At 34.9% G+C, this 144,179-nt stretch overlaps 2 protein-coding genes across 2 annotated transcripts; one reads left to right on the forward strand and one right to left on the reverse strand.

The window, feature by feature from the left end:
* Window positions 1-2,059: 2,059 nt before the first annotated feature.
* LOC136037178 (ER membrane protein complex subunit 4-like) lies at window positions 2,060-34,447 on the reverse strand. The gene is made up of 4 exons (XM_065719730.1): window positions 34,353-34,447; window positions 23,006-23,149; window positions 19,677-19,794; window positions 2,060-2,350 (listed from the first exon to the last, which is right to left on the reverse strand). Exons 2-4 carry the CDS (start codon window positions 23,135-23,137, stop codon window positions 2,145-2,147), a joined length of 456 nt encoding a protein of 151 aa, XP_065575802.1. The 5' UTR covers window positions 23,138-23,149; window positions 34,353-34,447; the 3' UTR covers window positions 2,060-2,144.
* A 4,307-nt stretch (window positions 34,448-38,754) lies between these two features.
* Window positions 38,755-83,761, forward strand: LOC136037179 (nonsense-mediated mRNA decay factor SMG7-like). Its single transcript, XM_065719731.1, has 11 exons — window positions 38,755-38,914; window positions 51,919-52,129; window positions 55,554-55,678; window positions 58,592-58,933; window positions 63,042-63,225; window positions 69,348-69,555; window positions 72,214-72,357; window positions 73,779-74,455; window positions 77,854-78,178; window positions 80,480-80,748; window positions 81,913-83,761. Exons 1-11 carry the CDS (start codon window positions 38,889-38,891, stop codon window positions 81,988-81,990), a joined length of 2,589 nt encoding a protein of 862 aa, XP_065575803.1. The 5' UTR covers window positions 38,755-38,888; the 3' UTR covers window positions 81,991-83,761.
* The last annotated feature ends 60,418 nt before the right edge of the window (window positions 83,762-144,179 follow it).

A 144,179-nucleotide genomic window follows, 5' to 3' on the forward strand; every position in this document is an offset into this window, starting at 1 on the left:
AACTAAATTCCTTATTACAAATATATTGATGTAGAAGAAAAACCTCCTGTGAAATTGATTAGCACTTGTTTCGTTTCATTATCATCATTATTTTACAATAAAAAAGAAACTTTTAAATTCTGTTTTGTATTCAGTCTAGTGCAAATGACACTCTGGCCCTTGGGGTCACACCTCACTTATTTGCGGTAGTAACAAGGTTATAAATCCATAGAGGCAAAGTTCACACTCTGGCCGTTGGGGTCACACCTCACTTATTTGTGGTAGTAACAAGGTTATAAATCCTTAGAAGCAAAGTTCAGTTAGCTTGCATGCTGTATTTTGTTTTAGGACACACATATTGTAATTTGAGCGTCACTTTTTTAAAATCCATAAATATCAACATTGGGATCATTTTTGAAACATTTAGGAACAGCGTTTTGCTTTTCAACTTGTGTATCAGAATATAATCCTCACATTTATAAACGTCAAAGTTCAGAAACCCTTTAATACTAACGGTTGATAAACTGGAAAGCCTTTTGAGAAACATATAGGGCATAGGCTATTCTGCTTTTCATTTTAGAAACTCACAGTGCAATTGTAGCTTAATGTTTGTAATTAGCGACTCCGAAAACCCTTGAATACGAACTTTGGTGAAAACCAAACATTATTTATTCACCATTTGACGAAAGTCAAATTTTCACTTTGTAATATACAATTCAGAAATCCTTGAATACAAAATGGAGAGGAGATGTGAACTGATTTTAGAAAAAGTAGAATATATACTTTTAGTTGCAAAACAATACGAAATTCTATTGTTCCATACTACCTTTTATTGGGCCTAAATTGTACAATTAGTCGAGAATCTACAATCAACCAGCTAAGCATGCTTCGATAGCAAATATAGTGATTAGGTGACGGTGATCTGATGACATAATGTGGTTATATTTGAGAACTCAATTATCAAGAATAGCCATTGATTATTTGGCATTATTTTCAAACTGAAATGGAATATAACGACAAACATAGCCCTAAAATACTTATAATAAGGGCTATCGTTGAAGCCCATTCCGAGCTGATAGTATTACAAATTACTTATATTTTGTTTTTACCCGTTGCTTTGGAACGAAAGTAATTACAAATAGTCAACTATCTTAAATGATAATAAGAGTTCTGGAACACGCCCTGCGTTTTTTAATGCCACTGACAATTATACTTACTATAGTTATATTCTGGAACTACCAAATATCAATTTTCACCTTGTCGAAGAACTATGTCAGACATCACAAATTAAAAAAAAAGTAAATAAAATAGCTGAAAATAAATTACAAAAGAAGCAGTCAAAACTCAAAAACTAATAATGCAATCAAAATAAAGTCTGGTTTAAAAAAAGGTTTTCAGAAGGAGGGAATAAAACCCTTTTGATACCCTTGAGTCTTAGTCAAAGGCTTGTTCAAGTCTAGGAACAGAAAGTTTTAAGCAATCGGAGCAATTGCAATTCGAATCCAATATTCGCAATTAGTAACTTTAGAAATTGTTAAAAAAAATTTTAGTGGAAATCAAACATCAAGAGAGTGAAATACGTATTTGTCATCCTTTGGTTTCGAATAATTTTTTATTGCTTAAATTTTTCCCATGTATGATTTCCAAACGCTAACGAGCTGAAAGAGTTGTACAATGTTTATGTTAATGCAGTTTATGAGCATAGGGACTCCTACTTCGGGCCTTCGAATTATGCTTTCTAATTAATCATTGGTCAAAAAATGTGCAATAAGTCTAATTATGAAGTTACCATAGAGGAGGTTGCAGGAACGGGTTAGGCACTAAGGCATTGCTTTACACACCCGATCATACAGACCATGGCCCTCCAATTCGTATACATGACCAAACAGACCTCTGAAATATAACCTCATCGTGTTTAGTGTAGGAATATCACCTAACTATTCAAAACTAATCGCGAGTCACATGAACCGAAGCATGTTTGTGCATATGGAGCAGTGAGGGGGGGGGGGTCTACAGTATTTCTGCCAAAGAGCTAGACAAAAAGTATAAATAATAGGTAGCGCTCCAAAACTAGTAACAATTCCAGAAAAATTACACAATACTTTTAATTTAATTTAAATCATAAAACTTAAAAGAGAATTTTATACAATACTAGTTTATTTTCTTTAGGTATAACTCAGCCCCCCTGATGCAAACTCCGTTCTTTCTCTAGGAGCTATAAAATCAAGCCAGTCCGACGGATGTGTTGGTAGGAGTCCCATTCCTTGGCATTTGTAAAGGGCAAGACATAGACAAACAAACTGACCAATACAAAAGACGAACTTTTGAGCCAACAAATTGATACTTTGAGCTGATTCAAGAGCCGAAAAAGCTATAAGATAAAAAAGGCTATTTAGACAATCCAGTTTCAAAATAGGTACACGTTTGGCTATTCTATGGCGAAAGACTGCAACAGTAAAGAAATAATTAAAAGCGCTGTCTCTTAAACCAAGAGCTTCAAGGAACACCGAGACGTAAAATGGTAGAGAGGATGTTCGGATTAAATTGTTCAATTACAATGAAACAAATTTTACTATCAATATTTTTACCATTTTACTATTAACCCTTTTCATGATCTTCTAAAATGTTTTCCACAGTTATTTAATGTGTTATCAGAAGTTGTTTTTTTTTCTGTGTGTTTGTTTTCTACTCCGCTGTTTCAAGTGGGTCACAAATAAACTATTCTTGTTATTATTAAATGGTTGCGCTATAATTAGACCTTGCGTCAAAAATTTACAGAAAACGCATGTACATCTCTAAAAATTAAACGTGAATTTGACGTAAAGGACGGACTTTTTTTGCAAATGAAAATGGCTCGTAGATCTAAGACGCTAAAATGCCGTGTTAATCATTTAAGATTACATTTAACACAATGATACAACAGCCTACCTTAGACCTTATAAACGCTGTCTTAATAAAAATATATTTTATAATAAATACGATCCCAGGCAACGTGTCAAGTAAAATAAACGCACTTGCTCTAAAATTCTAATTCCGTTGTCCCAAAAACCCTTTGAAACGCCAAAATTAATTTGACAAGTTTGACAAACAAAAAAGAAGTAAAGAGCGACATTAAAGCCTAAAACGAGCAGAGATAATGTCATATAATAATTCAATATTAAACCTACCGGCATTACTACCAATGAATAAATGGAGCTCGCAACGAACGTAAATTAAGATGAATAATCGCACCAAACATAAAGATAATAGACAGTGCTATGGATGAATATATAAATTCTAAAACAAGCAGAAACTAAAGAGAATCAACGAGACAAACTTAAAATTAAACTGAAAGTATTAAGAATAAGAGTATGATTTCCTGAGGATGAAACCTTCTGAAGGCCAGAGCGGAATTTGTTCTTTACTGAAAATGTTTATATTTCTAGGAGTGTATTTTACATTTGTCACAGCATCAGCAACCAGGGGTGCTAATTCACAAAATTGTAAGGACAGGGAACAAATACAGTTTTCAAAATCTAGACGCCAAGTGATGTTGTTGATTTTACAACCTTTTTCAATGAAAATACAAACAAAAGTATTTTGCAAAATCTAGATGGGGTTCATTTCCCTTCCCCACCAATTGGTGCCTTTGTCAACAATAACACAACAACATAATAATATCATAAGTCCAATTAAAATTTACAAATAATAACTACCACCAGAAATACTCAGGACTCATGTCCCGCCCCTACTCAAATGCTCTCAAGAGCTTGAGTGTTATTTGCACTTTACTGAAATAAATGTATATTCTGAAGAGTGTGGTTTTTATTTTAGATTAGAAGGTTTAGGAGGAGGTAGCCCAGCTTTTATCTGTCGAAATTTCTTTTCATTCTGTTTGACTTTATTATTCATTTAAATTTCATTTAGTCTTAAGATTTATTCATATATCCGATATATACATATATATATATATATATATATATATATATATATATATATATATATATATATATATATATATATATATATATATATATATATATATATATATATATATATATATATATATATATATATATATATATATATATATATATAGAAGGGGGGTAATCAAATAAAAAAAAATGACATTTGGCTTTTTCTTCTCTTATTTTCCGAGGAGCCAAGCTTTCCCTCTAATTTTTTCTTGCGGGTTGGTACTTATGAATTCCGATCTAAGTTTTACAAGGGCTAAGGGATATGAGTTTCAAGCCGATTGAAAAAAATGGTCCTTTTCGTGGCTCAGTTTTTGCGGGCCAAGCCATAAAACTAAAATTATTTTTGTGCATTAGGGTCCCAAAATATCGCGGACCCCAATCACTTTGTTTATGCGAAAGAGTCCCGAGCATTTATTCATGTCATTTTGATGGGAATCTTACGGTTTATCTTTCTCTACTTGTTTACAAAAAAAAAAAAAAAAACTGATAAGCCCATGTTTCTTATGGCGAGAACAACAGCATAAGCATAAGAATTTATAATCTTTGGAGAAATTGATTGATAACCATAGTGAACGAGAGATTCCAACTCCCAAATCAAGTGATTTATCGAAGTGCCAAAAATTCCATCCCCTGGGGGCAATTAGGCTTTATCTGATGCAAAATAAATCAGCGCAATACAATAAATTCGTGACTTAGAGAACCCTTATTTTACAACAACAAGAGGCTTTTCCATATGCAGCAGCGCAGAAGACTTACAATTAAGCAGCGGATTTTGACTCGCCACGATACCTAATCTATAGTTGCATATTCAGAATACTTTAAAGATAGGAAAGAAGATAAACATATCACAAACATCTGACTCAGTTAAGAAAAAAAAAATAGAACTAAACATGCTCAGCTTTTTCAGTATTACTATTGAAGCCATACCATTGGTTGAATTTATCTTTTCATAATATTCAAGTTATGGTAGCAGACAAGAAGAACCAACAGGGATGCTTCATTCCAACAGCGAATAAACCCTACCGTTCTTAATTAAATTACGTTTTATTTCCTTTTTAGCTAAATTATGAGTATCTAACGTACAGAAGCTCAGCGTGGCTTCCATAGGCATAATTTGGTAACTATAGGGGTAATGCTTGCATCTATTCTTTGATATTAGTTTGTTAGGTGAGCTTTTTATAGCATTCTTTTCATTCAAGCTGTTGTTGAGTGATTTAAACTTATTAGAAAAAAAGGCGTCCAACATGGACGGCACTGCTCACATTGCTTCCTATCAAGTTTCATTATATAAAATAACATGCGAAGGGACTTGTAGCAATCCAACGATTCGAAAGCAATCATTTTAATTATTCGATTTAATTTCATCTAAATTGAAAAAAAGAAAGCGGTACATAAATGACATCATGACACCGAAAATGACATCAGAGTTCGAAAATTCCATCACTTTGCATCCCAATTCTACCCAAGCAATGTCACAAGGGGGATGAAAAAGCAGAATTTTGATTTGCACAGTTTTAGGTGGATTGAAAGGTTGTTTCCTATTAATTCAAGTCTGGAGAGACCGAAAATAAAATCATAAAAAATTCTTTAGATTAGTACCGCATTTCCACCCTAGGCGAAATCAGATGGGGTAAAAATACCATTTGTCGTATTACAGTAATGTAATACATATATGAAAAATAAATAACAGAAAGCTCTTTTCCTATTAATTAAAGCCAAGGGAGACCAAAAATGGCAACAGAATTGGAAAACCACGTCACTTAGTACCCCATTCCCCCATTTTAGACCTTAGCATAGTTTTAAATCAAACCCCAATCTGTCCTATCTTATGAGAATATTTACGTCCATTGATTTCACATATAATCATAGCATTGTGTACACACAATACGATGGCGTGGTACACATACACAAAACATTGGATGAGCACAAAGCAAAGGTGCTAATTAACGAAAACGTGGGAGGAGTGGCAAAGATTAGCTGATTTTTTAAATTAAGATTAAAAAGAGCTTCCCGTAAAGGCCATTGAGCCATAAAGTTCCACGTGGGTTGTTCAGCACCCAGAGGCAATGCTTTTTTTTCGCCTCCCTCTTAATAAATGCTCCAAGGATTAAAAGAAAACCGAAAACACGTACTTATATAAACGACATCCCAATAAATCCTAGGCAAGGGGAGAAGCATACCTCCTTGCTATCCTTCGCCTATCTATGTTCAGAATAGAAGTTGGATCTTCATAGCCTTTTATGATGGTCAACATTCAAAACTTTAATTATCAAATCGTATTCTTTGAACCAATGAATAATGGAAAAAATTTGAAACAAATTCATTTTTTGAAGCCCATAGAAAACAATGCATTTTGCAAATGAATTCAATGGTTTATTGCCTCTTTTCCTTCAAGGAGAAACATCGTTTTTTCAAATAACTATTAATGACTGTATATTCCAGAAGTCAGGTATAAGAACCGCTCTTAAACCACTAGCCATAAATTCGAGGTGGCCAGTCTTACCGGCCATTTTCATACTTCTGAGATAATTGTTAAAACTGTCTGCTATGCCGTTCTCAAAGGGAGGATCGGCAAAACAATGTTTGTTTTCACTTTGACACCCTTTATCTACTGAGTCCTGCTGATCCTTTCTTTGAGAACAGCTTAGGAAACAATTTTTGCAAATATCTTGGAGGCTAGAAAATGTCAAATATGACGTTTAGTCGCGAAAGTGACAGCATGAATTATCAAGACCTGCAAAACACGACTAGAAGTTAATATCAAGAGCATAAACATACTTTTCTATATTTATTGAAAGGAAAACTTAGTTTTGTACATGAAAGTAAATAGCGACATTAAGTCTTAGAGCCAACAGAAACTACCTAAGAACGACGGGGACTAGGAGGGGGTACTGCCCGCTCAACTTTTTCTACTTGAGTTTAAATTCAGCATTTTTCTCACTTTTAATAATCATAGTCCGTTGAGAATTAAAAAATTTTGTGAATATTTATCGCTGCCTATTAATAAGATTTATACCTATTTGAACTTTTATTTATCGTCCTGGAAAGGCAATGTTGTCTTCGAAATTATCTACAAATAAATTTGGAAGACAAGATTCAGATTGTTCTAGAAAACAAAAATTTCCAGAGACGGATAGAGGTAGGATGTTAAGGTAGTTTAGGCAGGAATTCTGCCTTAAGCTAGATTTACCAGTTAGATATCTTACTTACTGGATGCAGCTCAGGGCAAACTGCCTTCCAATTAGAGAAAAATTCAAAAGGATTGCAGAAGAAAAAAAGGTTTCGAAGAAAACAAGTATATTCGGTAAAAAAAAAAAGATACTTCCAGATATCTAAAAAAGTACGTCTCCACAATCTATTTTTTAGACTAGCGAAGCATTTTATTAAAAATATTAAAATATTAATATTAAATTTAATATTTAATATTAATATTAAAAAATATTAAAAATATTATTAAAAGTAAATCTCCTAACTGTTTGAAGTAAAGTGTTTAATTTATGTGATTCATTTGTGTATTTTTTGTGTGACAGGAATTTGGAAAAGTAGACATCGCAGATGTTTGTTTATATTATTTGTGCCTTTTTTTTATGTATATGACCATTTTTAGCTTTAAGCACATTTTATGGAAACTTAACTTAAAGCATCATTTAACCAAGTTAATTCACTTGATTCACAAGTGTGATAAAAGTATTTACAATGATATATAACTGTGCCATCAGCTACTTTGGAGGAGGACCGTAGGGTCATTGCGCAGGCGGGTGGGGTGGTACCTGACACCTCAAAAGTGCATATTTTACACACAAATTTTCTAGCTTTTCCTGAGCATTCAGGTAAATACAGAAGAGGGTCTGGGGGTTGTAAAATAAAAATAAAAAAACATTCATACACTTACCGGCACAAAAGAGGGAGAAGCATGTGAAGGGATTTCCCGTGAGGGGAGACAAGCGTTACCAGAAACTTTTTTTTAGACATCTAAATGTAAATATTAAGATTTAGGCTTGTTTTGTAAAGATTAAACAATTATGTTGCAACGAACTGGTGAGTAAGTAGCGACAAGTGCTTCCATTATCCAGAACTTAAAATTAAAGTTTATAAAGCAACATACCATTGGCAGTTCAATAGCACTGCCTGAGTAAAGAGCAATATGACTTCAAAATATTATTCATTTCTTTGTTTTACCCACGCAACTTCCAATGAAAGGAGTTGGCGTAGAAACTTCGTAAGAGGCTCATTCGATTCGAGAGCAACCAACCCCCCATTCGGTTTTTAGCTGCCCTCTCCCACAAGACAACCCATCAAAATTTTGAGTCCGCCATTTTTATAAAATAGTGGAAAGTCCAATAGCTATGCCCCCGGGGATGACATGATCCCCACAGACCTTGGGGCAAAGGCTGCTAGTTACGCACTTCGCCTATTGTTTACAAATAGGATTTGGCGTTGGAAGGGGGGAGAATGCTTGACCCTGTGTGTATCCGAAAACGGTAAGGGTATCAAGGTTAAACTTCAGAGGATGTTGAGGGGGAGTTGGACTAAGTAAAAAAACACTATGTACATCCAGATTATCAAACGGGTGTATCTGTAAAATCTTAGGAACGGCGGAAGCGCATTAAATTTGAACTTTCGGAACTACTACTACTCCCACAATTGCCACTACTTGCGACTTTGACTGCAACTGCTTGTGCTGTGGACACTTGTGAGAGCAACTACTCGCGACCGTGACTACTCGCGACAGCTGCTAGTTTGCGACAACAACTGTGACTAACTTCGGCTGTGGCTACTTGCAACTTACATATCTACTCCTGCGATTGCGGCGCCAACTGTGACCGCGACTATTATTACCAATAGTACTGCTACTAAATCCTGCTACAATACTACTATTTGACTAAATCAATTTATCCAGATTGTCAAAATAGCATAGTTACAATATCTCAGGAACAGAAAAGGGTAAATATATTAACCATTACAAAATTTTAAATGTTTTTTTTTCTTTTATAATGTTAATGAATCTAAAGCTAGAGAGGCTTCCACGAATAAATATCAATATTTATTAAAGAGTCAGTCTACATACATTAGTTCTTTTCAGTAATCTTGGTTATTATGGCGATTTTCTTTCCTTTTTTGTTGATGTTATGACAAATAAAAAAAAAACACTGCTCGAAATAAAAAAAAAATGCAATAAAGCGCAAATGACGTTCTGGTCTTTAATAAGTATAGTGCCGCTAGTTCTACCCCTGTTTGTGGTAAATTTTTGTTCGTTTACTTTTGACTTGATAATTTATTGTAATTTCTGTTCGTTTGTGTTTCATTTATTTATTGGTAGTGGTTTATGTTCGTTTTACGCTTGAACTATTATTTGGCTTTATTTCTAATAGTCTTTGGCCTAATGTAGCTGTTTACTTCTATTTGAAAAATTTCGTTTGTGAAAAGTTTTTTTTTAGGTCAATACACTAAAAGAAGCGACTTTTTATGGCTATTCCAAACCAATATAAAATTCGTTAAGTTTCAAATTATCCAAAAAAAGTGGGTAAAAATTTCGCAACTGTGCTCTTTCATTCGTAAGCTAGTTTCAAATTAGTTTTTGATTTAATCTAATATAAATTCCCCTCCACATCCCCTCCAAATGTCACAGCATGATATGGACCTAGTTAAGGTCCATATCATCCATACTCCTGGTAATCTTCTACCATTCATTTTTGTTTTAATTTTTATTTCTATAGATTTAGCCTCTGTTAGTACATAACAAAAATTAAGTGCCAAAAAAATTTTATTAATCCTTTGGCAAATTTTTACAAAACCAATCTAGGACACTACCATTCAGTTTAAAAGTATTGCTATATCTTTGATTGGCTGGGGCATGACTCAAAAAACGACCAGAAATTAAAAAACAAGTACAATTTTGTTGAATGAAAGTAACAATTAAAAATTAAAGCGAGCGGAAATTATTCCGTATATGAGGGGGACTGTCGTCTCCTGAATCCCCTACTCTTTATGCTAAAGTTTTATTGCACTTTAAAAATACTTCTTATTCCAATGCGGCGACCCTTGTGGTTGAGCAGTCGTACTTAAAAATCAGGAGAAAAAGTTGAACTTCAGCGGAAAGAGTGGAGGTTCAGGTGGAGGCGGCCACCCTCATATACCAAATAATTTCTGTTCGTTTTGTTTAATGTCACTCCCTGCTTTCAGTTGAAAAAAAAAACTTCTTTTTTTATTTAATATTGTAACAAACCAACTAAGTCTTAAGGATGAACTCATTCGAGGAAAGCTCAAACTCAACTCAAAACGAACTCATTCAATTTACTGTCAGAGAGAATCTTACGTTTTATAAGGACTTCGCTACGTACTTAGAAATGAAGTGTACCACCCCTGTAGCTCTAAAGCCTCAGAAACTGAGAGAATGTAAATGTCAACATTTAAAGAAAAAAATCAGTTTACTCACGGAATAACCAGCGTAGTCACTAATGGCCAGAACAGCTAGTTGCAGTGAAAATCATGTAAATTATACAGTTAACCTAGCTACTTCATAAAATCCCCGACGTCCATCAAAGCGAGCATATAGATCTCAACAGGAACAATTGGCCTGCACAGTGCTGCAGCATGACAAGCACTTGGACAATGTTTTGCTCTCCCCTGCAGCACATAGAAGTGCCAAACAAAGCACATTTTTGCGTCAAAAAAGGGGTCTTATGTGCAACATAAAAAACAACCAAGGTCGTCGTTGTCGCAATAAATGAAATCAGTCTCAGTTGATATTATTTTACTTTCTTTTCATTTTAATTATTGGCGGTAATTTAATAAACTAATTGATTTTATAAGTTTTTTAATATACATAGGTTTAACTGAAGAAGGAGTCGTTATTACATATATAAACACTAATTTACAGAAGAATATAATTAATTTGTAAGCAAAGATGTCTTTTACACACTTTAGCTAAGAACAACCGGCTATTTCATGGAGTTAATTTTAAGAAACCTTCTGAAAAAGAAGTTTTCAAAGATAAGTGAAGGTCATATTAAACTTCAAATCAGCAGATGCAAATACCTGTTAAAATTCAAATTAGAAACAACAAGAAATTGCTATTAAAAAATATATGAAACCCAAAACGAACAAAAATTGAATGAACAATCATAGCAAAAAAAACATACAAGTACTAACATAGATGAATAAATTAAAAAAGATTTCTATAAAAAAAATAAATGAAACCCAAAACCAACAAAAACTAAATAAACAATCATAGCAAAAAAACATTCAAGTACTAAGATAAATGAATAAATTTAAAAAAATTACTATCAAAAAATAAATGAAACCCAAAACCAACAGAAATTAAATAAAAATCATAGCAAACAAACCTACAATAGGTACTAATCTAAATGAATAAATAAATCTTAAAACAACAAACAAAATGAATAAATAAAACGATTGAAACTTAAATTGAATGTGCAAATCAAGCTTGAGACAAAACACTACAAACAAGAGTTTGGGTTTTGCCTCCTTCTTTCACTGTAAAAGTCTAAAACGTAATGCGTCATCAGCGCTTTGCTGAAAACGAAATATATTACAGATAATTTCTTTTGTACTTATTAAAACATTGCAAATAAGGAATAAAACTTAGAATAGAGTTAAATTTTGAAATGACGAGCTTTCAGCAATTAATATCATTATATATCAAATATTCAGTTTAATTTTATTTGCTCTTTCCAAGACTGTTCAATACAAATATAGTTTCACTACAAACAAAAGTTTGGATATTGCCCTCTTCCTTAGCTGTTTAAGTCTAAAACCTACTCCGTCATTCATTGGCGCTTCACTGAAAACGAATTATATTGCAAATATTTTCTTTTCCAGTTATTATAGCATTGAAAATGGGAATAAAAATTACAGCGAAATAAAATCTTGAACTGATTATCTTTCAACAATTGATATAATTATATATCAAATATTCAGTTCGATTTTATTTGTACTTTCCATGACTGTTCAAGACATATATGGTTTTCAGTAAAGCGCCAATGATGCAGTAACGACTTTTACAATGAGAGAAGAAGGCAAAACCCAAACCCTTGTTTGTAGTAATTTTGTTCGTTTCAAGCTTGATTTGCACATTCAATTTAAGTTTCACTCACTTTAAGATTTATCTATTCATTTATATTAGTACCTATTGTATGTTTGTTTGCTATGATTGCTTGTTTAATTTCTGTTCGTTTTGGGGTTGTTTTTTTTTTTTTGTGGTAATTTCTTCATCTATATTAGTACTTGTTTTTTTTCTATGATTGTTTATTTAATTTCTGTTCATTGTGGATTTCATTTCTTCTTTAAGAGTAATTTCTTGTCGTTTTTAGTTTGAATTCTAACAGGTATTTGTATTTGCTGATCTTAAATTTAATATGGCTTTTACTATTCTTTGAAAAACTTCTTTTTCAGAAAGTTTTTTAGATCAATTTTTGTTCATTTTGTATTACAAAAATTTTCAACCTTTTAGAAAATGCCCTATTTCAAAAATTTTTTTTTTAACATCAAACTTTCATCAAATTATCAAAACTAGTATCAAAGTAAAGAAAACATCTAAGCAAACAAGGTATCAAGGTAAACAAAGTACCAAAGGAACAACAAGCAAGTTCCGTAACTCAGAGCCATTTCTCCAGGGTTGGGGGGTCAAACCCGGAAACATATTTATTTCGCCTTTGAACTATTTTGAATAAAATGACTATCTCAAAATTATGACCAGCTGCTCTTTGGGAAAATGGGGCGTGGGCTAATTGCCCCTTGAACACTTTTGACTCTTAGAAAAAGAACCAAAACTTTCAATTTCCGATCAAATGATCCCCCTCAAAAGTTAATACTGTCAACTCTTCCACAAAAAACTTACATTCTAACAACGGGCAACTTACATAAGTTACAATCCTTCCCCTGGGGGCTATGGAGAAATTCTCGACCCCTTAGTTATAGCAATTTGAATTTAGGACTATTTTGAACCAAATGGCTATTTCAAAATTTTGATTTTTACTTATTTAGATTTTTTAAATTACAATATTTTCCACAGATCTATACTCAACAAGCGAAAAAAGCCTTGTATGCAACCTCTGGTAGAAATCGAACACAATTTGTGGGTTCAGCGGTACACAGGATCCCATTTCAGACCTTCAGTTATATCGGTCAAAATCTTTGTGTGACTCTGGACCCAATGAGATTAAAATTTTCTACCTTTATTTTTGTCAAATGTATCTATGAAGTACCAGACTTGAGTACCAGACTTGATACCAGACTATGAAGTACTTGCATGATCTGGATTTCATTCCTCCAGGGCTTCACATATTATATCAGAATCCACTTCCCCTGGGGGCATAATTTTGACCTTTCAGTCGTCTTGATTCAAATGAATATCTAAAAGTGGAGGCATAATATCTCTGTCGGCGTTTCATCCGACATCATATAGGGTTTGGGTATCCAGGAGAACATGGAGCGTCAAATGGGTAGCAGGTTGCCCACTGACCAATTTCGGCAATTACAAAGATCACACGAGCCTTTAATTCGAAATTGATTTAGCTCTTCTTCAAATTTCTAAGACTATCCCTTCTAATTGATGAGCACCACAAGAAAATAACAATAATGCATGAAAGAGACATTACTGTTTACTAAGTGTAGCACTAAGGCATAGACTATGAAACGACGCTGGATTTCTCCAACTTTCCTTTCAAATGGGCCCTGTCTCTATATTCTGTGAACATCCATATAAGGGGTGGTAATGGAAGTTTCCTTGTTCACCTCCCAGTAACAGTACGCAGTATACTTGAAAAACCTAATGAGTGGCTCAACCTTATGAGAGTTAACATACAAAAACCCTTTTATTTAATTAACCATAATTCAAAAGTTATTTAACTTTTGAATAAATTCCAACCAGGCCCATTTTAGTGAGTCATTGTATCCTTTCTTTCTAATAGAAGCTGTACAGTCAATGCCTAGAAATGACGTTCCACTACATGAAAATTTCTCACCCTCCTTTTGAAGAGTTCTGATATCCCAAAAGTCAATGTTTGAATTCGCACTTTCTTTCATGCTCTCGCCCTATTTGTCAACGTTGCCACTCCAAGAAATTAACGGACAGAACAGGGGTAATTCAAAACAGACCCCTCAGAATGATCATTAAACAAAGAGAAGTCCCTACCTCTATCAGTCTGCCAAAAATCCCTGCATCAGTTCTGCTTCTATTAAAATCCACATTTAACAAAAATAAATTTTTCTACTGAAGAATATGGGACAGTTTTTGTTCTCCATGGTGTCAAATTTTAAGCAAGTGATTCTTTTTTAGGCTTGATGTACCTTTTCTTTTAACTATTAGAGATGGGTTTGGTCGTTGGATGCATAAAGTTCCTTTTATCTAATTCTGTGTAAAATAAACTATATCTTACTCACCTTTGATATAAAACCACTTAGATAGGTCTTTTTGTATTATATTTACTCAAAACATCCGAATTATTTAGAAAGTACATTCAAAATATTCTTTTTTGATGTTAACCTTTTATTCTGATAATTTCGTCAGGGTTTTAAATCTTAAGAGTTGTTCAAGGATTAACTTGTTCAAGGTTAACTTTACACAGTCACAGAGTATCCTAAAAAATAATTATTAATGGGAAACAAACTTTCGTTCAATAAACATAAAATAAATAGAAATGATGCAAACTTTCATTCAATAAACATAAAATAAATAGAAATAAATAAAAAAACTCATGTCACTGAAACAGTAGGTTCAACATTTTTTTTTTTTTTATTACTTTTAAAATTGAAGTAATTTGATTCATTCTAAGAAAAAGGTTAGACAAATCTTGCTTTTGTCTCTTTTTGTACTGTTACTATTCTAGATACTGTAGTTTCTTAGGAAAAACAGCTTCTCCATAAAAACAAAGGGTATGTTTGACAATTAGTGTTCAAAAAGACCAAAATCAGTCGTGTGAAACTTTCAAAGAATGTTGAGAGGGCAATGAACTATATTAAAACACAAGAACGGCTTACCGTATGGAGCTGAAAATTCCAGGGCATCAACGAGGGATGTTCAACTTACCAAAAGGCACTATGGGCATACCAGGCCTACTAGTGCTGCTAATACAACACTACCACGACTGAATAGTAAGGTAAAATAGGGATTCTTATAGAAAAAATAGCACAGAGATTTTAAATATTCTTTTCTTTACCAATAAAGAAGACTATGTCTAACAAATAAAAACAGAAATTAGTTATTTTTTCAATCTTCCCCCACAAGAAAAAGTTTTTCAAAGAAAAGTCGTCAAGAGCTAAATTAAGCCAAAAATGAGTAGAAGTAAAGCTGAATAATTTTCCATGTGTAAAACTACCACAAATCACCATAAATAAATAAAAACAACTCAAAACGAAAAGAAATTACAATATATATCTGAGTCAAACTGAAAAAGAACAGGAACTAAGATGAGTATGGGTTACCACGTCTATGTCATCTAAGTACCAGAACATAATTTGCAATTCACTGAAAACAAAATAAATTTTAAATGTCTTTCTTTTTCATCTTTAATAAATCCAAAATTGTCAAGACTTTTTCAGTGGAGTGCAAATTATGTTCTAATCTTTAGAAGGCATGGGGAGAGTGTCAGCCCTACTTATCTTAGTTTCTGCTCGTTTTGAGTTTAACTCGGGCAGTTACTGTAATTTTGGTTCGTTTTGGGTTTCATTTATTTATTGATGGCGATTTTTGGTAGTTTTACGCTTCGAAAATTACTTTATTTCTGTTCATTTTTGGTTTAATGTAGCGCTTTAATTTTCTATGGAAAGCTTCTTTTGTGGAAAAAGATTTTTTTTTAATTAAGAATAAAATAAAAAAAAGGACATACACTCGAATTGTAACAAACTTCGCTAGCGAAAAGAGCAAACGAATATCAAGTTGAAAAAACTCCTTTAGTTTTAGATATTTTTAGATAAGGCAAAACTAAATGTAGTGAAAAGTAAGTTGAAAATGGTCTTCGGTTGAGCAAATACAGTTCATGCCACATCAACATTCAATTTAAAAAACATTCAGGGTGTGGATTAAAAAATCCAGCGTATATTTTGAGAATTTGTTCAATGTCCTGACTTAAAATTATAACATTATTTTATATTTCAATTTTGTTAACTATTTTATACAAATATCAACCCAGAGTTACATTTCAGTCTGAGTGTGGAAAGTAAAAAAACGTACATCCACCTAATTCATCAATACGTGTCGGCTGGGATGTTAGGATAAAGCGCATATACTTACAATGTCATAATCATTTTGCATACGTCTTACACACATAGATAATTATATAGTATAGTGCTTAGTAAGCAACATTTAAATGTTATGCTTAGCTCTCACTAAATTTGATTCAGCTTCCAAATTCAGAATCGACATGCCTGCTAGAAAACAACAAGCAAAAAACAAACAAACAAGAATACATTTTCGTAAAACAATTATTCTAAAAGCTTCAAATGTGAACTTTTAAATGTGATGCTCTGCAAAAATTCAATTCAAATTTGATTGTGTGCGGTATGAATTCGCAACTCAGTTCATAAAACCACATTTCTGTTGCGAATTCAGCACTCGGAGAGAACTAAGCAATATCTGAATGCAATAACTTTACGGATTTGGATTGTCCGCAATGTTGAACCATTGCTAATAATTTGGCCTGAGATGTCACCTGCAATACTATTCTGGAAAGATAATGACAAGGTTCCAAATTTTGATCCCGAATTAATGCGGGATTTACACGCCAAGTACATTACAAGCTCTCTTGAAGAAAAAAAAATCCCAAATGCGATTTGAATTAGTAAAACAGAAACTCCAACCAGTGCTTTATATAAGCTAATCACAGCTACCACCTCAAACAAGCTTGATTTTGCCTGCCACCTGTACTCGACAATGAAACAAAAAACCAAAGTGGTTTTTAGTATCAGTAGAGCAACTAAATTTTTGAACAGCACCTTTACCAGCAATTTACATAAAATCAGAAATAGACACCCTGGCACGTGCGCAGGGGGAGGGGGGTCTTCGCCCCCCCCCCCGCAATTTTGTGAGATGTTTAATTTTCCCATGGTTTTTTAGGATTTCTGGTAAAAGTATGACAATTATTAAGAATCTAGATACATATATGAAGCCTTTTCTGGGGGATTTTACAGCATGCAATTATCCGGTCAAGTCACTGCCCAATTATTAGCCCATTTTCTGTCTAATTTTTACCCTCTTTGAAGCAATTAGTAATTGTACAGTTATTTTTTTTTTTGTAAAGAGAGTTTGATTTCCACAGCAAAATAGAATTAACCTTGATATTAGGGCGTTTATCCCCCCTATTCAGGATAAAGTACAGGTTTTAACGGATCAATTTTGGAAACAATCATTTTTCATTAAAATCTACGTTTTCCAATAGAAGAACTACCCCCCACAGCACCCATATTGCACTGTTAAACCTAAAATTTCCCTTTCAGTGGGATATAGTAGATTAATCACTGGTTCTAAATCGCTATGAACATAACCTGAGCCTAAAACGTACATTTGAGGCTTCAGTCTTCTTCCCCCCATCCGCTAAAATACTACAGATTAAAGTTAATCTGGATTTTTCGATATACGTGCTTTTTGCATTACTAAACTACTGTTCGCACTACTATTTCGAAGGTTTTGGGCACCCCCGAAAAAAAAAAAATCCTGCGTACGTGCCTGTAGACACCTTAGACACTTGAACAAACAAACTACAGAAATATTGCTTTCTCAGACAACTCAGCATTGCTGAATAAACTATGTTTAATGTGCTTGTTACAAGAAATAATTCCAACAAAGAATACACCCTCATTACTATAATTCCATCCACGACCCAACAGAAATGGTCATACTCATATTAATATCAAGGGCCCATACCAGTTATCATTAATTCTAGTCTAAAAATACGCCGAGAAAATAAAAAAGGTCTTTTGAGGTCTATGCGTCCACCCTCCTTTCAAAAATCCGCCATTGGGAGAAAAACTGTCCCCTTTCAGCTCAGCCGCTTTAAAATACTCAAAAACAATTTTATAGAGGGCACAGCTAATATTTTGTTTTTAAAAGTTTTAAAAATTAAAAAAAATTTAATTTAAAAAAATTGAATTAAAAGTTCTGTTATGCTTTCCTGGTCCTGAGTTTTCGGAATACTAAAAACGACCTGTGCTTGATTTAAATCTGAAACCTCATCACGCTATTTTTATGTTACTTTAAATGGACTAACACTGTCATGCCAAGAACTAAAGACATAACTCAATTTTTCTATTCTATTGTCTATATATTTTGCCTCTCAAATTACCAAGGGGATAAACGACCATGTTCCGGATTAGAAAAGCAGCATTCTGTTTAAAAATTGGTACAAGTTATAAAAAGGTAGCCTTAATTTATCACATAGCTAAACTAAATTGCTCATTACTTGACGTTTGGCTATCCTGAAATCCATCCTTGAAACGAAGCTTGGTAGCATACAAACTCAAAGCTATTCCAAAAACTCTTGGAATCTCATCAAATGTCCCTAAGCATCTTCAACCCTCACAGAGTTGCAACGTCGATACTCCCTTTTTTGTGAAAACCATTTCAGCGTTGCGAAATACCCATATACTGAGCGGCATCTTTATTCTTAACAGCATTTTTACTTTTGCAGCAACTTAGGATTTTTCTAAGGAATAACTTTGGACTGTCTGAAATCAGTTAGTTCAATTTACTTTAAAAGTCGTATAGAGCGTCGGACAGGGATTGAAAAAGAGTTTACATTAAAAATTTTGAAGAATTTGAATTTAAGTGCAAAATTTAGAAAAGGTGGGGATATGGATCAGAGTTAATGTTTATCTTTTTAACTTACTTAGGCTTTTGGAAAAGTTCCTCTTCTTAGATAATTAGTTTTTATGGATAATCAGTTAATGGGAGGGAATTTTCAAAGAATCATATCTGCAGTCTTATAGCAAACCTTTAAAGTCAAACTGGTATTTAGAGAAGGGTAGTATTCTTCAAAAATCGACTCTGATTTCAGAGACCATAACCGTTCAAAATTATTCATCTTTCTTTTTCCTTACGGAAAAATAAATATAAAAATAAATAATAGGATTCTTTTTCCTTATGCATAGATTCTGTTGATGTAAATTTTATTTATGATGGTGGAATGCTTACCGCGATTATAAGCAAAATATAATCCTTTAATTTTATTGAAAAATTATTTGATTTTTATAACAACGTAGTAGCATGTTTGTTAGTTGCTCTTTCTTTTTCATTTTTTTATAACCCACAAGCTATTCGGCTCATTATTCACATTTTGTGTTTTTAATCTAGAAAGAAATAAACATTGGTTTTATTTCGGCCCAAATGCTAGCAACAACTAAAACAAATTCACTGAATGGATATTTTTCTATTCTTGAGATAATTAAAAACGAAACTGATATTAGAGTGTCATGCGTCAGTGTCGTCCAGAGTCAGTGTAATCCAATTCGATTATCCTTCGACTAAAAGCCTTCTTTTTAATAATTTGACTCGCGTAAATCCTTTTCCCAGCATAGGAGTATAAAATCTTTGCAAAATTCCAAGGATTCGGATAAATTCTTTGATAAATTATATCCTTATTCCTAAGAAAGCGAATCTTTATCACCCGAAAAAATCATTCCCTAGTAAACTTCTCCTTTTTTGGATTACTACTCAACGGCATACAGTATAAAAAGTATCATTTAGTGGCAAAGAGCCTAATATTTTTCTCCATAAAACAAACTTACAGGAATTAAGTGACAATATAGCTCTCAGTGGGCGAACCAACATCATTCCAACCATCATAATAGGAAAAATGGAAATCGAACTCCCTGCCATGTACATGATAAATAAGTTCATGGGAATCTATAAAAAAAAAGGTCATTTAAAGTTGCGAGAAAAATTTAGACACACAACGTGCTTGAACACAATGACACAGTATGCATGTGAATTCAATTAAAACTTGAAAATTATAGAAGACTCAAAAAGGAAAATTATTTGTACTATACTAGATAAATGCAGTCTTTCGAACCGTCTAAATTAACCGATATTTAGAATTTTTTCGTTGAAACTTCGACAAAATTTTATTTTATTTATATATATATATATTATTATTTATATATTATATCTACTAAGCTTCGAACTTTTAATTTCATTTTTAAGGTTTTTTAATTGCTGTGACCCTAGTTAAAATATATACAAATATTCTTGAAATTTCCAGCCGCCGGGCCCTGGCTTTCGGCACGCGGCAGGCTTAAATCTATGGATTCTCATTGTCACTTGTCTTCTAACAGATGACAATTTGCTGTCTTTCATACTGCAGTCTTTTAAAATTTCCAACAACGATATCTACTAAGGTTCAAACTTTTGGCTTTCTTTATTAAGGTTTTAAAATTGTGATCTTGTTAAAATATATACAATTTTTTTGCAATTACTAGTGTTTTGTTCTTTACGCAGTTTAATGTCTTTTCATACTAAGTCTATTCAAAGATGTTTGATTATTAAAACAAGTCCAATTTCTAACAACGATTTCTACAAAGCTTCAAATTTTTGTTTTTCTTTTTAAAGGAATTTTTGCAATTACCAGTTTTTTGCTCTTTGCGCAATTTAATGTCTTTTCGTACTGTTGTCTTTTCAATGATTTTTTACAATTGAAGCTAGTCCGATTTCTAACCACGATATGTACTAAGCTTCAAGCTTTTGGTTTCCTTTTTTAAGGTTTTAAATTAATGTAATCCCTTTTCAAACAGTTTGTGGTAACGAACTGTAGGAAGGAGCGATCTATCTCAATAGTAACCGAAACTCTAAAACAAGGAATTTTGATACCAATAGTAACATCAAAAGAATCATAATTTTCTTCTGATTTTAAATATATAAGTTACATCAAGTTTAGTCTTACCCATCAAAAGCTACCAGCCTGAGAAAATTTGCCTTGCTTTAGAAAATAAGGGAAAATTCACACTATAAAAATGTGGAATTTTGTATTTTTTGCCAGAAGACAGATCACGGATGCGTGTTTATTTGGTTGTTTTTTCCAGGGGTGATCGTATCAACCCAGTGGTCCTAGAATGACGAGAGAGGGCTCATTCTAACAAAAATTTAAAGTTCAAGTGCCCTTTTTAAGTGACCGAAAAAAACTAAAGGAAACCTAGGCCCCCTCCCATGCTCATTTTTTTTCCCTAAGTAACCGGTTCAAAATCTTGAGATAGCCATTTTGTTCAGCATAGTCGAAAAACCTAATAAGTATGTCTTTGGGGACGACTTAATCCCCCACAGTCCCCGGGGGAGGGACTGCAAGTTACAAACTTTGACCATTGTTTATATATAATAAATGTTATTGGGAAATATGCAGACGTTTTCAGAGGAGCTTTTTCACGTTGGGGGGTGGTCAGGTGGAGCGGTTACATGGGAGCATCTTTCCATAGAGGAATTTATCATGAGGAAAGAGAATTTCCATGAAGGGAGCGCAGGATTTTCTAGCATTATTTAAAAAAACAATAAGAAAATAAATTTTAAAAAAGTTTTTTTCAACTGGAAGTAAGGAGCAGCATTAAAACTTAAAACTACGGATATAAGGGCGTTCGTCTCCTCCTCAATACCTCGCTCTTTATGCCAAAGTAATTTTCAGTAATTTTAACTGTTTATTCTACGGTCTTTGTGATTCATGAGTCATTCTTAAAGAATTGAGAAAAAATTCGAGCTTTAGTGTAAAGAGCGAGGTATTGGTGAGGGGGCGAACCACCTCAAATACGTAATAAAAATATACAAATATAGAAGTTCGTTACGTAAGTTAATTGGAAAAGGGTAACTATCAGCGGGTTCATTTTTCCAACTTCGATTAATTGACTTTCAAAAATAAAGTGGCTCAGGGATTCTGCAATAAAGTTATAAAATCTGCAGATGTATTGGTTTGCTTATGCCAAGTAAACTCCTCTTTCCTTAGAACCAAAGAGTTGCTTTTAGATCTATAATAAAGAATATTATCAGCCCCACCAAGGCAATTTGATATTAATGGTTTATATCTTGTTTCGTGGTGCCCACAGCGACAAGGCCAGCCAAGTAACTTTTTTTTCCGGCGATCATCCATCGTCCAAAACCCAATATGCATCTCTTGTCTCTCCTCTTCTGGAAATTTGCAACAGTGAAAATCCGAGCTCTTCAGGCATTTAGTCGAACCACACATCGGCTTCAGTTTAGCTCCTTGACGCTCAGTCAGTTCCCACTTACCACCTGTGATAAAATTCACAGTAAAGGCTGTCAATGCAGGTATAAATCACCTTTAATATATCCCCTTATACTTTAATATTTACCCTTATCCTTTAAAATTGGTTTAATAAGTCATTTGATCTTCAGCATACAAAAATAGTTAACCCACATTTGGAAAAGAATTATAGACCAAGCTAGATATTCCTAAGATTTATGCGCGTTTATTGTCACAGAGATGGGGCAACTGTCTATTAAATATTTGGATAATACCATTGAGCATGTACGTAAAGGGGCCAGGGATGGGTAAGCTTGCCCTAAATGTGGTTCTCCTGATGATAAAAGTACTATTACTATGAATACTAACAATTTGCTGAAGAACCAAGCCGCCTTGGGGCCAACACAACACTATAATAATAATAAAGCTGCAACATATAAAAATACATATATTCCTAATTAGTATGTTAATGTTCTTGAAAATTTTACCAGTGGACAGATGTCCAAAGAAATACTATTCTGAGCCCAACTTCCCCAAGAATTGTACTGGAGGCATTTTGCTTTGAGTGAAAGGGATTTAACTTTTGATAACAGCATTTTCAACCATGACATGATTGAAAAAAGACTTGTTTCTGTAGCTCCCAACATCTCTTGTGACAGTAAGGGGAGGGGGGGGCTCTGGGGTTCAAACTTGGAAGTTTTCATGAATGTGGGCAAGTTTTTGACATCCGATATACTTTGTTTATGCTACTTAGATATTTGTATCATAATAGGCATTTGATAATTTACACCAGAATACGAAATTTAGAAGCAAAAACGAAAGCTTCCTAGGAAATAGAGAAAGACAGTTTGAGAAAGTTAATAAATCAAAGTGAACCTGTTTGAGAGGGGCAACAGCAATGTCCCATGAACGTTTCGTAATTAAACTTGCATCCTGTTGCTTATTTACGACTTCTTGAGATAGAGTTGAAACTGATGAATATCCAGGTGGAGATGCAAGTTCTACCATAATTGTGTAACTCTGAAAAAGAAACTGCAAAATTAATCATTTCATAAAAAAAAACAGCAATTAAGCATTTACAACAATTATGTGATTTGTGAAACCGGGAGTCCTTGCCCCTTTGGATAAAACTGGAATTATATGAATTTTTAAACTTAAGACTAGGGCGAAATTGCAAATCTATGACTAGGGCAACTTTCCAAACCTAAGACTTGGGTGATTTTCCAAAACTAGGAATGGGGGCGAATTTCTGTATTTACATCGTTAAGATGACCTTCTCTCCCAAATCTCCTGTCAAAGAAAAATATGTACAAAATATATAAATAACTGTATGCATTTGACCCAGAAAAAAGAAAAAAAAAGTCAACCAGTAGTGACGTGCCTCCAGTCCACAGATTCTACATAACATTTTGACTGATTGCAACTGTAGCCCAAGGTGATTTTAAGAAAATATATACAGCGTAAATGGACAACCACTGACTCATTTCCGACACAAAATAGTCCAAAAGACAATCTTCTGGCTTGGAGAGTCTCATCATTTGAATTGTATAGAGTAGTCAGTTATCAGGCCATAATGTGAGAGTCATTTAAACTCAGTAAAGAGCAACATGTCTCCAATGGATTATTTTTCCCCTGCCACTTCCTATCAACTGGAATTAAGTCAGTGCCCTTCCATCATCACTGAATAGCTGTCAGTGATAAAAGACGCTTTAAAGGGTGTTAGTACTAATTTGCTATATTTCAAAAGTTATATTGCTCTCAGAATCCAAAGGTGCTCTTCAGCTCATTGATAATATTTATTGGGACGCGATGAGTTCAGACCTGAGGATAATAAGAGAACAATTAATCAGTTTCCAAATTAACCTTATTAATATCAAATTCACTTGGTGGTTCATTGCATATGAGCCACCAAGGCATCATATATAATGAGGTAGCAAACCAGCCGGCCAGTATCTTCTTGAATAATCTGATTAACCCCATTTGGAAAGCCCAGACCTTCAGAGACATACTCAGAAGAAGGGTTACTTCAAAAACAAAACTGCCCTTTCCATCCTTATTATCGTTAAGGGATGATAATATTCTTTATTATAGATCTAAAAGCAACTCTTTGGTTCTAAGAAAAGAGGAGTTTACTTGGCATAAACAAACCAAATCTATACTGCAGATTTTGTAACTCTAATGCAGAATCCCTGAGCCACTTTATTTTTGAAAGTCAATTCATTCAAATTGGAAAAATGAACCTGCAGATAGTTATCCTTTTCCAAATTCACCACCATAGGAAATGAAGACCCCTGAGTGTCATCTCCAATATCTTTCAAAGGATAAATCAGATTATACTGATCAGTATGTTTTTCAGCTTTTGGCCAATAAAATTTCCTCACTATTTCCTGAACATTCTCAAGTTTACACAGATGGCTCAGTAAAGGGATCAAATGCAGGAGTAGGGGTTTGCATTCCTTATGTTTCCTTGAATATATCAGAAACTCCCCCATCCAATACTTCAATTTTATCAACAGAGCTATTTGCCATTCAAAAAGCAATGGAAGTTCTGGTCAACCTCAGACCTGCCATCCAACTAATGGAAAAATATAATTATAAGGCTGCTGACTCAGATTTGAAATCAATTAGAGATTCGCTCCAAATTCTTAAGGATGTTGACACTTCAGTTTGATTTCATATCCCCAGCCATAAACGGCTGACCCACAATATGACAGCTAATAGGCTAGCTAATGAAGGAACAAATGCTTGGACCCTTCCAGACTCAAAACTTGGGAATCTTCAATATATTATAAAACACCATGGAGAATAAAGTGCCCACCATTCCTGAATTCCCTGTTTCAATCAAGGGAGAATTCAGTGTAATATTAAAAGTTAAAATCAGTATACCTGTTGCTGAATTCTCTTCGAATCCGATGGATCTGCATCATTCACCACTATGTAGGTGGTGTTCAACATCAATGGAAACCCCCCCCCCCAACATATCTTTTTTGAGTGTTTTGTACTGGCACCACAAACCACAAAGATTAAGATTAGATGCCAAAAAAGATGGTTCCCAAAGCATTTGATTCCATCATTAATTTACAATTACATCCTAACACTGAACGATCAATTTATAATTTGATGATTCAAATCATGAAGAAAACAATAGAACATTGATCTCAGGTACTCGCGCTTCCCACAACCCATCATCAAAATAATAATTTTCAATTGACATAAATAGTAGTGTATTTTTGTTTTCAGGTGCTGTTTTTTTTTTTTTTTTTTTTTTTTTTTTTTTTTTTTTGAAGAGAAAGAATTATTGCTGACCATTTCTGCAAGGACAGCTGAAGAAAAAGAAGGATTGACAATATTTCTTTGAAACCAAATGGGAGACAGGACTGCTTGATAGTCCATATACCCTCATAAAAATTTTGGAACTGGAACAACAAAGCTAAAGAAAAAATATACCAGAAATGTTGATGAAGTCTTCAGTATACATTTGTTTTATGGTAGTGCTAAGCTTACTGAATTCCTTGCTTTGCTTAATCAGACTTTCTTTTGTTTCTAGATTAGTCAAGGCTGTTTTTTCGATAGCTATAGTCACCCCAGTTTTAAAAAAGCATAGGAGCTGGAACAATGTAGCTTATACCATCCTATGACTGTTACCCCAGTATTGTGTAGATTCATGGAGCTGCTTGTAATTAATGACTAAATAGTTTGTGCTCCACTCCTGATAGTGAATTTTTCTTTAAAGTAGGACTAAGAAGAGAGAATATAGCACATCTATTGATTGATTGTGATGGAAATCAAGAAAATATTATGTTGGTTGCACACAATGTTAGGAGACATACACAGCTGCTTTTAGGTGCTCACCAGCATTGTCTGTTCAGGTCTCTTGTCATAATGCTTAGAGATCTGTATTATAGGTTAAAAGTAAATATAAAGTTTCCTGGGTCCTCTACTCTGACTAATAGGCTTGATGTATTGATTCTAGTATATTAGCCAAGGAGCTATTAGCTCCCCATATTTATGCAATCAAAGTGTTGTTGAGTCACAGCAGGTTGTACTAGAGATTTCTGTATTTTGTAGAATATATATTAACTTATAAAATTATGCTGATGATATTCTGAGTCTTGACAGATCATTTTCCCAGGAAAGGGAAATTTTTCTTGACCAACAATTGTACAACATAAGAATGGTCTTTTGTTTAATGAGAGTATAATCTAAATGCTTGTGTTTCACCCCTGTTCTCAAGAACCTCCTATCGCTTCTGTTAAGCTCAGTAATTAATTTGTTATTGCCTCTAGTACTATTCCTTATCTTGGTCTTCTGATTGTATCAAATCTTAAATTGACTCGTTTGGCCTGTTCTACCTACTAACTCCTTGCTGGCAAAAAATTCTATTGAACGACTGTTTACTTGCACACTTTTATAGTGTTTTGTTATCCCAAATTTTCTCTTGTTATCACACTTGTGGCCAATTCTGTTGGAAGGGGGTAAAAAACCTCTTCATTCTTAAAGTGACCGTAAAGATTGTGCCACACAGAAGTGTTGTTTTCTGCTATTTGAGGGCACCAAACTAGTACTTTGTCCCAGCCAGGGCAGATTTGCAATCAATTTAAAATTCTGAGAAGCTAATTGATTGAAAAGTTTCATGATTCCCAGTTGCAGATGAAGTAATGCTGCATGTTGGCAGTACTTTGTTAGCGAAGTTGTTTCACTTTTTCTATGAAATTACATCTTGTAATGAGTAATTGTGTATCAGCTATAATGAAGAGAAGGAGGTGAGTTATTGTGTAGATGGTGTGGGAACAGATGTCTAAAAGAGCACATTTTAATGTCTGAACTGCTTACTCTCCATGAGCCTTCAGATAAATGTATAACAGGTATTGGGAAGATAGGAATTAACTGAAATATTTCTCTGGGTTGCATAAAAAACTAAATTCCTATGCCTAACAGCACAGAGCTGGAAAAGGTGAGATTTGCGTCATGAGTGCCACCAGTAGATTTCTTTAGGGGGGAGGTTGGCAAATACTGCTAGGAACCTTGTTTTCACAAATTTCGAATGCTAATAATTCTCTTTTCTGTTTATATGAAATATTTCAGTACATTTGAATATAGATAGGTAATGTATTTATTGATCAAGGAATCCTATTGTAGGGGTTTTGATGGCTTAAGCCATTTAGAAGATCAAAAGTATTACAGGATTTCCATCTGTATGAACAATAATACCCCTCTTCATCTACCCAAAATTCAGCTGCAGAAATGTTATTTATTATTGTTTCAACAAAATATTACTTGTTGCAAATTTTTGAAGTATATCCAAATTTTGTCCAAAATTAAATACCAATCCAATATTTTAATTCTTAGGCAGAAAAACTGAAAACATGGGGTTGTAATAACCAATTTGCAATTATTGATAAGATATATTTTAACAGCAATTAACCAAGGGTCTAAGAGGCAAGTACCACATATTATTTCTTAGTTAGGCCTGGGCATGATGTTGGAAGAAAACAGAAATTTAATTTTTTAAACCATCATTTTTCAACTGAATAGAAGGAACTGCTTTGAAAACTTTTTGAACAGAAATTATTGTGTGTATCAGGGGGGAGGGGGAGGCTGTCTCCTCTTGAATTCTTTAATTCTCACTCTGAAGTTTGAATTTTTGTCAAAATTCTTTCAGAACATTTACTGGAACACAGGGGCAATTGAATTGTAAAAAGAAGGTTTTTCAAAGCACATTTTTTTGGCTAAATGAGCAAGGAGTTGAGGAAGGTATAGTTGTCCTTATCAGGCGTGTACCCACAAAGGGAGGGGGGATAAAAGGATTTTAGACCCCCTCCCCTTCAGAAAAAATTATATTCTGTTTTTAGATCTTATTTAGTCTGCTTGGTTTTATCATCCATCCCTCCTGAAAATTGCATTCAAAGACCTAAATAAAACTTTAAGTAATGTCTTAAAATACACCTTTTTCTATGGAATTTTTAAAGTTTTCTGTTGATTGCCCAGGACCCTGGCCAGAATCCCCCTCCCCCTAATAATTTTCTGAGTGCGCCACTGGCACTTATACGCAGAATAATTTAAATTTGTTTAATGTTTTAAAATTGCTTCTGACTTTTAGTTGAAAAATGTTTTTATTTGTTTAGCTACAATTAATGAAATGATATAGTTTTATGAACATGATGCTCTTGCTAATGCAGAAAATCAATCAACAGTTCAATGCTCTCTGTCTGATTTTTGATGGGCAGCAAAGCTTATAGACAAACGTTTTTTTAAAGGTAATACAAAAAAGTATATTAAGTAAAGTTACATAAGTATTAAAACTAAAAAAGTGAAAAAAAAACACAAAACAAAAGCTTACTTATGAAAAATAAGAATAGAATTCCTAGCATTCAGTTCTATTGAGCAATGCTGAAGTGTTGGACATAAGCTATTGAACAATTTTGATATTTTTTTTTTTAACTTGGTAACCAACACCAATATATTTAGTGTTTTCAGATTTATTATAACAAATTCTAAATTCTTATAAAAGTAAAGCACTTTCGAAGTAATTTGTTCAAACTAAAACATTAAAACCAAGATTAAGAAAATTAAATAAGAATTTCTATTGCTGAGTGATATTAAGAAAGACAGAAAGTGTTGAATGTTACTGAGTAATACTGATATTTCAGGTTAAATTCTAGATACTAAAAACCTATATATTTTTCCAACTCTGCTCTATTTCCTCATAATTACTTTACAGTATCTTATTTCCAGTGGGCATACCCCCCCCCCCCCTACGGGCACCCATGCATACTATGTGTCTTGAGAAGATCATTCTTGATTAATTTACCTGGTAAAAGCTGTATTGGTCAAGAGAAAGTATTTTTCTTAATAAGAAGATGTACTACAATGTCAGCAGTCACAATCTATCTTTTTTTGTTTTTTTTTTTACCCCCATCAAGGTTAGACTCAGGGGTCTTGAGTTTTGGGCTTCAGTATGGTCACCTTTGTTGAATATTGGGATAAAATGGGTCAGCTTCCTGTCTGTAGGCACCTTTTTCCAGTCAAGTAATAATTAGAATATACTAGATAGTGGTAGTGCAATTTCTTCAGCAAACTCCTTCAGTAGTCTTTGTTCAAATTACCCCAACTGACGGACTTTTTGACATCTAGCAACTCAAGTCACCTTTGGATGACTAGAGAAGAGAATTGAATAGGTTGTGCCAAACTAGGGTATTTAGGATGAGTAAAAACATAACAGAGTAAAAAACAAGGATTTAAGGATTAGACAGTCCCTCAACATCATACAGAATAATTTCTGTTCAAATAGGTTTCAAAGCTGTTCCTTACTTTCAATTGAAAAATAGTTTTTTAAAACATAATTTCTGATTGTTTTGAACATCATATCAAGGCCTAACTAAGAAATAACATGGGGTACTGGCCCCTTGGTTAATTGCTGTTAGAATGTATCTTACCATTAATTGTAAATTGATTAGTAAACTACCACCTATTTTTCGGTTTTTCTGCCTAACAATTAAAATATTGGATAACTATTTAATTTTGAACAAAATCTGAATATGTTTAAAAAATTTGCAACAAATAGTATTTTTGTTAAATAAGTCATTATTAGTATTTCTACAGCATAATTTGGGACAGATGAAGAGGGGTATCATTGTTCATATGGATAAAATCCTGTGAGACTTTGATCTTCTACATGGCTGAAGCCATTAAAACCTCTACAATAGGATTCCCTGATCAATAAATACATTACCTACCTATACTTAAAAACACAGAAATATTTCATATTAACAGAAGAGAATTATTAGCATTTAAAATTGTCAAAACTTTCTATATTTATCTGCAGGCTCATGGAGAGTAAGCAGTTTGGGTATCAACATGTGCTCTTTTAGAATCTGTTCCTTCCATAACCAAACAATAACACACCCTCTCTCCTTCATTATAGCTGATACACAGTTATATATCAAAAAACGCAATTTAAAAAAAGTGAATCAACTTAGTAAACCCAGTGAACTTTTTAGTAAACCCTTAGTAAATTTTTTCTATAACCGGGAAACCTCAAATAGAGTTTATTGATGTTTATAAATTGATTAGCTTCTCGGAATTTAAAATTGATTGCAAATTGGTCCTCTTTGGGGTAAAGTCCTAGTTTGGTGCCCTTGTATGGCACAAGATCACACTTTCATGTTCCACAATCTTTATGGTCACTTAAATATGAACTTTAAATTTATATTCAATTGAACTCTTTCCCAATTTTATTGGACCCTTGGTTTGAAACTTTCACCCCTTGGAAAAAATCAACAAACATGCATCCACAATCTTAATTCTAGAAAAAAGCAAAATTCCACATTTTGTAGATTGGTGCTTAAACCTCTATAGAGGGGTTCTCTGATATGATGCATCTAATAAAGGGATTTTCACTAATACTGATTGCTTTTTGGGGGCTTTCCCCCCCCTTTTCATAAATCAGGCTTTTTTTTCAGATTCATAGTTTTTGGTTGATAACAATAAACTGAATGAATTTTATACATTTAAAATCAGAATAGAAAGCTAATTTTGCTGATGTGTCAAAAGTCATCATAATACTGTTTTTAATTTTGGTGAATATTGGCCCAAGCTATTCTTCATTTACAATTTGTTATCATGAAATATTTGAAAAGATTCTCATTTAATTATTATTATTTTTTTATTTGAACCCATTCAATTTACTCAGTTGAATTAGACTATCAAAATAAACAGGGTCAATTTGACAGATGGCCTTCTAGTTTAAATTTGGTTTTTCTTTTGCTATTCTGTAATATTTTCAAATTTTCCAAAGATATAAGAGATTTCAGTTCAGGGGGAAGAATTGTCCAGTGATGAAAGAGGCATATTTTACATGGTCATTATAAAATAAAAACAAGGTATCTATGAATCTTGAATATCTCTACTCCTTCTGTAGCCTATTCCAAGAATTTGCTATAATTTTGGAAAGCTTTAAATCTTTCTGCAATTTTGGTTTGATTCTGATTTTCTTTCACTCTATGTTTTGGATATCTGGGTCTGGTGCTTGTGTTTTTTCACTGGTGAACATCATCATTGTTGTTTTCTTTTCTGAAAGGATAATTTCTTTCTTTATTTGCTGCTTTTTTAGCATATGTCTGAATTTCTTCTTTCTGGCCACATTCAACTGTAACAGCTAAGTCATCTGCATATAGGTATGTCTTGGCTCTTTGAAGGTTCTCTGCATTGAGATCACTTATGTATAGTGCAAATAACAAGACACTCAGGACTCCTCCTTGGGCGACCCCACTTTCCAGATTCATTCCAGTTGACAATGTCCTTTTTATTCTTACTGAAAAAGTTCTGCTGGTTATCCACTCCTGAAGCCACATACTGTACCTTCTATCTAGTTACAGTTCTTGAATTTTTTCCTTAAGCTTTCAAATATTTACTTTATCAAATACTGGTTTAGCATCAAAAAAATATTCCACAAGTGTGTCTTTTCTCCAAGAAGCCTTTTTTTTACATGATGCTCAAGCTTTATTAGGGTGTGAAGTGGTGTTCTGACCTTCACAGAACCCATATTGTTCAATTTGAATATTCTCTTTCAGAGCCTTCATAATCTTTACTTTTATTGCCCTTTCAAGTAATTTAGCAAGGCATGATAGTAGAGAGATTGGTCTGTAAGAAGCAGGGTCTTTATGATCTTTTCCAGGTTTTAGGATTGGATGGATAACAACATTTTTCCATATTTGTGGCATAACTCCTTAATTTAAGGACTTGTTAAATAGTTCTAAAATTATCTGCATGGTCTCAATGGGAAGAGCTTTTAACATATTATTGTGGACTCTGTCATTTCCTAATGCACCTGAATTAAACTCAGATATTGCTCTTTTGATATCCCTTAAGTTAAGCAGAGGTTCTTTTTTATTGCTACTGCAGTGCTTATGATTGTCAGAGTAGCTTTATTAGGGTTATCAGTTCTTTGTCTTCTGTTTCATTTGGATGTATTTTCAAATTCATCAACTAAGATCTCTGCTTTTTCTGCATCCCCAAAGACTTGTTGTCTATCCATTTAGAGAAGCTTTGGCTCAAAGACAAGTTTCTCTTTTTATGTATTTCTTAAAATTCCTCCACAAGCCTCTTGCAGGAATGTTTCCTCTGAATTTTTCATGCATTACCCAAGTCCAAGCTTTGTATCTCTTCTCTTTGTCAGTTAGTCAGAGCTGGGCTGTCAAATTATTTATCTCAGCTTTTAGTCTGCTCACAGAAATGTTTCTATTTGCAGGTTTCCCACTTTTTTTCAGTTTATTTCCTAGGTCTAACCTCTTTTTTTATTGCTTCAAATTTGTCTGTCCATCCTGGGGTAGAAGTATAAGCCTTATTTTTCCTTCCTTAGCTATCTTTTATAGCTAGGTTTTTTTCCCAGCTTCCATCATTTTTTTTTTTGTGTGACTTCTTTAATAGACACTTCTTAAGGTAGTGCTTTTAGGTTGGGTAAGTTAAGTATTGATATTTCTTCTTTCCATTTACCAATTTTTTTGTCAGAGAATGACCATTTTTCTCTTGTTTCACAGGTAGAGGGCTATGGTCCAAACTCTATGTCAGTGAAAATGATGAAGTGGCAGTGTTGTTGTTCCCCCAGTTGTCTTATTTAGTGTAGTTGCAAGGTTTTTTTTAGTGTAGCAACAGCTATCTGTTCTTCTGGATCAATTGGTATCTCTATTAATTCTTTAGCTTTAGCATATTCAGTGTGGCTATTTCATAGAGTGTGATGAAGATTAAAATCTCCTATTATTATCTTTGGTTGTTAAATTTCTTTGAGTATCTTTCTAAACTGAGATTTGCTCCCTGTTCTATAATTATAATCATTGACTATGTTCAATAATAATAATTCAATAATATATTATTATAATAATTGACTTTGGTAAAATTCTAGTTAATTGACTTCTTGCTATCTCAGAAAGGGTTTAGGTTAGGAAAATGAAACTTTCATGGATAGGTCTACAGGCTAAAGTATGTCCTGGGAAGGTATTTTAAAGTACCCACCTCCACTCCTTTTCCATCTAGAGGGCCCTGACATTTGCCTACATGACAGGTCATACCTATTGAAATTTTGACAAAACAACATTTTACCTTAATTTTCAGTTACTAGTTGCTTTGGTAAAATTCTGGTTAATTGACTTCTTGCTATCTTGGAAAGGGTTTAGGTTAGGAAAATGAAACTTTCAGGGAAGGATCTACAGGCTAAAGTATGTCCTGGGAAGGTATTTTGAAGTACCCATCTCCACTCCTTCTCCCTCTAGAGGGCCCTGAAATGTGTCTACATGACAGGTCTATACCTATTGAAATTTTGACAAAACAACATTTTACCTTAATTTTTGATTACTAGTTGCTTTTTCTCTGCCTTTAGTTCTGAAAATGCAATTCCTGTTATTTGAGCAGAATTTTGAGCCATATCAATGTTTTTTCAAAATTTAGGAAATGTGTTTGCATATCTTTAAAACCTTATAAAATGGAATTGAGCAAAGTTATGAAGTTGAAAACAATTTTATTATACTTCAATTAAGCAGAAGATCTATTTTGCAAGGTTTCACTTTTATAACACACATATTTTTAAAGGTCATCAAAGGTCAGGGCCCTCTAGAGGGAGAAGGAGTGGGGGTATTTGCTTCAAAATACCTTCCCAGGACATAGCCTACTTTAGTCTGTAGATTCATCTCTGAAAATTTCATTTTCCTAACCTAAACCCTTTCTGAGATAGCAAGAAGTCAATTAACTAGAATTTTACCATTGCCTTTTCTCTGCCTTTAGTTCTGAAAAACACAATTACTGTTATTTGAGTAGAATTTTAAGCCATTTCAATGTTTTCTTTCAAAATTTATGAAATGTATTTTTTATATCTTTAAAACCTTATAAAATGGAATTGGGCAAAGTTATGAAGCTGAAAACAATTTTGTTGTACTTCAATTAAGCAAAAGATCAATTTTGCAAGGTTTCACTTTTATAACACACATATTTTTAAAGGTCATCAAAGGTCAGGGCCCTATAGAAGTAGAAGGAGTGGAGGTAGTTGCTTCAAAAATACCTTCCTGGGACACATTTTGGTCTGCAGATTCATCCCTGAAAGTTTCATTTTCCTAACCTAAACCCTTTCTGAGATAGCAAGAAGTCAATTAACTAGAATTTTACCCTGTTTTTCTTTATCATTTGCATTATTCCTAATCTTGTGGTACTCTAAGGGTCAATTTAAGGAACCTACCACAGTGTTGGACTTTATAGGCCTTTCTAGGTTTCAAATCTCTTCTGTTTCTTCACCTTATGCAGTGTTGTCGATCATGACTTGCGAAGTATTTTATCTAAAAAGCCACAGATTACATAAATTGAGCCGCTCATCTTTTTCAGTTGGGTAAACCTGTGCAGGAGAGTGCGAAAACAAACAAGAAGGGCCGTATTGGTACCGGCTGGATACTTGTCCTCAAACTGCTGGGGATATGCGATGCGGGTATCTTCACTTCCCACAGGTCCAATCCAGTAAATATTTAAAGACGGCGATTAATTTTTAATTTTGCGCTGCGTTTTCATTCACCCTGCGTTTTCATTGCGCTACATTTTCATACACGATGCATTTTCATTCACGCTGTGATCTATTTTACGCAAGCCACAGAATAAAAAATAAAGAAAAATACCGACAAGAGCGTGAATCCAAATATGTGCGTGAAAAACATGGCTCCTAAACAAGACCGTAAACGGAAATTATCCAGTCCAAAAAAGTCTCTGGATTTCTGCGCAAGCTGCAAAGAAGGTCTTGAGCCAGAATCTAAAGCCGTATTATGCGATGGATGTGAAAAATGGCTGTGTATAGAATGCATAAACGTGTCCATCCCAGAGTATGAATTTTTGACAAAGATGTCAACAATTAGAAATATACATTGGTACTGTCCGGTCTGCAAGCACTCTGGTACATCAGCAGACCTTCCTTCATTAGCTGAAATCTCGAGCTTTATCCAAGGTCCCATGTGCTTTGGCTATCGCGGACATTGTTAAAGGAGTGGTAGAGGAGCTTAACATGTAAGGAACTGGTTGCGCGTTTCCAAATAGCTTTCAATGAAGCTTTTCAGTAGGGTGGTACTGCGGAAGTTGCTGCAGCCCGTCTTGCTGCCCATGTGCTTAAACATCGGCACAAGAGTTCCTTTCTTCCAGTCTGATGGTATAACTTCAGTGCGCCAGATTATTCTGAACACCATCTACAGCCAGAGTATTATTGCAGAGCCCCTTGTTGTGAGTAGCTCAAAAGCAATGCCACAAGTGCCAGCTGGTTTATTTTTCTTAAGTTTCTTTACGGCCAATCTGGTCTCCTAAGGAGAAAATTCGTCATCGTCGAGGGCATTATGTCAAAGTGTTTCTTCCATAGACCAAGACATTTGGACTGATCGTATATGGTTTCTCCATTCACTGTTTTCAGGCTTGTGGACGCCATGGTGTGTTGGCCAGTCACCTCACGCAAAATCTTGAATGTTACTCCTATGTCTTTCTTTTGGGCAGCTTGCTCGAGCTCAGCGGCTTTCTCTTCAATGAAGTCTTTCTTTTCTTTGTAAAGCATAGATTTACGCTGTTTTTTGAGCTGTCTGTAGAGTGTGATATCTCCTCTTAGTCTCACTCGCTGTCTCTACTCGATCACTTCGAATATCTGGCTGCTAATCCACTCTCATTTTTTTGTGCTTCAAGCCCATAACTTCTGTAGCTGCCGTAAGCACATAAACCTTGAAAATGTTTCACGCTGACTCACTTTTTGAACACTGCTGGAGGGCAGCACCATACCGTATACCGCCTATGATATACCTACCATATACCGCCCATGAGCCGAGGGATCTTGCTTCAATCGAGAGGTGCCTATCTTCTCGGAGGAAGAGGAGTTGCTCTTGTTAGCCCTCAGTCGGAGTTTGATCCTTGCAGAAACAAGACGATGGTCGGTATGTTGAGCTTGGAACCTCTGTATAAGCGGCAGTTTTGGACAGACGAAAGCAGGCGTCGTTGGTGATGTAGTTACGCATTTTTTTTGTCTTGCCGTCATTGCTTTACCATGTGTGCATCGCAATGTCTCTTCTCACGAACCAAGTATTTGTGACTGATAGGGCGTGGGTGATGCAGCAATTCAGCAGTCACTCACCATTATCATTCAGAGTGTCAGTGAGCATAGGTCCGACAGCCGCATTATACAGGCAAGAGCTGTTAGCCACACCAGTGTTAAAACCTCTTAGGACTGTGGGGTAGTCATGTGGTGGAACGGAGGAGAGCTTAAAGGACAGCAACGCATAGAAGTCGTCCTTATCTTCATCTTTGGCCTGGTTTGTCGGTACCTAGCAGGTAAGAACAGTTACCTTCCGTGCTTGCCGTCAATTCTCGCTCCAAGTAGACGCGATGAGATAGGTATGAATAACAGTAGGGCTTTCCGGCAGATGTTGTTGAGAACAAAGCCAACTCCCCCTCTTCTTTGGGTTCCACCAGACCAGTGTCCGTCTTTCTCCAATATCTTTGTCACCGCTTCCCGTAAGGTGCGTTTCTGCTATTCTTGTGATAGTCACTTTATGTCTTTTCAGTTCGTTTGCTAAAAGAAGCTTGGAACCAGGCTGGTTCAATGTCAGGACATTCCAGGTGGCAACATTAGTGACGTCTTTGTCAGCGATGATCAACAGGCAACAGGGTACGTCCTTCGACAGGTCTGGGTCAATTTGGAAAAGTAGGTGGGGCATCCGAGGCTGTATTTCCAGTTCCATTCATAGCAATGAATTCCAGGAGGAGGGCTGGTAACCCAACCGTCCCTAGGTGCATTTAGTTCTTCGGTGGCTAGTCGGATATCCAGAGGCTTATGAAGTCAGCTCTGAATGCGCAAAGAATGCATGAGAGCGGACCTCGGACATGCACCAATACCTCCAAGAACAAAGAACAAAGCAAATAGGAACAAACTAGAAACCCATGGAAGAGAATATACTCTTTCAGGTCTTGGGGGTAAGATTTTAATCACAGTTTAGCTAGTTGGCAACTATTCCTATCTTTTTCCGATTCTTACTCACGTCAAGCATTCTTGCACTGTTCATTGGGATGCAAGGAGGATAATATTTACTGACAGCTGCTGTTTCGAGAGACTACGAGATATATTGTTTCAACAAATTACCAAGTAGTAACGGAATCGCTACCCGAAAACTAGCTTGGCCTCAAATTGGGGAAAACAAAAACCCGAGTAATTGCTGGAGCCTAAGAAACCGTTTTCTAGTTAATACATTGCAAAGCAACACTCCTATATTATTTCCGATTAAAATTAATGTTTGTTTCATAATGCTGCATGGAAATATTGAAAAATTTCCCACGTATAACTTCAACCGCTTTTTTCTCGGAGGAACCAATTGGTTCCTTCACATTTTTTCTTAGTCGAAAAGGCAAGTTAATTTAAAAAAAGTTCTTGTAGCAAATTCCTTAGTTAGACATCAAAAAAGTTATTTCAATTCTTGATTAAATGTTTACCCTGAATATCTATGATACAATATAGCCTAGCTAAAGAGACTCCCCCCTTCAATAGAATCGCTAGAGTCTATGGTTTGAAATAATGTTGACATTTTCATTTTCAGTTAGTTTTAACTTATGCCAGCTATGGTTATAAAATGTATCAAAAATGCTATAATTTTATTGAGTAAATTTGTATCTAGAAAAAACACACAAGGACTACCTAGAAAACCATGAAAGATAATTCTCCAATTGTTTCTTTTTGGGCCTTATGGGCTAAATTTTCGAGGCACAGATTAGCTAATTGGCAACTTTTCCATGTCTTTTTCCAATTATCACTCATGGCAATTATTAATGCACTAATCATTGAAAAATAAGGAGGATGCACTTTGCCAACAGTTTCTATTACTAGCTTGTTCACCTGTGAGTCCAAGCAACTTTGGTCCTTGATTTTACATAGAAGTCCAGTGGACATTGTCCATCATGAGCCAGCCCAAAATTAATCCGATTATTCATCCCTTGGCTCTATGACGATATACTTAATTTCTGCCCTAGAAACATAATTTTTTTACAATCCTAAAAATGGCATATGCCAGATTTGCCCCTCACTCAGACTATCTGTCATGGTTTATTTCTCCAATTAGCCATAACTTGATGCCAAAAATCAACGGACTTAGTCTCGACCGTCGGCTTTTAAGCTCGTTGGACCAACGTTCCATGTCTGCATTTCTAGCATTTTCTGTTCTAAAAAGTTATAATCGGATATAGGCCAAGCCTATGAGGCTTATAAATGATTTTTTTAGCGAAAGGGTTTTCAGCTACCAAATGAATCGAAAATGAAATTTATAGACACTAAAGCCTTGTCTTGACTCACATCATTCATGATTGGCTCTCCAGTCAAAGATGGTCCTCCTGCTGGCAGATTATGTGATGTCAATCAAGACGACGCTTAACTGCTTTCATCTGATAAAAATTATCCTAAAACTTGAAAGGAAGATCATGAGATTCTAGTCCAGACGTTTTGACCTAGGAAATTTTCAATGAAAGAATTTAATAATGTTTAATTACTAATTGACAAAATAATTCATAACTTCGGTCATTAGGACGGTGGAATTCCAGTCGACCAGGTAAATCAATCGAACAATGCTCAAATTAAATCAACCTTATTTGCTGTTCAACAGCAACAGAGATAAAATGCTTGCTAAATCATGACAAATTCATTGAAATTCAGAGTAAAATGCTCTTTGGCTTGAAAAATTAGTACTGATGAGTTTTGAATATCACATTTTCACCACTAATGAAAAGCAAAGAAGAATTGAAAAGGTATGTCATGTTTTTGCCAGTTTTCTTTCTAGGCTAGCCTGCTCAGGATTTAGCTAATGTTCAAATTGTGAGCTAAATAGCTCTACTGCTTATAATAACCACTCATATTAGGGTTTAGCTATATTCTAGAGTGAGCTAGAATCAACAATAGGCTGGTTCATTTTTTTTAATGCTTCAAAGTTTAGCCATGGCCAGTCAATCATGTCTAGAAGGATAACTTCAGGAATATTGTGGGTTAACTTAAACTTGCCCAGAGAACCAACTGAAGAGAATGAAATATGTTAAGAAAACAATTTTTTCTTCATAGCCTAGTATGCAGAATAATCACAGATAACACTTTTTGCATGCAGTCTTACTATAGCCTAATTTACCCATAACCCCTCTAGTGTGCAAATATATAGCCCAGAGTATAGCTAGTCTGCATGTAAATGTGTAAACCTTTGTTATGCTGCATATCATGAAGTAAGAATTGTTTCCTTTTCCATAAAATTGACAAAGAATTAGGCTATAAGGATATTTATTTATTATTAATACTAAATAAAGTAAGCTTTAATCAAGTTTGTCTGCTAAATGTAATAAAAAAAAGTGACTTCTTGCTATCTCAGAAAGGGGTTAGGTTAGGAAAATGAAACTTTTAGGGATGGTTCTACAGGCTAAAGTATATCCTGGGAAGGTATTTTAAAGTACCCACCTCTACTCCTTCTCCTTCTAGAGGGCCAACTACATGACAGGTCTTACCTATTGAAGTTTTGACAAAACAACATTTTATCTTAATTTTCAGTTACCAGTTTCTTTTTCTCTGCCTTTAGTTCTGAAAATATAATTCCTGTTATTTGAGTAAAATTCTGAGACATATCAACATTTTTTTTTCAAAATTTAAGAAATGTATTTGCATATCTTTAAAACCTTATAAATTGGGATTAAGCAAAGTCTTGAAGCTGAAAACTATTTTGTTGTACTTCATTCAAGCAGAAGATATATTTTGCAAGGTTTTACTTTTATAACACACATATTTCTAAAGGTCATCAAAGGTCAGGACCCTCTAGAGGGAGAAGGAGTAGAGGTGGGTACTATACCATCCCAAGATGTACTTTAGCCTGTATACCCATCTCTGAAAGCTCATTTTCCTAATCAACCCCTTTCCTAGATAGCAAGAAGTTACTAAGCTAGAATTTTGCCAAAAAAAGATAAGAGGATGTTGATAACATAATACACATATATATGAAAAATAACACACTATGAAAGCACAGAGATCACAAAACAACTAATACAAAATACAAAACAAAAAACTCAATACAGATTATGATAAGACCTAGTATAGAAATATGTAGATGCCAAACTACCTATATTTCACTCCAAAAATACAGTAAGCTATAATCCTGTTATAACAGATATATCAACAACTACAACAAATGTTAACAAATAATATTATAAAGGATTTAAAAATGATTTACCTTAAATTACATGTCCAGCAAGATAAGGTTACTTTGAAAATGTGTTTCTGCTAGTTTTGTTTTGAGTGCATTTATAGGCTATTATCTGTTAGAAATGTTTTAGGTAGAAGATAATTCCATGGCTTCCAGACCCAGCTATTAAATCAATGTTGGCCTATTTTCCTTTGAAAGTAAAGGATATAATTTATGAGAATGATAATGGGTCCTATTGTCATCATTGAATATGAAGAACTGGGATATACTTATATTATCAATGCCTTTGATTGTATAGAATGTGCTAATAATGTCTACACTATCCCTTTGAAATCAAATGCTTGGTAATCCTAGCCTATGCAGTCTATTTTCAATCAGCAAATGTTTCAAATATGGTATAAGCTTAGTTGGTCTTTGCTGTATTTTTTCAACCCTTGTTCTGTCTTTTTTATTCAATGGATACTGACAACCAATATTTGAGTATAGGTTGAACTGTTGGTCTATAAATGGCAATGAATGAATAGAAACTAAACTTACAAAAAGTACATTTGAGACATAATAGTTGATAGTTTGCCTAATGTGTTACTTGAGTTACTTCAGAAACATGCCTGTCAAACATAAGACTAGAATCAAAATGAACACCAAGGTCATGGATATTTTCAATAGGTAAAATAGAATGACCAGCAAGATGATAATGGTAACTTTGAGCTACTCCACAAAAGTAATGGATGATAATTTCCAACCTGATTTTCCTGCTGCTGGTTTTTGGTTAAGCTCCTCTTTCAGAGCTTTATACTTTTTCTTTTGAGCTAGCTCCAGTTTTGTGCAATTGTGCAAAAAATTATAATATGGGTATGATGATTTTATGCTGTTAAGATTGCCACTCAAGAAAAAAGGAAGCAGTATCACATTATATGGGGCTATGGAAAAAGAGTTTGATTTAACAATTTTTGTTATTCAATCTTCCCAAACAAACTGGAAATGAGCATCTGACAGGGCAGTTCTGCAAAATTACTTCATTCAGGAGGTTCAAGTCCACCTCATTTTCACTCTTCTTAGTAGTACAGTTCAGATCTTCTTGAAGTTCAAATGCAACAAAAATTTTCTGCTTCATGACCTAATCTTCCAGTATATCATTGGATGTTTCTTTGCTATTTATTTAATCTTTTGACTTTTTACTAAGGTTATCAAACTTAACGCAGTGTAGTAGTGTGCTTCTCTACATCCTCAACAGAACATTTGACAGAATCTTCTGTTTCTAGCTTTGTTAATTGATCACTTATTGGTTTCAGTAGTTTTTCAAATTTATTTTGAAGCTTTGTTTTGATTGTTGAAAATGAAGACCTAATTTTGCTCTTTATTATGTCTTTTATCTCACTAGGTGTTATTCCTTGGGTTCCAGAACCCTTTTGCTTACAGATAGGACAATGCCAGATTGACCCAAGACAACATGTCATCTTGGTAAACAAATCATACTCTGACTTTGGTATTTCAATGCATAACCATGCATCACACATATCACATGCAAGGGCACAGCCATCATCCTTTAGCCCTATTAAATAGAAAAAACAAGTTTTTTTAAATGAAAGTAAGGAGCAACATTAAAACTTAAAATGAACAAAAATTACTCTATATATGAAAGGGGCTTTTCCTCCTCAATGCCCCACTCTTTACGCTAAAGTTGACTCTTTCTCTTACCTCTACTTTTTAAAACAGTAAGAAACTTTAGCATAAAGAGCAGGGCGTTGAGGAAGAAAAGCCCCTTTAATATACAGAGTAATTTCTGTTTGTTTTAAATTTTTATGTTGCTCCTTACTTTCATTTAAAAAAACTTGTTTTTTTTTGTTTAATTTCTGGAAGTTTTTCAATTAATGCATGTTTTGATCTTGGCTCTTGGCACATAAGTAATTAAAACAAAATTTGCATATTAATTAATTGTAATTATTGGGAGACTTTGAGAAAAAAGGAGTGAAGGAGGAGGCCCAGTTCCCCTCCAATTTTTTGATTACTTAAAAAGGCAAGTAGAACTTTTATTATTTTTTACAAACGTTTTCATTGATAAAAATTATACATAACTTACAAATTAACTTACATAACAAACTTCTATATCTGTATGCTTTATTGTGTATATGAGGGGGTTCAACCCTTGTTGATACCTTGCTCTTTACACTAAAGCTTAAATGTCCCAATTCCTTAAGAATGACCTCTGAATCACAAAGGCCATAGAATAAATAGTAGAAATTACTAAAAAAATACTTTAGCATAAAGAGCGAGTTATAATGAGGAGGTAAACCCCTCATATGCATTATAATTTTTGTTTGTTAAGTTTTAATGCTGCTCCTTACTTTCAGTAGAAAAAACTTTTCATATTTATTTTTACATTGTTTATTCAAATAATACAAGAAAATCCTGCACCCCTTCATTGAAATTCTCTTCCCCCATGAAAAGTTCCTCCATGGAAATATCCTCCCACGTAACCCCCCCTAAACCAAACAAAATACCCCTGAAAACGTCTGTACATTTCCCAGTAACCATTACTATATGTAAACACAGGTCAAAGTTTGTAACTTGCAGCCCCTCCCACAGGGACTGCAGGGGAGAAAGTTGTCTCTAAAGATACAGTTATTAGGTTTTTTGACTATGGTGAAAAAATGGCTATCTCAGAATTTTGATCTGTTGACTTTTGGGAAAAAATTAGCATGGGAGGGGGCCTAGGTGCCCTCCAATTTTTTTGGTCACTTAAAAAGGGCACTAGAACTTTTCATTTCCATTAGAATGAGCCCTCTCGAGACATTCTAGGACCACTCAGTTGATACAATCACCCTGGAAAAAAAAACAAATAAACACACATCCATGATCTGTCTTCTGGCAAAAAATGCGAAATTCCACATTTTTGTAGATAGGATCTTGAAACTTCTACAATAAGGTTCTCTGATACGCTGAATCTGATGGTGTGATTTTCATTAAGATTGTATGACTTTTAGGGGGTATTTCCCCCTATTTTCTAAAATGAGGCAAATTTTCTCAGGCTCGTAACTTTTGATGGGTATAACTGATCTTGATGAAACTTATATATTGAAAATAAGCATTATAATGCCATTCTTTTGATGCAACTATTGGTATCAAAATTCCATTTTTTAGAATTTTGGTTACTATTGAGCCTTGTCACTCCTTACTACACTTCATTACCATGAACTGTTTGATATCACATGCTTTGCAGATCTTTTCTTGGTGATTCTCTCTGATGCTTGCTGCTCATTTCCAATTCACACCAGACTACTACAGTGCTTTTTGAGTGTATGACAACAATGCTCACACATAGAATTCAAAATTTGTTCCAAACATCCTTCCAGGGGAATAAAATAATTAGTGTCAGTATAGGTAGCACTAAACATAAGCAAAATGGGCCCAAGAAATTGCTGACGCCTTGAATTAGTTGTTTATGTCAATACTCACACCCCTAGACACTGCTCTGTTCCCAACCCCACCACATTATGTAATTAATACTAAAGCATCTCCAATAATAATGGATAAGGCTGAGCTTGAATCTCAGCTTAAAAAGTTTAATCCAAATAAGTCTGTTGCACCAGATGACATTCATCCTCGAGTCTTAAAAGAAGTCCATGCTCAATTAGTGCTGCTACTCTGAAGGCTCTTCAAAAAGTCTATTGATGCCAAAATGGAAAGTTGCCCAAATCTGGTCAAAACACAAAGCAGAAAACAGGACCAAAGCTACCAATCATTGGTCAATTACTTCTGCTTTTAGAAAAATCCTTGAAGGCATTATAAATACTGCTATTCTTAAACATTTGGTCACAAATAACCTTCTATTAAAACAACAATATGGATTCTGACCAGGTATATCTGTTGAAACAAATCTGATTGACTCATACAATCACATAACTGAGCTCCTTGACCAAGGTCTCCCATTAGATGTGATTCTGCTTTTCTTTGCTGAAGCCTGTCATCAAAGGTTCCAGTTGACACTGAAGGCAATTAGTATGGAAGAGGGTGTAGTCAGCTGGATAATGTCTTTCCTGAAGGAAAGAAAGCAGTGGGTCAAAGTCTTTGATTATGGTACTAGAGTTTTCTACTCTGAAATAGCAGATGTGTTAAGTGGATTGCCCCAAGGAACTGTCTTGGGGCCTATACTCTTTAATAGCTACATTAACAATGCCACAAGAAACATTAACAATAAACTTAGCCTGTATGCTGATGACTTGAAACTCATTGTGTCTATTGAAACACAGCAGGGAGTGGCCTCATTACAGTCAGACAGCTTTTGCAAATTGGCCAACATATAGAGGCTTGAGTTTAATGTTGAAAAGTGCAAGGTCATCCATATTGAAGGAAGTAACCCATGATGACAATTTTCAATTTCATTAAATGAAATTTAAATTTTGGAAAGGGGTTAGGTTTAGAAAATAAAACTTTAAGTAATAAATCCAGAGCCAAAAGCTTACCCAAGGAATGTTTTGCCAAGCTACTATGTTTACCCCCTTTCTGATTTCTAAGACTTAGAAATTTGCCTACTTGACAGGCCTATGCCTTTCAGAATTTTGACATAACAACTTTATACCTTAATTTTCAGTGTTTTTTTTCTCTGGTGTTAGTTTTGAAAATGAAATTCCTATTATTTGAGTTGCATTTTAAGCCATATTAATGTTTTTTTTTCTCTAAATTTCGGAAAATTATTTATAGTTTTTTAAACCTCATAGAATGGGATTGAACAAAATTGTGAAGCTGAAAATACTTTGTTTTGGCAGATGATCTATCTTGCAAGGTTTCACTTATATGACACAAAGATATTTAAAGATCAATGCCCTCTAGAGGGAGAAAGAATAGAGGTAGGTCAATGCCCTCTAGAGGGAGAAAGAGTAGAGGTAGGTACTTCAAAATATCTTTCCAGGACATAGTTGAGTCTGTGGATCTATCCCTGAAAGTTTCATTTTCCTAACCTAACCCCTTTTCAAGATAGAAAAAATAGCTTGTCCAGAATTTTACCAAAAATTCAAACTTTAGCATAAGTAAGGGACTGAGAAGGGGGTGCAACCTCTTGAATATGGGATAATTTCTGTTCATTTCAAGTTTTAATGTTGCTCATTTCTTTTAGTTGAATCAACTTTTTTTTATTTGTAAACAATTTTTTCATCATGCCATGCTACTCTCAAAGTTGCAATATTTACCTATGGTTTCCTTTATATTCAATATGTAGATCACTTGACAATAAATTTTTCATTTTTTATTAAATAATTGAACTCTGAATAAGTTATTTTCCAAATTTTAAAAGTACCCCTCCTCTGTCTGTCAAAAATTTTCTCCCCATGGAAAATTCTCTATATCTAATAGTGATTGCTACATATTTGTAAGTAATTATAAAGGGCTGAATTAATTACTTTAGCTCTTTTCACAAAGACTAGGGGGGGGGGTCATGTCATCCCCAGAAGAATTTGGGTCTTTCAACTATGTTTGACCAAACAGCCATTTCAAACTTTGATTGGATCTATTTGGGATAAAAAGGCGTTTGGAAGAGGCACCTTGCTGTCCAATCTTTTTGGCCACTTAAAATGGAGTACAGAACAAACAGGAATTACAATAAATAGCCAAGTCAAACTTAAGACAAGCAAACTACTACACACAGGACAAACACAAACAGGACACCCAATAGTTGGCTTTAACACAGGACAAACACAAACAGGACACCCAATAGTTGGCTTTAAAACAGGACTGTGGAGTCACAGTTTGAGTTTTAGTAAATTTTTGCTGAATGGAGTTGGAATTTGTAGAATGAAAATCTCTGATGTCAGAGTCTGATAAAACTTTTAACATAACTGACCCCACAGCCCTGATCAATGAAAAGTGTCATTCAATAAGTAACAAGACAAATTGTTGTAAATCAGAAACTTGTTCTTAAATCAATATAATAATTTCAGTGTGTCAAGTTTCTCATCAGCTGTTTGAGAGTATCTGGTAATCTTAACTGCAGATGCATGTAGTTAATAATGACAAGTCTGCTTGAGCATTGCGCCACAGAAGAACAATACTCAGTGATTAGATTTTTAGTGGCAAAAGGTATCAAAGGTAGTGAAATCCAAGAAATAAATGTTGAAAGTGTACAGGAATAATTGTTTGAATAGTTAAAATGTTTACAATTGATAGAACAGTTTAAAAGTGGCCATCTAAGTGTTTGTGATGAACAGTGAATTGGATGACTAATTGAAGCTGCAGCTTTCTCCATTGAACATTGGATTAACATGCAAAGTCAGGACAACAGGGCAATTACTGCTAAAGAGATAGCCGAAGAAGTGTATGCAAGTGGGATGGAACTGTCACATAAAACATTCAGAGTAAGCTGCAGTGCAAGATAACTTGAACAAGCTGGGCTCCAAGACAACCAATGGATACCTATAAAGAAAGTCGGCTTCAAATCAGTCAACAGCTGAAAGAACAAACTTTATTTAAAAAATAAAAAATTTCAGTAGAATTGTAACATATGATGAAACATGGATACACCATTTTGAATCAAAGTCTAAGCAACAAGCCTTGAGTGGAAGCATACAGGTTCTCTCACTTGAAAAAAAAGTCAAGACTCAGGCCTTTGAACCATCAAGCTTAATGAACCATCAACAGCCAGTATTAAAGAAATATACTCACAAACAACATAGTGACTTCCATTAGAATGAAACATTGTGGACTCTTGATTAAAGATATAATTTTGATTCATGACAATATGCACCAACATGTGGTACTGCTAGCTTAAGAAACACAGCAAAACTAGGTTGGGAAATCCTTACACATCCCCACTTCAGCCATGACCTTGCTGTTCATTAAAGACAATGAACTAAGGGTATGAATGTTGCTGGGTATTATGTTGAAAAATACTTGTAGCTTGATCTGTATTAAATAAATCCTTTCTGAGCTATAACAGTTTGTCTCATCACCTATTGAATGACCCTCATATATTAAACTTTTAATCTATATTTCATTTGTTCTTTTTAGTAATCTTGGTCGTTATCATAATTTTCTTTCTTCTTTGTTCATGTTATGGAAGATTTAAACACACAGTTCAAAATAAAAATTGCTTTCAATAAAGTGCAAAGTACATTCTGGTCTTTAGAAGGCAGTATTTAGCCATGCTCCTGTTTGTGGTAGGTTCTGTTTGTTTCATGATTTACTTCATTATTTATTATAATTTCTGTCTATTTTGGGTTTTATTTATTTATTGATAGTGATTTATGTTTGGTTTATGCTTGAATTACTGTTGGATTTATTTCTGCTCATCTTAAGGCTAATTTAGCTCTTTGATTTTCTTTGAAGAACTTCATTTGTGAATAAAAGTTGATAAGTAATTTGTTATAGAAATGGGAAGGCAAAGGGATCATTTATTCCTACTCTATGTCTGAGTATGAATATTCCACATTTGAATTTGGATGATTAATGTATTATTTGAACACTCAAATTCAAATAAATAACTCTGGATAATCTCACAATATAAAGAAAGGCGTTAGGCAGATAAATACATGAACATTTAATGGGGAGTGTGTGGGTAGAATCTAATTTGGAGAAGTATGGGGGCAAAGCTTATTGAAAGTGCAGAAATAAACAAAAAATATTGGAAATATGGGGATATTTTTCTATATACAAGCAATTGTAATTTAGAATAAAATTTGAATTAAATGGCACTAGTACTTACGACAAAACAAGAAAAAAAAAAACTTGAGACTATAAGTTATTAAATGCTGACATATAAAGAGGAACAAACAAATTGGTGAAATGATTTGTATTGTGAGCCGGCAATTCTAGTCTCACTTTGATAGCTGACCTTGTGTTCATTTTTTTCCTTATAACTTGTGGTAGTATCTCTATGTTTTTATTGCTAAGAAGAAATTGACCAAATTTACAGATCAACCAAAAAGTCGTTCATGAAGGGACAGTAGTTGTAGGATAGATAAAGCTGATTCAATTTTACAAATGCATCTGAAGGAATAACTTTGAATGCTCTTTTTTGTAATGACTCGAGTTGATTGCTTAAGTTACTTTTATTGTTAACTTGAGGGCCCCATATAGGGTAAGCATACTCAAGAATTGGTCGATGTATGTGAGATAAGCCATCTTAAGTTGGGATACTTTTAGCAATTGTATCAACATGAGTATTAAACATGCAGTCAACGCTTTATGTGATACCAAGAATTGCAGCCAAAGATACACTAGAATACAATGGTGTCCCTCTTAAGAGGATTAAAATGAATGATTTTTGTTTTTCCTTTGTTGATTTGAAGGAATTTGATAGTACAATAGTCTTTAAAGTTGTTCATTATTGCGTCACTGAATTGGGGAACTGTCTTAGGGTTTTTAATGAAATATTTAAGAAGAACTGACAAGTGTCTACATACTTAAACCTGTCCTCAAACTCAGAAAGGACAATGTTTATAACTGCTAAAAACAACAGTACTGCAAGTTTCATGCCTTGTGGAGCACCAAATGTGAGCTCAGCCCACATGGAGACTCAGTCCCTGTCTCCAGTGAAAAGCCTGTAGACGCACTGGAAACAGTCTTGCAAAAAATTGATCACTAAAAGGAGAATATGCTTGTGCCTACCCATTGCGTGTAAATTTGTCACAGCTATAAAATGACAAATAAGATCAAAGGCTTTTCAGTAATCCACTAGGAGAAGATTGACAGTCACACTTCCATTGTCAAGCAAATCAACAATAAGGTTATACATTCTCACTCAGTAAACAGCTGTGTTGCTTCTTTTCAAGCATGTGTACTGATATGGGTTAAGAGAAGGAGAAACCTGTGACATCAGCTCACAGTATAGAAACGTTTCTACCACCTTAGATAGGTTTTGGGCTATTGAGATAGGTTTGAGTTGGTTGCAAAATTTGGGGCCCTTCACTTTGGGTATGACACGAATGTATTTTCTCTCCCAAGCACTAGGGAACACTTGCTCTTGTAAACACTGTTTAATAATGAAGGAGAGTCTCTCTCGGGGTAATAGACCAAAGCAACTATCAAACACAAGAGTCTTCTTAATGAATATGTTAGTTTACATTCCATCCACAATATCTTGGGGTGAAGTCACAATTTTGATGGTAGATCATCCCAAAAATAAAGTCCTACAATGCCTCCACAATGATTTAGGCTATGGTTGCAACAAGCATTAAAGCAGCCAGTGCAGCCTTCAATGCTTGCTGACTCAGAAGTGATGTCCCAGCATTCGCTTATTGTTGTGATAGAGGCATCGTTCTGCTTGATTACAACTTTTAGTTCAGTGATTTTTGTTAAAGGAATGCACTTTAAACATGAAGCTATTTGGCAGCCTTTGTTTAGCGGAAAAATACTGAGATGTAGAGCAGGTGGTGTTTGGTCACAGTCGCTAATCACAACCAATTTGCTATAACAAGGAGTCACCACAGGCGACATCTCATGAGCTGGAAAGCAATGCACTGGTACTAGGCAACTTGGTCTACATGGCAAGGCAACTTAGTCTTGGTCCTAGTTGAAATTAACAGTGGTATCTTCATCCCCTTTTTGAGTCTACCTCCACGTTTCCTGTGGTGAGAGTGTTTGATAGAGGCTGTTGCTATGGTAAAGCCATCTCGTGGCGCTTTTATAATTCAAATTCGAGTAACCTACAAAATGTAGATGGTGCCACCACCAAGCGAGGTGAATAATGTTCAAATAGGGTGATCTTCTTGTATTTAACTTGCATGACCATAGCACTAAGCAAAGTTAGGAATTCTAAGTCTTTGGTTACTTGTACTTTCACTGCAGGAAAATTGGAAAAAAACAGCACAAAACAAGCCAAATTGAAATGATGAGGGTCAGCTATTTCATAGCATTCACAGCTCCATCCTATCATTTCACATGTGTTCTTAACTGCCATGCAAGTCAAGAACGCATGGCAAAAGAGGTTACATGTCCCCCTCCTAACAGCACTTTAGTTTCCATAGTGCAAGGAACAATGCAATTTTTCTTTTTAGACCTAGACGCCCATGAAATTTGCCTCACCTCTGTCCAATATGACCCAGGAATGAATGCCCTACTGTAAGTTTGATGTAACAAAATCTGATGTGCTTTAAATATAGCATTCAAGGAATGAAAAGACTTATTTAAGACTTATTTATTCATGTTTGTAACAAACAATAAAATTTTCTATTCAAATGCTATGAAAAACATTTAACCAATAACATGTCTGGTATTACCAGTTGTCTATGTATATTGCACTCTGAAGAAATTTCAAACAAAGGCACTTGTCACAATTTAGTGAGAAGAGCGGGGGCTTCATGGGGTGACAGTCCCCAATACACGGGGTAATTTGTTTTTGTTTTCAGTGTTTATGCCTCTCTTTATTTTCATTTGGAAAAATCGTTTGATTTTTATTTATTTTGCTACAGAGATGATTTTCACTTTAAATATTTTGGTGGGTTTCCCTGGAAGGGCCTCAAAGCTTGATTTGCTAGGATGGTGAACCAAGAGCTGTAATTTTACTTTTAGCTTATTGAAGCCAATAGGCACAAATAGCTAATATTCAAGCAACATTTCAATAATAATTTCTACTCCCATGTAAGGGTTGAAGCTCCTTTAAATTAGTTTAACAATGAGTTCCAAGGGCCTGTCTGGGCCATGATGTTATCCCCATAGCAGATGAATGTATGTTGAGGCCTTTCATCAGATTCATGTCCCTAAGTTCTTTTTTGTAAATGTTTCCAACACATCTGGGTTTTAATGAATTACTCATCAAGAAGCAAGTTATTGAAACAAGATGAGATTTTTTCAACATGAAAAAATTTGAAAGTTATTTACTTGAGAATATATTTCGAATAAATTATATTGTTTATTAAGAAAATTATTATCTGTCAAAACAAAACTAAAATATTTTCTGGAATTGTTCTATGGAAAGTGCAATGGTGGAATTTTTTGGACTCAACACAAAAAAGATTCAGTTTTTCATGATTCGTAATATGTACTAAATTGACAAAACGAAAAAACAGTAGAGAAGGGAGAAACGAGGATAATACGAGCCAGTGAAAACGTGGACTATAGTGTAAATATTTTGGTCTAGATCTCCACTTGACTGCCTTCAGTCAATGATAATGAAATAAAAATTACTAATAAAAATCGAAGGATAGCCTAATATAAAAAATCAAACCTTAAAACAAACAAAGAACTAAAATATGAAAAAAAAATTTTTTTCGTTTTGTCACAATTAGCCAGTGTGGTCTCAGAAATTATTTATGTACTAAATTCAAAAGAATAAGAGAAACTTGCCCATGTTTTCATGCATCAAAATTTCTCAGAAGAATCTACAAACTTTATCTCTCTTTTTTTCCTTTTGTTCATCCTTTTTTGTTCATCCTTTTTTGTTCATCGACAGAATGGCTTTTAGTTGTAAAAAGGGCTTAGAAAATAATTAATTTTTTCTTTGCCCAACAATTTTTTGGTTAATTCTTTCTTTATCTTTATGCAAAAGAAATTTTCTATTATTATGTGATCTTCATTCATAGTTTTTAATTAATCAGTAACTTGTCTATATTCAAATAAAACATTATCTATTGCATTTTCTTTTTTCAGAGATATTGCTCGGTTAAAAAATGACCTGAGCAGTATAGCTCTAAGTGATGAAGTACTCATTGCCAAGATAGAAGATCTCCAAGAATGCTATGGTTGCCTATTATTACAAGATTTGGATCAGTCACTTGATGATAAAATTGAACTTGACCTGTGGAACTATTGCTTTAAGGGACCTATTTCAAAATTTCAATCTAAGATGTCTAACCGAAAGGTAAGAAAGCTTATTTACTTTGTTTTAGAAGGTATTGAAAAAGTCACGATATTAAAATAAAAAGTTTTGACCTCATTTTGGGAAAATGTAATATGTAGTGCACACACCTATATGGAAGGAAGGGCGGGGGATTGTGTTGTCTGAAGGACTCTGTTGTTTCTCCTGAGAAAGAAATAGTGTTGACAAGACAAGTTTTTCCAATTTGTACCTCACTATCTCAGACCACTACATTCAAGAGGCAGTGTTCTAAATATTCATTATTAGCTTTGCACAGTTAGTGCAGAACCAGAGGAGATATGAGCCACGAAAATTAGGGATTAGAAAGAGAATGCTTGAATTTTTGGCAAGTAGTGTCTGCTGGAATCCTGTTAGAAACATAAGAATGAGTTTCATGGGGTGATGGAGAGAGCCTGGCAGATGTCATTAATGAGAACCCTCAAAAACAAAATGAGAAATATCTTGCGATAAATCTTTTGGTTGCACAATCATGTGTTATGGCAGCATTTGCAATCTTGTCATCAGTGGGTTCCCAACCATGCCAATGTGCCTTTGGATGTAGTGGTGACTTGTTGGTGTTTCATGGGAAAGTGAGCTGAATAATATGATAAAAAGTATGAGAAACATGAGTGTCCAATTTGTTTGAGAAGCTACATGCTAGGAATTCAAGAGGGAATTGAGAGCCAGATTAAAGATGGTAATCCTATGATTTTTAGGATAAATTTGAGGTATGTTCAAAAGCTGTAAAAGACTTCAAAGTTTCAAAAGTCAGAATTCCTGGAACTATTCAACTCTGAACCTGCTAGCACCTGGACTATAAAGGCAAGCACTGTATAGCTTTTAGGGCAGTCTCCTTGACTCTGGGTACTTATTTACCAAATATGAAGCAAATCTAGGGGGTAGAATTATTATCCATTGATAAGTGATGTAAATGCTAATAGTCAGAAAATTAAATATAGTACTAACCCTTGCGATTTAAAATTATTGTTGATGAGTCACTGAGTTTTATTGGTTGTATTGCATTGATGAGTAGAATGTTTGATGAGTAGAATAGAAACTTAAGAATGTTTTTGTTATTAGAAAGTTGAGGCTATTTGCTTTGCAATATTTTAATAATGTTGTATTTCCATGTTGTATGTATGCTATTGTTTGTCTTGGTTAGCACATTTTGTAAGTCACCTTGTTCCTACTTAGAATATACAGAAAATGTCTTAGATTTTGATAGTGGCAGCTGGAAGTTGTCAGTAAAGCGTTGTTACTCTGAATTTGGGACATTTTCTTGTGAATTTGTAAATTCTATAATACTTTATTTAAGTATAATCATCATTGTGAATTTTGCTTCTTTTTTCAATGCTCTCTACATGTGTGTCTCTTCACAATTGTGAAGCTCGAAAACCATTGGTTAACAGTTGGTTACTCAAAGACCATTAGTTGTAACTACTTGATTGAGATTTAATATAATACATTTGGTGCCTATAGTTTGGGAAGGCTTGGTCAATGAGTCAAGATCGTGTAATGTTCTATAGGAATTCCGTAATTCACTGTAGTAGTATTGTTTTGAAGTTTGGTGTGTTTTTCTTAGCCATTTAAGCTGTTAATTTTTTTCTCACATGGCTGACAGTATGTTTGTATAGATATAGTGTTAATTTCTTAGGTAGTTTGGGTGGCTCAAGCTGGTAATTCAACTTCTTTTTGTATTCTTATTCTTTCTCATATTTTAATCCTTATTTTGCTTTATTTCTTTTCATTAATGTTGTTAGTATGTGTAGTCCCTTACAAGCTGTAGCCTCGGAGAATTGTCATTAATGCATTTTTGTTTAAAGTGAATAAACCTCATACCTAATTAATCTTGCGAACAAAATGGGCCTATGACCAGTAGGAAAAAGGAGAATAATTAAACAAATGTTTCGCTTGTATCAAACAAGCCGTCATCAGGGCGGAGAAGGAAGATTTTAAGACAAAGCTGCATAAAAAAAAAGAGAAAATTTAAAATCAAGGAAGAAAAAGGGAAACAATCAAACCAGATCTACACAATTGCTACTCCATTATACAAACCCACTCCACTCCTCTGAACGACAACATAGGAGCAACTGAACAACTGTTGCTCAGAAGAATTACTTTTATTGTTTGTTCTACTTCTTTGTTTTGTTTTGTCGACTAGCAGTTGTTTATATTTGGTTTGATTTTATTTATTTTTTGCTTTTCTTATACAGCTTTGTTTTGAATTCTTTCTTCTCTATGTTGAGGATGCCCTATTTGATATTTCTTCTTTGTTTCGTCATGGTAAACTAGTTTGGCTTTAGATCTTTGTTTATTAATTCAATGTAAACCAATCTTTATACTTGTCTTCCTCCACCTCTATCAGGTAAAACCTTGCAGCACAAAGGATTAACATGCAGCAAAGAAATCCTCTTAGCAAAGGATTTATGTTTTTCAGAAGTCTTTGCAGGTAATAGAATTATTGAGTAATGTTTAACATAAAGGAACACACTGGAGTGTTGAATAGTTTATGGTTGTAACAAAATCATTCCTGAGTTTCCTCTACCCAAGGAAAATGTTAAGCATCCCGTATAATATCCAGTCAAGTAAACTGGTGCAACGCTTTAGTTGTATATCTGGCACATAATCAGGGAAAATATGCCATTGATTTTCTAATGGCAGATATTTGAATCCAACTTTCAATGTCAGATCATGTCTTATCTTTAAGGTTGGTAGATCTAACGCCCCGAGGCTGTCTTCATAAGTGACATTCTGGGCTCCGAGAAAAAATTAGCACAGTCGCTTTTGGATACCCTCGAGCTTACCAATTTGACAAAAGGTGAGGCCAGGGTGCCAAACCTGGCAAGTGTATGTATTCCACATTTGGTCTGGTGTTAATTGCAAAACATAAATTTTAGTTGCTTGGGGGGAATCGCGAATCAACGTAATCTGGCTGACGACCATAACAACAAGGCATATTTCTGAACTATTGGATTTGACGGGAAAATGCTATTTCAGTTCGCTGTCAAGCGCAACACTAATGATTTTAACCTTTTCCTGAACAGTGAGGCTAATTTCTACAAGAGACGGCAATTGACGTCTTATTATGACATTTATTACAACAATTTTAGATTGGTTTACAATTTGTTTATGATCGTGTAAGTCACTCGTCAATGTAGGAAATACCTGCGAGGACGAAGGTTGTGTTAACTGGGACGAAATAATTTTTAGTGTCAGACTAGACAATTCGTCTGCGAACTTGTAACAATTCAGCTTTTTAAATTGATTGAACCGATATTCTATGTTCTTGGCTCTTCCCACTTGTCTTGTCAGAAGTGATTGAAGGCTGAATACCTTAACTCCCTTTAAAATCTAGCCCTTTTCAAGTACCATTATGTATTCTTCAAAAATTTCTTGTTTATAATTAGCTTTTGATCTTACTTTCTAGGATCCGAAATACAGAGAACTGAAGTCAAGATATCAGCATATACTAGAGTTATCAATGGGGTTTTACCTTAGTCTACTTGAATCCTTAAAAGAGCAAAATGACCTGGCATTTCCAGAACAGAAAAAGTAAGTTTTTTTTTATAAGACTTAATTGAATTCAACCAAATATGTTTATGCTGAGAATTTCATATTTATCTATATATACCTTGTTTATCTGTATATTGTTTTACCTTTGTTGTTAAAATATCTTCTTTTTTTTTCAAGTTGTCGGTGGCAGTGTATTGCAGTTGAGTGGCCGAGTGCTCTGTATTTTGGAACACACTGTGCTTTTGAGTCCTAATAGCTGTATTTTTTGTATAGCTTCTAATATGGTTAGTTGAACAACATCCTTTTTTTGGGGTTGGGGGGGGGTCTTTAAAGTGCGGGAGAAACTTAGACTTAACTCTAGACTATTGTTTAATTGTTATTGTTTCTTCTTTTTTTTTCGTTTATAAGAAAGGTGATCAAAATGGGCCATTTACTTGATTTCCTTAGGAAGCAAGTTACTTACCATGGTGCTACTCATTAGACTAAGAGATGGTATAGGTAAGGTCCAAAAGAGGAACAGTATGGTTTTAGGACAGAGAGAGAATGTGCCGACCAACTTTTTACAGTTAGATTAATGATTGAGAAGTGTCATCAATGTCGATTATCAGCCCTCTTTTTTTCTGAGTTTTATAGATAATGAACAGACATTCAATTCAGCTAATAGATGAGCTTACAGGAGTCTCTTTTTGTATGGCATTTGAGAAAAGTATGCTATAGTGATTAATGCTGTACATGATAATACTGTTGCTGTGATTAAGGTAGGAAGTGAGGTCACTAGTTAGTTTGGCTTACAGTCAGAAGTTAAGCAGGGCTGTATCTTATCCATATTTAAATAGATTATTTTGGTGGACTTTTTCCTAAGCAACACAGCAAAAGCTATGGGAGGAAGGCATGGTATTAAATAAAAAGGTAACTTCAGATTATACAAATGCCTTACATTATACAAATAATTTGAGCTTCCTGTATGAAAATGTTAATGGAATTAATACTAAGAAGACAAATTTGCTTAATTTATGGATAAATATGGATGTTGTAATGATGCTAGGCAACAAGTAGATTGACCAAGTGGATGGTTTTACTTAAGATCAGTAAGGATGTTGGATGCAGTGAAGATATAAAAAGAAGAGTAGCCAACTTTTTGTTATCAATTTTTATTTGTAGTTTGAAAAAAGGTGGGAAAGATTAGTCTTCGAACTAAGATACTATGACCAAGTACTTAATATGTTGAGGAAAAGGTGGAAACAGGGCCGGGTTTAATACTTTGACGCTCCTAGGCTGAAGTGTTTTTGCCTCTTCATTTTTGCGAGACTTTTGGGAAATATCCTAAAATTTGGGGATAATGGAAGCATTGAACAGATTGCAACTCATGAGCCAAAATTTATTAGAGAGAGGAGTGATAGCGAACTCTTATCTACCCTTCTTGGGAGATAGCTGACAGTTTATAAGTGGCTACAGAATTCCTGTGTCGTTTTAAAATCACCTTTTGTTAAAAGACTGCGTGGTTGTGGAGTGAACATGGCACTTTGACGATAAATCACACCAATCCAGTTTTTTTTCTACGAAATAAATTACTCAGTGCTAATTTATTCCGTCCCCTGGCATTGGGTGTACCTAAACCGGGGCCTAGTGGGCCTATTGATAAATCCAGGCCTGCATATAAGATGTTTTTCAGAGGAATTATCTAAGGGTAGTTTTAGGTACTTGTTTGAATGACCGCATATTAACGAATGTGTTTCACGAAAAATCCACCTCGATCCCGCTTCTTAGGCCAATAAAAAAAATGTAAATACGGCTGGTAATATTTAGGGGCAAACCAAAGGAAAGGGTTAAAGGAAATTGGAACTTTCAAGGAAGGACTGAAGCCTTAATTAAGTAGGGTGAAAGAGGAGTGTCCTCAAATGTGTTGGCCTCAGGCAGCTTGTTCCTGCGACCGGTTGCTCGTTCGTTATTTCTAGGTCCAGAAATTTTTTATATGCTAATCATTGCTTGGTTATATCCCCTTCTTCTTATAACGAAATGACTACACCATCATCAAAAATTGCCAATGAATACAAGCTCTTCACAATAGTAGCTCAAATATAAGTGGCTGGCAAAGGCTCCAAGTAAATGCTGGCATTTGAGACTTTCTCCTTATGCCCTGTCTTGTTTCTTAGAAACTTCTTGTTCTAACAGCTAATCATTGTTAACAGTCATTAGCATAGAATTCCAAGTAGTTCTCTAGTGTTTTTTCTCTACTAAGCCTTGGTATTTGATGTTTTTACAAACTCGTTTTATTGTATTCAAATACTCATGTTGACGATTTTTCCTGCAAAGTAAGTCCATGTAGTGTTTGTGGAATAAAACTTATTTCAATGAAGTAAAGCATTAGCGGAATGTATACCTCTGTTGCTAAGTTTTCATTGTTTTTCTTTTTTCTTTTTTTTTCTCTTTATCTTTTCTAGAATTGTGCTAAATCACGCTCTATGATAATGTTGGCTGTACCCTCGTGATGTTCTTTTGTTTTTCTGATCTATTTATGCTAGGAAAAATACGCTGAATTATATTTTGTATAAATTTCTGTGTATATTTTTTCAACTGGAAAATTTGTTTCTGATACGACTAAAGTGGAACATGTAACAGAATTGCCAGAATTGTTTGCTATGCTGTCCTCAAAGCCTCAAAGTCGTTTGATCGGCATACATCTTTCTGCATTCACAGGTGGGACACAGGGACACAACTACAATGGCGCGTAACGACTTACGCGCGCGGGGGGGCTTGGGGGGGGGGCCGAAGCGCCCACACCAACTAGGTGTTGGGGTGGCGCTTCGCGCCACCCCAACAGCTAGTATATATATATATATATATATATATATATATATATATATATATATATATATATATATATATATATATATATATATATATATATATATATATATATATATATATATATATGCTTTTTATTTGTTTTAGGGACGGAAGTAAGTTCATAATTTTAAAGAAACAAAGAATACCAGCCATTAACGAGCCTTCAAGAAGTTCACTTTTATATCTGACCCAACATGTTTACATTCACTTGGGAGATCTCGCCCGATATCGACGTTTTCTAGAAGAAGCGGAAGCATATTACAAGCAAGCTGTTGGTGTAGAGCCATCTAACGGCCATGCCTATAATCAACTAGCGCTATTAGAGGCAGCAGGTGGAATCCAACTGTCTGTTGTTTTCTATTATGTGCGAAGTGTTTGTGTCAAACATCCCTTTCCACCTGGAATGGCTAATTTGGAAAAGGTCTATTCAAAACTCATGGAGGGAGAGTAAGTTTTTTTCTAAAGGATTCAGTATTTCTCTTCTCTAAAATTAATGTAATATGTATAAAAAGCAACAAATTGAATTTTGATTTTACCAGATTAGGTGGTAGATACTTTTGTATATTGAAGCATGAATATGCAGAAATGGAAAGGTAGTGGCATCCTAGATACCACCAATCAGTATAGTTTGGCTAATGTACCTGTACATATTGCTGAATTGAGAGGGGGACTTATCCCTAAGATTAGTCTAAGGGGCTTTCCCTGGGAAATTCAAGCCTAAACATACGCTGAAATTACCCAAATAAAAATTGGTTATGCAAACCTATAAGGCTGATAATATTATTTCGTGCATATAAAACAAAGCAAAAAATGTACACAACGAGTTTCAATTTTCGATAGCTGATCTAAAGGGGTGTCTAGATTAATTCTTGTCTAGCTTAAAATTCTTTAGTAGATATTCTCCTTTTCATTTGCCTTGGAGTCTTACCATAGACATTTGATGTTTCTTCTTTTTTTTCTTTTTTTTTTCTTTTCTTTTTTTTTTTTGTACGTCTCGACAAGCAAAAAGAAACAAGCCCGAAACTATTTGAGTACAAAAACATGGAGGACTTTACTATAGGCAGATACTCTACTGGTCCATTCATAGATTACTCACATTAATGAGATTCCAAGCTAAAAAAAAAATCTTTTCAAGTAAAATGTTCTTGTGTTGTCTAATATCCCAGTGTATAGCTACTTGTCTTTATGAGCAAGTGTTATTAAAGAATTTTATGCTTAAATTAATTTGATTTACTACCAGGAATAATTCTTCTTTTAAATTTGAAACAACGGGGTAGCATATTATATACGTGGTGAAGAAAATAATCGGCTTGCTTAAGCAGGTAACAGTGTGAAGGGTTGTTACATGGCAGCACGGCTCCTACCTCCGGGCACATGTTTTTGTGCATTGAGCTTTTTGGTGATCGTACGAAGCAATCATGCTAGTTATGTGTAACTTTTGTCAGTAAAATATCCTTTACGTATGTAAGAGCTCACCAATTAGATCTTTTTGGGAGGGAGGGGGGGGGGGAGAATCTGATTATGTTTTGTTCGTTTATGTAATAAAACTAAAAAAAAAATGTGATCTTTTCAGGCCTATGCAATTTTAATATACGAGAAATAACATGTGATTTTGGGACTTTAATCCTGGAGCAGGGTCACCCGTAGTTGTTTCCAAACAAATAGTCAATATGTTTCCAAACATATATATATATATATATATATATATATATATATATATATATATATATATATATATATATATATATATATATATATATATATATATATATATATATATATATATATATAAATATATACACTGGTGTAGCTCCACAATTTTTATTTCGGAGGGATGGTTAAGAGGATCTGGGTAGTCAGGAGGCATAAGATACTTGTGAAAACTTGTGAAAAGTACAAACCTAAATATCTATTCAGTATGTCTGAAAAATTGTTTAATAATGGGCACTGAGCACACAATGGAAAAAAATACAGGTGGATCGTACCTGCCCTAGATGTCCTGTAGCACATTTTTCTTCAAGCAATAGTGAAAAAGTTACTATTTAGTAAAGATGCTATTCGGTTAAATCTAAAACATTACGCAATACATAATAAACAATACACACACATCAAACAAACATAAAATTAATTAGCAGGCTCAGTTTTTAATCAGGGTGTTAGCAGCAAGTTCCTGCATACGACAGAAGTGAAGCGTAAACAAGTACTTTTTGGTGGGTGATGGCGAATTTCATATAAGCTCGGCTTTTTTTGATAGCTTTACTGCTTATATTAAAATGCTTATTCGCCTTCAATTTTGATCAACTCTCACACTCAGCAAAGGAGACTAAATCTCGCAATGGAACTGTTCTCTATTCCAACAGCCTCGTGCATCACGTCCTCCAATTGATCAGTGATCGCGTCATTCGGTTGATTAATTATCGCATCATTGCATGCGATTTGAAAATGGTGTTGTAGCAAAGTAAAAATTATCCGCTTTGAATTGCCATTGTCGAAAACTTTAAAAGGAAAATTACAACCCCAATCATGAACAACAAATAAAATCACTTTTTTGCATGGGTAGTACCAAAATGTCCTCATTTTTCTCGTAATTTTTTTAGGTCGCTAATTTTTTTTTGGGGTCATTCGATTGGTCGCTGTCAGACCACTGGAATATCATAGAGAGCTGTTTAAGGGTTCATTATTATCGTTATATCTTATCGTTCTTCATAAATTTTATTCGATAAAGCCGTCATAAAGTGTCATATGATACCTAAAAGCGCAATTTGGGTGACATTTCTGGAATGGAAAGGCTGGGCTGGGCGCATGGACATCTTAGAAAGCTAATTATTGATTAATTTATAAATTAATTGTCATATTTAATCGCTTTAAATTATACTTTCGGTTGTTTTTCCATTTTTTGAATGAAAATAAAAAAAGGGTCTTGTCAAATGAAAATTTGCACGGACAAATTTCCCGCGGAAGATTCTCCGCCCCTGCTGAAACTCTCCTTGAAAAATTCTCCCCCACCTGAAAATTTTCCTCACATTTAAAATAACGGTCCTTTGTTTAAAAGTATTCGACAAATAAAAATAATTCGGAATAAACAAACGTTAAATTACAAATTATTAACTTAGGGCATTGTTTGATAAAGAATTTCTAGAAAATCTGTGTTATTCTTGACAGTATTGCGGCAGAAACCTTTCATTAATTAAAACCGGCCAGGGGTGCGAATCGAAGAAAAAATTGACACCTAGTATTTGAAAATTACCTTCCTCTTTGTAACTTTTTAACTATGTCTAGGAAAACTACCTAAGTTTTATCTTGTGGGAATCAAGGTATGGGGGGAGGGTATACATGTTCGGAGAGGGGGAAAGGGAGTGCACTGAATATCGTTTTTATGTGTAAGTTTTCTTCACCTAGCAAAGTTCGGTCCCATAGTACTTTATGTTAAAACTGATAACAATATAAAGAATATGGGTTGATGTGCATACAAACTTTCTAAATGTGAGAAAAAGATATATATTGTTCTAATTCACTTTATCCTGCTTACAGCAGATATTTCGTGCAGCGTGGTAATACAGAGATAAATATCCGTCAAGTAACGCCGTCATTGCTTGAAATACGGATACTTTAAGTAATAATTCTTAGTAAATTTATGTCAATTCTTTTAGTGGAGCGGGTTAAAAGAAATATATATTGAAAATTTAAAATAGCGAGATGTCAGCATGGTATTATGAATAGAGGTAATCTTGCATTAATGGGTTAGTATATGAATCTAAACCTAAAGAATAGGACGTTATCAGCCCTTATTAGGTGTTTCAATTACAAATAAGAGAATTTACAGCATTATTTGAGTAGCGATTGAACGTAAAGATTATAACAATTAAATTATTCCTGGAGCAAATTTCCTTCCGACTTCCCTGATCATACTGCCACCTATCTTATCTAACTAGTTATAATGCGAATATTATTGCAAAAAGCACTAAATCATATTTTCTTCTTCGTTTCATTCGGGAAACTATATTCACTCTGTGTGTACATTTTTTATTTTTCAATGATTCTTTTTCTTTTCTGTTTGCAGACGTAAAGGGTGTATTCATATCCACTTTCGAACGTTCTAAGATAATAAAATCTAGTCTTGAACTGATAGATTTAGGGAATAAAAGAACCTGATAAAAATAATTCAAACTGGGCAAACGTGGTAAAACAGGAAGTATAGAACAACTTCGCAATTTTCCCATTAACTAGGGTCATCTATTGTCTTGATGATAAGGTTCTATAGTGCGGAATCAGAAGTTTCAAAGGCGGTAACATATTAGAAAGTGTAATGGACACCTTTTTTTGTGTGTTTTTTTATAATAAAATGAGCATTGATTAATTGAAAAAAAATCTTTTGGAACTAAAGAGCAAGATTGAAACTTAAAATGAGCCACAGTTCTAAAGTTACTTCATAAATTATAGTTGTTTTTTTTTATCAAATTATTGGGAGAGTAGCTGCTCTCTTGGCCCCTGGTACAACGCCTTTGTATATATGTATCTACTTAATGTAGTTTTAACTGTGTATTTTTAATTTCAGTCCGAAGCTAAGTGGAAAGGCTCGTTTGAATGTATCTGACTTTGTGACGTGTTTCTTGACGTGCATGGCACATTTATACAGCATGATTGGGTTAAACAGGGTCGTTCCTTTGGGTCGTCTCCTGGGATCGTCTCTATCTGCCTTAGTTGCTGTTGAAGCATTTTCAGCTTGGAAGCTTGTTCAGGTATTTTGCGTGTCATATTTATCCTTAAACCTTTGGCATTACATCAAATGACCACATGTCCGCTTTCTTAATTTTGTATCAAAATTAAAAAAAAAAAAAATTGTACAATCAAAGTTTTCTCAGAAAGATTCAATCTTTGTCGCATGCTCTAACCTCTTTCGAACTGCCCAAATAATCACGATGAGACAGAAGGGAGAAGATTGAAATTCACTCGGTGGTCGCCACAAACTCTTTTGTCAAAACGATTATTTATTTCTAAGATTTATTCACTTTTTTTATGGCACTTGGTATTAACCAAGTGACATATAGCAGTCGCCAATTCTGTCGGTCTGTCTGTCGGTCCCGGTTTTGCTACTTTAGGCACTTCCAGGTAAGCTAGGACGATGAAATTTGGCAAGCGTATCAGGGACCGGACCAGATTAAATTAGAAATAGTCGTTTTCCCGATTTGACCATCTGGGGGGGAGTGGGGGCCCGGTTAATTCGGAAAAAATAGAAAAAATGAAGTATTTTTAACTTATCAGCGGGTGATTGGATCTTAATGAAATTTGATGTTTGGAATGATATTGTGTCTCAGAGCTCTTATTTTAAATCCCGACTGGGTCTGATGACATTGGGGGGAGTTGGAGGGGGAAAACCTAAAATCTTGGAAAACACTTAGAGTAGAGGGATCGGGATGAAACTTGATGGGAAAAATAAGCGCAAGTCCCAGATACATGATTGACATAATCGGAACTGATTTGCTCTCTTTGGGGTAGTTGGGGGGGGGGAGTTATTCTTAAAAATTAGAAAAATGAGGTATTTTCAACTTACGAACGGGTGATCGGATCTCAATGAAATTTGATGTTTAGAAGGATATCGTGTCTTAGAGCTCTTATTTTAAATTCCGATCGGATCTGGTGATGGGGGCGGGGAGTTGGGAGGGGGAAACCTAAAACTTGGAAAACACTTAGAGTGGAGGGATCGGGATGAAACATGGTGGGAAAAATAAACACAAGTCCTAGATAGATGATTGACATAATCGGAACGGATCCGCTCTCTTTTGGGTAGTTGGGGGCGGGGGTATTTCAGAAAAAAAAAATGAGGTATTTTTAACTTACGAACGGGTGATCGGATCTCAATGAAATTTGATATTTAGAAGGATATCGTGGCTCAGAGCTCTTATTTTAAACCCAACCGGATCTGGTGACATTGGGGGGGGGGGAGTTGGGAGGGAGAAACCTAAAAATTGGAAAACACTTAGAGTGGAGGGATCGGGATGAAACTTGGTGGAAAAAAACACGAGTCCTAGATACATGATTGACATAACCAGAACGGATCCGCTCTCTTTGGGGTAGTTGGGGGGGGGGGGTTAATTCTGAAAAATTAGAAAAAATGAGGTATTTTTAACTTACGAACGGGTGATTGGATCTCCATGAAATTTGATTTTTGGAAGGATATCGTGTCTCAAAGCTCTTATTTTAAATCCTGACCGGATCTGGTGACATTGGGGGAAGTTTGGGGTGGGGAGACCTAAAATGATGGGAAACGCTTAGATTGGAGGGATTGGGATGAAACTTGGTTGGAAAAATAAGCAGAAGTCTTGCATACGTGATTTACATAATTGGAACGGATCCGCTCAATTGCGGGGGGGGGGGGGGTAATTCTGAAAAATAAGAAAAATGACGTATTTTTAACTTACGAAGGAGTGATCGCATCTTCATGAAACTTCATATTTAGAAGGACCTCGTAACTCCGATATCTTATTTTAAATCTCAATCGGATCAAGCGTAATTGGGGGGGGGGGGGCAGTTGGGGGGACCGGAAATCTTAGAAAATACTTAAAGCGGTGAGATCAGGATGTAACTGGATGGGAAGAATAGAAACCTGTCTAAGATACGTGACTGACATAACTGGACCGGATCTGCTTTCTTTGGTGGAATTGGGGGGGGGGGGTTATTTTGAAAATTGAGGTATTTGTAACTTACGAAAGGGTGATCAGATCTTAATGAAATTTGATATTTAGAAGGATCTTGTGCTTTAAAGTTCTAATTTCAAATTCCGACCAGATCCTGTGACATCCGGGGGAGTTGGAGGGGGAACCGGAATTCTTGGAAAACATGAAAATTGGAGTATTTATATCTTACGAATAGATGATCGGATCATAATGAAATTTGATTTTTAGAAGGAATTCATGTCTCAGAGCTCTTATTTCAAATCCCGACCAGATCTTTTGACATTGTGGGGATTTGGAGGGGGAAATCTTGGAAAAACACTTGGAGTGTAGGAATCGGGATGAAGCTTGGTGGATAGAATAAACAAATGTCCTTGATACGTGATTGACAGAATCGTACTGGATTCGCTCTCTTTGGGGGAGTTGGGGGGAGGGGTTCAGTGATTTGGCGATTTCGGTGCTTCTGGACGTGCTAGGGCGATGAAAATTGGTAGGCGTGTCAGGGAGCTGCACAATTTGACTTGATAAAGTCGTTTTCCCAGATTCGACCATCTGGGGGGTAAAAGGGAGAGGAAAAATTAGAAAAAATTAGGTATTTATAACTTAGAGTGGGTGATCGGATCTTAATGAATTTTGATATTTAGAAGGACTTTGTGACTCAGAGCTCTTATTTTAAATCTTGACCGGCATTAAGCCTCTTATTTTCCTTTTTAAATCAATCTATTGATTCATAGAATTTTGTTAGAGCTCATACCATATGATCTCTTGGCTCTTAGCTCTTCTCGCCTCGTCACAAGTGCCATATGAGCTCTTAGCTCTTGTTTTCACTTGTAAGCCTCGAAAAGTTGGTGTATTGCCGTTTAGTACATTTTCGCTATGTGAACATTAGCTTTAGTGTTGGAATTAACCAGGTTCATTTCTTGTCCTAAAAGTTTGTAACAAGGAAAGACTTTCAAGAAGAAATTATTTAAATGCACTACAAACTTCGTTGAGAGTTGAGTTCAGCCCATAGCTGCGTTTAAAAAAAAACACCTGAAAATTATAGCTATTATGAGGGCTTGCCGGAGTTCTTATTAGCCTTTGACACCTCGTGTTTATTTTTTTTTCTTTGCAAATGTTTTTCTGTGTCATAGTTTCCTTTTCTGTTATAATGTCTTTTTGATCTTTTGTGAAAGCATAGGCCATTGAAGCCTTTTAGCGATTTTGTTTTATTCATTACTTCCAATACATCTATACCAGGTACGTGTTTTAAAAAGTATAGATTGCGTTTAAAGTACGAGGTGTGACACACGCACACAGACACACAAAGCAAGATTGACCCAGAAAAAGAAAGACGAAAGTGTTTTTGGCTGCGCCGCGTCGCACCCCCTTTCCTGTCACTCTAACGAAATTAGACTCAACTAGCGATAGCAGCTAGAAGTATTTTATTAGTAAGTTTCTGCGTGCAATTAAATCCTACCAGAGAACGTCTAGTGGAAGAGCTGGACAAAGAATCAATACCAAATTTTCAGTCCAACTAAAAAAATCGGCCACACGAACGTTTGAAATGTTAATTGATGCTTATGGCGGGCCATACTTCATCTAGAGCATATGTGCTCCTAACAAAGTGGCACAATTGATCGGAAGGAAGATAGTGCCGAAGATGATGAAAGTTGAGAGTACCGAAGGTCTGTGATTACTGGCTAAAACACCATTGATGTTCGTGAAGTTATGTAGAGATCAAGGATACAGTGCTTGTGCAGTGGTTGAGTTAGTTAATATCATCTCAGCAAGTCGTTCGGAGCATTTTAACTGAGAAATTGAATGTGAAGCAACTGTTTGTGAAGATTAAAAAACATAGAACTTTATGTTTAATCGTCCCAAATTGTGCCTTAAAGATGCATGTGTGTGTATGATCACACTAAAATGCGTCAGAAACGAGTCATATTTGTTGAAATCGGTTGTTGCTTGTGATGAAGTATGGAGTTCTACGTTGGACACTGAAAGGAAACCTCAGTCGATGTTGGAAGTGTAAATGACCACGAAGACCCTAAGAAGTATGCTTATCTAAGTCAAACTTTGAATCAATTTGATTTATCTTCTTTGAAATATTGGGATTTATAAGTATTGGCTAGATTCATCAGTTAGGCCATCAGTGGAAGCTATTCCTGACTAGAAATAGCTGAACCCATCCACCTCATTTTCCGGGTTAGGTTCCTTGTTACATTTTCCCCCAAAGTTAACTCTTATGTTGAGAGCTCATGTTTCTTCTCAGTTGAAGTTGTCCAGGAAAACAAAAACGGAGAAACACCCTATGGGCTTCCAAAGACTGAGTTCCAGAAAAGTTGCCAGCAACAGCTGCTTTGAATGAGGAAGTGTCTTTATACTGAAAGAATCTACTTTAAAGGTGATAACATTGTGGTGAGCAAATCCTATTAGTACACTAATTAATCAAAAAAGTGATTTTCGAATCATGTTTTTGTCAAAACCTTGTAAATGTATGTTGTAAAAACATAACACAGTCGGTCACTTGATCTAATACTGTCAGTTAAGGTTCAGTGGATGGCTAATGGAATAAACGTGATGACCCTAGTGTAAACACAGTTTTTTGACGGTTAAATAAGAATGTCAATGAATTCTGCGTTTTTGAAAATCGCATATAAATTAGATATTTTCATGGCGGTTAGGGTAAATAGTTCCTCCTAGATCACTTATGGCGCATTTTTGAGTATCCATGGATGTTTCGTAGGAATCTGTTTAACCAACGAGCCCCCATCCTTGTTGGCTGTGCAGAAGCTGGTATTTGACCCCGTGACCTGAATTGTCACGTAGAAATCACCCATCTCCGCCACTTCATGTTGGTTAGGTTTGGTTCGACCTTAGTAAGTAGTAAGTAAGTAAGTAGTAAGACGGCACTAGACCTTTAAGGTCCAAACCGGCGGTGCTGATCTCTGTTTCATGGCCCTTCAGCCAGGAAGTGCAATGGGGGGGCTGGGGGCCAATCATCCTGTGCTTTCACACACCCTTCCTGTTTACTTTCCCCAGATTTCCCAGGTACCCATTTAGAGCTGGGTTGACTCTGGCTGAGCTTACAGAGTCACGCCACTGACCCCCGTCCCAAACTAAATAACTGGGCACAACTGGGATTAAACACGTGCCCCTTGGACAAAGAACTCCAACACCAGCGTGCCAACCACTCAGCCAGGACTGCTTCTTAATGGTGCGACCTTAAGTGGACTGTTGATCTATTTATAAATGGTTTGTTCACCTAGCTCTTAATAACTTTCCTAGGCTATGTCATATGTTTACGTCGTATTCAGAGTAGATTGGTAAAGCAGTAAACAAAGATGTATTGTATCAAGAGTGCTGAGTCTTTCGAAAAAACTGCAGCTTTTTTAGTTGCCAACAAACAGACTAAACACAGCGTTAGTCCTATAATTGACCCTTGGTTTCTGAAGACTAGCGAAAAAACGGACCAACAGAAATTAGTCTGCCGGTCAAGCGAAACTTAAGCTTAAAGAACGCGCTTTCTCTTACACAAAAATATGATACTGTCGATGGAAGAATTAAATTTGTCAGAGAACCAAATAATTTACGAATAACTATTAATAAAGAACGAAAAATCGACCTAGAATATAGCATAGAATGCTGAGAACTCAAAAGGATTGTGCATGGATACTCTGTTGAGTGCTTTATTAGGAAACCAAATTGGAAATCGTGCAAAAAACAGCAACTTAAGTCTGGAAAAGTAATGATACGAGAAAGCTTAGCCTTCTCAAAATTTTCTTAAAAACTGAAAATATGGATAATGTTACATGGGAGCCGCCAAGAAATTTCCCAACAGAGGAGGGAGGGTAAAGTTAAAATGTTGTTTGCCAAGATTGAACTATTTCTCAATTTGCCCTTGTTAAGCATTTTCTAAATTTCATTTTGTTTCCCGGGGAAGGGTGCATTCTTCCCCCCGGTTGGCGTCTAATGGGTGCCGACTAATTGGTCAGCACCCATGGAGCTCTATTTTGATACAACGAAGGTTTTACTTTTGCTTTTGTATGTTTTAATTGTTTTTAAGTAAGATGAAGTGTCGTTGAGCTTTTTGGGTCATTTTCTTTTTTCTCTTTTCTTTTATTCACATGATACTCCGTTTTTCATGTGTATTACAACGGATTATGTGCTTAATTTGTTTTTTTTTAAGATTTTATTTCTTCTTACAGATCTCTGTTATTCTGTTGCACACTCTTCACCATTCATCATATCAGATGGGAGCTGCGTCAAACGACAATAGTTTGGTTGCTTTGGACGAACAGAAAAGCTATGAGCAGGGGCTGGACATTTTTGCCATGACGCTCAATGGCCTATTATTAGCAGCTTATACGCTTTCTCCTGGACAAAATCTTTTAGAGTTCCCGGGACTTCCTGCAGGTATGTTTGTAACATTTAATCTGAAGGAATGTATATTATTGATTCCAAAGCTATTATATCCAGCAAGTCGTGGTGTGATTCAGGTGATCTGATTTATTCCACAAATTCTCGTGAAACTTTTATCTCTGAGCTCAAGTCTAGTGATCTTCCGATATGAAATTGAGTCTAAACTTGTGGTCAATGGGTAGTAAAAATCCATTTTATGGATTTCTTTTCAACCACTTTTGATGTAAATATCTGTTTAGATAACTTCGAAGACCACACTGCCTTTCCATGACGAAAGTATAACAGTTCAAAATAGGGATGAAACCTTGTAATCGACAGTGAACAAATATAAAAATTTTAACTGGATATTTCGAACACATATACAGTGTTCATCATCAGCAGTAAAACTAAGTTTACTGCTCGATTTTTACTATACGATAAGTTACGAGTTTTACTGCTGATGATGAACACTGTATGTGTGTTCGAAATATCCAGTAAAAACTGTTCACTGTCGATTAAAAGTTTTCATCCCTATTTTGAACTGTTATACTTTCGTAAATATCTGTTGATCCAAGAATCCCTCTTGAATGGCATTTCTGGTCTAAAGATATTGGCTTCAAGAAACTTTCTTCCCTGAATGGTTCCATTCAGAATTGTGAATTTTCTTGCTCTCTGGAACGATTTGAAAATCACCTTATGTAGTTTCTCTTTCAATTATTTGTCTATTAATGCCTTGTGCCAGTTTAGAGAGATTTCCAGTACGATGCACAAGGTCTTCTTCCTATGTTCTTTGAATTACCATCCTGGCGTAGCTAGGTCTGGCAAAACGTTGTTTAGGTGGCGTTGTTTTAAATGCCTGGGATCTTAATAGATATTTGGTGTGTTTTTTTTTTTGTATCTTTGTGCTTGGTAAGCCGTCTACTCGTCTCCAAATTACGCTGGTTCCTTTATTCCCTTTATAAGCTGTGGTTTAGAGCCACTTTGTGTAGTTTTTAGTCTGTCCCTTAAGGTCCAACACTATACATCTGTGTTCTAGATGTTTTTAGTAACACCTCACTAATTTTCCACTTTTTTATATATAGATGAATATAAATCATAAACAGTGCCTTATGAGTTGCTAGGACTTTTAAGCTACAAGAAGAAATGGTGAAAAAAAAAATGAAAAACTAACCAAAGTTTAGAGTAGCTTTCCTAGTTGTGTCTATTTCATAGCGGCAAGCCTTCCCACCCCCTCTCTCTCTCTCTATAAAGCTTATTTCTCTGTAGCTATTAAACTACAGTTATGGATTGACGCCGAATCTATTCTTAGGTAAGATGAATTCAAAAACCGGTTTTGAATTTTGTAATTTGATTCAATGCTGCCTTTAACAGTTATTGACGTCACCTGTCTTGGCCCATCTGTCCAGAATCTTTGAGGCAAAAGAAGAAGCCTTCGATCTTTAGAGAGTTAAAATTAAGGGGCACTAAGGAGAAATGTAAAGCTCCTTCAGAAGAAAAAAACTTTAATCGGGGGACGGAGGAAAACTCGTATCTAATTTTTTAGAAAAGAAATCACCTCACTGTACTTACGATATTCTTGTAATTTCTTGTATTTCCCATTTAATTTGTTTAACTATGGACATTCTTGGTTTGCCCCCTCCCTTGTTTCCCAAAAATTAATGCATGACTGCTGGCTGAAACTCGTTGCTAAATAAATTAATTCTACTATCCCTTCAGACAGCAATGCTTCTTTTATTGGTAAAAATTAACATTTGTAATTGATCGCTTAGAAAATTTGCCTAAAATTTAAAGATTCATTCACCAAAATTATGTGAATATGTTATTCTTTATACACAATCTACGTAAAAAAAAAAAATGGTTCACCTGTTTTTTTTTGTTTTTTTTTAACTCCCCAAGGTTAGTTTAACTAATCAATTCTATATAATCTAGAAAAAGGACTGTTTTGTCTGTTAAGTGAAGACAGTGCTCAAAGACGCATTTCTTTTTAAGATCTGGCCTCTAATCCGTCTTTTGGAATGGCATTGAATATCCTCAATTTATTTAATTTTTATTCGATGAACAAATGGATATTTTTTTTCTTCTTTTTCTTTCAATTCTTATATTAGAGGAACTTTAGACTAACTTTGACTCTTTTGACTCTATGTTATGATACTCTCCTATTCTATTTTCGTTTTAAAAATGGCAACGAGTGGTCAAAAATCGATAAAAAAAAAATCTATTTAACTTGCCGAAGAGCCTATAGGACCCTCCTCCTGCCAAAAAATGTAGCGTATACGCTTGTGAGGATTGGCGAAAAAATATTTCTCCCCTCCCTTAATACACAAAATCTTGAGTCCTCTTACCCCCTCCCCTAAAAAGAAGCAACATTTTCCTGATAGTTTTTAATGAGTCCCCCAGTCGTGAGATAAAATTGGATAAATCATACTACGCCGGATAATCCGTCACCATCTTATCAAACTTACTGACGGCGTACCCTTGCTTTTAGGCATAAAATGAAACACAAACTCTTTTTTGAGCAACAGAAAATCTACTGCCTCTGATTGTAGACTCCTGTGTTATAGTCGTATTAGGTGTATGTTGTATTATCATCACGTGATTGTGTTCAACTTGGTGATTGGGTGGTAATTGGGGACACACGTCGGTTGTATAATTCTGGTAACCTTTTATTTTTAGTGAAGCTCTTACTGCTTTGGATCAGACTAAACCCCTCTATCCTGCTTGACAGATCTTTTGTATCCCGTTTACAAATATGGCCAACATTAGCCAGGCTGTTGAATTCTCTTCAAGAATCCAAACCTGAAAACACGGACGGTCTAGGTAAGTCTTTTGATCATCAATGATCTCAATATATTATATACTATTTATTTTGTCATTTTTCACTGCAAATTGCAAAATGATTTCTTCGCTGTAATGGAACTACTCGTCCTTATTTTTATAATTTCGAAAATTGTTCAAAAGCGTTCTTTTTCAAATAATCTTATCCTGAGATATAACATTTCATTTTATGTTACGTGCTTCAGTATTAATAAGTAGTATAGTCAAGGTAAAATGAAACTCACTTAGTACTGCACTTTTATTATTTAGCAGAAATATAGATTTTTCCGTGGAAATGAGCTAGCCCATCAGATCGCTATTTAAGTACTTAGTGTGTCTATTAGAGACTACATCCGGAGACGGGTTCTGGACACTGGGAGGGGAGGGGTGGCAACTGCGTATTCTCTTTTTTTTACAGAAAGATTCGTTAAAATCGTACTCACAGAATCACGAAAGTAAACTGGCCGAAACTGAAAGGCGTTGGGGTAGCCTCCCTGTATTCCCCTCTGATGATATGGTAAAGTTAGATTCGTATTTATGTTCAGCAACTGTTTTCCTTCTGAGTGTTCTTCAGTGTATATTATAAAAGAATAAATTGGCTTTCCATACTACCCTGTGTCAGTGGTCAGGGAAGTAATGTATTTAGCGGAATACGCCTAAAAAAAAAAAGAAAAAAAAACAACTGGATAGACGTAATGCTTTATAGCTTAGTCCTTCTTTGAAATCCATTATCTCTTCCCCCTAGAAAAATCAGTAAGTTTCCTAACTCACAGCCAATTAGCTTTAAAGCTGAATATTTTGTTTTCTTGCAAATAAATACGTCTATTTATTCCCGATTTGGGTGATACTCTAAACATTAATAATTGAATTGAATGAATGAAGTTCAATAAATGAAATTCAATGTATTGCAATCAGTCAACTATTTTAAGTATATTTGAATTTTCGGAGTCAGACTGTATTTGTTGGGGTGCAAGGCCTGAGCGGAGGAAATTTGACGTCAAGATAGCTAACGTGTGGGGGTCGAAGATCCGAGCTATCGAACGTAGCGAGGGAAACGATTGGACTGTGGTAAAGTCAGGCTATATTTGCGAAAGTTAAAGAACCCCGGATGTGAGGTGTAAAGGCGTGAGATAGCATATGGAGACGATTAAAATGCGCCAAATTACTTTTTGCAAGCCTTTTTTCTCTTTCTTTTTTATATATTTCGCTATTGAAGCTGGCTTTTTCAGCTGAATGTCGATGTTTCTGCGGTTTTTGTTTGAATTAATTGTTAAAACAAAATGAAAAGCTCTAAATCGGTATTTTCAATACGCCATATAGTCGGTTACAACCTTTGTCATTGTGTCGAAAAGATACTTACTAACATTGTTGCAGTAACACTTTATTTACTTTTTACTGTTAAATAAAGGCTACACTCATTATAGGAGAGAATATACCGCTGCCCGAAGATTTTGATGTTCGTGAATTTTTACCTCTGCAGAAGTATCTGAAGACGTTAGATTTCAAATCCTCCTCGGAATTGACCTACCAAAATACCCTGAATCTTCGTGTGCGTCGTCTTTTAGATCTTGGTCATTCGATTGCATCGCTAGACAGCGCTAGAGTTTTAACAGTAAAATGTCATGAAGATGGTCGTTTGATTTTCGAAGCAGCCGTAAAGCAAGGTGGTGAAGTAACGAAAGAACTTCAAGAACTGTCCATTGCTAAAGAAGAAATATTAACAAAAGGCAGTACACCATCTTCAGATCTAAGTCAAACAAGTAGCCAGGCTAGTGAGGATTTCAGAAATAATAATGATCTACCTAAGCGTGCTGTAGTTTTAGACGAAGCTAAGAAGGGAATACTAAAAATCCCTAACGGTGGTATCGACGAGGGGAGAAAGACCGAAGATAACAAACCGACTTCTGAGGAGACAAGAGGTAATATGAAGATAGAAGAAAAGAAGGGGATTTTGAAGGTGCTTTTACCTGATGTTGCAGAAGAAAAGCCAAAGAAGCCAAAGAATGTTGCAATCTCGGCTATATTAAGAAAAAATGCAGAAGAAAAGCAGAAAGAAGAGGATGAACGTGAACGAACCACGGAATCAAAAACGTCTTCAAAGGTATTTAGCTGTTGGGAAATTTTTAAGACACCCTCTTCATATTTTTATATTATTTCGACTCCACTCCTATTCCGGAAGGATTCCAAGTATAAAATTGAAATTATCATTCATATAATCTAATATGTGTAAATATTTTGTTCTTCCAAACAATTCCCTTAGCCTATCAAATAAATGCAACTTGCTTGACGGTTATTTGTGTTCATTGGCTGCAGACCATGCGCTCCATGTGCGATCTGAGCGTTTTCTCTGATTGCATTTAATATAATTATTGTATAAATTTTGTTCAATTTGAAGTCAAGGTTGTTTAGATAATAATAATTTGTTGATAATATAAAATCATCCTGAGAATTCAAAAGATTATATATGAATGGGAATGGAATAAGAGAACAAATGTATAACAGAAGAATCACTCAGCTCTCTTTAGTTGTGACTATTTAAACTCTTATATTCGTGACGTTGACGTGATCGTTCGCTAGGTTTGGCAAGGAAAAGGTGTCATTCTGACAACCTGGATGAACATGATGTCTTTTGATTGAGTTCAACATTCTTCTCAAAATTGAAAGGGAATTCTTGAAAATGGGATAAGAGAATAAATGAATAATATAATTCGGACAAGTATTGCTGCGGTTGGTGTGCCGCCACCACGCCCATGGACTAATATTAAAAGAAGCGTTGTGCCGTATCATCAAATGGCCCGGAGATCCAAGTTTTTCCGAAGTTTGTGGGCTTTACTTTATAAGAAATTATATACAACAATCCTTGACCAAGAAAATCCTATTCTAGGCTTTCTGGAAAACTTAAAAAAATATTGACTGTATTCAAAGTGTCCTTAAGACGGAAGTCGTCCAAGAGAAATCTACTAAGAGCTTTTACAACCCTCACTAGGAGCTAGGTCTTAAAATAACTTTAGTTTTGGGATTGAAGGGGGTCTGCATCAAGCGAGGTGGATGACAAAGCGAATATATGTTCCTAAGATTGTCTGTTGAATATTCCCCCACGAATGTTCAAGGCTCATACAAGCTCGCTTTTGGTCTGAGGCTGTTTTGAGTTCCAAATAAGTATTTGGTACACACTTCTTAGAGATATATTTGGTGTTAGTGAAAATAGACAGAAGATTCAATTTAACTTCATTGTCGTATATTTAACAAACAAAAACTGCAAAATCCCACATTTCCTCCTAATGCCAGGGCATGATATGAAGGAAGGGGAAAATAAAGTCACGAATACATCAGAGAAAAATGTCCATTCGCATCAAAAGGGGTTTTTAAAGATAAACCTAAAAATACTAGCATATATCCTGCTACCATTATCAAAATTCTCTACACTTATCTCCTTCCTTCAAAGATACTAAGCAATATTACAACAAAAAAGTATAATAGTAAAATCATAGTTTGAATGCTATTAGTTTAATGTTAAAACCAATCCAATTAATCCTCAAAGTGGTCTTTAGAGAACAGTTTATTGTCCAGAGACCCTCATCTAATGAGTTCCGTAGTTTGTCCCCTCTATAAACAAAGGGAAACCTCCATCATAAACGTAACCAACCTGTTTATATAAATTTTTGTTCATTGACATTGTGCTATTGGAATTAACATAATTAAGATATGTTAAAACACACCAGAAAAGGAGCAGAATTACCTTTGAAGCATAAAACACCTTACTTTTGACGATGTATGAAAACACTAGTAAATGAAAGAATCACAGATTGGTTTTCTATTTAATGAATGTATTACTCAGGCTCACAAGAAAATGCGACTAGAATTTAGAAACAAAAACCCCAACGAAAAGGAGCTGAAACTATCTGAGGGTAAAATATGTAGTTGTGAAGGCTAAGGCCCGAACCACCTTGTTAACAATAGAACAAAGACGTAATTATCTTACATTTTAAACAAGTAATAATTGTGTATGTATGAATATATGTATTTTTATTCTCAAAAACGACTCGATAGTTTTTACATGAAATTTTGTAGAAGAACATTTCCTGGCACGAGAAAACGATCTAGACAGGTCACGAATTTGGGGAAAATTCTTTTTACCCATTCCAGTGCCGTTAATATATTATCCTTAAATCCTTTTTGGAAGTGAAATTAGGGGACCAAAATGGCAGAAAGAATTGTCAAATGAAATTTGACAGAATATCAGTCAGGAATAACATTCACCTTGTTACTATTCACAATGCTCTCCAACGTGAGACTATCTTTTTTATGGACAAATGAGACGAACAAGAGAATTAGTAATTATTACCCAAGTTATTATTGCTGTATACAAGATAAGCGATTCTTGGAACTCTTTATTTTTATATAGGTCTTTTTACAGGCATTGATGTTTAAATTTTGACTTCGACTTTATTTTTATCGTTAGTAAAACCCCATGGCATTTATTTTAAGTAACTCAGAATCACAATAAGCTCTATGAGCCTCTGCATTTTGCCAGATATGCCAGTTTGAAGAGGAGAATTGACCCTTAGAGTTTGAAAAACGAATTACCCTTCGTATTTTTGTTTTAAAAACTAAATAAAGAAAAAAATACACAAAGGTTTTTCCTCCTTTGTGAATCAGGGTTTTCTCGCAATTCCTCGGAAGGGGGGGGGGTACGCTAGACGCTGTTTTTATGTCTAAAATTCGCTTTCCCGTGCAATCTTCGGTCCCCTGGTTCTACAAATTTAAATGATCAATCTTGGATGGTCAACCCAAAATTGGATAGAGTGTGGTAGAATATTGCAAAAAGTGAAAGGCGAGCAAAAAGGGATTGTCTCTTTTGGTATGGTTTTAAGTTTGCCTTTTTTCCCTTTTTTTCCTTTGTTCTTTTCTTTTTTATTTAAAATTAAGAATTTAAGTAATTATGTAAAATGAAAGTTTAAAGTGATAGGTAAAGCTTTTAACCAAAATAAAATGTTTGATCAAGGATTACCTCATTGAAAGTTTTTCCCCTTCTGTAAACAGTTTTATGTTTTTCCATATTATTTACAAATTAAAAGGGAGGTGGACTAAGAAATGATTTATGTAAAAGTAATTAAGATTATAGATTTTTTTTTTTTTTTTTTTTTTTTTTTTTTTTTTTTTTTTTTTTTTTTTTTTTTTTTTTTTTTTTTTTTTTTTTACTTCTACAAAACTGGTCAAGGTTTGAAGCCTTCATATACATTATCAAACCTTCTTGAAGTTTGGCAATTGCAGCCTATCTTCTATCATGACTGAGACTTAGAGTATAAGCGAAGTCAGCAAATTTTATGTGTTTTGATATTTATTATAGGTGATGGGCCACAACTTGAATTCCCACTACCTTGTAAGATGAATATATACACACACTCACACACACACACACATATATATATATATATATATATATAATTTATTTATTTATTTATAGAATAAGGGATTTTCCATGCGTCTCTATTTTAGGTCACATTTAGGACTCATTCTCCACCACTTTCTCATATTACCCCGGAACCTTCTCAACAATTCAAAAATTTGTACTTGGAGAGATTAATGTTAGAACAGCGAAAACGAAATCAAGAAGCACCGCATCAAGAAGAATATGTATTATTTGGCCCAAGAAATCCAATCATTCCGCCGATATCGCAACCTAATACCGGATGGAATCCCTCAAGCTTTACACCAATTTTTCCACCTCCTATATATCCTCGTTTTCCGGCTGGTCAAGATGCAATGCAAATGATGAATGGCAATATGCCACCGACTACTACTGGAAATTGGGGTAGAGCAGGTAATTATTCTTTATGTGAATTTGTTATTTCTTTGTGTGATGTTGTTTTCTAGTTAATATCTGTCAACAATGGTACAAAAATGAATAAAAGACATGCTATTGAAATGGAACTGTATTTCCATCTGATTATTTTCTGAGACCACACTAGCTTAACGTGACAAAACGAAAAAAATCGCAAAGAAGAGAAAACGAGGATAATAACACCCATTGTTTGTTTTAATATTTGTTTGTTTTTTTTGTGGACTATCCTCGTTTTCTCTTCTTTACGATTTTTCTCGTTCCCAAGTCTAGTTGACGTCGCTCGCCTAGTTTTCCAGCTGAATGGATTTAGTTTAACAAGTAGTTGGCCTTGCCTCCTTGTTTTCTTACGGGGCCTGTATTTTTGGTAGGGTCAATAAATTAGTCTGAACTTAAGGCAAAATGAAAGTTCACTTACTGAGGGCTTCACTACCTATATGACCTCAGCTTCGACACAGTTTACTTAGTGTACCATATTGGCGATATCACTATACTGCCTGTTGAAACAGTGGCCAAAGGATCTCCTTTTGCTTTAAAGTATTTTATCATGCCTCAAATAAATGCTGTTTCGACAATTTTGGATGCACTTCTCAAATTTTGTGTAACACCCAGTTTGTGTGCTTTGCTGCACCAAGAAACTTGGTTGACAAACAACGCTGTATCATGGTGTGTTTTCCGGACAAATGTACCAAACTAGGTGAGCGGTATAGAAAAATATAGGAAATTATGGAAGGACATCAAATAAATCTTTAGAAAGTATAGAGAGAAGTACATTTACATGTTCGAATGTCTGTTTTTTAAGCTCTTGAATTATGCGTTAACTTGCTTTGATCTGCCCTTCGTATATCGTATATTCATTTTTGTTTCTTTCCTTTTAATACCAAGCAGCTAGTAAGAGATGTAGGGGAGGACAATTATGTTGTTCAAGAATTTCTTTTTCAGACATATTTACATGGGAATGTACTCCTTCTCTTCTGAGCTCCTTTGAAAACATTCAGTGTATCTCCCATATTTGTGCACTTGTCTTTCTGTTGTCAATTTATTTCTGGTAGCTACCCAGTGTTTTTTTTTTTTTTTTTTTTTAAGGCCTATTACACTTGTACATAAGGTTCGTAAGAATAAAAACTTGATTCTGATTGGGGAATTATTTTAGCCGACCAATCATAGACAATTTACTATTCTTACGTTTAATAGTTTGCGTCGGCGAATGGCAATGTGAAACCACTATTACACATTTCTACTATTTCCTGAAAGTAAGAGTTGGTATCTACACATTTCTACTATTTCCTGAAAGTAAGAGTTGGTATCAATAATTAACAAAAAACTTTTTTTTTTTATCATGAACATTTGGATAGAGTAGAACTGTAAATAAGGAGCAACTGGGTCCTATTTTAACCAAAATAAGTAAAGGGGAATGTCGTTAACAATTTATGTATAGAGAGAATTGCCTGTATACAATGATATATATATTTTTTTTTTCTTTAATTTTGCTTTCTTCCCAGGGTGATCGTATCGAACCAATGATCCTAGAAGATCGAGAGAGGACTAATTCGGTTGAAAATGAAAAGCTCGAGGGCCCTTTTTAAGTGGTGAAAAAGACTGGAGGGCAACTAACCCCACTCCCATACCCCATTTTCTCCGATGAAACTGATCAGAATTTTTAAGATAGCAGTCTGATTCAGCATAGTTGAAAGGCCAGTAACTATGCTTTTGGTGATGAAAAGACCCCCACAGCCTCTTAAGAAGGGGCTGTAAGTTATACAATTTGCCCATTGTTTATATACAGTATTTGTTGTTGGGAAATATGGAGATTTTTTGGGAGAATTTTCTATGGGGAGGAAAGTTTCCGCGGGGACTTTTTTACGGAGAGGGATGTGGGATTTCCCGGCAAAATTTGAAAAAAAAGGTCAGAAGTTAAATTAAAAAAAAACTAATATTTTAAACTGAAAGTAAAGAGCAGCATTCAGACTTAAAAGAAACAGAAATTGTTTTGTATAACATTAAGACTTTATCGTGAAGAGCGAGGAAAGAGAAAGGGGCAGTCCCCCCATATGCGGAGTAATTTTTGTTTGATGTAAGTTTTAATCCTGCTCTTTACTTCCAGTTGAAAAAAAACTTTCTTTTTAACCTAATAGAAGTAAGTGTCGAACAATGATATACCTTTCCCTTGCAGTGTGATTTTTGCATTTAAATGAAACCCTTCTATAAATCTAATGAAACGAGTAGTTCAATTTTACTCTTGGTGCAGAAGTTGAAAGTAAAGGCAAGGGTTCCTTATTGCAGGTCTTGCCTATCCACCTATCACACCTCCTTTGTTGCCTGATTTTCGACATCCGCCTCCGGGATTTTTTCAACAAGGTCAAGTTACAGCTGCAGCCAATGATCAACCAACAACTAATGGCAATACAGAAGAAACCGGATCTTATAAATTATTCAATACCTCGTGGCCCACTTTAACTTCAACTGTCCCACCGCCGCAGGCTAATGCCACTGGTTCACTCACTGAAGGAAGGTTCGGATTCCCTGGAATGGAGAGGACTCATCCACCTCAGGTTGGTTTGCTTGAATTTATTATTTATTTTAATATTTTTATTATTTATCTTATATATATATGAGGTAATACAAAAAAATTAAACAGCAAAAAATCCTAAAAAGAATAGAATTTATTATTGAAAATACAAATGATGGCAACATTTTTTTTATTTTCTTTTTTTATTTAGCATTTATTTATTTTTAGCAATTCTGACGTTTAAAAAATTTGTATTTAAAAACATTTTTTTTTTACTTTTTAAATAAATAGAAGTGCATTTTTCAGGATGTTATTTCTCATTTTCCTTGGGGGTTGGGGGTGGTGTATGGACCGGTTTTGTTGTGTTATACTCAATCCCCCTCCTCTCTTTGAAAGCATACTTATAAGTTTTTAAAACTCGGGCATGGGTATTTGAATTTTACTATCCAAAATCAGGTATATCAATCCGATACTTCTAAGTGACGATGTTCCGTTCAATATTTGGGCATCTTCCCAGATTTTAAAAATCTGGATATTTGACATTTTACTGACGTTTTGGGCCAGAGTGGTTGTGATGAAGTTGATAAGGCTGTGAAGATGTTTATCTGTGAATCTGGAATAATACAATACTACATGCCTTTAAGTTCTTTATATCAATTTAGTATTAGCTATTATTTTATGTAGAAATAAGTTTCAGAATATATTCAAAATAAATTTAATTTAAAAAAGGATAGAAAATTGTATTGAACATTTTCGCATTAAGAATCTTATAATGAACCCCTTGAGGATCCAACTTCCCTCTCATTGAGAATTGTTTCTTATTGTCGGCGATATTAAATCATCTCTTAATGAGATAAGAGTTTTCTACAAGGAAATAGGGCTGATCCACTCCTTGACTTCCTATTAAGCCAAATGGAAAGCTCCCAATAATTAGGTTTGAATGTATCATTTATTTCGTCCACTTAAGATACGCTTTATATGGTGAGTAGTTCTGAATCATAATCATGATTTAGTTTTAATCAGGAAATTAATCAGTTTAATCAGAAGTATTTAGTTTTATAGAAAAGCGATACGAAAAATCGAGATACATCGTTGCTGCTTAGCATGGAAGTAGTGTTTTATTTAAAAATTAACCGAGCATGTATAAACAGGAAAATGTTGGTTCAGATATTTTTCTTTCTTGCATTTTTTTTCTTTTTTTTTACAGCAAGCTCTTTGGTCTGCTGCTGGGCCCTCCCCACTCGAGAAGCTATTGGAATTTCAACGTGGTCAGTCCAAAACCTGAAAAGATTCGACAAGCCTAGCTTTGGCAGAAGGCTCGAAATTCGACATGTGACAAGGCATTTGAAAATGCTGATATAACCTGTTGCCACCGTAACGTGTGGCTTAGCAGAATCCTATTATTTTGATTTTTTCTTTTGTGTATATTTTCCCTCGTTTCTGAGCTTTTATGAAATTGTAGAACTCATCTGTCTGTTTACTTGGGGTTATAGTGAGCAGCATTATTAGAGTAAAGTCCAGCTCTTATGCTATTTAAATTTAGCTTTTACACGAAATGCTGGCTTTAGACTCCTCCCATAAACTACCGAATCCCAGAAGCAATTTAATTAAAAATATGTTAATAATCGTTCAGTTAATTCGTTTAATGCTTGCTACAAGAATTTCTTATTATTTAATTTTGTTCTAACTCTATAACAGTTATTGCTCAGTTTTCTTTTGACCCGTTCTTAACACTAATGCTTATGATTTGTTTGTCAGTCGTGAGATCTGTTCCCTTTGACAGTTAGCATTTTTTTTTTTGCATATTCTTTTCTTCTCTCAAATCCACTTGAGTCGCTGTTAACCTTCAAAAAACGATCTATTGTTTTCAATTCCGGTAACCAAGCAGAAATTATAAAAAATCGAAAAGAAGCACTTAAAAGTCTCCATAATAGAGATAAAGAATAATAAATAAAGATTACATAGCAAAATAATTTTTGTATAAATTTTGGTAGATTCAGAGAGCAGAGTTAATCGCTTTAATCTGGGAAGGGTTTTAAGTAAGATCGGACATTGGATTAATTAATTAAGTCAAAATTCTGGAAAAGTCAGTAAGAAAAAACGCACTTAAAGAAAGCTATAGAAAGGACGAACACACACTATATCCACATTAAAGGATAGTATAGATTTATGCCGAGGAGAGAAAACAGGGTTGTTAAGTTGGGAACCTATTTCAGGATTTTATTTTGTATTTTTTTAGTAAGTATCTTCGGCTTATTTTGTTTCTGTATTCTCGTGGAAACCAATGATTTTGAACGAGTATTAAGATCCCATTAATGATATTTAACAAGTATTGAGATTCAATTCTTGTCTGCGAGACCCTAACTTAGAATCAAGCTATCTTTTTACTGGCATTTACTATCTTACTTATTATTTATCTTACTATCTTTACTTATCTATTTTTACTATCTATTATTACTCTTACTATCTTTACTATCTATTTACTTTAATCCTGAAGTCTGTTAATCCCTTTCTTCAAAATTTATGCCGACAAGTAAAGGAAATATCTAAAAAAAAAATATAATTTCTGCCAGACGATTGTAGTTCATTATCCAAATAGCAACTAATTTCTTTTTTATCACTTTCTCTTGTCGTTTATTTATAAACTTGATCTCTCTGGCAACTGCATCCATCAGTTACGGTAAAATGTCTTCATTTATTCATGAATACATGAGCTTAGGGTAGGGAGAGAGATTGTTGAACTTGCTACACATCCAAGTACTAATACATTTTTGCCCTCTTCCCTTCTTTCCCCCAGTAATAAACAGTTGGGGAGCTGAACTGTTTTATATAGACAGAGCCTATGGAATTTGAATTCTAATTTGCATTTCGGACAGCAGTGAATTGAAAAAATTTTAATTTTTAAATGTGGGCAATTCTTTTATTTTGTGTTGGACCTGTTTTCTGTTTTATCATTTAGGTTATCGTGACGTATTGAGGATCCTGTGACAACTGAGGAATTTGCTATTGCTTGTATCAGCTTTTAGCATTAAATACAATAAACTACTAACATTGTTTTTCTGTCTTTATAGTATTGATTTTATTCGTTATGTCGGTTACAGAGGACGAGTACACGGGGAGGAGTACGGATTGGCATGAATGAGAAATCTAGAGCTTTTTTTATTCTCTGGAGTCAGATTCTTAATGAGAATGCACACTCTTAGAAACTTGAATCTCTTCGTTATAGAAATATCTTGGGGGAAGGGTCACCCCCCCCCCCCGACCCCATGGTTTTGTTCCTGGCCTTAATTGCTTTTAACTCTTTCATTCATCTAATTTCAACCAAATAAGCTATATAGTTAAAATAAATAGACAGATTTATCACACGAAAGCCCTATTGGGCCATTCACTATTTAATTAGTCATGGAACTAAAATTAAGAATTTTTTGAGTGGAGAGTGGACATGGGCAGTTCAAAAAAATTACTCCTTATCATAAATTAATGTTGTTAGTTGCCTTGTCATATCCCCATCATTGAAGCCCAGACACCATACCCTAAATCGACGGGCTCACAAGAAAGAGAATAAAACAAATCTGCCAAAAAAAGAAGACATTCTGAAAATGAAGATCTAACAAGCAAGTTTAATTATATGATTAATTTTTCATGAAAACAAGGTTTATCTTATAATTTTATGACGAAATGATTCGTAAACTGATCTGTGAGTAGTTTCATGTCTGAATCTCTTACAGACCAAAAGCAAAATCTTGGGTAAGGGGGCTGCTGAACCAAGGGGACTCGAGGTGGGTACCAAATTAAAAAGTTCATTGAAAAAGATTAAAAAAAGAACGGAATAACTGTGCCAGAAGTGTCTCTGGAGGAAGGTCGCCCTCTCCAACCTCATGTATCTATTCCTGGCCTAAATTGATTTTAATTCCTTCATTCGTCTAATTTCAACCAAATTAGCTATATAGTTCAAATAAATAGATAGATTTTTTCACACGAAAGCCTTATTGGGCCATTCGCTATTTAAGTAGTCACAAAACTAAAATTAAAGATTTTTTGAGGGCGGGGGGGGGGGGTTTATTATTAGTCAAAACTTACCTTTCGATTTCTGGGTATTTTCAGATATTTTACCAAAATATCTGGAAATATCCTTCGATCCCCTTGCACATTCAGCCATCAGTCTTAGTCTATTATCCATTCTATGCTCGTGTCTAGATTTTTCATTTTTATCCGTTTTGAACTTTTAGCTACAAGGCAACTTTTCAATATGTCATTGTGAATAGACAAATAGCTGCTATAACTGTGTTGCCACGTTTATGAAACGTGTTGAAGATACCCCTTTTATCTTCAACACGTGTTTCCATTTTCGTGAAATAGAAGAACGTTCCATGTTCGTAGATAAATCTTTGCAGAAATAAAAGATTTTTATGACAATTTTGTGGATATATACTGAACCGGCTGAAGATAAATAATTTTTGTTCGTTTTAAGTTTCAACTTTGCTCTTTACATTCATAGGAAGGCTTTGCTTTTTGTTGTTAATTGGGTAAATCACCTACGAATAATTGATCAAATTGACAAGTATACTTAAAAAAAGAGTAAAAAAAGAAAACAGAATGGAATACGATTGAGGGCGCTAGAAAAATCTTGGGGGGGGGGGCAAGGCAACCTCCACCCCCCCCCCCCCCGAATCCAACCCTGCCATGTGTCACTTTATAATTGCCTTGTAAAGTCAAATTTATAAATAGCAATTAAACATAACATCTAGTACATAAATGAGTGCATAATTAACTCTCTATGATGTCCATGTGTCTGACCCAGCCTTTCCATTCACTCAAATGGTGCCTTTACTGTACTATAATGAACAGCTCTCTATGATTTTCCAATGCCTAAATTGCGACGGAGAAAAATAAGACAACATATCACTGCTGCCCATGTAAAAAAAGGTGATTTTTCTTGTTCAATTTAAACGCTCTATTTCAAACCTTTTCGAGGTTCAAACAACCATATGGGCATCAAACAACAAACTGAGACAAATGCAGGGAGATCAGGAGGAGGTAGTGTATCTTGTAGACTATTGTCAAGAAATGTGTAGCAGTATGTGAAGTATGCAAAAGGAAATGATGAAAGGTGATGAATGTAATGAATTCTAAACGAAATTTTCTACCAAGTCCAATTTGGCTAGGCATATGAGATCTCAAACTAGTGGAAAGCCATATGAATGTAATGAATGTAAAACGAAATTTTCTACCAAGTCCAATTTGGCTAGTCACATGAGAACTCACACTAGTGAAAACCCATATGAATGTAATGAACGCAAAAAGAAATTTTCTACCAAATCCAATTTGGCTTGGCATATGAGAACTCGCACTAGTGAAAACCCATATGAACGTAATGAATGCGAAAAGTAAGTTTTGCAAGTTGCTTATTGTTGCTTTTATACTTTTTTTACTTTGATACCTTGTTAACTTTGATTCTTTCTTGACTTTGATACTCTGATATTGTTACTTTGATACTAGTTTTGATACTTTGATGTTGAAAAAAAAATATATAAATCTTATTTTGAAATAAGGAGTTTCATAAAAGCTTAAAACTTTTCGCAATCACAAAACGAACAAAATTAAAAAAAAACTTTCCGAAAGTTTTTTTCCCAAATCTTTCCGAAAGAATTGGGATTATTTACTTCTAATGAATAGTTTTTTCACTACAAACAAGAGTATGGGTATTGCCCGTCTCCCAAACGGTAAAAGTATCATTCTGTTACTTAAATAACCAATTATCTTACTTAGAATTATTATTCTCTTACTTAAGTGGCTATAAAGTTCTGCAAAATTAATTTCCCTTTTTTTTCACTATAATAATTGGGACAACAGAATTCAAATACAAGTGAGAATTGGATTAAGGATTGGTTGGTTGACCGCGGTCGTTTCCAGGGAATAGGGGTTATGTACTTCTACTTCTACAATAGGGTTCTCTGATACGCTGAACTTGATGGTATGATTTCGTTAAAATTCAATGACTTTTAGGTAGTGTTTCCCCCTATTTTCTAAAATAAGACAAATTTTCTCAGGCTCGTAACTTTTGATAAGTAAGACTAAACCTGATGTACGTTATATATTTAAAATGAGCATAAAAGCGCAATTCTGTTGATGCAACTATTGGTATTAAAATTCCTTTTTTTAGAGTTTTGGTTACTATTGAGCCGGGTCGCTCTTACTACAGTTCGTTACCACGAACTGTTTGAAAAGTACAAGGCCTACTACGTATTTGGTGCTTTACTAAAGGGAATTATATAACAAATATTTTCTTTTGTTCTCGTTACAACATTGACAATAAAATGAAAATTGCAGTGAAACCAGACCAGAATTTACCAATTGGCCCAATAGTCCCTGCGGCTTTCATTATTCCCAAATATTTTGGGATTTTCCCAAAAATCTTGCAAAAACGGAGCGGCAAAAACGCTTGAGCATAGAGGCGTCAAAGCTTTATATCCGGCCTGGGTGAAACAAAATCTTGAGCTGGTGAGCTTTCAGCAATTAACATCGTTATATATCCAATATTGAAGCATAATTTATTAGTTCTAACCAAAACTGTTAATTTACTTTGGAATAAAATAAAAATTTTGAAGTAGGGAATTTTGAAAAACTTGAAACTTTTGCAAAAAAACGAACAGAAATTAATTTAAAAAAAAATCGAAAAAGAAGTTTTCTAAAGAAAATTAAAGGCCATATGAAACTTAAGATCAGAAGAAATAGATACCTACAATAGCTCAAACTCAAAACAACTAGAAATTACTATTAAAGAATAAATGAAACCAAAAACGAACAGAAATTATATAAACAATCATGGAAAGAAAACTTACAACAGGTAATAATGTAAATAAATAAATAAATCTCAAAACAAGCAAAGCTTAAGCTGAATATGCAAATCAAGCGTAAAACGAACAAAAATATTTTGCTATTGAGGCATAAATGAAACCCAAAACGGGCAGAAATTAAATAAACAATCATAGCAAACAAACAAACAATAGTTGCTAATATAAATGAGTAAATAAATCTTAAAACAAGTGAAACTTAAATTGAATATGTAAATCCAGCTTGAAACGAACAAAAATCTCTACAAAGAAGATTTGGGGTTTGCCTCCTTCTTTCACTGTAAAAGTCTAAAACCTACTAAAAGTATTCTCTGAAAGTTGCAACTTAATACACAAATCAATTCTTAAGTTATGCTCTTTTGACAATCTAAATAAACATAGTGTCTTGCTAGTTCGAATTTGACATCAATATTCTCTCAGATTTTACCTTCATAGACTTAGCCTTAACAGTACTATTATCACAGTAGTTTCGGTGGTAGTAGAAGTAGTTGCAATGTTAGTGTTGCATTAGTAATAGCAGTAGTAGCAGCAATAATAATAGCTGTAGTAGCATCTGCATATTGCCTTTTGGTCAGTTGAACACCACTTTCATGATACCCCGGAAGTTTCACCCTGACACATTATCCACTTCCAAAAATATTATTGATGTGTGCTTTTGACGCCTTTTTCACCTTAATAATCCGAGCCTTACAAGTTGTCACGGGCGCCCATCCGCTGAACTTTGGGGGGGGGGGGCTTACCTGGTCTAAGCGGAGATCCAATGCTGTGTAATAGAAATTTAAAAAGGCGTTCATTGTTTCTAAAACTTCCAGTGCCTTCCCAAGGCCAGAACATAATTTGCCCTTTACTAAAAAAAAAAAAAAAATGAAATGCTTTCCCTTTTATAACTTTAATAAATCCAATATTTTAAAGAATAAATATCAGCATATGTATATTAAACTGACAAGGCATATTCATTTGTTGTTTTTTTTTTTCAGTAAAGTACAAATTATGTTCTAGCCTTGGGGTTTTGAGCTCTGCTCGTTTTGAGTTTGGCACGGTTACTTATTGTAATTTCTTATTGTAAATTCTATGCCTTGGGAAGGCATAGAGGAAGAAAAATAAATTGACGTTGGTATATTTAGAGATAAGTGTTTCTTTAATACCATCACTTGACTACTTTTATAGTCTAGTAAATCTATAATAATATTTTTGCCTTCGCACTCATTACTAACGATTCTTTCTTTTCGTCTTGGCACCTTACTTACACCTCCGTCAAAACAACAGATAGTCATACCAGTAGCTGTGAACGAGTATTTTCTTCCTGAAGATCTGATCTTTGACTTAAACAGACAAACTTAAATAAAAGCGCTTAAAAATGATAGGGATGCCGCTGCTTCTTTGCTCTGTTAACTAAAAACTGAAACTACACTGACAAAAAATCGAAATATGTGTGCTATGTTTTTAAAAAATGAACGAATCAATATTTTTAATAAAATTAAAGGGGAAAGATAATTTTTATATTGCTTAGAGAAAAAATAAAACACCAGTCTACTTTTTCAGAGTTGTTTTTATTAGTACCTTTGTCCAGTTAAATCGATTGAACATCTTAATGTTGTGTTTTTATCAATTTGACATTTTTACAACCTTACAATGTACTGTACTGCCTTTGTACTTAACATCGTTTGTAAAAACTCAGTAGAATGGAGAACATATAATGACAAAATGTGACGGATTGACAAGCCTTTATCGGCATACCTTTAACGTCAACATTCTACCAATACTTGGCAGAGGAGCGACTATACAGTTTACAGTCTAGAAACTTAATGTTTTAAAAAGATGATCACATAGCATGCTGTAGAATAAAGAAATTAGGGGAACGTCTTCTGTCTGATTTAACAAGTAAACAAAGTTCGAGTAGTTTGCATATTTTGGTTTCTGTTTTATATGTTGCGATCCCACTGGCGGACGGAAGCCGGGAAGACCCCAAATCCCCCCCAAGATTTTTCTGGTGCCCTCCTTCTGTTTTTTTCTCTTTTTCTTACATAGACTTGTCAATTTGGTCAATTATTGGCGCCCTTGTCATACCCCCCTCCCCAATATTTTGCTCTAAATCCGCCTTTGTGCGACCCCAAGCATTTATTGGGAAGGGGATACTCTGATACTCCTTTACCCTGTTCAATTATCAGTTCAAATAATTCTGTCTTGAAATAAAACTTAGATATAAGATGAAAACAAGAGATTTATACAAAATTTATCAAACAAAACCGGAAAACACACATAAAAATATCGTCAGAACAGCCCTTTCGAGTTACTGACACCGATACGCCAAATAATTTCAAGTATGGAAGGTTTTAATGCGAAATGTTTAGCAAAAATCCAAATAAAAAGTATAATATGCATTTGCTTGGGTTTAAAGCAAATCCAAATCCATTTCGTTTTTCGTTTAGACCATTTAAGTGCAAAGTTATAACAAAGAGATTGAGCTGGAAGTAGCTAGCCCCTCTTCCTAAGCCCCAAACTTTGTCAATTCTTACAAATGTATTGTAGAGTGATTCTAGAATATCCTCCAATTATTAAAATAACAATGGGCATCAAATACAAAAATTGGATTTCAAATTAATAAGACTTTCGTGCGTTTCCCAATGGTTTATCCTGGCTTTTCTCACATAGACACAATAATCTACCAAATGCGAATAACCACCGCTGGAATTAAGTTTATTCTAGGGCTCACTTAAATATTGAGTCTTTCTTTCAATTCTTGCAATTACCATGTCTACCGATCCTAAAAACATTTTGAATTACACAATTAATAATTCATACAAATACAAAATCGAAGTTCAAGCTATTTCACATAAAGGTTAATCTTAGTACATACAACTTTATTAAACGCTGAAGCTACTACATAAAAATCGTTACAATAACAGTCACAAAAATAGAAAAAAAAAAAAAAATCAGAGTAAGAATGGAGTAAATAAAATTAAGCCAAGCACCATCAGTATAGAAAATACACTGACTATATACCATCTTGTTTAGAACCAAAGGACATGTTTAAAACTTAGTACAAAAATGGATTATTCTCTTCTTAAAGTCATTTAGAGGGCCTTTATTCACAAGTCACAGTCAATTTACAGGCAGCAGCCAAAGTTGGGGGTAAGTTTTACCAGAGTAGCAAGACTGCTGTGATAATATCTTATACTCTCCATATAAGTAAGATTTTTCTCTGATTTTGCGACCCCTTCCCCCACCAAAAAGGGCCCCCTGTGCACGGGCCTGCTTCAAGGCTGGCTGATACAAGTTTATCTCCTATACATCAAAATTAAACTACATTATACAATGTAAATTCTACACACGTTTCTGACTCACACCCTAAGGAAAAGGAAAAAAACACGGAAGTTTAAATGTACAAAGGCAATTTTCTCTCGCCTGTAGACTTAAACCTATCATCTGCCCTCCTTTGGTTTTAGGTACGATGATATAAAATTAGACACATAGCTAGGTATTTATAGGGAGCTAATAATTTGTGCATACATGAAAACGAGTATTTTCCATCTTTTCACATTTACCAATATGTAAACAATTACATCATTCGCTATAAATAGCGGATTCTCAAACTGATTACGGAGAATTGACCTGGTGCATCCCTGGGTCACCGTACATAGAGGCACCGTCACCGTATCCCTAAAAAGGAAAAAAGTTTTTCATATCACAATTCAGGAACACTAACAAAATTATCTAAATGGCAGGATTTGAAATTATAAGATTAATGAAATAATTATAAAATTAATGAAACTGGCATGTCAGGACATAGCTAAAACTAATATCTAAGTCTAGTTGTATTTTGGCTCACAACGACACAACCCTATTTCCAACTTACTCTTTGAAGTTAGTTTTTTTTTTTTATGTCTACATAGACTTATTACAATTCGGACTTTTTGGAAAATTTCTGAGCTGGATCTGCCGTAACAAGAACCGTTAATGCAGCAACTGTGAAAGACAAGTCGTAGCAACAGGGCAACGCAAGTGAAAAGGTCAGGTTATTTTTACAGGCTATAAATATCTGCAGTTACAAAATACTAGTATTATAATCAAATATTTGATGGTATTCGTCTTTTGTATTCGTATTTAAACCTTTCATAACACTTGGTGAACCAATCAAAACTGTTCGTGGCAACAAATTGTAAGTAAGGAGTACCCAAAACTCTAAAAAACGGAATTTTGATACCATTGAATACATCAAAAATTAGAATTTTTTAGATTTTTAGAGAATTAGATTTTTATGCTGATTTTAAATAGATAAGTTTCATCAAATTTATTTTTACGTATCAAAAGTTAAAAGCCTGAGAACATTTGCCTTATTTTCAAAAAAAAAGGATGAAAAACCTCTTAAAATTCATAGAATATTAAGGAAAAGCACACCATCAGATTCAGTGTATCAGAAAACCACTACTGTAGAGGTTTCAAGCTCCTATCTGCAAAAATGTAGAATTTTGTATTTTTTGCCAGAAGAAAGATCAAGGATTCGTTTTTTTTTCAGGGGTGATTGTATCGACCCAGTGGTGCTAGAATATTGCGAGAAGGTTCATTCGAATGGAAAATAAAAGCTCTAGTGCCCTTTTAAAATGACTTCATGTTTTTTCCGAAGTCACCCGATCAAAATTTTGAGATAGCCAATTTGTTCAGCATAGTCGAAGATTACTTAATCCCCCACAGTCCCCCCGGGGAAGGGCTACAAGTTAAGAACTTTACCCATTGTTTACATATAGCACTGGTTATTGGGAAGTATGCAGATGTTGTCAGGGGAATTTTTTTAGGCGGTGGTTGCGGGGGGTCGGGGGTTTCGTGGGAGGATCTTTCCATGGAGGAATTTTTCATGAGGAAAAGAACTTTCCACGAAGGGGGCGCCAGATTTCCCAGTGTTATTGAAAAACGATCAGAAACTGAATTAAAAAACAAGTTTTTCAACTGAAAGAAAGGAGCAACATTAAAACTTAAAACAAACAGAAATGATTACATATATGTGGGGTTGTCAATGCCTCCCTCTTTACGCTAAAGTTTCCTTTAGTGCTTCGGAAAGAGTTATTTACTCTAATTAAACGGCCTTTATGGTTCATGGGTTATTCTTTAAGAATTGGAAGAAATTTTCAACTTTAGCATAAAGAGCAAGGTATTGACGATGGGGCAAACCCCCTCATTACGTAATAATTTCTGTTCGTTTTAAGTTTTAATGTCGCTTCTTACTTTCCGTTGGAAAAAAAACTTTTTTTTTTAATCTAATCAATGGAAAAAGACGATTTCCCAAATGCTTTAAAACAAGCAATACTATATTTTTGCATAAAGGGGGTGACAAAAGAGAAATGTCAAACTGGAGACCTATATCAATTTTACCATATTCTCAAGAATATATGAAAAGGTCGTCCACAAGAAACTGTATTCTTACCTTGAATCTTCTGGGTTTTTATCTGACACGCAATTTGGATTCTGAAATACTCATTCCATTAGTCATGGAATGCATTATCTTCTGGATTTTTTTAAACAGTGTATTTGAGAATGGTTCTACTCCTTTAACCATTTTTATTGATTTTAAGAAAGCTTTTCATACTGTTGATTTTGAATGGTTGTAAGATAGGATTTCACATCTAGTAATGTTGGATTGATTGGTTTGTTCGGTACTTATATGGCAGATCAATGAGTGTAGTGGTTGTGGATATTATTAGTTCACCTCGTACTATTTTATTATTCCCCTCGTACTATAGTACTATTTTATAATATGTGTATTAATGCCTTTTTGAACTTATCTGGGAAAATGCCTTCCAGTAGGCACTGGTTATATACCATAGCCAATGGTGTAGCCAAAAGGTTCACTTTTATTTTTAATTTACGTTTACAAATTACGGTTCTACATTTCCGATGCCACCAGAACATCATTTGCAGATGATACAACTATCACGATTGCTGGAAAGGCTTTCAGTAAGCTTGTTTTAAAAGCAAACTATGTGTTATGTAACCTTCATGATTTACTAGTCTGTGTTGTTCAGCAGTGAACGTCATCAAAACTAATTATATGATTTTTAGTCTAGTACGGCTAATTATAGTGTTTTCAGTTTAGTTAATTTTAATGGTACGAAGATTAAGCAAATATGTAATAAAATGAATTTTGGTTTTCAGATTGATTATAATTTAAACTGGAAAATAGCGCAGTGAAGTTCTATCAGTAAAAGTTGCGCAGGGTATGGGATATTTCGTAGATTTGAACATGATTTTCTTGTTTAAGTATTGAGACTTAAACATGATTTATCCTTACATTGTATATGGTTGCTCTATTTGGGTTGGTGATTTTGTGGTAAATTTCAAGCGGGCAAACATTGTGCGGAATAAAGCGCTGCGCTTACTCAGTGATTCTGAAAAATGTGAACGTACAAAAGATTGGTATCGCCGTTTTAATATATTAAAGATTCGGCAGCTGAGAAATTATCAGGCCGATATTTTCGTGTATCAGTGTTTAAATAAGCTAGCACGTAATTATTTTTGTGATGCGTTGTAACTGCGAATATGTTTGCGTAGATTTTCATGTCGTAGGTCTGTTTGATACGATTTCTTTTTTAATATTGGTTTTTAATAATAAATGAATTTTTCTCTCTCAAAATTAGGCTTTCTGACTTTGCAACAGTCATGCTTCAATAAAACGGTTTTCCAAAACTTTTATAGGTCAATACAACTAAACTTAGTTTGTCTGATACAAGGACACTCACCCCTTGCATTCCACCATAGTCACCATTCATTCCCATGTATCCCATTGCTTCAGCTCCACCTGGAGGCGGCGACATCATAGGGCCTGGTGTACCCGCCAAGCTGTACGGAGACGAACCTTAAAGAAAAGGACACTCCTTAAATTAACCAATCAATAAAAAATGGTTATGTACTTTAAGTAAAGACACGTCGCAAGCCTATTTATCCGATATGAAGCCACTGTTGAGGTTTACAAACAGAGGTATAGCATCCTCTGATGTTTAACACTTATGACCAAAGCCAACAGGAAAAACCGCGATAAAGAGAAAAAAATGTATCTGTTACCTTGTTTGCAGGATAAAGATTAACTTCTTGCTGGACCAAAAGCCAAAGCCAACGCCAAACCCCTGTCAGCCAAAAGGGTAAACTTTAATAGAGGGAAACAACTTACCTGCTGCCTTTTTTGCGGCATAAAGGTTGGCTTCTTCCTGTGCTTTGCCTATGTTTTTCTTGTAACGAATTCGTTTATTGCCAAACCAATTTGAGACCTAGAGTAAAATGACACATTTCATAAGAAGGTCATTATCATAACCAAAGTCTACATTTTGGTTTAAGATTGTCCAACTGTGCTAAAACGTCTTAAAAGTGTTAACTGAATATAAAAGATCAATTGCAGTTCTTTAGCTTGGGAAGCTTACGCTTAGAAAGTTTTAATGCTGGGCTAACTCCAAGACTAAGACCCTAAGAAAACACAGAAATACTAAAAATTATCCGATTTGGCAAGCAAATCTCACAAACTTCAAACTTATTAAAAAATAGTTTAATAAAGTTAAGACAATAAATTTAGTTCCAATTGATATAATCTATGCCATATATAAAAGTAGCTGCACGGCGACGTTTTAAAAGGGAAGTAAATGCTAGTTAAAACTGAAATAGCGAAAATTACTTTACATTAGTTCAAATATAAAGATACGGGGAGAAAAGAAAGGGAATCAGAGAGAAGGGACAGAGCGATATAGAAACAGAAAGGAAGAGAGAGAGAGGAGTATACACTATAATATATATATATATATATATATATATATATATATATATATATATATATATATATATATATATATATATATATATACAATAATCTTTATTCGGTCCCTGCACTGCAATAACATGAGTATCGTCAAATAAAAGCACAAACACACACAACACCAAAAAAACACAAATGATGAGCCATCACCTCGACTTATGGACACTGCTGCTGTAAAACCTGATTTAGTAAGGTACGAAGGAGTTTAAAAATCTTGTCACCGAGTGTGTAGGCGTGTATCCTACCCAAAAGTAAAATCATTTTATATATATTTTTTTTTAATCTGTCCTTGATGGCAGGAGTTTCAAGCCTCGACAGTATTTCAAATAAACAATCACCTATATTGTCAGAAAATCGCTCCTTCAGTAAAAAAAGAAAGAAGGTTTTTTTCAACTGAAAGTAAGGAGCAACGTTAAAATTCAAAACAAACCAAAATTGTCGATATATGAAAGTATCTTCCCCCTCCACAACACCCCGCTCTTTACGCTGATGTTTCAAGTACTTTTTAAAAAGCTTCAGATTGTAATTAAACAGCCTTGTGTTTCAAGAGTCCTTTTAAGCGGTCAAAAGGTCAAACTTTAGCGTAAAGAGCGGGTTAGTGAGGAAGGGCAAGACACATTCATATACCGAATAATTTTTCTTCGTCTGAAGTTTTAACGTTGCTCCTTATTTTCAGTTGAAAAAGATTGTTACTCGTATTTAATTTCTGATCCTTTTTCAAATAATGCTGGGAATTTCACCTCCCTCTCCATGGAAATTCCCCCCTCACAAAAAACTTCTCCATAGAAAGTTCATCCCGCGTAAAATTCCCCCGGACAATTCCATCCTTGTTGTAAATCCCCCCCCAGAAAATTTCTTACGGACGATTCCGCCGGAAAATTTTCCTTAGCATAGTTTCATTTGAAAAAAAAATTGTTTTTTTTTTATATTTTGGATCGTTTTTCAAGTCATGCCAGATATCCCCAAAAATCGAAATTTTTTCCGGACCCCCTGCCCCCGCCCTAGTAGAAATTTTCCCCCTCGGAAAATTGCTCCAGTTGATGATTCCCCAATGGAGAATTTCTCCCATGGAATAGCCACCTCCGCCTCCACAAAAAAAAATCCCAAAGAGTATTCCAAACTCACTGAAAATTTCTCCAAGTCGCCAAAGACCACAAAATGAATTTCGTGTTTGAATTCTAGGAAATTCCCCCGGGAAATTTCGCCTCCAAAAACTTCCCCCAAACAATAATTTCTCCCCATAGAAAACCCCCTCCCTTCTCTAAAAGCGTCTGTATACTTCCCAATAACAAATACTCTATGTAAACGATGGGTGAACTTCATAGTTTGTAGCCCTTTCCTCAAGGGCTGTGGGGGTCATGTCATCCCCAAAGGCATAGGTATTGGACCTTCCAAAAACGGCTATCTCAAGATTCTGTTCGGCAGTCCAATCTTTTTGGTTATTTTAAAAGGGCACTAGAGCTTGTAATTTCCACTCAAATGAGCCCTCTCCCACTCTTTTGAGAAGAACGGAAAAAAGAAAAAAAAACACATCCGTAGCTTTCTTCTGGCATAAATACAAAATTCCCCATTCTTGCAGGTGGGAGTTACCATAACTGACTTTTCAAACAGTTCGTAACCACGAACTGTTTGAAAAGACGGTGCCGGTCATTTAATCCGTTTTAGAAACGAATGGTACGGGCAAGCTACGGTAATAGCTTAGACACATGGACTTAAACAAAACTTTTGCACCTCTATTTCAGACCTGCTGCCAAATTCGACTCACTCAAAGCCCGCACTCACAGTCAAAGGTTTCCTTTGAGCCTTAAAATTTTAGAGTCATTCGGCTGAATATCCTTTGAGCCAAAAGCTCAAACGAAAAAGTTAGGCTCAATTAAGTTAGGCTAACTTGTTTATAATTGGCTTAGCAACTATAACTTGACTTAATTGCAAAGTGTGTTAAATGCAAGCTATATTGTAAATATAACTTGACTTAGTTGCAAAGTTAAGTTAACTCAAAGGACAAAGTTAGGCTCACTCAAAGCCCACACTTATAGTCAAAAATTTTCCTTGAGCCTTAAAGTTTTAGAGCCATTCCAAATCTTAACAAAGAGCTAAAAATTCAATAAAGACCAAAGTGTCAAACAAGGAATTATATGATAGCCCACGTATCACAATCTTTATAGATTTGATAAAAAGATGATATGTGTGAAAGTTGAAATATAAAAATTGGAGCTTGCTGTGAAGAGAAAGATAGATAACCTGAAAAAAAAATATGAAGAATCAGGTAGTTTCAAATCCAAATCAGTAAAAAGTTCATGTTTTATGAATGTACAGTAGTTTCAAGTACAGGAGCACCTGATTCTACATGATTTTTGGCCATTATTACTTAAGGTTTTTTGACAATCTTAAAAATATTTACCTGGGATACAGTAATCCCACATTTTCTTGCAAGTTCCTCTTTAGCCTCTTCACTAGGATAAGGATTACTTAAGTGAGAATAAAAATATTCATTCAGAATTTCAGAGGCTTGCTTGCTGAAATTACGCCTCTTTCGCCTAAAAAACAAACAATTATAAAAAAAACTATTCAAAGAGCTTACGGAGTAGCTTAGGATTAAACCTAACATGAGAGTGGCAAAGCAATAACCAAACCAATAAACTTTGTATGAAAGAGAGCCTGATAACATTCAAAACCGTCAAGAAAACGAGAAGAAACAGAAAAAAGTGAAATACAACACGGTAAGGAGAAGAATCATGTTTGCGTCCTTGGGATTTTACCCAATATCTTGGGATTCCAGCCCTGTGTTCAGGATTTTGAGAAATGCTTTTCTAATCAGTCAAGATTTGGGATCTTCTTTTGCTATACATTGCGTAAGTATAGGTTTTACACAACCCTATTACTAACAAGAACAATCATCAGAATTTTATTTACTAAGAATGAATTTTTCCTTATGATATCAAAAGTACTCAGATAAAACTTGTACGAAACGACTTCCGTTAAGTCCGCATATATTCAAATTATGTCAAATCCATAGTTTGTCAAGCCTTCATTGGTCACTATTTTTGGTTTGGTAGTAAAATTTCTTTGAAGTCGTTTGAGATATAATACATCATGAATTTCAATATTCTGGACTTTGATAATGCGCAAATGGATTTTATTTTGTATAGTAAAGCTAAAACATTTGGTTTACAATGTATACACTAGCGCAGAAAAATGATCAAGTTAAATTAAACAAAGTTTTAACAGTACTTGGCTAAACGATGTGGAATTCAAAGATTGGTTTACACTGGACGAAGAAAAAAACACGAGTCATTGTGTTGCCGCTTCCCGCTGAGACGCAATAACAGATCTTCTGCAAAAAAACAAAAACATCTTAAACATAAAGACAACTTCAAAAGGGTAGCAACGCCTAAACACGCATCAGTACTGCCCACGCAAAAATGTGATTTTCCTTGTTGTCTAAGCCAGGGGACTGTAAATTTCCTGTAAAGGGTTTTTGCCCAGGCAATTCCAAATGTGTTGCAGCTACCGCTGTAGCTATGATCGTTTCCCACCTTGTGTTCTTAGAATACTGAATAGAACCTTAGAATACTGTTCGATTATCAGAGGCATCCCTGCTGGAAACCCATGTTTTTACTTCCGCTGGAGTTGACTCCTCCTCAGAAAGTCCTGTAGTAAATTCGAGAACAAGACATCATCAACGCCATCTAGCATCACAGGGTAAAGCTATTAGACAGTCTAGGGTTCGTAAATCCAACTTCAAACCGCTATACTGATTTCTTATACTGCTTTCACCACTATACTGCTTTTCATGCCCGAGCTAAAAAAAATTCTGGTTCAGCCCAACTTGGTAACAAGGCATTGGTCTCTGTTCATAAAGATGACACAAAAGTTCAGCGAAGGGACTAAAACAGTGAAATTTGAATTGATCCTTTTCGTCTGCTTAGAATTTTACTATGGGTTCTTATTACTTCGGAACTATGTGACTTTGAGAATGATTGCTTAAATATTTCAAGGCGAAGGAAGGGATCTTTGATTACTGCACAAGCATTCACGGTCCAAATATGAAGGAATTTTCTTTTCCTTGGGAAAAGATTCGAATTTCTTTCAGTCGTTTACGATAAGACAGCAGAGTCCAGTAAAGGACATGGAAGAGTTTTGCTCCGCTTATCTATGTAACATCGAAATGGGATTTTTCTTTCCCTCAGATGTGAAAAGCTCAGGGATTTTATCTTGTGGGCTGGTCGGAATTTTGATTACCTTGGATATTTTGAGCTATTTTCCATTGTTGCAATTTTCTCAGGAATTTACTGAGAAAAGTTTGGTTGAAATGGAACATACTTTACTAAGAAAAAATCTTGAAATATAATTTAAATGTCAAAACGTCTCAATAAAAAAAAATATTAGCCCAAACTCAGTATTTGCTAAGTATCATTCAAGAATTTTCTTTTTTTTTAGATTGCAAAAACCTGAAGGTTATGATTTTCTTCTGAAGTCACACGGGTTTCTTTTTCTGAATTTTCGACAAAATCTCCAAGCAACTTGTTCATAGAATTCAACTGAAAAATGTATTTCCAAAAGAACATTGCGAATGCGATGATAGAACAGGTTTTGTTTTGATCAACAGCTCTGGCAATTCCTCTTCAAAGAAATAAGACGTAAAAACGATTTGCGGGTAAAAACTACCTCTCATACACGTATTCACAATTGTTTACACTAGAGTTGACACACACTTTCAGAGGCGAAAAATCTCTGTTTTGAGGTTTTATTAGAAAAGGTAGCAAAACATGCTGGCTAGGTACCATGCATAAATCTTGTTGCTTATATTTTGCTACATTGTTCATGGGATTCTCAATGATGCGCCTGTCATCAATTACAGGCTACCTGTAATTGATGCGGTAGCATCATTTGCTACCGCAGAGCGTTGCTACTGCGGTAGCAACGCTCTGTTTTGGTCAAGGTAATTTTGTTGCTTCTGTTAATGCCGTCAATTTCAGGTGACCAAGAGAAAGCGGAAAGGGTCTAACCACCGTAGATTTATTTAAAAGTATGGACCTCTAGCCGGATTGATGGACATCATATTATATTTTTGGAAGCATAATTCTTGCCTGGGGCCAAAAAAGACGAATTTCGCTTATCCTTGAGCCTGTAGTATGAGAGTAGAAGCAGATTTTAATCCTATCAGTCGCTTTCTGGCATTTGACCTGTAAACATCTACGTTGGGTAAATTTTGAAACCCATTTTGGAAGTTATTACAATCCTCATTCAGTCACTGACCAGTTTTGAGCTTTATAATCAGGATTATTTGTTCCACCATTATGTCAAGACCTATGAAATATAATGCCCAGAGTGCAGACTTAGTGCTGCTAGTGGGACGGTGCAGTGCAGTCGGTGTCAACAGTGGTTTCATCCAAAGTGTGCAGGCATTTCTATTGAGGAGAGAAAACAATGTGGTGAGTAATTATGTTGGAACTGCAGGTCCCCCCGTTCCCTAAATGATGACCCTGAACCAGCTATAACACCAATTTCACTATCCCTTGACTCTAAACCACGCTGTACGCCCAAGTCTGTCACAAAATCAGCAACCCCAAAATCAGTGTCAAAAAATCAAGCTTCCCAAGTCCCCCTTGCGTTGACTGAGTTAAATATATCAAACAGCTTGCTGGTTTCCGAGTTAAATACATTTCACAGTTAGAAGAGAATTTAGACCATGAAGCAGCAATAGAAGATTTGGATAAACAAGTCGACGTATTTCTTAATGGCCAAAAAAGGGTAACGATATGTTCCATGAACGTGATATGGAAATTAAAAAACTAAGTGAATATATCAACTCCCATAATTCCCATCGCCTTCTTATGGAAGATGGACTTTTAACTCTACAAAACAATGAAGTGATCCTAAAATCAAAACATCAAAATTGCAAGAGGACTTAATAAACAACGAAGCATAGGGGATCAACTATCAAAGTTCATTAACTCCAGCATTAATTGCAAAATATCCCCAGAGAGTTTATAAACACCTACTAGTAGTATGACTACGGATGGAGCTCTTGAGTACGTAAATGGTTCAGTGACTTCCAGTTTGTTATATGAATCATCAGATGATAAAGAAACAAATGAAAGGAATAGCAAGGTTATTGAGAAGTCATTACCCGACGATGATATAGTTATTGGTCGTCATTTTATTTTGGGAATCTGTGTGTCTGATAATTGTATTTTTGACCATGTTGACCTGTTTTCTTTTTATTTTGTATTGATAAGTCGTGTAATTTCACTCATATATCATCAGGGGTGGAGGGTAGGTCAAAACCCCAACTTTTTTTAGGGCGGCACCGAAAGTATTCACGACTCCCTCCTCCCTTAGCTAGTTTTCCATTCAACTTCTAGCCATATCCCTACATACCTGATGCAAAGGAGTATGCCCCAGGAATCTATCCCTTGAAACAATCCTCTACCTGAAGTACTTACGCGTGTCCAGTCAACCTACCCCTAAAATCACTTTTAATCAATTCGGATTATCCCCCCCCTCAATCACATCCCTCCCAAAAATCCACTTCATTTCGACTCCGTTCCTCTCCGTGCGTCAAGGAGTTACCGACTGGTTCTAGACTCCACCCTTTATTTGCCAAAATAAACCCGACCCCTTCCCTCTCAAGACACCATCCACCGTACTTCCGTCTCCAGTATCTTGCATTCATTTATCAGCCCATAAAAGCGCTAGTTAGAAAAAAACATCTTTTCAGAAATGGTAAACTGGATGAATCTAATAAATTGAGAAAAGCAATTAAAAAGGAAACGAAAATCTGTGCGATCCTTCTACAAGAATAACGTCGAAGAATTGTTTACCAATAAACAAAAAAAAAATGTATTTCGAGATAAAAAAAATAATTATATGTTAGGAGTCTAGACCAGCTTGATTTCAACCTACCTGAATCCCCAGATGTTACTGCTAATAATCTTAACAAGTTCCTTGCTTCCATTGTCCAGAGCCTTCTGGCATTGACTTATCAATTACCAATTGACGATCCCCCCCCCCCTGCATTACCCTCCATATCTCCGTCTGAGACCGAAAGAATCCCCTCCATATCTCCCTTTGAGACCGAAAGAAGAATTGGGAAACAACTAAAAACAAGTGTATACCCTTTAGATATCCCGTTTCCTCTTATTAGTGCTTCCAGTGACTTTCTTTCAAAGCCCTTGTCTGTGTGTTTCAAGGAGATTAATGAGTCTGGCCAAAATTTAATTTCCATTGACCTTCAAAAAGCATTTGACCTTGTGAACCACAATATTTTAGTTGAGAAACTTGTAACTGATTTCAATATTGGTTCTTTCCTGGTTAAACTGATTGTCTCTCTTTTATCAAATAGATCAGAGGTAGTCAAATATCAAAATCATTATTCCAGTCCCCTCCCTGTCCACAATGGAGTATCCCAAGGCACTACCCTAAGTCTCCCTCCTTTTTCCTGTTATGATAAATCGCATAGCTACAGAATTTCCCGATAGATGGATATTCGTGGATGACCTAATGGTTGTTGAAACCTGCTACTGAAACTTCGTAAGCAACCCTATGATACCCTCAATGATATTGCAGATGACGCTGCGGACTTAGACATGAGAGTAAACCCCTCTAAATCTATTATAAGGCCGATATGTTCCCTTAAAACTCACCCCTTTTCTTCAATCTTACTCCCCCAGATATTTCTGCAGCTTCCTTTAAATTACTTGAGGTTACATTTTACTCTAATTTAAAGTGGGATATCGATCTAGAGACATTGTCATTAGAGCTAATGCGTCCATGTCTCTCTTTAAGCTCTTGGGTAAATTTAACGCCCCCCCCCCATCCCATTCTTTAAGCATCTTCACTTCCTTTGTCCGCCCGCATCTTGAATATGCTTGTCTAGTTTGGCATCCTGGCATCTCCGGCGATGAATCAGAAAAAATCGAATCCATTCAAAAAAGGACCCTGAGAATAATTTTTAAAGAAGCTAAGGTACCACACTCGCTCCTTCTAAAAAAGGCCAAGCTGGAAACTCTTGAGTACCGGAGAGGAATGTTGTGCCTCAGTTTTGCAACAACAAAAAAATGCAATAGTAAACGTTCGCACGGAAAACATTTCATCCAAGAGATACTCCCCACCCAGACACCGCCTGGCACATATGTTTCTGAACCTGTTCCTATCTTGTCCCCCATCCATTGCTTTACCTCCGGGAGTGAAAAGACCTTTATTCCATCCATTACTGATAAAATAAGCTGCTAGTTTTCTTTTTCTTTTCTTTTTTTGTACCGTGATACCCAAGTTATATGCTCGTTGGATTTTGTTGATCCCTCCCCCTTTTTACATGTTCCCTTTTAAACCTTTTTAACGTGTATTTTATTTTAATCCTTTTTAATTTTTACCTTTTCAGCTTTCTACCATCTTGCCGAAGTATCTTTGACTAATGAATGCTTGTGTAATTCTGATATTGCTGTTTTTGGCATTGTTTTGCCAGTTTTTTAGTTGTTTGCTTTTTATGAAAAATTAGGAATTCTGATAGAAGGTTTACCCATGTCTAGAAAATCAACTTCTGAACTAAAAAACATACTATTTTTTTTATTTCTCATCAATGCTCCTTAGAAACATGAGGAATGTCTATTGTATCAGTTTTTTGTACAAAAAATTTGATCATATGATACACCCAATAAAAAAATCAAGAAACTGGGAACGTCTTTTTTGTGGTACACCAGAAAAAATTGAAAAAAAGTAGCCTATGCTCAAAACAAGCTAAAAACATGATTCGCTGCAGAAACTCAGCCCTTCCATCACCTCTCACCTCCCATCGTAAATTTTTGGCAAAAAGGTGGCATTTGCAACTTTTAAAACAAGAATCGTACAAGGATTTTCAATTTGTGTGATTGAAGAGCCAAAGTTGGCCAGTGACTAATCAAATACCACGGTCTTGCACCTACTACTGGCAATTTTTCAGCAGAAAAGCACAAGATGTCGCCCATTGTTTGAAGAAGGAAAATGCCAAAACATCAAAACTGCATGACTAAAGGAACAAAGTGGGATCATGGTAACGCTCAGATCCATCAGAGTCCAGAGTCCAGAGATCAGAGTCCATCGCAAAGCTTTCAACAAATAGGTAGGCATACAGAAGCTTATTTCAACCTAACTAATTCGATGAGTTTTGATTAATATTATTATGAAGTACAAATCAAAATAGTATGTTTTGTATTATTCTGTCTCTTTCTCTCTCTCAATCTTTTCCCACAAAACTAATAAAAGTATAGAAAAAAGAAGATAACTAAGCATGAAGAAGGTTTAAAAAGCTCGTTTAAAATGCTAAGAAAAAAAATTCACATAGTAGTTTAACCTTTCAAAAATTCATATATCTTTAATAAAATTATCTCGTTTCTCGACAGAATATCCAGCACAGTCAATACACTTTAGGGAGCTTGACCCAAAATTGTCAAGTCCTTGATCATACTAGGTCACATCTAAGCTTTCATCAGCCTGTTAATTTTCGGTTAAGTTCATCAACATTATCTCCCCTCGAGATCGATTAATTTGTAACTGAAAGAAAAGATAAAAACCACTGATAGACTTATTATCTCCCGCATGAAGGACTCTATCAAATTCGAGTTTATGAGGCAAAATAAGGTTTGTATTGTCCTGCAGAAGGAAAAATAATTGTTGCGTTGTCGTGTTGGCCTTATGACGTTTGCAAAGTTCAGAATGAATTTATACCCCAGAGACAAAATTTTCTTCTTGATGGCAGCTGCATGAGGCTGGAGCAGGGTGGTATAATGAATTAATCACATTAATATGCGAAAGGTCCTCCTACAAGCAAGTTTATCAAGTATTTTCGCATAAGAAGGTCACAAAACTTAAAATCCCCCTCCCTTTCTTTTTTTACACGTTGGTAAGTTCTCATTACAAAATTATCGTGAACTATCTTCAACAATATCGAACGACTTACAGAAAGACAATGGAAAGTTAATCTACTACTTTGGAAAATATATAAAAATTCAATATATAAATAATTAGAAGATTCATCAAGCATCATAGTTTTACCTAGAAGCGGTACGTGGTGCTTTCTTGCATTCTCCTTGTTTTCTTCGTTTCCACTGCTCATATTAGCAAGTTTTTGTTAAAGAATAAAAGGAAACCAAAAAATAAGGTCAATAGCCTACAAACCTTGCATCAAGAAAGCGTGATCTTAAAATCATCACAGCCTCACAAGTAGACTGTTTAAGTTGCATTTGAATCGACGAAAACTTCTTGTGTATGATTTGAACCATTCTTTCAATTTCCTTGGGAGTAATTGGTCGGGTTCTTGACTGTTCACGAAGCAGATTCATCACATGCGTCGTAAACTCATTGCAAGCCTTTAAAAGGAATGCATTAAATAAATTAACAGGCTTAAGAAATGTGCATGGTTCATAACTTATCATGTTGAGTTCTCAACAAAGTGGCTGGAAGGAAAATCTTTTGAGGAGTTCTCATGTTATAAATTTTTTCATATTTTTTCTTTAAATAAATTCATCCCGACATCATTTATTAAATAGACATCTGTTCTGTTGCCATAAAAACTTTAAAAAAAAGCAAAATAAAATAGGGCATCATTAATCAAAATCATCGGATTTTTTTTCTTGTTTTGTCTTATCTGATGTTCCTTGGTTCCGTAACTACAATTGAGCTACCTACATAAATAAATCCCAATTCCCAAAAGGAGTTACTGTCCAACAACACTTAGGCTGACCGAAGGCATTACGTTTTAACCGCTCCTTTCCCACGACAAAATTTGAATCCCCTCCTGCCCTTTTGCTTCTCCTATACGACTCCATCATCCAAGCCCTCCCGTAGATACCGTGGATCCGGTATTAGGATAATCTGAATCCATTCAATGTATTTCGATTCAGATCGACCCTCTCCCACAGTTCACAGTTAATCTTCTGCTTTATCCCAACCCCCTCTCCCAAGCCAAAATTAAGGTTCACTTGAAACCCATCCTAACACTTGATGAAGGTTTCAACTGAACTCACAGCCATTTGACGGCAAATAACGTCTTCTAATTTACGCAGGTATACATGTTGTTTCCAAAATATACATTAAGAATCTTGGCCCAGTGAACGACCTCAAAGAGCTCTTAGCTGAAAAGACAATAGATTTCATTATTTTTTGTACAAAGCCTACCTATGAAGAATCGGTAATCTACATAATTTAGGGTCATTGTCTTGTGGCTGTTGTGGTATTGTTGACAAGTGATGCATACTTATTAAACCTTATGATGTTTCTGAATTAAATTACTATCTCAAAATTTTGATCCAGTATCATAGGGTTGTGGGGAAAGGCTGGGTAGAGGGAAAGGGTACCGGTGAGAGGCTTGTTGCCTCAAATGGCTTTTGTCCTACAGAGCGGTTCTAAAACTTTCAGCTCAAACCAAATGAGCCTTATCCACGTTTCTGCGACAAACCTTCATAGGAATAGACTGCGGAAACCCTTCGTTAGGCCTCGTCTTAGAAGGAGTCATTTTTTTTTATACTACACTGAATCCCCCTATTGCCAAAGGACTTGAGGATAGAAGTTTCGAGTCAATTGGGCAAAAAACTTCTTTGCCCTCTTTGGGCCCCGTTTTCTTTAGAAGTGGGATGACATTTTTTGTTAATTAAATTACTCATGGCCCATTGGCTTTTGGCAACTTACGACTGTAGGTGTCAAAGTGATCAGGGGCAAAAGACTTTTGGCCCATTTTCGCACCTTTTTTCCCTGACCCACAAAACGATCCCTGAAAGCTTTGAGCGAGTCAAAACCCCGGCATAAAACAAACCCTTTTTTCTATTATAAAACCCTGTAAATAACTGGCAATTTGCATTATTTACAGCCCTTACATTGGGGACTGTGGGGATCACACCATCCCCAGCATCAAACGAGCCCCCTTTTTCTATGATAAGACCCTGTAAACAACTGGCAATTTGCATGATTTACAGCCCTTACATTAGGGACTGTGGGGATAATACCATCCCCAGAGGCATATTTATCAGAACTTCTAGCTATTGCTAACAAAAGTACTATCTGAAAATCTTGTGATGATGTCATGGAAGGCTACTGAATGGGGGCGGTAGCAAAAAGAGTGTAGGAGAGGGGGGGGCAGAACCATAAAGCTTTTTTCAACAACCAAAGGCATTTATCCTTTCTCTTTCGACTAACAGGGCTATTCTACTTTTGATTTAGCTTAATTTAATTTATCTCTGACTTTTACGAGTTTTTAAACAATTTTCAAATTCCCTCTCTGAACATCCCTAACGACAATTTTACGCCATAAATATAACAAATATCAGACCTTTATTTTTGTTTTAAAAGTGCACGGAAAAACCTTTCCATTTGGAGATTTTACTTTTACTATATGAGGTTAGATTACCTGTTCATATTTTTCCAGCTCTTGGTGGTAGATTTGTCGGATTTGAGCAAGCTTAGCTCTATAGTCTGAATGTTCAATGGCAGACTCAGTCATTCCACCCCCTGGGCTAGCAACTGCAGCTGAGGCATTAGCGGCTGCTCCGGCACCGCCACCTTTTTCTGGGCCAGCAACTCCTTCAGCAATTAACATGTTGTCTAGCCTCATCAACTGCGGATCGGGTGGTTCTTCTTCTTGGGTATTACGAAGACTTAAAACTAGGAAAAGGAAATAAAAATTGCAGCAAGGATTTTCAAAAAGATTTAAAATAGCGAAGGCATGCTATCTGCTACCTGACAATATTAACAAAAGCCAGCAACAGAGTAGACCAGATCTTGATTACACAAGCTTGATAAATGTCCACTATAAAAACAGATGGCGCACAAAAATGTAAATAGTAGTATATTCTTGCTGCAACGAAATTTTAAAATAAGTATCTTGCAATCAAATGCAGTTGTTGACCCTCGTCACCTACAGAGAAGTTAGCAATCCTGCCTGCAGAGCTTGAGGAAGGCTTGCGCAACGCGGTGCCAGCTTCATATTCTTTTGAGGTTTAGCAACACCTTTTCTGAGAATAGGTACAAGGTCAGTATTCATTCATTAAATTAATAATATGAAAAAAACTTCGTTTTCTTAAAGAGTTAAAGAGGCTGCGTCCCAAAGTCGAACCTTAAAACGTACAGGAATTAGGAGAGGCAGTTGGGGGGCTGCCGCCCCCCAAACCCCCCGCTCTTGGCTTCAGAAATGCCCTCTTTGAATTAACAAAACAAAAAACCTGTACAAAAGAGTCTTTAAAAGCGGGGGGTTTGGGGGGCAGCAGCCCCCCAACTGCCTCTCCTAATTCCTGTACGTTTTAAGGTTCGACTTTGGGACGCAGCCTCTTTAACTCTTTAAGAAAACGAAGTTTTTTTCGTTTTCTTATTTCAAAGCGAAAGATCGCTGAAATTTCGCGGATAAGCTCCTGGGCCCTAGGGGACCTTAACTTGTGAATTTCAGCCCGATCGGACAACGTTAAAGGGGGGGTGGGGTTGGGGGGTCGAAACTTTCGGCCAGATTTTCCCCATGAAGGAAAAGTCGGATGGGGATGAAATTTAGCAGGTTTCTTAGTTGGAGCTCGGGCTACGAAATGCATCCCTCTCCATCCCTCTGCGACCACTGGAACCAAAGATCGCTTATCATTGTCGTGGTTCGCCTCTTTAAAGAGGCACGAGTGTGCCTCCTTGAGAAGCGTTGTTGCCACCAGATAACCTTGTCTGTCGCATGGGTTACCCACTAACGTTGCATGTAGTCATGCTATATATGACTCTATGATCCTAATCAGAGAGGCAATCTTGAACCACTCTCGAAGGAATACCTAATTTTCCAAGTATAAAAAGACTAATGTCGATGAAGGGGGATTCAATACGACCTCCAGTCTTCATCAGAATCCATTCCTTAATTCTAATGACAAAAATCAGTAAAATGTCAGTCATCTTTGAACCACCATATCAAATGCACCCCTATTTTGCCTCTTTCCTCTTTTTCATGTTAGTAAATATGTTTGATATGCCCTACATTTAGCTCCATACATTTCTTGTGACAAATATCTTTAAGTCCTTGAAGATACTTGAATGACTTAAGTCATTGCATCTAGAAGACTCCTGAGTCTCCTAGATGCAATGACTTAAGTCACACGGCATTTGTACTACCCTAGTGTATGATGTGGACTTCACTCTCAGCTACGGTAGTCATGCCCTTCTCCTTCTACTTTTTCTACTTTTGGAAATTTTGAACTGCGTTAAAGGGTGATTTCGTTCTTTGGAAGGACAGTGAGGGAAAGTGCACAAAAACACTTCGAACGATTGGTAGAACTAATCAAGACAAATCCAAGATTTATTTCTTGGCGGGTTCGTCAAAATTTCAAGGACTAATTGATGATGTATAATAGGATATACACAGATCAGAATAAAAAAGGTTTACAGTTCGTCTATCATAATCCGAGTTTCAAAAAGATATTAAAAGTACATTATAATAAAAGAAATCAATGCTTTTCACTTTCAAAATTCGTAACAAAATATAAAAAAAAATCGAAAATATATACATCTTCCTCTTTTTTTCAATCGCAAAAGACAGAACGGAAGCTATGAGATTATATAAATTTTTTTATAACTCAGCCTTAATATCCAAAACTTACCCTGCTCATTAACAGTTCATTAATCATTTTCAAGAGTTGAAAAACAGTTTGAAGGATTTGTACAGTTTACGCACATCGAGCCAATTGTTTTCTTCTAAATCAATCCTTTTACAGGCCAAATAGTTGTAATAGAAATGGCCGCATGTATTGCATATTGTGTTCAACTTAAGAAATAAGAACTAGAGTTAGAAATTTTTGACCTTAAGAATGATATTTCCCTAAAATCTTTAATATCAGAGGATTTTTGGAATACAGTGTACAGGGAAAAGTTCCCATTTCTGAAAAAAGCGGCATATAAAATTCAATACCATTTTGGTTGGGCATATTCAAGCGAATCATTATTTTCCAACATGAACTGAATAAGATCAGGATATAGATCTCGACTCACCAATGAGCATCTTCATGATTGTTTGTTAACAGGATTACCATCACACAATCCTAGTTATGAGGCACTTACCAATGATACGCAATGCCAAAGATTACATTGACACGTTTTTATTACGTTTTGTAAATACATTTCCCTGAGTATATACAATTTGAATTATAGTTTTATTATTTGAAAAATTATCATACATTATTAAATTATGAATATACGAGAATAAATTATAGGAATGAGAATTTGTGGAAGGATTTTGTCGATTACAAATCGTGGTGCCCGTCACCCTGCCGATACTTTACAATGTGCTCTAGAGCACAAAAAAGGTATGGAACCTCTGCTCTACGCCGTTCCTAAGATATTATTGATACACTTTTTTGACAGCCTGCAGGCACACTGTGTGTTGCATGCTCGATTTAGTTGTTTAATATTGTGTGTAGATTTCAGCTCTTGTCCCAAGGACTGTAGGGGGTCATATCATCCTCCAAGGTATAGTTATTGGACCTTTCAACTAGGACCCGACCGATATATCAGCCGGCCTATATTACCGGGCTAATATCATTATCGGATATTGGAAACAATATCGGATATCGGCTTTTTTTTTGCACAGCTTATCCAGAAGATGGCGCGAGATTTCCTCAGGTAATTTTTCCTTGTCCAGTCCTTGGGGTCGGAGCCACCAGCTAAGCCTGACCGTGGTAGAGAGAGCAGTAGAGGTGAGTTCAAGTGAAGTCAAAGTATATTTGTTGTCAATACTTATCAATGCACACCTGGTGAAGCAATGTTCTACACGTATAGTAAGTTCAAGAACATACAACCAGAGAAGTTGTTCTTGCTTATCTCCTGAATCCCAGATGCAAGCACTGATCTTTAAATCATGCGGAACTCAGTAACGCAGAAAGGTGGATAAAAGAAAAAACACTGTGTCAAACATTGGAAAAACATAATTAGCCACTACAACACAAGAGCAGGAAAATCCAAAACAAAGGAGAGTAGGCACAGCAAGTTTGATTTACTGTCTGTTTGACAACATGCTTGCAACTTCAAAAAGTAAGGAAGAAGACTCAGCAGATAATATTCATCAGCAACTGGAAAGATGCATGAGTGAGGCTGTCATTGACAGCCAAAAAAAAGTGTGCATTCAAGTGGCGGTGAAGTAACAGTAGTCGTTTCAAGAAGACGGCACAACATGTTCGAAAGTATCTCTGTTGTCCGCCCTCTTCTATCCCAAGCGAAAGAGTATTCATCACAGTTGGAAACATTTATGATGACAAACTAAGCTCTCTGAAAGGAGAAAATGTAGAAAAGTTGTGCTTTCTGCAGTATATAGACTGGACTTATTAAGCACCGTCCACTTGAACTTTATTTGGTTTAATGCTTTTCTAAATGATTTCTAAATAAACCATTTTTGCATTATTTGGAAACTACAGTGAATTATTGAGCCTGTTCTTTGATGTGTAATAGACAAGGGAGAAATAAACGAGCATGAACACGTATTGGTACGTTACTGATATATCGATATTGGATCAAAAATCCATACCAGCAGGGTCCTACTTTCAACTATGCTTAAACAAAATGGCTATCTCGAACTTCTCATTAAATGTCTTTGTGGAGATAAGGGAAGTAGCGTGAGGGCTGCTTGCCCTCCAATCACATTTAACTCTTAAAAAGAGCACTACAGTTTTCAATTTCCAACCCAGAGTCCTCTCCGATATCTATATATAGATAGAGCCCACCTATGGCGCTGCCTATTATAGGTCCTTCTTGCAATCCTTTTCTAGAATGGCACAGGCAATACGGGGTTAAATCAAGAAGCGGTACATACTATCAAAAGGAATCACATCCAACTGAAGGCTCTTGTAAGATTCGCACACGATAAGACAGCTCCGGGTTCTATTTTAGTCAAGGCGTAGCACAAGATTTTATAAAAGTCTATAATTTCAAGTCTGCTGGTTGTTGATGAGGCTACTTCTGGTCCGGTAGCAAGCATAAGAAATAAAAAGGCATAGTTCTTCAATCAATCTTGTTACACCTACAATTAATAGCATATTCAATGCAATTCCAAACAGCCGAAGCCTTGACTATGCCCCTGCGCGACTGTAATTGATTTAGTTTCTATATTGTATTAACAGAGCCTAACCAATCAAAACACGTTCTAAGCTTCACTAAAAGTGATCGTAAATTTGGGTAAGAAACAACTTTCAAATTTACGCGTGAAAATGAAGCGTATTTTTTGAAAATATACTTTCGAACAGAACATATTATATGCAAGTCCCACATTTACAAATAAAGTAAAAAAAAAAAAAAATTACCTGTTTTTTCTTTTATCTCACACAAAACAGTAAATAAAGCTGGCTTCATTCGATGACAGTTTAAAGTGTGCTTCCTGGAATTAAAAATAAACCAAGTTACCAAGTAATTTGCTAAACCAGTAAGTTCCACAGCTCTTACAGAACACTTTGACAGCATGCCTTTTGTTCCAGCTATAGTTGTTTCTTTTTTTTTCAAATAACATCTTTCTCCTCTTCCCTCTTCAAAAAAAAATCTATTAACATTCCCTAACCAAAAAAAATACTGGTATCCACTACATGTAGACAGATAACTGAAAGTAAGGACAAAGAGTTGGGAACAAGTCTTTCTTTCACTAGGTTCTAGTAATATGGCTCTAGGGTGTTACAGTCTAAAACCAGAAATACTCCTAAATAGCTTCGCTTACCTGAATAGTATTATTAGTAAAGATGGTGGATGCAATGACGATATAAAAATAGAATAGCCAAGATTCAGGGTGTTTTTTCACAGTTGAAAAAAGCTTGGAAGAATCGGAGGACATTCTGCGAACCAAGACTATAATATGAGAAACTACAGTGATGAGTGACCAAGTACGATTCTGAAAAGTGTGCGCTTTAAAAGATGAAGAGGATTTGCTAGATGTTTTCCAGGGGAATTACCAACGGTTGGTTTGGGTTTCCGTTTGACCGACCGTATATTAATAACAAGCTATATGAAAAAAGTGGCTCTATAACTCTTTCTATAACTATGAGAGAAAGGCTGAGATTGCTAAGGCATGCTTTGCAAATGAGGGATGACAGATTCCCAAAGATTGTTCTTTTTGGCCATCTATCTAGGTCCAAAAGAAAAGAAAACGAAATTACATAGAACACTTCTTTAGTAAATTGGTGCGCATGGTTGCAAGGATATACTCCACCGTGTAACTATTTAAGGACGCATTGCTTCAAATTCTAGTGACAATTTTACTTTGCAGACAACCTGATTGACTCCATGAATATTCCTAACTAAATGACTTTGTCGCTGCTGTTTTGGGCAGCCAAGGATCGGTGAATTCACTCATTTCCATCCTGATAATGATTTCGAATAGGAGACCTCAAATAGAGTTAATCAACATTAGCGTGGTATTATACTATGAGCATAATTAATGCTATTTGTCATTAACACCATAATTCAAATAAGTACAGACAAAGCTCTGACCAACTATATCAACTAATTATGGTTCAATATCCAGCAAAGTCAACAACCTCAGGAAAATGAAATTCCATAAAGATAAAACTACTAAATAGTCTATATTTCCAAAGGCATATTTTGGGATTTGGAAAAATAGCCATGTTCAAGGAAACTTAGTTGCATCTTCAAGTCATTAGTGAAGTAAACTCAAATTCAGGTGGTAAACAGCCCAGTTCTTTTGAGAAGACAGAATAAATAAAGGGTAGAAATAGAGCACAAAAAGGCTTAAAAAAAGACCAAATACAAAACCAAACGCCTGGTCTTAGCAAAAGCTCTCTAGACGAGTTTTTATGCTAATAGAAGTTGCTCGTATACAATTACAAAAGATAGGTCATGCTGAGAATGAAAATAATCATTTTTGTGTTTTTTTTGTTGTTTTTTTTGTCCAGAGTTTGACTGAACTTGTTGAATTCCTGGGTCTAACTCTTGGAATTTATGAGAAAAACAAATATTGTTGCCCCATCACAAAACATGACCTCGCTCGTCCTTGATGTTTCTCTAGATAGTGTGATGTATAACTATCTGTCGTTTTTAGATGGTGCAATTGTGCAAATGTTTGACTATTTTAAATTAAATCTAGAAATTCTGCGTTTTTTATTTCTTTTGCTCTTAACTAGCTGTAAAAAATAAAGAATTGCTTTTGAGGGAGGATTCATTCCGATTTCGTCTAGGGAAAAAGGTCTCCTTCCGCAATCCTCCCCTTTTAGTATGGTTTACGTAACTGTGTAGTGGGGTTATTTATCTCCTATGAAGAATCTGACAACTTCCTTCCAATGGAAATTTTGAAGAAAAACAGATGCAAAGTAAGAAACCAAAACTTTTTGTCCATAAAAGGCCCTTTTCAATATTTTTGGGCCAGAAAAGTTATGGCTCCTCCTAAAATGTTGGAAGTTTTTGACTTTTACAAATCAATCATCACATGATGAATGAATGATGGGAAATTCTCCTTCCTAATATTGGGCTGAGGCCCACCTCCCCATCTCCAGACAAGCAACCTAGCACTGCATCTTTGCTTCAGTAAGACTCAAAGCTTTTTTCATCTAGACATATAGCCTACATATAAGTAACCCTATACAAGGAATGAAGGTGAGTTGAATTATATTTTTATCAATATGTGGCACTGAAACTAGTCCAATTCTCCATATATTATGTACAGAAAATCAACACATACACTTTTCACTTAAACGCCCCAGAATTCTGATATCATTTATGGCCCCTCCCCTAACTAGCACAAGTGAAATAAAAACTCAAAGAGCACTTACAGAATACAGAAAATTTACTTGCCTTGCCTGAGCTTCATCCAAGGACTGGTCAGTAATATTCATAATCTGCTGAAGGATTTCACCAATGTCTTGCTTCCTCCCCATGGCAACACCATCTTCACCCTGATGTGCAGGTGTATTATGCTCCATTCCTCCAGCCATGGATCCTATATTATATGGGTTTTGCATTATTCCAATTGGTGGGACTTGACCTGATCCCGGATGCATCAATCGAGATGGATCATCCATCCTATAGAAAAAAAAAAAAAAATCAGAAACAAAGGGTGAACATAGAAATCCTAGACGGGTGAACTTTGGACTCCTCATAAACCAGTTTTGGATCTGCTCTTTTCCTTATTTGTAAACATTAAAAACAACTACTATCTATGCTCTCTTAATTTTGACAATAAATTGAAATCTTCTAATAATTCTGATTTTAATGGACTTGTAGCTTTTGCAAATGATACCACATTATTTACTGTACTGAATGACAAAAAGAAATGCATATTCTGTTACAGTATTCCTTGAAAGTGGTCTGAACACAATCATTTATTATTGTTTATAATTTTTCTTCAGGCTCTTTTTATTGTGTTTTTCATGTCATATTTTTACTTCCATTAGTAGCCTATCCATGTTTCTCAAACATTTCTAGGTTTTATATAGATTACAGACTGACTACTAAAAAAAAAAACCTGATCAACTATAATAGACAACTAATGGGATATGAGAGTTACATGACAAAGTGAAGGTGAGTTGTATAACATGTCGAGAAATGAGCCTACTGTGTAAAACATTTGAGAGAGTAAAATATGAAGAAAACTCAAAAAATAAAGTTGCAACTTTTTGGCAAAAAAATTACTTCTAATTGTGGTCTGAGTCTTTTTTTTTTTTTTTTTTTTTTTTTTTTTTTTTTTTTTTTTTTTTTTTTTTTTTTTTTTTTTTTTTTTTTTTTTTTAGGTTTTGAAAAACGCACTTCCATTAAATGAGGAAGGTTTTAAGCAGTATTAGGATGTTTTGGTGATTCTTTAGTTTTATAATTTTTGAAAAAAAGCAGATAGGAGGTAAGGGGGCATTTTTTCTCCTGGATCTGTTGGGGCACTATTAGTCTATATGCATAGACTACCACATATTCCTCAAAGACATTACATTACTTACATTACTTAAATTATTATAGGAGGGGGACAAAACTGATATTGCTAATGGGCTTTAAAAATCTTACCTACACATCTGAATTGTTATCTGTCTCTCATTAGCATAACTTTGTAAAATGATCTTTTACAGTTGTGTTCAATTTTATTCAAGTTTTGTTCATAATTTTCCCAGTGGAGGAAAAGGTCTGTGAGCCTTTCAAAGATTATACTAAAGAACAAGCTCCCTCAAATGAAAGTACAGAGCAACATTAAAGCTTAAAACACTAAGAAGCTATTATGTGTATGATGAGGGCTTTCTCCTCCTCAGCCCCCTGCTCTTTATACAAAGTTTGAAACATATGAACTAAAAACTTCATTTGGTGTTGTGTTTGAACATTTGTTCGACAGGTTAAGATATCTACATTGAAAAGACGTTTGTTACAAGCCCAGAGAGAGAGAGAGAGAGAAAGATGGGTTTATTAATATAAATAACAAAACAAAACAAGCAAATGGCCCGAAGCAAAGCTTGTTTGGGCTTACAACCCCAATACACATACAAATAAAACAATACGAAAAAGAAGAAAAATTAAAAAGAAAAGGAAAAGAAAAAAGAAAGAAAGAAGACGAAAAAAAATCAATTACCCTGCATTTCAATCGAAACGGATTTACACTTCAAAAGAGACAAAACAAAAAGAAACTAAAACCACTTTACCAGTATCGCCAAAATCAAAACCAACATCTTGGCTCCACTTGAGGTCCACTCAACTATCAAAACCATAAATATTAAGGCAAAATAGCTTTAATTCCCGCCGAAATTCAAGAAAACTATCCAAGTTTCTCAAAGTCGTAGGTAAACAATTCCATGCATGGGGTCCTAGATGCCGAATAGAGAATTGAGATCTACGGGTAATAGTAAGCGGACGACGAATTATATCGGACTGTCTCGTAGAATGTGTATGAATATCACTTCCTAATTCAAACATACTTTTAAAACATATTGGTAAACAATTTTGAAAATATTTATATATAAACAGGCTTCGATAAAAAATAATAAGTCCTGCTAAAGGCAAGATTTTGCATTCTATATACCTCTTTTGTACCGAGTCTTTAAAACCTACACCACATAACACTCGAAGCGCTTTATTCTGCAAAACTCGAACACGATCGAGATGAGAAGGAAATGTACTACCCCAAACATTGCAACAATATAGCAGATAAGGATGAATTAAGGAATAATACATTGTTCTTAAAATATCTCTTGGGAAAATATACTGCAACTTTCTTAAAATGCCAACATTCCTAGCGAGTTTAAGACTAATATAATCTATATGTTCTCTAAAGCTGAGACATTCATCAATTAAAACTCCTAGATATTTTGTACAATTCATTCTTAAAATACCCATATCGGCAATATTAAGTCTGTCTATCCAAGGGTAATAATTTGAGCTCCTACCATACAATAAAAAGCAAGATTTACTATAATTCAAATTTAACTTATTAAGCTTCATCCAATTTTGTACAAACTCCAGACAAGAACTAATACGACTCAACAGCTGAATTCCTGTTCGTGCAGCCACAGTTATATGAGTGTCATCCGCAAAGCTGGGAACAGTTACTTTTTCCCCGTCACATCCAATGTCAAGATCATACGAAATCATATTAAAAGCTCTACATAAATCATTTATGAAAATTAGAAACAACAGGGGACCAAGAACAGATCCTTGAGGTACTCCAAATTTAACACTACTGACTGAAGAAACATTATCTCCTAGTTGTACATATTGAGTTCTTTCTTTTAAAAACGAGGACAGTAATTCAAGAAATGGTCCTCTAAAACCGTAATTTTCTAATTTAGCAATGAGTATAAAATGGTCAACGCAGTCAAAAGCTTTTACAATATCAAGAAAAACAGAAGCGACTTTCATACCATTATCCAACGCATCATTCACAAAAGTTGTCAAAAATAAAACAGCATGCTCAGTAGATAAACCCTTCCGAAAACCAAATTGATTTGGATTAAAAAATGATTTACTCTCCAAAAATTCAACCATTCTTTTAACTATCAATTTCTCAAACAATCTAGATACTACTGGTAATAAAGAAATGGGCCTGTAATTTCCTAGTACATTTTTATCTCCACCTTTATAGACAGGAATAACTTTTGCAATTTTAAAACAACTTGGAAACACTCCAGTCCTTAAACATTCATTAAATAAATACACTAAATGACCGGAAATAACAGGGTAAATATACTTTAAAGTTTTAACTGTAACAAAATCACAGCCTGAAGCTCCAATTTTTAATTTTTTCAATGTTTCAGAAAGCTCAGAAGCGTTGATTGGCTTCAAATATGCTGAAACATCACTTGCATTCGATAAATATTTCTTAAAACTACCTTCCTGCTCAGAAATAACTATACTTTGGACCAAATCCTTTCCCACATTAGCAAAATGACGGCATATTCTATCAGCAGTTGTACTATCATTATGTATACCGTCAGGAAATATACCATCATTATTAGGACTTACGACGGATTTTATAATTTGCCATGTTTTTCTAGGGTTACCTTCACAAGATTTAAATTTATTACGATAGTAATCAGCTTTGGCTTTACGAAGTAGTGCATTTAACTGGTTACTATAAATCTTGTATTCTGTTTTATCACTTACACTATTACTAGCCGCACACATTTTGAACAAATATCTTCTTCTAATAATAGCCTTTAAAAGAGCTTGGGTGATCTAGGGTTTCTTTGGAGTTTCTCTACGACGAGTTGCATTTTTACAAATACTACAATCAATCAATAAACTATTTATAATTGAATACCAGTTTTGAAACTTAACATTAATATCTAGTTCATTACTATTTAAAAATTCAAAATTGCATTTCTCTAACTTTACTTTATAAATAATGAGCACATTATTATCAATGATCACTTTTTTATATCTATTTTGTGAATTTGAGTTAAGCCTAGTACCTTTACTAAAAAAATTTTGAACACTCAAAAATATCCCAAAATGGTCAGATACTTCATTTATTATCACACTTGCATTATAGTAACTGACATTAGCAAAAATATTATCAATCAACGATGCTGAATTCATAGTAACCCTAGTTGGGACTGTAATCGTAGGCTTCGACCCATAACTCAGCATAATATTTAAAAACTGGCTAACTTCTGTATTAATAAACAAATTCATTAGGTCAACATTGAAATCACCACACACAAATATAGGTAAGTTTCTACTCCTAATCATGTCCAACTGTTTTTCTAGTAACATAAAAAATTCATTAATATTACTCGACGGAGGTCTATAAACAACAACCAAATAAAACACCTTGGATTTCTTGCTAACCTCTAATACCAAGCTCTCAAATACCATTTCTCTATTAACCCTTAAATCATCTCTTTTTATAACTAGCAAGTCTTTTCTAATGTAAGCACCCAGTCCACCATGCTGACGAGTCTCCCTATTCTTAAGAAACAATCGATAATTACCTATTTCTAATAAACTAGAATTATGATTCTGTAGCCAAGTTTCAGTTAGAGCTAATATTTGAATTCCAGAAAACATACATAGTTCATTTAAATATGTTACACTGCTTTGCAGTCCCCGACAATTCAAGTGGAAAGAATTCAGATGGGATGAATTTGCATTTTGAATTCCAAGGGAAGGTAAAATACTACAAGGAAGACAAAAAAGAGAAAAAACACCGGTCAATAAACTAAAAGAAGAAAAACAATTTGGCATCAAAAACATAAAATGGTTCAAAACAAAAATCCATAGAAAACTGGCCAAACAAATTAGCATGAACAACACAATCAAATCATTTTGTTGAATAAATCATGTCAAAGCATCATGTGATAAAATTGGTCAAAAAAAAGAGTGGGTCACAACATGTCAACAGATTTTATTAAGATATTAAAGAAGTAAAAAAAAAAACACAGAAAAGGAGGAAAATGAAGGAACAATAAAGAGTGGAGCTATCGGGTTGTTTTTATCAATTTCTTTCTGCAATGTAGGGGAAAAAATTTATTTCATATCAGAAGATAAAGCATCAAATAGGTGACAAGATAGGTACACATTGAGAATGCTCAGAAAGATAGACCTGGATGGGGAGTGTCTTTTGGGGAAAATGTTATTGATGCAAGGGTTTGGTTTTGTATTATAATTATTTTATTTTTTTAATGAAGAAATAACATAACTCTCCTGTATTTCAGGATTTCTAGCCTTTATCTTTTTTTAAGAAGAAGAGAGCACAAAACTTTACCTTCTTTGAAAATAATTCAAAGCACTTTTTTTTGAAAAATAGAGGAATAATATAATTCACTTACATTCCAGGATTTCTAGCCTAGCTTTTTTTTTAGAAGAAAGGAGTACAGAACTTTACCTTCTTTGAAAATTATTCAAAGGACTTTTTTAGAAAAATAGAGGAATAAGATAACTCTCCTGCATTCCAGGATTTCTAGCCTAGCTTTTTTTAGAAGAAGAGAGCACAGAACTTTACCTTCTTTGAAAATTATTCAAAGGACTTTTTTAGAAAAATAGAGGAATAAGATAACTCTCCTGCATTCCAGGATTTCTAGCCTAGCCTCTTTTTTTACAAGAAGAGACCATGGAACTTTACCTTATTTGAAAAATATTCAAAGGGCTTCTTTTGGATGACCTTTCCTGGGAAATACCAGGGTGCCTAACTGGACAACCACAGTCAAGATGAGAGTGGACAAATAAAGCGTAAACGCTTGAAGAACGGGAAAGGGGGTGCCAGATTTACTTAGGAGCATAAGAAGGGGGGCATTTGCAATAGCTTTGTGGATCATATTTTTAATATGGAAATCCCACTTTAAATAAAAAGAAAAGTACGATGCCAAATGAATTGACACAAGAATTTCAGGAAGAATTGGATAAAGAAAAAGGGTGGAGACTTAAGGTTTATAATGGTCTACTCCAGCGTCCAAGGCATCACTTCCGATTTTGTAGAAGATACTCGTAGTTACTCATAAATTTTTTATAGCAAATTCCAACAGCCATTATGTCATCAACAAACTTATCTGTTGGGAAATTCAATATTGAATTCAAAAATGTATGAAGTTTCACAACCAACACATTCACATTAACAAAGTCAAATGATTTTTGGATATCAATAGGATTAAATTCAGCTAGGTAATAGGCTTTTAAGAAATTGTCACAACAGAGGCAATAACATAAACAATGTAATGAGAAGTAGAAGTTCCCAAATTGCCTCAAGTCAGTAAGAGGTAGAAATTTTTCCTTTATCCATCTATAAAGAATCCTTCATATAATTTTGAGAATATAGGAGTTTTTGATGTTTGAAGAGGGAGACAAAATGAGGAAAAGATGATAACTCCCGCCCAATTGGAACAGAACTGAGGGGGGATGACACAAAACTACTCAAATTAGTTAGAATAACATAAAGGTATTTCATCAAGAGTTAGTATTTAGACTGTATGCTTAAAATTGTGAGACACGCGAATTGAATCCATCTTAAGATTGTTGACAGCATTAATTAAAAAAAAAAAAAATAAAAATAAATAAAAAATAGCATTTGGATGCTCAGAAATAACAAAATCACCATTTGTCAAAAATAGCTGGATAAAATTATTTTTCATCAACAATCTTAAGGAACAAGGATGGCCAGATGCTCACCCAAAGGATTTCATCTTACTCAAATAAACCAAGGACTAAAATGAATTTTGGCAAAGATTACCCTTAGTCAAAAACCAGAATCCAACCACCTTTTTTCCAAGCGGATTATCTGGAGGACACAGCTTAATAGACTGTGAATAATTTGACAGAATGAGGAACTTCAGGTCATGAGACTGTACTCATGTACCAGCTGTCACATCTATTAGTTTAATTCTAATGATTCTGATTTCGCATCAGAGGAAAAAACTTGCACTTTAGGGTAAAGAGCAAGAGTTAAACATAACCAGAATCACCATTAAAAGCCAAAAGCGTTTACGGTTGGAAATGAGATTACCAGCTGATATTGTATTGATTAAGCATTTAGGCAGGGTATTTATTAATCAAGTGAATAGATTAGATCAGTGGATAGATTGTAATCAGAATTGGTGACGTTGTTGCAAATAAGACGAATCTGTTCTATTTAAATGTGAACTAGGTGTTTGGTATCTACAACTGAGGCAGAGCAGTGCCAAAGTCAGTCATTTCTTTACCAAAAAGTTTGAAAATTGAAGTGTTTTCAGGAGAAGAAAATACAACACAGACTGTCTCTGACTGAACTGAGTACCTGGGAACTGGATAAAACTGAAGCTGGGTGAGCACCTGGGAACTGGGATAATAAACAACTTGCATGACTTTGCAAAAAGCAGAGGCTACATCTGAACAAACAGACTGATACAAATCCTATGTGACTTTAAGCATGTTTTTACATGTAAATTGCTACCAGTCCAGTCCATTTAAGCCTGGTTTAGGTTAAACAATATACTGAAAAACAGCATTATTATAAGTAAACTTAATAATAAAACAAAATGACTATTGTATTTACATACGAATTGGGTGTTTGGCATCTACAAATTAAGCTGAACAGTGTCAAAATTAGCCTAGGACCTTGGTCAGGCCAAGATAAATGACATACAACCTCACAAAAAGCAGGGTTAGGAGTGAATCACCCCCCTTCCTCAAGCCACCCCGGCTTAAAATTAAATAAGAAAAATAATTTATGATCCTTTAATGCATTAACAGGAAGGAGGAATTGCATTTATTCCAGAATTTGTTAATTTCAATTGAAATTGCTGATTTGATGCATCATGACTTAAGAGTAAAGAATTACATGATTATTTAAGAATTAACGACGCTTCTTGACTACTAAGGTCCTTGTGTCGGCCCTGCAGTGCATTCCTGCAGCGTGATTCGATTTCTGGGTCATTATTTCGATTTCACAGCATTAATTAAAAAAAAAAAAAAATAAATAAATAAAAAATAGCATTTGGATGCTCAGAAATAACAAAATCACCATTTGTCAAAAATAGCTGGATAAAATTATTTTTCATCAACAATCTTAAGGAACAAGGATGGCCAGATGCTCACCCAAAGGATTTCATCTTACTCAAATAAACCAAGGACTAAAATGAATTTTGGCAAAGATTACCCTTAGTCAAAAACCAGAATCCAACCACCTTTTTTCCAAGCGGATTATCTGGAGGACACAGCTTAATAGACTGTGAATAATTTGACAGAATGAGGAACTTCAGGTCATGAGACTGTACTCATGTACCAGCTGTCACATCTATTAGTTTAATTTTAATGATTCTGATTTCGCATCAGAGGAAAAAACTTGCACTTTAGGGTAAAGAGCAAGAGTTAAACATAACCAGAATCACCATTAAAAGCCAAAAGCGTTTACGGTTGGAAATGAGATTACCAGCTGATATTGTATTGATTAAGCATTTAGGCAGGGTATTTATTAATCAAGTGAATAGATTAGATCAGTGGATAGATTGTAATCAGAATTGGTGACGTTGTTGCAAATAAGACGAATCTGTTCTATTTAAATGTGAACTAGGTGTTTGGTATCTACAACTGAGGCAGAGCAGTGCCAAAGTCAGTCATTTCTTTACCAAAAAGTTTGAAAATTGAAGTGTTTTCAGGAGAAGAAAATACAAAACAGACTGTCTCTGACTGAACTGAGCACCTGGGAACTGGATAAAACTGAAGCTGGGTGAGCACCTGGGAACTGGGATAATAAACAACTTGCATGACTTTGCAAAAAGCAGAGGCTACATCTGAACAAACAGACTGATACAAATCCTATGTGACTTTAAGCATGTTTTTACATGTAAATTGCTACCAGTCCAGTCCATTTAAGCCTGGTTTAGGTTAAACAATATACTGAAAAACAGCATTATTATAAGTAAACTTAATAATAAAACAAAATGACTATTGTATTTACATACGAATTGGGTGTTTGGCATCTACAAATTAAGCTGAACAGTGTCAAAATTAGCCTAGGACCTTGGTCAGGCCAAGATAAATGACATACAACCTCACAAAAAGCAGGGTTAGGAGTGAATCACCCCCCTTCCTCAAGCCACCCCGGCTTAAAACTAAATAAGAAAAATAATTTATGATCCTTTAATGCATTAACAGGAAGGAGGAATTGCATTTATTCCAGAATTTGTTAATTTCAATTGAAATTGCTGATTTGATGCATCATGACTTAAGAGTAAAGAATAACATGATTATTTAAGAATTATTTAAGAATTAACGACGCTTCTTGACTACTAAGGTCCTTGTGTCGGCCCTGCAGTGCATTCCTGCAGCGTGATTCGATTTCTGGGTCCCGTATTACCAAGCTAAGGTCAAATCCACTGCGCCACCACAGGACATAAAGAATAACATGATGGTTATGTTAATACATAATTACATAATCAAATATATATTTTTTGTTTAAATAGATAGGATATCTCTTTAAACAAGCAATAATTATATTGCTTTTTGAAACTGTCATCCTGGGAATTTCTGACCTGAAAAAAAAAACGGTCTAGATAGGCCACAAGTTTGAGAAAATTCCCTTAATTTTGGAAAAAAATTCACACAAGTGATGTCATATTCATGAGCACATTTCAAGAACATAAATACGTAATTCTTGCCTTTAGAGTAGTTGCATTTTTTAGTATCTCTGATGCATGCAAAATCACAAAAGAAACACAGATAATTGTTGCACAGATAAGTACCCAGTGTAACAAGTCTATTTACAAAAGGTGTTTTCAGCAATTTCACAATACCTAGAAGACAAAAACGTAAAATTGTGAGACAAGATCAAGTCCTCAAATGAGACAAGATCAAGAGGATGAACTGGGAAATGTAAATTCACAATCAGTGAAAATGAACAACCTAGACCATCAAATGTGACAAGACAAATCTGAGCATCTAAGGCAAAGAGCATTTGAAAAATGTCTGAATTAATGATACATGAAAACGAAGAACAAAGAAATATGTGAAAAGAATACTTGCAAAAACAATTACAACAAGTCAAAAACAAGAGTAAATAACAAAGAAATATGCAGTTAAAAGATAAGTGGCAGAAAAAATTACAACAAGTCGGAAATGAAAGAAGAAAAAAGAAATATGCAGTTACAAGACATCTGACAGCAAAAATTAGAACAAATCAAAATGGAAGTGAAGAACAAAAAAAAATATGTGGCTAGAAGATATGCAAGAGTGAGAGCAAAGAAACATGTGGTTAGAAGATAAGCAGCAGCAAGATTTAGAAGCAACAGTAAAATTCAGAACATGTAAAAGTGAAAGTGAAGAACAAATAATTGTGCTATCAAAAGAGAAGTGACAGCAAGAATTAGAACAAGCAAAAAAAAATGAAAGTGAAGAAGAAAGAAATATTATGTTAGACAAACAACATCATTGCATTCTTTGATGCTAACAAAGTATTGCATAGTACAAACCTAGAAAGATGCCAGGAACTATGCAAATATTAATTACAAGTCATTAAAGCCCTTCAATGTTGTATGTATTCACTGTGAAGCCCTCCATTTTCCCAAGGAAAGAGTAACAAACAAAGGTGATTCATTTGGAGGGTTGCTGCTTGCTTGGTTGAATTACACAATCTCCAAATGAATAGGCTTGGCCTTTTTTAGGATGTCACCTGCTCTCTAAGGAGCTCCACAAACAAATCCAAAATTTGTACTCATGTTTTGCTTTAGTTTCATTCAATGTAAGCATTGATCAAACCATTTTTACTTTGAGGTTTAAGAGCTGTGCGGCAGGAGGTCTTAGCACCTTAGCTTCCAATTTACCCAAGTCCACAGATGTTACTGCCAATAATCTAAGTAAATTCCTCTCTTCCAGAGCCTTCCAGCATTGCCTGATCAATTACCAGCAGGAGCCCTTTTCCCTCTATTTCCCCATTTGAGATAGAAAAAAAAGAATTGGGAAACTAAGAAACAAACGTGTTTGTCCTTTGGATATCCCATTTCCTCTTATTAGTGCCTCCAGTGAATTCCTTTGGAAGCCCTTGCATGTCCTGTTTAACAAGATTACTGAGTCTGGGCAAATTACAACAATTTGGAAACAGGGTTTCATGACCTCTTTGAAAAAGAAAAGCAGAAAGCCTGGTTTTGAAGGTTTTTGCTCTATTTCTCTTACTCTTATTTTCTGAAAAGTTTATAAAGGATTCCTTGCAGATTGGAAAAAATCCTACCTCTTTCCTCTGAGGCAATCCAGGAACCTAAAATCCACTTCTACTTCCCACTATCTTGTTACTCTTATCAACAACATTGGGAAAATCCTTGAAAAGCCTTATTCCTGGCTTGTTAACTACAACATTTTAGTTGAGAAACTTGTCAGCAATTTCAATATTGATCCCTTACTGGTGAAATTGGTTGCCTCCTTTTTAACAAATAGGTCACAGGTTGTCAAATACCAGAATCATTATTCAAATCCTCTCCCTTTCCAAAATGGCATATCCCCCCCCCCCCCAAGGTACTCTCCTGGGTCCCCTTCTTTTTTCAGTCATGATTAACAGCCTTGCAATGGAATTTCCTGACAGATGGAAATTTGTTGATGACCTGATGGTTGCTGAAACATGCTTCAGAAATTTAAAAAGCAGTCCTATTAGTATACCCGATGAAATTGGAGATGATGCCTCAGACTTAGACACAACAGTAAACCCCTTCTAAGTCCATGATAATGCTGATTTGTTTCCTCAAATTATCAACCTGCTTTCTTAATCCTATCCCTCTAGAAATTTCTGTGTTCTCCTTTAAATTACTTGGCGTCATAATTTCTTCAAATTTAATGCAGGATATACATGTTAAAGATATCACCCATAGAGCTAATGTGTCTATTGTCCTCCTTATGCTCCTAAGTAAATTTAGTGGTCCCACCCTTCTCATTCCTTGAGGATTTACACATCCATTGTCTAACCACATCTCAAATATGCTTGTCCAGTTTGGCACCCTGGTATCTCTTGCAAAGAATTAGAAAAAACTGAATCAATCCAAAATAGAGCCTTGCAAATAATTTTCAAAGAAGGCAAGGTGCTATACTCTGTGCTCCTAAGAAAAGCGAGTTTGGATACCCTTGAGTGCAGGAGGGTTTTGTTGTGCCTCTGTTTTGCAAAGAATGCAGGGGGATAGGGTCTAATGTCAGAAAAGCAACCATGATATTTGGAAAGAATATAAGATGAGAAATGTAATGGTACTAGTTTTATGCACTCATTTTAATTTTTTTTTTTCTCAGTTACATATTTATGTAGAATGTGATATCTATGTTCTACTTAATATTGGAAAGTATGAATACTTAGTTTGTGCCAAAAACCAAAGCAGTTATCCAAGTTATTGTCCCTTTTCAGTTAAACTAATTCTAGCTCTACATTGATTCGGAATTAGTATTTCCTCTTCTATATCAACTATCTGTTTTAGTGCACTTTTAGACATTAAGAATAAACTTAAAGTAGGTCATGCTAAAACTGTCCAAAATTATGGCAGTGGTTCCTGTAAGGCCTTGGCTAGACTTTACTCAGTATATTGTGACCATTCTACTCTTTTTTCCATCAGGTTTGTTCCCATTTTTAATGCTGGTGATGTGTAGAGTATTGTATTTCTGTTACTGCAAATAGTTGTCTTGGCTTGTCTGAGGAAAATTTCTTTATATGTGTGGAGTTAATTAAAATCCCTGTATGGGATTTTACAAAATTCTTACTTGCAGTTTGTTTCTATTAGTAAGATTATCAAGTTTCCTTCCATTGTTATCCACTTTTAGAAATCACTTTGCATAATAATTAAGTTCAAAATTGTATTGTTCTCACTCAGGTGAAACCAATTTTCATCTGAGTAAAGAATACAGAAGCCTGTTTTGACAACAAAGAACAATGTCATCATAAGAATCAACACAACAATGAAATATGTTACAAACGCTATATCCAACACTATTTAGGGGGGAGGGGTGGATTGCCAGAAAAGTGACAATGGTACTTGGAAAAAGCATAAAATAAGGAATCAAAGGGAACTATTTTTTGTTTACCACGTCTTCCTTCATAGGAGGCTAACTATTAAAAATTTACCCTCTTTTCTTTCTGCTGATTGACTACTTTTAACATAAAATAATAAAGAAGAAAAGAGCTGCACTATTGAAAAATATGGTTGAAACATATAGAGTGGACTTAATACCTATCTATCATGGAGGGGGGATATAGCAAAGCAACATGCTTTTGGGATTAAAATGCTGCCAGAAATGGCCCCTCCTGATTGACTTATATATAAATGTAACAATATTATTTCTCTGTCACATCCATGTGATAAATGTCTAAATTAACAGAGGGTAAAACTCTAGTTTTGCTACTTTTTGCTATCTTGGAAAGGGGTTAGATCAGGAAAATAAAGCTTTCAGTAATGAACACAGGGCCAAAAACATAGGCCTACTCTGAAAAAGTATTGCCAAGCTTCTATGTTAACCCTCTTCTGACTTCCAAGTTTTAGAAATTTGCCTATCTGACTGACCTATACCTATTTAAATTTTGAAAAAAAACATTGTATTTTCATTTTTAGTGATCAGTTTCTTTTTCATTTATTTATTAATATCAAATATGGTAAGCTTTCAAGTTTGTCACACTAAAAATAATAAAAAGAAGTTATGACTATACTGACAACATAATGCACACATACAAGTCTATGAAATAACAACTACAACAAACACTGACAAAAAATACTATAAATGATTTACTGTGAAAATGTGTTTCTGCTAGTTTTGTTTTGAATCTGTATATGTCATCTATTAGAAATGTTTCAGGTGGAAGATCATTCTATGGCTTCCACACCCTGCTGTAAAATGAATGTTGGCCTAATTTCCTTTTTGAAAGTGAGGGGTACAATTTATGTGGGTGATAACAGGTCCTGTTAGTGTCATTAAGTGTGAAGAACTGTGATCTACTTATATTGTCAATGCCTTTGATTATATGGAATGTGTTAATAACGTCTGCCCTATCCCTTCAGAATTGAAGACTTGGCAATCCTAGCCTGTGCAGTCTATTTTCATATGGCAAATGTTTCAAATAAGGTACAAGCTTAGTTGCTCTTTGCTGTATTTTTTCAACCCTTGCTCTGTCTTTTTTATTCAATGGATACCATACTGACAAATTGTATTTGAGTATAGGTCTAACTGTTGATTAAACAAAAAAAAACAAGTTTTTTCAAATGAAAGTAAGGAGCAACATTAAAACTTAAAACGAACAGAAATTACTCCATATATGATAGGGGCTTTCCTCCTCAACACCTCGCTCTTTACGCTAAAGTTTGACTCTTTCTCTTAACTCTGCTTATTAAAACAGTAAAAAACTTTAGCATAAAGAGCAGGGCGTTGAGGAGGAAAGGTCCCTTTCATATACGGAGTAATTTCTGTTCGTTTTAAGTTTTAATGTTGCTCCTTACTTTCATTTAAAAAAACTTTTTTTTGTTTAATTTCCGGGCGTTTTTGAATTAATGCATGTTTTGATCTTGGCTCTCCACACATAAATAATTAAAACGAAATTTGCATATTAATTTTTTTGGCTAAATGGCTTTTTCATAGCATTAATAAGAAGATTTTGAGAAAAAAGGAGCGAGGGAGGAGGCCTAGTTGCCCTCCAATTTTTTGATTACTTACAAAAGGCAACCATAACTTTTAATTTTTTATGAACGTTTTCATAAGTAAAAAATATACATAACTTACAAATTAACTTATGTAGCGAACTTCTATATTCGTATGTTTTTATTGCGTATATAAGGGGGTTCAACCCTTGTCGATACCTTGCTCTTTATACTAGAGCTTAAATTTTTTCCCAATTCCTTATGAATGACCCCTGAATCACAAAGGCCATAGAATAAGTAGTTGTAATTACTAAAAATACTTTAGCGTAAAGAGCAAGGTATTACAAGGAGGTAAACCCCTTATATGCGTTATAATGTATGTTCGTTTTCACTTTTAATGCTGCTCCTAACTATCAGTAGCAAAAACTTTTCATATTTATTTTTTCATTGTTTTTTTTAAAAAATACTAGAAAATCCTGCACCTCCTTCATTGAAAGTCTCTTCCCCCATGAGAAATTCCTCCATGGAAAGATCCTTCCACGTAACCCCCCCCCCCAATCCAAAAAAAAATCCCCTTGAAAACGTCTGTACACTTCCCAGTAACCATTACAATATGTAAACACAGGTCAAAGTTTGTAACTTGCAGTCCCTCCCATGGGCACTAGAACTTTTAATTTCGGTTAGAATGAGCCCTTTCACGACATTCTAGGACCGCTGAGTCAATATGATCACACCTGAGGAAAAAAAAAACAAACAAATAAACATGCATCTGTGATTTGTCTTCTGGCAAAAAATGTGAAATTCCACATTTGTGTCGATAGGGGCTTGAAACTTCTACAATAGGATTCTCCAATACACTGACTCTGATGGTGTTTTGAATCTCATTTTCTAAAATGAGGCAAATTTTCTCAGGCTTGTAACTTTTGATGGGTAAGACTAATCTTGATGAAACTTATATATTTAAAATCAGCATTAAAATGCAATTCTTTTGATGCAACTATTGGTATCAAAATTCTATTTTTTAGAGTTTTGGTTAGTTAGCTTCATCTGAATTTGTCAAGGAGCAGTAAAGCTTTACATCATCTGCAAACATTTTAACTGTGGAATGGTGGACAACAAGAGACAAGTCATTGATGAAAAGGCAGAAAAGTACTGGACCAAGGCAACTACCTTGTGGAATGCCACTTAAAACCATATCAGCAGAGGACAGAGTATCACCTACAATCACTTTCTGCATCCTGCCTGTTAGATAATCACCAATCTAATACAATGTTCTGGAACCAAGGTGATATACCTCACACTTTTGAAGTAAAAGTGGAATTGAAATTTTATTGAACACCTTAGTAAGATCTACATAAATGCAATCAAACATAAGACCTTCATTTTCCATTCTATGGAAGTTAGCAACTACTTCCAAAAGCTGTGTATTGCATGAATGTTTTGTTGTTTTTTTTACAGAAACTGTGTTGAGATGGATGCCAAAGAAGATTTGATTCAAAATAATTTTGTATTCTCTTGGCAATTAGTTTTTCCATAATTCTGGAAAGAATTGAAGTTTTTCTCAGGCTTTAGCTCTGAAAATGTAAATCCTGTTATAGAGTAGAATTTTAACCCATTTTATTGTTTTTTTTTCTAAATTTAGGAAATGTATTTGCAGATCATTGAACCTCATAAATTGGATTGAGCAAAGTTGTGAAGCTGAAACAGTTTTCTTGTACTTCATTTAAGCAGAAGATCTATTTTGTAAGTTTCACTTTTAAAACAAAGATTTTCAAATGTAATCAACAGTCACTGCCCTCTAGAACCAGGAGTGGAGGTAGGTAGGCTACTTCAAAATACACCTCAGAACATAATTTAATCTGTAAACCCCTCCCTGAACATTTCATTTTCCTAACCCCTTTCTAAGATAGCAAAAAGTAGCTAAACAAGATTTCATTCTTAGATATAGTTTATATACCCATTTTATTGTCAAACTTGTTAAAACCAGTTTTCCCATAAATTTAACTGACAGTGACAAAATCAAGAATCAATAGATGTATAGGAAACATATAGGCTAAATGAAAGTTCAAATGGGATGTAGAATCAATAGATGTATAGGAAATACATAAATGAAAGTTCAAACAGGATGTAATCCTTTTCATAGACACTGATAAATTTCACAAAAACTACTAGATATTTTGGCCACATATGCAGTGACTGTCATCAGAGTAAAATTCTAGTTGATTGACTTCTTGCTATCTCAGATATGGGTAAGGTTAGGAAAATGAAACTTTCAGGCATGGGTCTACAGGCTGAAATATGTCCCAGGAAGGTATTCAGAAGTACCTACCTCTACTCCTTCTCCCTCTAGAGGGCCCTGACCTTTGATGACCTTTAAAAATAAGTGTGTTATGAAAGTGAAACCTTGCAAAATTCTGCTTGAATCAAGCAGAATTTCACAAAGCTCTTCTGCTTGAATCAAGCACAACAAAATTGGGTCAATGTTCCTATTACCTGAACCATTGTTTAGGGTCATGAAACTATTGTTAATAGATGCCTTTTGACTTTTGGAACATCTTTTCTCTCTTTCAAAATTACCGCAAACTCACCATTATGGAGTTATTATATATTTGCACATTAAAGGGGGGGGGGGGGGGTAAAGCATAGCATATATTAAATATGTAAACTAACCATTGCTGTATGCTATGCTTTACCCCACCCCCTAATGTGCAAATATATAGCCCAAATTTGTTTCTAAACTATTACAGATCTGCAATTTCAAATATCCAATCAACAAAAACGGAAATGATTGCAATTTTATATGTATAAATACAAGAATATTTGGGCTGGAATAACTCCATAATGATGAGTTTGCAGTAGTTCTGCAAGAGAGAAAAGATATTTCAAAAGTCAAAATGTATCTATTAACAATTGTTCAGGTAACAGGAACATTGACCCAAAATTGTTTTCAGCTTCACAACATTGCTTAATTCCAATTTATAAGGCTTTAAAGATATGCAAATACATTTCCTGAATATTGAAAAAAAAACATTGATATGGCTCACAATTCTACTCAAATAACAGGAAGGTAAAATTCTAGTTAATTGACTTCTTGCTATCTCAGAAAGGGTTTAGGTGAGGAAAATGAAACTTTCAGGGATGAATCTACAGACTAAGGTATGTCCCAGGAAGGTATCTTGAAGTAGCTACCTCTACTCCTTCTCCCTCTAGAGGGCCCTGACCTCTGATGGCGTTTAAAAATATGTGTGTTATAAAAGTGAAACCTTGCAAAATAGATCTTCTGCTTAATTAAAGTACAACAAAATTGTTTTCAGCTTCATAACTTTGCTCTATTCTATTTTATAAGGTTTTAAAGATATGCAAATACATTTCTTAAATTTTGAAAAAAACATTGATATGGCTCAAAATGTTACTCAAATAACAGGAATTGCATTTTTCAGAACTAAAGGTAGAGAAGCAGCAACTAGTAACTGAAAATTAAGGTAAAATGTTGTTTTGTCAAAATTTCAATAGGTATAGACCTGTCATGTAGGCAAGTTTCAGGGCCCTCTAGAGCAGTGGTTCTCAACGGGGGTCCACATGGACCCCTAGGGGTCCATGTAATATTCCTGGGGGTCCACAGGCAAAACACGACAAATTGGGGGTCCACAATGATATTTTGGGGGTCCATGAAGAAAACCAACTCAGAATACTCTTCATTTTAAGAAATTCAATTTCTACTGTAATTTACATTATTTTGAAAAATATGTATTACTAATTCTTTCATTATTTTTTTGTACTTTCTTTTGACTTATAAATTCACCCATCAGTCAGTGGCAAGAACAAGCAAAGGTGAAAATCTTTTAACTTCTCTCATGAAGTAGACAGTGAGCTTTGATCTTTATTTTTAAGCAGATATTTCCTTCCCAATGCCCATTACCTAACCATAGATCTGCAATGACTTATCTATTACCCGTTGGTAAGTGGCAAGAGCAAATATCATAATCTTAATAAATCAACATATCTTAGGAAATGATGGTCTCCTGGGATCATATGAAATAAGCAAAATAATTGTAAAGGCCAGAAAACCCCATAGTATTGGTTAAACAGTAATTCTACCTGCAGTTTCTGCTATAATTTCATCAGTTATGAAACAAAATGCAATTGAAATTACTAATTCCATCCCTTTAAGCAACTCTTCTGTGCTGCAATGCATTGATGAAATGGTAGAGGATGTAGAAAAACAATTGATAGCTCATTTGCAAGTGAAACAGTTTGCCCTTCAACTTGATCAATCAACTTTAAGAGATAATGAGGCCCTTTTATTAGCATATGTTAGATTTAACAATGAAGGACCTGAAGAGGAAATGCTTTTTGCTAGATGTCTTATGACAGACAAAAAAGGTGAAACAATTTTTAATGAAGTTGCTACTTATTTCAAGGAAAACAATATCCCACTTAAAAATATAATTGCTTGTGCTACTGATGGTACATTATCTATGACAGGCAGATACAAAGGTTTTATTGCACATTAAAAAAAATGTCCTAGAAGTATATTGTATTCACTGTGTGATACACCATCAACACTTAGTTACAAAGGAAATGAATGCACATCTGCATGATGCCCTTTCTGTTGTAATAAAAGAGTAAACCATATTAAATCAAATTATCTCCAAGACCCCATTTTTTGTGAATTCTGTAAGCAGAATGGAGAAGAGTTTGAGTGGCTTGTATTACATAAAGAGGTGAGATGGCTATCAAAGGGGAATTATCTTAAGCATTTCATTGCACTTTGGGATTCTATTGTTTTCTTTCTTGCTGACACACAACTTGGAGTGAAACTGCTTGCAAATAAAAATGATGTGTTTTACTTATCAGATATATTTGAAAAACTTAATACACTTAATAAACAGCTCCAAGGAAACAATTCTGATCTGATACTTAGTAAAAGTGCTATTGCTGCTTTTCTAAGAAAACTACAGCTGTATAAGAATAATATCAGGCATTGTGCATTTGAACAATTTTCCTTGTTTGGCCTGTGTTAGCAGCAATTTGCAAGATGAAGATCTTGCATTATATGGTGAATATTTGGAAAATATACATGAAGATATGCAAACTTGGTTTAGCAACCTACTGGGGATGAACCAATTCTGATTAAGGTTTCAATTCCTTTTGAAGTTAATGTTGCTGAAATAGAATTGTCTTTGCAAGAGCCCCTTATCGATTTACAAAGTGATGAAATAACACATGCAAAATCCAAAGATGAAAAGTATAATATACGGAAAACAACTGACATTGCTACAAAGTACCCTTTGCTCTGGGATAAAGCACAGTTCTACTCTATTGCTTTTCCTATCTTATCTTGTTGAAGTGGGATTTAGTTGTGTTTCTCAAATGTTATCAAAAGCTTGCAATAGACTTGACATTGTGAAAAGGGACAATCTTTGACTATCATTATCATCAATAGAACCAAATATAAAGAAACTCGTCAAGAAGCATCAATCACAGGGATCTCATTGAATAAACATGCCTTTTCCTTCTTTTTTTAATCACACACTTAATTTCAACTCCTTTTTGTATTCATTTTACAAAAATAATGTTGAAGTGAATTAAACTACCTGGGGAGCTCTACTCTCCATGATTTTGAGTTGCTTGCCCATGGAAGAAACAATGTAATATTGTAGTTATTATCACAACAATAGTAATAATAACAATAATTATTATAATTATAGTAGAATATTTTATTTGTATTAAACTAGTTTTCATTTAAAAATAAACCTTAATTGTATACTATTTCTTTGATAATTAAAACCTTAAAATTTATTTAGTGAAGAACGGAAAATTGTTCTTATGTCCAAAGGCTATGAAGGGGTCCACCAAGATAAGAAGAAGAGAAAAGGGGTCCATGGGTAACAAAAGGGTTGAGAACCACTGCTCTAGAGGGAGAAGGAGTAGAGGTGGGTACTTTAAAATACCTTCCTGGATCATACTTTAGCCTGTAGACCCATCCCTGAAAGTTTCATTTTCCTAACCTAAACCCTTAACAAGATAGCAAGAAGTCAATTAACTAGAATTTTACCTAACAGGAATTGTATTTTCAGACCTAAAGGCAGAGAAAAAGCAACTGGTAAATGAAAATTAAGGTAAAATGTTGTTTTGTCAAAATTTCATTGGTAATAGACCTGTTATGCAGGCAAATTTCAGGGCTCTCTAGAGGAGAAGGAGTGGAGGTGGGTACTCTAAATACCTTCCCAGGATATAGGCTACTTTAGCCTGTAGACACATCCCTGAAAGTTTCATTTACTAACCTAACCCATTTCTGAGATAACAAGAAGTCACTCAACTGGAATTTTACCATCATCAGTAGTAATAATAAACTTTTAGCATTAGGCCTACCACTGATGATGGTCATTGCATATGTGACCAAAATATCCAGTAGTTTTTGTGAAAGTTATCAGTATCTACTAAGAGGATTTTATTCCTATTTGAACTTGTAGCCTATTTATTGTTATGGAAAGGCAGGGTGGTCTTGCCAAATTTGAATTCAGGATGAAATCTGATTCTAGAGGTAAGTTTGTTTCTTAGCTATCTTAATATTCTGTTAATCTAAATATTTACCCACCAATGCAGTCACAATAATTTCAAGAACAAATTGAACTTGATTTCATTTCCAAGCGATTAGGTAGGCCTAGAAAATCAGAATTAAGAGAAGTTTTCTTAAATATTTGGGTTTTGAAAAAAATTAGTTTGTTCATAAAAGGTAAGGATATCGTACATATATAAGAAAATACTGAACTATTAGTAGCCTAAATAAAAACCAAATTTATAATAACTTACAAAGAAATGTTACTCTAGATCTAGAATTTCATGAATTTCTAGGTTATTGTGATTGGGATTCAAGCTGCTGTTCAGTAAAATAAATTTTAGTGTACAATGCCATCTATATAGTTGACATTAAAACCAGTCACCCTCAAACGGCTAGAATGGCAGTTTTTGTTGGCGTGTTGGACTCAAATGTTTTAATATAGTGATTGTTCAAAGGAAAGAGGGATTTGATCCAGGTTAGTAAATTACCATATTTTGGAATCTACCTTAAAGGACACCCTGAGTAGACTATCTTTTGGCAAGTAGGCTAAGTCAATGAAAAACTTATTATTTAATCTTTAAATTCAAAGATTTTAATTTTTTCTTGGGTAAAATTTTAGTTAACTGACTTCTTGCTATCTAAGAAAGGATTTAGGTTAGAAAAATGAAACTTTCACGGATGAATCTACATACTAAAGTATGTCCCAGGAAGGTATTTTGAAGCAACTACCTCCACTCCTTCTCCCTCTAGATGGCCCTGACCTTTAAAAATAGGCCTATGTGTGTTATAAAAGTGACACCTTGCAAAATAGATCTTCTGCTTGATTGAAGTACAACAAAATTGTTTTCAGCTTCATAACATTGCTCAATTCCATTTTTATAAGGTTTTAAAGATATGCAAATACATTTCCTAAATTATGAAAAAAAATTGATATGGCTCAAAATTCTACTCAAATAACAGGAATTGCATTTTCAGAACTAAAGGCAGAGAAAAAGCAACTATTAACTGAAAATTAAGGTAAAGATCTGGGTAAAATTCTAGTTAATTGACTTCTTGCTATCTCAGAAAGGGTTTAGGTTAGAAAAATGAAACTTTCATTTTTGAATGAATGTTTTTTCAAAATTTAGGAAATGTAGCCTATTTGCATATCTTTAAAACCTTATAAAATGGAATTAAGCAGAGTTATGGAGCTGAAAACAATTTTGTTGTAGGCTACTTCAATTAAGCAGAAGATCTATTTTGCTAGGGTTCACTTTTATAGCACAAATATTTTGAAAGGTCATCAAAGGTCAGGGCCCTCTAGAGGGAGAAGGAGTGGAGATAGTTGCTTCAAAATACCTTCCCAGGACATACTTTAGTCTTAAGATTCATCCCTGAAAGCTTCATTTTCCTAACTTAAACTGTTTCTGAGATAGCAAGAAGTCAATTAATTAGAATTTTACCAAGATATGGTATAGACCTGTCATGTGGGCAAGTTTCAGGGCCCTCTAGAGGGAGAAGGAGGGGAGGTGGGTAGTCTAAAATACCTTCCTGGGACATACTTTGGCCTATAGACCCATCCCTGAAAGTTTCATTTTCCTAACCTAAACCCTTTTTGAGATAGCAAGAAGTGAATTAACCAGAATTTTACCCTTTCTGGCATATCCAGGCAACATTGTTACCTTAAAATGCCACCTGGAAGCATTCTAGGGATTGACTTCTTCCAGGCAACTTTGTTAAGCTATGTTAAATTGCCACTTGGGAGTATTCTGAGGATTGAATCCTTTTAGGCTTTGTAAACAGGCCTAGGTGAAGTATTACAGATAAGTTGAGGATTTTTGGGCTGCCAAATCATAACTCAGAGAGTTTCTGTAATCCTATGGCAGAGGTAGGCTAGTGTAGACTATTAAGAGTCTATTCTAAAGGTTGGTAATTTTATCCTTCTGGTAGGAACAATATCATTCAAATTTTATTTATGCTGCTCTAATAATACAGGAGCAAAAAATGCTTTTAAAAATTGTCATTAAGAGATAAGATATCAGCTAAATTGCCAGTATAAAGCAAACTAGCCTACTTAGGGAGCCAAAAAAACTTGGATATGCTTAACTGCTTCTTCAGCAGTTGCAAAAGATCTGGCAATGAGTTAAATATGGAATTTAAGCCAGAAATGCCTTTTATGCTTTTTCTATTCTCACCAAAATAAAACACAAATCTCATATTGACTTGCACAAAAACCTCAAGATAAGTTGTAGTAATTGGTCCTTTAGCCTGATGTAGCTGCTTTGAGTGCACAGTTTAGAATGGGAGCTTAAAATTGTCTTGGCAAGCTGCAGGGTTGAGTGTACAACCCACTAGGCAATTCTCTCTTTCTTTATATGCATATTAGATCAAGCTTCACATTAATCTCCTTTCATGACCTATAGTTGAAATTTGAAACTTGCTAGGGAAGTGTTTATTCCACTGGAAACTCACCACCTATTTTTTAACTTCAATTATACAGCCCTGTTTTTTTTTTTGCTCCCCCCCCCCCTTAGCTTGTATCCAGTTTCTAATTGCCATTTAAATTTCATTTTGTCTGTTGCTCATTTCTTGTCAATATTACTGAGGGGTCATAGATAAGCAATTGAGACATCATTGTTAAATAATATGTGCTTGTGTATATATAGCTTGCTGCTACTTATTTTTCTCTGGGAATACAATGTTTGATGTGGCATAAACCAAAGGAAGGATCTGTAGCCCTAGAGAAAACATGTTAAAAAAAACTGATTTTTTATAATTGCACAATAATTATAGCTTACACATTTTACATTCAGTCCTGCACTACTTTACCCCCAACCCTCCTAATATAGAAATATATAGCTGAAGTTACATGTTTACACCTCAACTCCCTGTTAATTGAAGCAACTGTGACAAAGCAAGAATGGGGAAAAGGGTAACAGGTGACAGAATACATTGGAACTATATAGTTTGGGCTATATATTTGCACATTAGATAGGTTGGAGGTAAATTATAGTATAGAGATGCATGCTTTTCCCTTTGGTATGTAGGCTAAGTAGAAGGTCACTTGCACCTGATGCTGTCCCTGTTGTTTTTAGTTGGATGGGAAAAATCCAAAGAAAGCTCCCTTTGAAAAGGAAAGGTGAGATTGCCCAAATGTGAGATTGAATTTGTCAAAGCTTGGAGATTTGCCCCTTCAGTCTATTTAAAGGAAACAGATTCATAATTGAAGCTTTGTTCATTTCAATCTTAAGGGTGACCTATATTTGTGACAATTGATTAAATGGTTGTAAAGGGATACTTTTGTTTATTCATTTGTCTTGTTTGTTTTCTACAAGATTTTTTAAAATCTTTAAATTGATATACATTTCTTACAAATTATTTATTCATACCAGAGGTCCACTTGCAAGTTTGTCACCTACTTTGTAATCCCTGGTTTCACAATTGCATTTAAATTTGTTGAAGCTAGGAAACATAGAACTCCTATCTATTTAAAGAAAATCAATGGATATAAGTAGGTTTTATTGCATTTAAGCCCTAGAGCCATGGCAATTAAAAAAAAAAATAAAGAAGATTAACTTGAAAATACTGAGCATTATATAAGCATAATAGTCACAAAGAAAAACAAATAACAAAATTATACTTCTGTGCTCAGTTGCCAAACTGAGCAACCGTCATAAAATTTTTAATCTTACAAAACATTCACCCCCATTTCATTCACAAGTCATCTCTCGTGACCCTCACTCTTGTCCATACATCAACATTTCAGGGAAATGGAAGGACCATCATACTGGAATTTCTTCATTCTACTTATATTTAATGGGCTTGAAAGAAAGTTTCTATGGCTAAGTCAGTAGGCCAGTAAAGGACCTGGTGGTCCTTTAGCCAGGACGTGCAATAGGAAGCTAGGGGCCAGCCATCCTATGCTTTTGCATGCCCTTCCTACTTACTGTCCCTAGATTTCTCTCAGTACTCATTTAAAGTTGAACCAATTTTAGCTGAGGTTAGTCACATCACCAGCCCCTATCCAAAACCAAATAAACTGGCAATGCCAGGAATTAAACCTGTACCCCTTGGACAAAGCATTCCAACCCAGAGTGCCTACCACTTAGCAAGGAACACAAATGTGACCAGAGAACAACAATTATTTGAAAAAGAAATAGAATATTGAAAAAACAACTCTTGCTATAGTTGTCCCACTACTGTCCCATAAATGCTATAGGCCTATTTTATTTAGACAAATCAATTTAAGACATGTATCAACAAAACTCCATCAGGGATTGTATTTGCTTAAGATACAATCAAGCTATGTGAATGCTTAGCTTTGTGATATTCTAGTCTTGAAATAATAAAAAAAAGAAAATTTATATGTTCTATTTATTTTCCACCAGCTCATTTGAGCAAAATCATTTGTGACAGCCATATGTCCATGGTTGGCTTAGAACCTCTCTAAAATGCTCTAAAACAGAAGGAATTAAAAAAAAAATATTCTGATTGATCAGCATTAAACTGTACCTTCAATTTAAACAAATGACTGATCCTTCCTTAGGCTCATGTATATTTAATTTGTATATTAAAATCACGCTACTGCTTATCAGCTTACTGTGTCGTTCCCAGCGGGTCTACTACAGTAAAATGGGCAGCTACCGCGCAGTAACTGCAGTTACTAAAAAACCATCGCCTGGAACGCCTAAGTTCATAAAATATTTGAATATGCGAGATAAGAGGGACGATCGGAAAACCATTTAGTTTATTCAAATGAAGATAGGAGAATCATCTAAGATGGTTTTCTGTACGCGTATGGAGAAGCATAAATGAAGGGGGAGGGGTCACCATGCACTTTTGAAGTATAGGGCGCAGGGACATCAGCTGTTCATAGGCTTAGATTTCTCACAAAATACAATGTCTAAACTGATTATTAAGACTGCCATAGGATTTATAGTCCCATTTTTGGGGTTAAAATAGTCCATTTTCTCTGAATAATAGTGCTGCAATTACACAGTCATTCTGCTTTTATTTCTTATTGCATTAAATTGAGTTGGGAGCGCTAAAGTTGACCGGTAGGCTTCTTTGTAGTTAGTTATGGCTCATTGGAGTCCAATCGAATAAATTATGCTAGAATTAGAGGGTAGGTTTGCGCAGTCCTGTTTGAAAAAAAAGATCGCAGGGGACCTTTTGGATGGCAGCAGAAAAATTAAGAAACCACAGAATAGAAATAAATAAATTTCGGAGTAGAAATTATCTGTTGGCTTTATTGAGATAAGTATTCCAAATAAACGTTCAAATGGGGATAAGTCCGTTTATTTAGACTGTGAAAATACATACAAAAGTCTAAATATTTCGATCACGCATGCAGCGATCGTCATCAGTAGAAATACTAAAGTATTAAAATTAAAGCTAATATATTCATACGAAGAAAATAATTAACTTGTGATTCATCCACCAGATTTTATTTCTGAGAGAGTTCAATACCCATGGTTCTTTTGAAGTCTTGAGAGTTTAATCTTTCTTCTTTAATCTTGTCTGCGTGTAAAATGAGTTTCCAATAAAGGTGGAAAAAGGTGGCTCTGTCTTCTAATTGCAAAAATTGTTTTAAATATATTGTCGTATACCTTATTGGTCTCATCTCCCCATAAACACATAATGTTTCTACTGATGACGACCGCTGTATATGTGATCGAAATATCTGGCCCTTGTGCCAGATTTTCACTATCTAAATAAATGGGCTCTTCCCCATTTGAATGTTTATTCGTCCGTCATAGAAAGGCAGTTCGCTCTGAAAAATTTCTTTCTAGCTATCATCAATGAATGGCCTTAAAAGATGCAGAACTCATTCAATTGTATCTTTTGACCAGTTTTCAGAGCCAAAAGCGATCGGAGGGAACCTATCCATCCCATTTACGCCCCCTTTAATGCCAAGCACCCCTCTCATCACGAAGTATCACATCAAAATTAAAAAACAGGTATTATAATCAGAATATTCGATAAAAAAATACCAAAGAAAGGCACTTTAATCGTTTTTAATTGAAAGGCCCAGAATGTGTGCCTAAAAGAGTTGTATGATAAGTACAGCAAAAAAAAACAAAACATAAAAAACAACAAACATTGAAATATGAAAACAGCCCATTCTTTATGAGTACGTTATAAGTGGAAGTATGGACATGTACTTCGTTGAAATCATGGTCAAACACAGATTTCCAATCTGCACAATTGGATAGAACAAACTGGGCCATGGACATATCAAACCTTGCTTGGACCAGAATTGTATGAGGTTCTAAAATTGCGTCACTTAAAATTATTTTCCTTTGAGCCCCCACCCCCAAACAACTGAAAATTCTATCTCCGACCCTTCTCGTCAATTGTACATGCATGCACTTTGTCTTTGATCCCCTTTGGTCAACAGTACGTATGATCTATCTCTGGTCCCTTTGGTCAACAGTATTTGCTCTATCCCAGGCCCCTTTTGTCCAGCAGTGGGGGCGATCAGTTTTCATGAAACAATAATCAATAGTGCATAAGTTCCATCTTCTGCCCCTTTTAGTAAGGGGTTAACGCACTCCATCTAAAACCACTTTGGTTGTTAGTGTTTAGGCTTCTATTCTGGCCCACTTTAGTCAATAGTAACTAAGCTCTATTTCTATCCAATTTTGTCCAAAATATGTTCGATTTATCTTCAATTCTCTTTGGTCAACAGAAAGAAAGTTTGCACATTCTTCAAATGGTGTATGATTTTAACACAGTTAATACATGAGGTTTTACATCGCAAAGGGTGATTGAGCTATCAGAGACAACGCTATGGTATTGCCAATAGCAATGGCTTCAATATTTTTCTTTTCCAGAGGCACTTTATATGGAAGGGGTGATCGTATAAACTTTGGAGGGGGCTTATTCAATTGGAAATCAGAAGTTATAGTGCCCTAAAAGATTCAAAAGTGATCGGAAGGTAACTAGCCCCCTCCTCTGTCTTTGCCCACTTTTCCCCAAATGGCTCCGATGATAATTTTGAGATAACCATTTTGTTCAATATAGTTCAAAGGTCAAATAACTATGTCTCCAAGGTGAAAAAATGTCCTCCGGAGTCCCCAGGGTGATGCTGTAAGTTATGCAATTTGCCCATTGTCAACATACAAGGTTTTTATGGAAGGGGTGGTCGTAAGAACTCCGGAGGAGGCTTATTCGATTTGAAACAGAGAGTTCTAACTCCCTTTTTAAGGGTCAAAGTGTTTGGAGAGCAGTCAGCCGACCCTCCCACGCCTCCTTTTTTACCCAAATACTTCAAATAAAATTCGGAGATAACCATTTTGTTCAAAATGGTCTGAAGGTCAAATAACTATGGTTCCGGGATTGACACCTTCCCAGGTCTCGGGGCAAGGGCTAAACATTGTGCTAAATGCCCATTGTTAAAGCATAGGGTTTTTATGGAAATGATGGTCGCGTAAACTTTGGAGGGAGCTCATTCAATTGGAAATCGAAAATTCTAGTGCCGGACGATTAGAGGGTTGAAAGTGATTGAAGCCCCCTGCTCACGCCCTTTTTTCCCCAATGCAGCCAATCAATATTTTAAGATAGCCATTTTATCTCAAAATAGTTCAATAATCGAATAACTATAACTCAGAAGTTGACAAACCCTCTACAGCCCCCGGGGCAAGGCCTGTTACTTTTTCAACTTGCCGTTGCCCATTGTTACCATATGAGGTTTTGTAAAAGGGGTGTCGTATAAACTGGAGGGGATTAATTCGATTATGAATCAAAAGTTCTATGGGCAACGAGCCAACTCCCCCCCCAGCCCCCACGAAAAAGACTGTAAGTTATGCAAGCTGCTTATTGTTAGCATATAAGGCTTTA

This window comes from Artemia franciscana, chromosome 16 (genome assembly GCF_032884065.1).
Source record: "Artemia franciscana chromosome 16, ASM3288406v1, whole genome shotgun sequence".
Classification (NCBI taxonomy): Eukaryota; Metazoa; Arthropoda; class Branchiopoda; order Anostraca; family Artemiidae; genus Artemia; species Artemia franciscana.

What these genes read in the sequence shown, in the direction of transcription:
- LOC136037179 (XM_065719731.1), top strand. Translation starts at nt 38,889, where the DNA reads ATGAAAAGCAAAGAAGAATTGAAAAG. An exon ending in CTAAGATGTCTAACCGAAAG is followed by an intron (nt 52,130 to 55,553) that starts GTAAGAAAGCTT and finishes CTTACTTTCTAG; the next exon opens with GATCCGAAATACAGAGAACT. An exon ending in AATCAAAAACGTCTTCAAAG is followed by an intron (nt 74,456 to 77,853) that starts GTATTTAGCTGT and finishes TCTCTATTTTAG; the next exon opens with GTCACATTTAGGACTCATTC.
- LOC136037178 (XM_065719730.1), bottom strand. Translation starts at nt 23,137, where the DNA reads ATGGTAGAACTTGCATCTCCACCTGGATATTCATCAGTTTCAACTCTA. An exon ending in CTGTTGCCCCTCTCAAACAG is followed by an intron (nt 19,795 to 23,005) that starts GTTCACTTTGAT and finishes TTTTTTTTATAG; the next exon opens with ATTCCCATGAACTTATTTAT. An exon ending in TATATTGTCACTTAATTCCT is followed by an intron (nt 2,351 to 19,676) that starts GTAAGTTTGTTT and finishes TTTATCTTATAG; the next exon opens with CTTTTTCGGCTCTTGAATCA.